We start from the raw sequence: 144,179 nt of genomic DNA on the forward strand, positions 1-144,179 counted from the left end.
TGTGGATGTTAGTGAGATGGTAGGTGAAGACAAGGAGGGCACTATTGTTGTTATGGTGGGGAAAAGAGGGTGTGAAGGTGAAAGTGCAGGAGACGGATTGGACCTGTCTGATGTTCCTGTTCTGTTAATGAATGTCAACTTAACAAGTGAGGTTTTTGATTTCTTTTACTCTTCTTGCAGAATATAAATGTCAACAATGAGAAACACAATGGCCGCAGTCAATACCATCTGAAAGACACCCTGCAAAAAATCATCAAGGATCCTTCAACGGCGGCTTCCAAATCAGGTGGTGACTTTTACCGTCTAGAAGGACAAGGGCAGAAAATACCTGAGAACATCTGCACCTGGAAATACTCGATCATTGTACTCATTGTTTTGATTTGGAACTATATTGCTGTTCTTTCACTGTCACTGTAATAAAATCCTGGAACCATTCTTAACAATACTGTCGATGGACTGCACCCCATGACTGTAATGGCTTATTGAGGCAGCTCACCATCACTTCCTTCAGGACAATTTGAATGGGTAATGAAATTTGATATAGCAAGCAATATCTGCATATCATGAATGAAGTAAAAAAAAACCAAAATAATATGTCATAACATTTCTAAAACTATGTCCCTAAGCTTGATTGCTGAACAAAACGTTGAGAGAATCCTTGCAGAAAGAAGGAGGAGGACAGCTACTATCTCATGTTTGTAACCACTGCACTCATTGTATTAGTTAATTAATGAACGACAATCAAAACTTATAATGAAGTTCCCTATTGTTTCAAAACTCCACCCATTGGAGAAGTGATGGCCTCGTGGCATTATTGCTAGATCATTAAATCAGAGACCTAGGTAACGTACTGGTGAGCCATGGTCAACTCCCACATGGCAGATGACAGAATTTGAAGTTTTTCTTTGTTAAAAGTCTCGAATTTAAGAGTCTAATGAGGGCCATGAAGGGAACACCTGTCTGGCTCACTCATGTGCTTTATGGAAGGAAACACCCATCCTTATCTGATCTGACCTACAGGTGACTCCAGATCGACAGCAATGTCTGTCCTCTGAGTAATTACAGATGGGACATATATGCTGGTCTAACTAGAGATACTCACATGCCATGAATGAAATTGAAAAAAAAGACATCCTTAGATCAAGGGATGAACTCTAAATTGTCTGGCCCAAGTCTTTGTCATTTTAATGAAAGTGATTCAAAGAATGAATGTCAAATCCAGACATAGACTTACTTAAGATACAAAAGTCATAATCCAGTGAATATTGTTACCATTACATAGTTTTACAATCCCTTCTATGGGAGTCCCAGCAGCAGAAAATAGCTGGAACAACCAAACAGCCAGAAAATCTTTATTTTCCTTTGAATTTTTTATAAGCCAGGAGAAGCAGGAATGTCTTCCTAGGCTCAACATTCCTTCCAGCTTCAACCAATCCCCTGGTTTCAGTGTCCCATCAAGAGGAACCCCTCACATGTTTCAGTTTTCATTGGCCAGCTAGGAAGGCCCTCCTTGATCCTGGCCTTGTCAAGTTCACTGTTTGCTATTGAACTGCCATGGATCTTTCCATCCTCCCTGTGAAGACCTCAGCCCTTTGATAAAACTGCTCTTCTGAACAACATTGCATTTTGTCAAGCGTATCTCTTTTTGTGGTTACTCTGCACATCTTTGAACTGTGGGAAGAAACCTGAGCACCCAGAGAAAACCTACACAGAAATGGGGACAATGTGCAAACTCCACACAGACAATTGCCCAAGGGTGGAATTGACTCTGGTCTCTGGAGCTGTCAGATAAGGGAGTGATGCGGCAGGTGTTGAAGATTGAGTGTAAGTCAATTGGGATGCTTTTCCTACATGGTTCAGGGTATTGCTGGAGCTGCACTTATCCAGGCTAATTAAGAAGATTTAACACAATCCTGACTTGTGACTTGTGGCTTGTAAATAGCGGACACGCTTTAGGGGGAAAAATAATTACCATGCTTAGAATCCTTGCAGAAAGAAGGAGGAGGACAGCTACTATCTCATGTTTGTAACCACTGCACTCATTGTATTAGTTAATTAATGAACGACAATCAAAACTTATAATGAAGTTCCCTATTATTTCAAAACTCCACCCATTGGAGAAGTGATGGCCTCGTGGCATTATTGCTAGATCATTAAATCAGAGACCCAGGTAACGTACTGGTGAGCCATGGTCAACTCCCACATGGCAGATGACAGAATTTGAAGATTTTTTTTGTTAAAAGTCTCGAATTTAAGAGTCTAATGAGGACCATGGAGGGAACACCTGTCTGGCTCACTCATGTGCTTTGTGGAAGGAAACATCCATCCTCATCTGATCTGACCTACAGGTGATACAGTCATACAGTGAGTTAATCTCTGCAAAATTATCAGTCTCCAACATACTCCAGAATCTACAGTATTTATATCAGTGATGTATGTGGGGATTGGACACAGAGTGGTCAGTATTAATCAGCAGGAGGTTTCCTTATCCATGTTTAAGTTGATGGCCTGACACTTCATAATCTGGAATCAATGTTGAGGATGCCCAGAGTAAATATTTCCTGGCTGCAAGATGATTCCATGAAAATAACTACATCAGTATTTTACTGTGACACATCTCTGAATTATGACACTAGTCCCCACATGTTGTTAGTAAGGCGGACTTGGCTGAATTGACCATTGTTCCATTGCTGTTTCAAGTGTCTTGGTCAAGGCCAGGTGGCATTTTTATTCCTGATATCAGACTTTGTAACAGTTAAATACAACTGAGTGGCTTACAAGGCCATTTCAGACACTGCAGGATTATGGTTGGCCTGGAACATGCCAAAGGAGGAAGGATGGTAATTATTTTTCCCCCTAAAGCTGAGAAAATGGGTTTTAGTAACAATGTAACATCTATTAGTTCAATTCAAATTTTCATTATCTGCGGTGGTGGGATTCAAACCACATTCCCAAACCTGGACCCCTGAAATATTAATCCCTATCTGTGTCACTATTTCAGTACCTCCTCCTATCTAACAACTTCTTTACAGCACCATACAGTGCCTTTGGGCTTAATTTCCTAAACATTGTACTTGCAGCATATTTCAATATTTTTATTGACCAATGGGAGGGGGGATTGGAGGAGTATGCCATAGAGACGCAGAGCACTTTTTGAATATTTAAATGTTTCCTTGCATATCAAAATCATAACCAGACCTCACACGGAAAGACTCTGCTTTGCTTGCCACCTCTGTGCTACTCGCTGTTTATCCATCCAATTTTGTTAAATTTTGAGATGGAGCACCAAAACAGTAAACCCTTATAAGGATGTAATACTTAGGATCTAGCTATCAATACTTCAGGATGGATTATGTTGCTGTAAGGTCTAGTCCATGCTAAAAAAATGATTACAAAATCTAGGCAGACAGTTCAGCAAGCTACTTACAGACTGCTGTGTAATTGAGGTGTCTTCCTTCAGATGAAATGATGAACCAAGGGCCCATCTATCCTCTCAGCTGATGTGAAAAATCCTATTGCTTGCTTCAAAAATAGCACTGTCGAGTTTCTCCTTCCTTTCTTGGCTAATATATATCCCTCCACAAGATAATGTGGCCGTAAGTATGCTGCTGCATTCATTATCAGAAAAATATATATTTTATAACTAAATTAGGCCTGAAAGATGTGTAAGTATCACAGTAAAATGAAGTAAATTTATTTTAAAACACTGCTGTTTGCCCCTTTACTCTTAATAAAATAAACATAGTAAAATTTGACTATTGTAAGGTGTTTAACACAGTCAAAAGACAATGGAGCAGGAATAGTCTTGTTTGCATATTACATATTTGTAGTGCATTTGAAAGTATATGATGAGATTTAACAATACAAACTATCATGTGTATTTCTATCATCAAGCAATATATGACTTGTGCTTATTTTGCCATGAGTCAAACCAAGTGTATAATATGGGTGGCATGGTGGCTCAGTGCTGCTACCTCATAGCACCAGGGACCTGGGTTCAATTCCACACTTTGGTAACTGTCTGTGTGGGTTTCACCTGGATGCTCTGTGCTCTCCCTACAGTCCATGATTTGTAGGTCAGTTGGTTTGGTCAGACTAAATTGCCCATGGTGTGCAGGCTAGGTGAATTAGCCATGCGAAATCCAGGGCTATAGGGATAGGCAAGGTCAATGTCACTTTGATGGCATGTTTCCACACTGTAGGGATTCTATGATGTTTGTGCATTCAAACATGTCAGAGGTACATGGTGTATGAATAACTGACATAGATGAAAAGAAGAGACATGTATTAGCCTTTTGCAGGTTGCATTTTTGCCTGGTTATCTTCAGATTTATATCTTTTCAACCTTCAAACATCAGCTAAGGAATCTTGGCATTAAAAAGCTTGAGAAGTGTGTTATATTATTCCACAAAGACTTGAATTAAATGATGTAAATGATGCAAATCATCTGTAGCACTAATGTGCATCAGACAAAAGTTCCTCATATGGTAACAAAAACAAAGTTGCTGGAAAAGCTCAGCAGGTCTGGCAGCATCTGTGAAGGAGAAAACAGAGTTAATGTTTCGGGTCTGGTGACCCTTCCACCCATCTTCCTCCAAAAATGCCATCCCCAATCCCCAATTCCTTTGCCTCTGCTGCATCTGCTCCCATGGATAAGGCATTCCACTCCCGTACATCTCAGATGTCCTCATTTTTCAAGGACCGTAACTTCCCCCCTCAGAGGTTGAGAATGCCCTCAACCATGTCTCCCGCATTTCACTCATCCCTCACACCCCCTCCCTGCATTAACAACCAAAACAGAATCCCACCTGTCTCACATACACTCCACCAACCTCCAGATCCAATGTATCATCCTTTGGCACTTTCGCCACCTGCAATCTGACCCCACCACGAAAGACACTTTTCCCTCCCCACCCTTATCTGCTTTCCGGAGGGACCACTCTCTCCAGGACTCCCTTGTCCACTCCACACTCTCCTCCAGCCCCACCACACTCAGCACGTTTCCTTGCAACCGCAGGAAGTGCTACACCTGCCCCTACACCTCCCTCCACACCTCCATCCCAGGCCCCAAGAAGAATTTCCACATCAAGCAGATGCTCATCTGCACACCTGCTAACTTGGTATGCTGCGCCCGCTGTACCCGTTGTGGCCTCCTCTACTTTGGGGAAACCAAGCGGAGGCTTGGGGTCCGCTTTGCAGAACACCTCCGCTCGGTTCGCAATAAACAATTGCACCTCCCAGCCGTGAACCATTTCAACTCTCCCTCCCATTCCTCAGATGACATGTCCATCCTGGGCCTCCTGCAGTGCCACAACAACGCTACTGAAGGTTGCAGGAACAGCAACTCATATTCCGCTTGGGAGCCCTGCAGACCAATGGTATCAATGTGGATTTCACCAGCTTCAAAATCTCCCTCCCCCCGCTGCATCCCAAAACCAGCCCAGCTCGTCCCCGCCTCCCTAGCCTGTCCTTCCTCCCACCTATCCCTTCTTCCCATCTCAAGTCTCGCCTCCATCTCCAACCTACTAACCTCATTCCACCCCCTTGACCTATCCATCCTCTCTGGGCTGACCTATCTCCTCCCTACCTCCCCACCTACACTCACCTTTACTGGCTCCATCCCTGCCTCTTTGTCCTGTCTGTCTACTTTCCACCTATCTTCTCTTCTATTCATCTTCTACCTGCGTCCCCTTCTCTCCCTATTTATTTCAGAATCCACTTCCCCTCCCCCATTTCTGAAGAAGGGTCCAGGCCCAAAACGTCAGCCTTCCTGCTCCTCTGATGCTGTTTGGCCTGCTGTGTTCATCCAGCTCTATGCCTTGTTATCAGAGATAATGGGAACTGCAGATGCTGGAGAATCCAAGACAATAAAATGTGAAGCTGGATGAACACAGCAGGCCAAGCAGCATCTCAAATGCTCTGATGAAGAGTCTAGGCCCGAAACGTCAGCTTTTGTGCTCCTGAGATGCTGCTTGGCCTGCTGTGTTCATCCAGCTTCACACTTTATTATCTATGCCTTGTTATCTTGGGTTTTATTCCTGTGTAGGCTCCAAAGAGTCTGAAGTTGTTGAAGTTGTTTGCTTCTTGCAGACTGGCTTGTATTGTTTTTAGCTGTGATATGAATGGGCATCTTCCTTTCGTTTCTGTAAGCTAACCCCTTTCTCAAACATCTGCCCCTAGACTAGTAAATTTCCTGATCTGTCCCAGCCAGCCTCTTCCTAGCTCAGTTGCAGCCCATGGTTTCTGAAGTCCCAGTGAATTTCATCCGATATAATATAATTTCCACTAATTCTGCCTTCAGAGGGTTTTTTAAGTCCAGGGTATATTCACAAAATGATGGGGATTTTTGCCCCACCATACAGTTTTCAGTGAGACACAGGCATGTGGTGCAGTCTAGATGTTTAACTCATCTCCTTCCTCCTCAGCTTCAAGTGTACGCCCATAAGGCAGAAGGTGTGTGAATGCTGGAATCAGCAGCTCATCAACTACGTGTAAAATAAATTGTTAAACGTTAAGTCATCTTGTTTGAATTTCCGTTGATCCAATATTACCCTGCCCATTCTATGTACTGGTTAGCATTAGGGCTCTTGTAGTGGTATTGTGCCAGAGTGGTATTGTCCTAACTTTTGGTTCAGACAACCTGAGTTCAAGTCCCATCTGCTCCAGAGGTCTATGGGACCACATCTGGATAGGTGGATTAGGAACTTTAAGGAACTTAAATAAAATGATTGGTATGGGTAGCCAGGCAACTTGTGTAATCTGCTTTGTAGAAATAACTGTTTCAAATGGTAGAAAGGAAGGGGGAAGGACGCAGTTATTGGTTTTGCCCATTATCTGCACACCATGAGCAGATGGCACTCCCCTTCCTTCTTTCCAGTCTATGCTGCAAAGCATACTTCCTGCCCGGCTGGCGTATAACACCCCCACACCCTGTTCCTGCCCATGCCCCCTATGGTATCAGTTGGAAATCATTAAATCATGTTTGACATATTATTACTGCTGTCTTGAGATTGGAACTTGCATGTTGATACTCTACAGTCTTATTCCTATTTCAAAAAAACTATTCGTCCGAGTAAAAGTTAAATCACTTGTCCTTCTGCACCACATCTCCTACCTCCCTTCTATTCCACCACAGCAGTTTTAAATAAAACACTCTGTTACAAACCTTCATTTTGCCCTTTGGTTCCAATTACTTATTAGAGTTTTACAAGAATGCTGTCTGACTAGGGATTGATTTTATGGTCACTCAGTAGTTTCAAATCAGAGAAAGTAATCTCCACTTTTCTAATCCCTGTCTGTCTAAACATGTAAGCAGAAAATGGATCGGTGCTATTTTACACAATAAGCTTTTAAGAGAACAATTTAATTTGTTTCTGTCAACAGACAGACCACACCCAGAGACAAACACCGGTCTAGATACCGAAGGCATGTTCACTCCATCTTTATCTATTGGGCAAGTTCAGTGTCAGAGTGAGCAGGGATCATCAGCCATGGCCCTTCATGTCTCAGGCACAGTGGTTTGGGAAGAATGAATGAGATTAGGCAAAAGCTTTTCGGCCATCATGAATTGTGTGTAACACACTGCTTTCAGAACAAACCATGTCACAAGGTGCCCTTGAGACATCCAGGTTTAGGACATTGTCATTCAATAGATCTGATCATCACTGGGCATGATCTTCTGAACAGTAAACTCACATACACAGCTGCCACAGCCCTGAGCATGATACAAAGCACTCCCTGATTTGCACTAGGATCAGGATGGAACTTTTGAAGCCTCTTCATTAAGTGGAGAAATGCAATCCTTTTGTCAGTGTGGATTATAAAATCCAACAGTTCTTTGACTTGATTGGATAGACCTTCTGCAACATTTCCACGCAGATTGTGAAAGTGAAATATAAAAAGGACACATTGACAATTTTACAGTCTCAACATAAAAGAAACAAAAACAAAAAAAGCTAATGATTTGTAAAAAGTGAAAGAACTCCAACTGCTCCACATCAGGAACAAAAACAGAAGTTACTAGAAAAGTTCAACAGGTCTGGCAGCATCTGTGAATAAAAATCACAGTTAACGGTTCGAGTCTGGTGATCCTTCCTCAGAACTGATGGTAACTAAGAAAATCTAGGTTTATATGCAGAAGATAGTGTGGCATGTGAGAGTAAGGAATAAACTGTAGGTGAGGATAGAGATGAAAGAGAGAAGAATTGTTGGACAGACAAAGGAGTTGATAACAATCTGAATAAGAGTGAGAAACTCACCCAGCACTGGAAACTGGCTCTGTTGCTGTACCTGTGTGGAAGTTGCTTGTTCCTCTGATGATAGGAGTGTTAGTGCTCCAGGAAGTTCAGAATGCAGTGTTGTGCCTCTGCTTAACGAGGAAGCTGCCTGTGGTGGTTGCAAAGCTGTCAAGGCATAGGAGAAAAATAGTTGCCAGTGCTGAAATTATTAGACCACAGTTCCGCCTGAGCAAATTGGTCCCAAATTCCAGTTTGGTTTTAGAACTGGAAGATTTACAAATGACACGGGTTTTTTTTTCAATCTGAAAGTTATAAGAGAAATGTTGTGAACAAAGGACCTCTCCCCCTATTGTATTTATCAATTTCACCAAAATCATGCAAGCAATGATGGTCTATTTTAGCAGCTGGAGGAAATTGGCATTTGCTGAAGCTGCTCAGTGTGATCCCCTGTTGCTATGACAACATGTGGGTAAGGTCAACTCTAATGGGAAAATGTCAGCACACTTTGACAGATGTCAATTGGGTCAAAAAAGTCTGTTTTCTGACAACAATGCTCTTTGACATACTCTTCTCCTTGTTACCCTCATTTACACGTCTCCTACAGAGCATACTTACTATCTGCCAGAACTGAAAAGAGGTCCAGAAGAAAGGTGTGCAAATTTATCAAACAGAGTTGTTTTAATCTGACGATGCTGTGTCAACAATCCACGCTGATGGAGACCTGCAGTGGAAAATAGAATCGCTCACTTGCCTTGGGAAAAGTTCAGTTTGTCCAGTAGTACCTTGAAGACAAATATCTTTGCCCTGCCACCATCTATCATTATTGACTTTGTGACATTAAAGTGTGCTGACAGGGTCACACATCCAAGCTCAATGACACACCAGTAATCAATTGCATCCTCAGTGGACTTCACTACAGCAGCAAGACAGGACAGCAAACAGGAAAACAAAAGGTTTGAATATTTCCACATTTGCTGTTTCAGAAATAATCTCAACACATCTTGGCAGGGCAGGGCAATCAACTCAGAATCCCCAGAGTGAGATAACTTTATCAACGAAAACTCAATGCAAAGCCAATTCTGACTGAGCCTTGTTCTTCAGAGGGATGACAGCTATGTAGCTCACAACAAAACATCTTGCAACTGCATAGATTTCTTTCTCACTTACTTCCCCATTTGAGCAGGGAATACTCCCACTTACTTTGGCCCTCCCACAGTCATTCTTCAGTCACCCTCTGAGATGTTGACTTTCCTTACTAATCATGCAAGCCTTTATCAGTGATCACAACTCTCGGCTTTCTCTAGCTGAGGAGGGAGAACACGCAGACCCGTGCTGAGGCAGAAACACAGGGTGGGATGCAGGGAGGAAAGGTGGTGATGGTCGTACTGGTGCTAGGGGTCGAGGTTGAATAGGGCGCATTGATGAACACTGGCAATTCTGATCCACCTCGCCACTGGGGAGCAGGTCTTACCAAACAGTAGCATGAAATCTGTTCATATCAAACCAGTACTAAATATGTGGATTGCTGCTGAATAGTTCCTACATCATTATGGATTCAAGCTTAATTTATATGGAAAGCACAGTCCAAAATAAGCATTACATACGTTCACTGTACTGGGTCAATACGATAACTGCGTAATGGGTGCCCTCTAACTAGCACAAGGCTGACTGATAGGTCCCTGCATCTATAATACACCACATGTCTTTGAAGTTGTTAATGAAGCTACACAGATTTGGCACAAAGACAATATTGCAAATGTAGTTTGAAAATAAAGAGCTTGCAATCATATAGCGCTTTCCATAACAGCAGAATGTCTCAAAGTGATGTTGAGCCAAATTAGATGAAGTGGAGTCACTGTTGGATGTAAGGAAATACTGCAGCCATTTACACATAACGAAATACCACAACCACAATAAGATAATGACCAGATAATTTTTAAGTGACAATGATTGAGCAATAAATATTCACCGGGTGTCTGATGAGAACTCTCTTCTATTTCAAAACAGTGCCTCATAAGCTGGGACATCCAACCTGAGAAAACGGGAAGCCCACCAGCTTATTGTTTCATCCAAAACACTAGCTCAGATAGTGTAGCACTTCCATTAATGTACAGTTGAATATCAAGCTTCATCATATACTCAGGTCTCTGAAATGCCGTTTGAACCTACAACTTTCTGACTCAGTGGTAAGAGTCCTACCACTGAGCCACAGGCATGGTTGCCTGAATATAAAACAATTAAAATGCATTAATTATTCAACATTGAGCTGTTGTATGACACCACAGATCTGAAATAGTTAATGTTTGAGCCACTTTGAGCTACATCCAGTCCTGTAATGTCACACAGGCTCTGGTTACAGACCCAATTTGAGCCTGGCACAACCTCCTAATAGAGACAAGTGTTTCATCATTATTAACAGTCAATAAGCCAAAACCTAACCTGTATATACTTACTATTATGTATAAATCACATCTTGTTGTGAAGGACAAGAGCCACTTCTGCAGAGAATTGGTTGTGGTCCATTCTCGTCACAAACTAGAACAGTTCAGGAGGGACGATTGCTGGCAGCACCCAAACACAATCTCAAACTACTAATGATAGGTACTCAGACATCACACTGAAATGTTTCATAGTACCAGCAGTGTTCTTCTTTATATTATACCACAAGGATAATAGAAATCAGCCAAGCAAGCAAAGTTCCATGAAGCTACAAATGGTAAAGAGTCCTGACAAGTTTTGACCCAAAACGTTGACACTCCCGCTCCTCAGATGCTGTCTGACCTGCTGTGCTTTTCCAGCTCCACATTTACTTACTTCAGCTTCCAGCAACTGCAGTACCTACAGTCCACAAAGGGCAAAGATTGGGTTGGATTTTACAGGGTGTCATTCGTATACTGATTAAAATGTCAGGCAGAAATGGGTATGGTACTGTCTTTGAGGTGGGGAGGTTGGGGGAGAGTATGGTGCCATCTGATGTACAAAGTGCACCAATTATGTACCTTCCAATTATGGGATTGACTCAAAAAGCTGATGGCAACGTTGGTATAGCCACCTGGCCTATTTTAAAAGCCATTACCCTTGCCAAAAGCAAGCTTTTTATATAGTTGGAATATTGGCAACACATGTCTTCTTGTGGCTTAGAGATATTTTTGTTCATAGACAAAAGAAAGATAATAGCTGCAAGCTGTGCAACAGAAAATATGTTCAGCAAATGGTCTTGTGATTTGATCTATTTTATTCTGGCAATCATTTCATAGTAATTTCAAGAGAAATATATATATTCTTATGTGTAGATTTAATTTCCTTAACTCAGAGAGGACAAAATTTCCAATGAAGGAGTGCAACAAAGGTTCATCAGGTTGATTTTTGGGATAATGAAATTGTCCTGTCGGAAACATTGAGGCAACTGGACCTGTATTCTCGAGTTTAGAAAGTTGAGAGATAAACTGATTGAAGAGTACAAAATTCTCACAGTGCTTAACAGTGTAGAAACAGAAAGACAGTCTCAGAATAAGGAGTAAGCTATTTACAAATGAAATGACAACAAATTTCCTCTTTCAGATAGTGGTGAATCCTTAGAATTCTGAATCCAAGAAGGCTCTGAATGAATATATTCCAGATAGATTTGAAGATGTGAAAGATATTAATAGATTTGTGAATAATTTGAAATAATGTCTTTGAGATGAAGGATTGGTCATTGTCATTCCTAATTCTGCTTCCTAAATTCCAAATTTCTTATTTATAAATGTAGCTGCAAACTGACGATTATAATCCATTATACAAACACTGTACTCACTCAGAGTCAGTGGTGTTTGGATAAACAGTCTATGTTTGACATTCAGTCTTACAGTCTGCTAAGAGAATCACATTGTATGGCCTTTTAAACCCTTCATAAGCCTAAGCTGCGCTACAAATCTGGATATATGTGGTAAGAAATTGAATCACAAACCAATTACATGGAATTTTAAGTTTTAAACTGTTTGTAGTTAAAGCTATATTTTAATATGCTTTCATTTACATTAATAAATCTCAAAAATGGTTTGGCTCATTAGCTTATTTTCTTTGCCAAATATATGGTACCATTTAGTCATAAAGCGTGAAAACTCTAAATAATGCTATGAACTAACTTGCTGTCTCATTTATTTCAAAATACTGTAAATATGTTGAGATACTTTGAGTTCATTTCAAAGTCTGCAGATTAAAGCAGTACATACCAAAGTGGTTGGATAAATATGGGTTCTGGTCTCAAACATTTAATAGTAAAATGCATGCAATCACAATGCTTTCTTTGATTGGTTACAGCTATTCAGCAGGAAAACATCTCTGATCAGCCTCATTGTTGTTTGATGCGCAGATGGATTAAACTGATCATACTAAATTATTAAAAATCACATTCGCAAGGGCCCTGCTGCAGCAAGAGTCATTTAGTAAAAATCCTCCACTTGAGGTATAATGCGTTCAAAGGAATATCAAGGTAAAACGGCGCATTGTTACAGTGGATTATCCATCGCTCTATTTCTGGAATGTAATAAACTGTATGATTCTGAATCTGTCAGCTCTTAAAGTCCACAGTGTGAAGCAGTAAGACAATTGCAACAATTTGTTTGACCTAATATAAGATCACATCTGAGGACCCCAGGAATGATTTGATTCTGCCAGCTGTACTTACAGAAAATCCTTCCATGGTTGCAATCTTGACCATTGGAATTACCTTAGGTGCAGCATCTCACCTTATCCTGGTAAACAGACCTTACATTTCCTAGAATCATTGTCTTTAACTGACTGGTATCTACTACTTGCGGTGATATGTAGGGCTTCAATAAGCCATCCTTGACTGCTTTCTGATGCATGATCACATTATTTCCTTGACTTCAGAAGATGGAAGAATAATCATAATCAAGAATAGTATCTTGTTATCGCTGCCAAAGACTCAAAGTTTCCTTTTCAATGAGAGGACAAATGATTTGAGAGCTATAACAATTAGTTTCACCTGTATGAGTTTTGCTTGCTGAGCAAAGGATTCCTGAGAGAATAATATGAGACAATAGAGCCCAATTTATCTCAAGAGTTTTAGGAATGTGTTCAACATCATCTCATTACCACATTAATGGGGGAGATGTAGATTTTTGTACTAAGTCACATCTTGGCAGTCAAGAGAACTTTCATGAAATCCCAAGAGTCAAAGAAAGACCCAATCAGACCTACCCTTCTGAAGGCACACAAAGTCACCTGCAGAGCAATTTGTTGAAAAATCACAAAAGACAACTTGCTTAAGCAGGATAATTTCTCTAAGGGATCAGATGGATTTGAGAGAATGGTTCACAGATGTACAGGGAAAACAAGGTCATCACCTCCACAAACATACTAAATCCCAGCCTGAGCCATTAAAATGACAAACAGTGCAAGACAGGGTCTAATAATGAAAACTGGCATCTATGAAAAGTAGTTGCTGAACCTGTGTCACCAAGGATATATAACATTGGGACTAGAGCACACAAACAAACGAGAAAGAATGGATTCCATACTCAACTCATGCCTGAGCTGGGAAAGCAGGAAATATCATCAACAGCACAAGAAAAATTAGTTCCCACTGAGACATCACCAGTTGTGAGCAGTTCAACAGCAGCATCATCAACAGCAAATAACACATGAACAAAGTCAAGCACATCCGCAAGACCAGGAGAAATATGTATACGTTACCTGTACAGTGTGCCAAATATAGACTGATGAGAACGTTGAATGTCGAATTCTCAAGGTGAAGGCACAACATTGTGCTACATCAATGGTATCATGAATAATGTTTTTCCTAGAAAATAGAAAGAGCCATAAAATGTTCTTATGGTGCCAAGTTTAATCAGAATAATTGATTGTGACTCTTCTTTAGGGAAAAAAAATTAATGATCAGAATATTTATATTGAACTTTGGGCATTTTTTTTGTGGAAAGAATGTTGTGATGTTGTTTAATTATTGATAAAGAGATGAAACTAATTGTAATGGGAATAAATGTCCTGGGGTGCAGACATTGCACACAGCAGCCCTGTGCAACAAAAGATTATTTACTGGCTTGCACGTTGTTTGTGGCATTAAGGAGTCAATGGTCCATGTATATAGAGGATGTGTGAGCCTTCAGACCCTCTTTTTCATTATTATGTAGGCCATTGCTCAACTTCTGTTTGCAAATCAGCCCCATACTCTTGATCTTTAGACACTCACTGCATGGAGACCAGCCCGCTGGCCTGTTCCTTCGTCTAACCTCAGTCTAGGAGTATGATTCTCGCTTACTGTACAGTAGAGTGATGACATGCAAGAGGTCCTGGGTTCAACTTCCAGATGAACCCCAGTTTCTGAGGGCAACATGGTGGCTCAGTGGTTAGTACTGCTGTCTCACAGTGCCAGGGACCCAGGTTTGATTCCACCCTATGGCAACTGTCTGTGTGGAGTTTACATGTTCTCCTTGTGTCTGTGTGGGTTTCCTCTTGGTGCTCTGGTTTCCTCCCACAGTCCAAAGTCGTGCAGGCTGGGAGGATTGGCCATGCTAAGTAGTGTTCAGAGATATGTAAAATAGGGGGAGAGGTCTGGATGAGATGCTCTTTGTATCGGTGTGGACTTGTTGGGCCGATGAGCCTGTTTCCACATTGTAGGGATTCTCTGATCTATGGAGGCCATCACCAATGGGTCTGGGAAGCTAGCTGTTGTTAGATGCACCTCTGTTGGCTCTTTTCCACTGCTGAATCTGCATCCACTTGTCCCTGAAGAGAGAGAATATGCATAGTTCAGCAGTAGACTTGAGCCTGCAAGAATCTGCTGGGCACTTAAGTGGCTGGAGTTATGTCCAACCAAAATATCATTTTACTTTAATTCAAAAAGTTTCCTTTGAAAGTTTTTATTTTGTTACAGTGTCCTTTTAAGGGGTTTTCAATTAATTCATTAGATTAATGATTTCATTTGTTTAACTGCTTTCCAGAAATAATGCCAGGGGTGACATATTTACTGTTACACAGTAACAATCTATCTGTTCGTCAGCCATATGTTGACCTGAAAGAAATGCATTCAATAAACCTGAGCATTTTGAGCCTAAGGTATGGTTATTCGTAACTGATGGGAACAAAAATACATGATGATGTCAGTGGCTAATTTGAGTCCTGCTCTAAGTAAGATAGTTACGGCCAAGATTACATTACTTACATGCGCAAAAGCTTTCTACTTATCTATAACCTCGTGGAACATATCACTTCAATTACAAAAGAGTTGATGACACTGCATTCACACCGGGCTTAGCTGAAATGATCTTTCTTCCTTTGTTTTGAAAAATCCTAACTTTTATAAGATGGTACTTTTTAAAGGCTGTATCGTGAACACTGGCAAGGGCAGCATCTGTTACTCCTCATAATTGCCATTGAATTGGGGAGAGCTATTGAGGGAGGAAAAGAACTCCATTTGCAGAAATGTTTAAAGCTGGAGATCATATTAAACTATTAGCTGAAGAATACTTACTGCTAGTGTTAACAAGTAATGATCCAGTCTTTCAAGTCGAGAACCTGAAGAAAGGATAAACATGATTTTTTTTCATAACAGAGGTCACCTACAGAATGAGGTTGACCCTTCAAATAAGTCTGCAGCCCAGAATACTATGCAATAACTGTATTACAGGTCCTACTCTAGTAGTGGATTCTGCCGTCATTGATGGTGTTGTGAGCAGCATAGTGGCTCAGTTGTTAGCACTGCTCCCTCACAGCGCCAGAGGCCCGGGCTCAATTCTACCTTTGGGCAACTGTCTGTGTGAAGTTTGCACTTTCTGCCTGTGTCTGCATGGGATTCCTCTGGGTGCTACAGTTTCCTCCCACAGTCCAAGATGTGCATGAAAGATAGGTTGACCATGCTAAAATTGTCCATAATGTTCAGGGATATGTAGATTAAGTGGATAGGTCTGGGTGGGGTGCTCTGAAGGTTGGTGTGGAATTGTTGAACTGAAGGGCCTATTTCCACTCTGTCGGGATTCTATGGACCTGCTCTCTCATAGCGTGCTGAAGATGTCATTGTCTTCATCACAGCAATATCAGGCTAGAGAAGGTGTCTAAATGATTCCACTAAATACAGAAAGAAAGATTCCTATTCTAGTTGTAATGCAGTAGTCTTAATTTCCTTGTCTTCAGAAAGTTCTTTCTTCTATTATTGATGAGAGCCATACACAGATCAGAAAACAGAACAAAAGGAAAGGAGAATGGGAATTTCAGCTTCTTGTCTTCACTTTCAATAGCCTGTGAAAATGTGAGTCCTAGAATCTTCTCCTTTGAATTCAGCTTTCCTGAATTGCACTTCACTTGGTACATTCAAATTATTGTGAGGGTCAAAGTTAAAATTCAGCTGTCATTGCACTCTAGCAATGTATTCATCTTCCAAAGAAACAATAAGAGAGTGTGTTAAGTCCTGTATGTCCAATAACACAGTCCAGCACACTGTTGGAAAATAGTGCCTCAAGAAAAAAAAAGAAAGCTGGATTAAAGATTTCAATATTCATGGTTAAATGATAGTGGTTAAAGAATTTGGGATGGACATTATTTATTCTAAGTATAGCTACTGAGCATTTGTGAAAGAAACTGTGTCAAATAATATCAAATCACATAAAGCAGTCCTGAGATTGATAAAATATCATCCATTATCATCCTTGTTATATAGTTGTGGTCAGTAAAGCCTGTTGCTTCAGACTCTCAAGAGTATAAAAGTTACATTAATAGAGCCACCTGCTTTTTAGAAATTAATATCTATGAGTATTAGTCCACATAAATAGTTGAAAAGCTGTTGAGCCTTGAAGCTTCCAAATAATCAACCGTCTTTGTGGTGATGACTGCTTTGGCTGTTGTGATTTTCCAATAATGTATCTTGTAATTAATTTAATTGGTAGCAGAGTGGAGAGCATAGGCTAGATGTTATAATGAAAATAGATGCATTCAATTTGGACTAATGCATTGAACAGGGACAGTTATAAAGCTCCATGATGGCTATGCGTGGCATTTTCTACTTGGATCAACCTTTTGTTCTTTTGATTCTTGAAATTTTGGAGAAGCTGTCAGATTGATTTGTTTAAATCTTGTACATTTTCACAATTATGTGACAATAATATAATTTCTGTGAATAATTAAACAATGCTAAGGAGCCAGTTTGACTTTACATGTGTCTCTAAAATAATTCTCAGGATATCATGATCAAGTAATATTATTCGATGGGTGAGCAAGAAGCTTATATGTTTGTAGAATATTGCAAGACATGAGCATGCTGTCATATTGCTCTGCCTGCTGCCATCTCTGTTTCTCAAGTGCAAATCTTACAAAAGCTAATGGCTCTGAAAGGGTTATTTTCATGCTACATTGGTTTCACCAATTCTACTTAATTAACAAATCTGCAGTTGGACAAAGGGAGGTCCACTCCAGTTTTCAGTCCCCTAAAGTCTGACTAATTAGGCCTGACCAATTGCACTTTTGCATATTGTTATCACGCAAGCAAATCATCTTCTTGTGTATAATTAATGCTTTGTCTGTAGTGTTGCATTCTCCACCAATAACAACTAAGTAGGCCTAGACAAAGCAGGACAGATTGGCAACGGGCTGTCTCAAACAATTTTTGCCCAATACTACATACCATAGTGATAAATACTGCAAGCTACCGTGAGGGATTTTCTGAGAAGATAACACAGTGAATAAAGTTAATTTAATAATGTTCATCTAAAGTTATGCATGCAATTTGTTGTGCTCAATCCCATTCACAGTAATATTAAAGATAACAAGGTGTAGAGCTGGATGACCACAGCAGCAGGCTAAGCAGCATCAGAGGAACAGGAAGGCTGTTGTTTTGGGCCTAGACCCTTCTTCAGTAATATTTATGGGGATGAAAAGAGACAGTGTTGGAAATACACAGCAAGCTGTGGAGATAGAAGTAAAGAGTTAGAAGCTTCTTCAGAATAGACAGAATATCAGAGAAACACTTTTGAAGAAAATTTTACTTTGATTCTTTTATTCTGGCTGTGAATCTTTTCAACAATATGTTATTTCTGCTGTTTGAACTTGAATCACTTACGTTCTCTCTCTTTTTCCTTTCTTCCAAGTGATTACAATTCACATTCTAAGCGCCAGCATCGCACATGAAAAAACATGTGCGATTCAGCAGTGGTCGCTACTTTCCAGTGGTGAAACCCACTATCAGCAGACAATGCAGTAGGTATGGCCATGCAGTGAAACAGCTCCTTGGGCAGAGAAAAGTTCTTTGCATGCTGACCACCACTCTCTTTCCACCTCCATTGCTATCAACAAGAGACTTGAAAGCACAAATGTGGCTTGAGTCTTTTGAAATTTGAACTTCATATGGAAATATTTCATATAACATCAGTTTCACCTTTATTCATGTGTCAATCTTTGTCATTTATTTACTACAACCTTAATCAGAGAGCTCAACATACTGGCATGCTTCACAACTGGTATGCATTGATAGCTATAGGGGAGTTAGAAGCATCAAAAATGAGCAAGAAGCATTTTGTTTACTCTTTCTGGAATATTCACCTTACTCTCCTCTCTACCTATCTTGTTTTCTCTCCATCTTCGATCCGCCTTCCCCTCTCTCCCTATTTATTCCAGTTCCCTCTCCCCATCCCGCTCTCTGATGAAGGGTCTAGGCCTGAAATGTCAGCTTTTGTGCTCCTGGGATGCTGCTTGGCCTGCTGTGTTCATCCAGCTCCACATTTTGTTATCTTGGATTCTCCAGCATCTGCAGTTCCCATTATCTCTGAACTCGGAGGCTCAGCTGGTTCTCATTTTATACACTGTGAAGGACAATATCTGAGATCACTGTCAGTAAGGATAATTGAAATGTTGAGGGTGAACTCAAAGACCTGCCAAGACACTGTCAGCCACATCCTGAGATGATCGCACAAGGGAACAATACTGACATCTCACGCAAGGCTACTCATTTTCTTATCTTCACATGAAGTCTGAAACTTTCCTTTCTACTCATTAAAGCAGCCAACTATACACTGTTGTCATTTGGAATCTTACTCAATTACATTAATATCCATGACCAGGCTTTGCAACCTTCTTCATCACTGGTCCTCCCTTGCCTGTCCAGCAATTCCATGCAAGCTGCCATTCTTTTGCATCCTTCCCTTGTGTTATAATGTTAAACAAGGAAGCTCACTTACACACAACAACAGAAAGCTGACAGATACATGTCAGCTTTCAACAAGAATAAGGCTTTCCTGAAATCACTTTTTTTACACTATGGAGTTTTCTAGGTATTCCAGAACGCAGGTACGTTGCATGTTTGAACCTAACACACACTGGACTAATGCTTGGCAAGTTGACAATAAACACTGACTTTATTTCCATATCTCAACGCATTGTACAAAAATTAAAATTTCATATTTCATCTAATTTATCTCTTTTGCAGACTCCATCCCATTATCCCATCTCTGCAGATACTGCCTGCCTAGCTCAGCATTTCCAGCACTTGCAGTTTCTGTTTCAGATTTCTAACATTCTTCGTTCCTTTTACATTTTTATTTTAATGTTTCATTAACTTTATTTATTTAAAATCAAGAATTATAAATCTCTTTGCGAGTATTAAACGTCTAAATGGGATTCAAACTGCTGTTAACACTCATTTGGCTAATTGTATGTTTGTTCTGTGTTTCGAACTTGAATTGTGGATTGGGACGCAGGAAGTTAGAATTTGGTGTTTGTAAAGTACCCAGAGGGAAAACATTGCATGTTTCCTTTAAAATATCATGTGCTTCTCCTGCACTTGGAGATTTGAAATGGATGTCCTTGAGAAGCATCTTGAAAGTTTGCAAGTACTCAGAGAGCACGTGAATTGAAATATGTCTGTGGAAAGGCCATATAGTTAGCAGGCCAAACATGAGCTTTTTTACCCAGACAGCAGGTTTTTGAATTGAGTCAAACAATTTGAGCCAGGTACTTAGATACCAAAGACCTATTCAATTTAAGCCTGATAGTTTTGACAACATAGGACCAAGCCTTTTGGAAGAAATATTGACATGTCATCCAGGATATAAAAAGAAGGGGGCAGTTGGACACAGACCACAGAACTCGCTGTCTTCTGCCAGAGCTAACAGCTGTCGACTCACAAGAGAGAATTGCTGGCTCTGATAGTCTCCTCTACATCTAAATAACAATAGGACCAATAGCATAACTAGTTAATAATCCAGATAAAAGAATCAACAGAGAAGGTATTCCTGGCAGAAAAAAAAATGGCAAAGCACAGAACATTCCAGAAAACATGTAAACTGGCTGTAGTTTTGAGAGGTTAAATTCAATTTTTAAAAAATATAAATGGGTCTTGTACTAATTGGAGCAGTGTACCATTAGAATCTTGCTTTAGTAGGGCATAGTTAGTAGTTAAAAGAGATTTATTTGGTTTGTTAATAGTTTTTTGAATTGCTCACTGTTAGAGTTAAATAAATAAATTGTTACTTGTTGATTTTAAAGTGAGTGTCAGGGATTTATTTTATTTAACCATTAGAAGTTGTTGAAAAGGAAGTTCCATCACTTTGCACACTCCTTTTACAAATTACAGGGTGAGGTGCTCCTCTTTGGGTGTTTGAATTTTAGTTCTCAGAGTGGGATGGGGGGAGGCACAGTCAATTTCCACTTTATAACAGATTAGGAGCTTATCAGGGACATGGACAGATTTGAACAGATTTAGGGTAGAATTGTCCCAGGAGAATTAAACCAACTTGGAGACTAGTGCATTTAAATAAAATATTTAAATAAAATCCATGAATAAAAACTTTTATGAGAAGTGGAAAATCCATTGTTGGTTAAATCAGAAGTGATTTTAACATTGCTAAACAGGTTTTGGGGGTTGAAGATGTTTCCCAAATCTGGCAAGAAAGTTGAAAAAGACAGAAAATGGCGTCTCCTGTGGAATTAGTAAACAGGCGAAAATTAGATTTAACTAGAGATAGGAAGAAAACTGAAATTGTAATGAAGTAACCAAGAACTTAGGTATATCAGAGAAACAGTCAAGTACAGTAGAGTTGGAAAATATTAAATTGCAAAAGAGACAATTGAAGTTAGAAGGTGAACTTAAAAAGACTGGAGTTAGATGATTTAGAAAGGGAAAGAAAATTCCTACCTGAAGAAAATGAAAGGGAAGGAAGTAAAAGAAAAGATAGTCATGGTAGAAGATAAAGAAAGGGAAAATATGTTTGAGTTGGAAAAGATGAAGTTGGAACTTGAAGCAAGAAAACTTCCAATGACGGAAGTAAAAGTACAAGATTGAAGTGATGATGAACAAATTCACAGTAGCCAAAAGTCTGGTAGGAACGTCTACAAATATTCCCAAACATTACCAAAATTAAATGAAAAGGATGTAGCAATCTTTGTCATTTACTTTGAGAAATTGGTGAAACAGATGAACTGTTAGAGACTGTGTGGGTAATGTTATTTCGGGCCAAGTTGGTAGGCAGTGCTAGTGAGGGGTTTGCAACACTGTCGGAGGAGGTATCAGGAGAATATGAAGAAGTGAAAAAATCTACTTTGAGTGCTTAAGAATTGGTACCAATGATGTATAGACAACAGTTCAAAATGTAAGAAAGGAACCAGGTCAGACTTATATTGAGTTTGAAAGAATTAAACAGAACAACTCGATAAATGAATGAGAGCTTTAAAGATAGAAAAGACATCTTAGAGGTATTATTCCATTGAAAGAACTTAAAAGTTCACCTCCAGAAGTGATAAAAACTCATGTTGAAGAACAGAATGTTCAAACAACGTGAGAAGTTACAGAGATGGTGAATGAATGTGCATCAGTGTATGAATCAAAGTCTAGCTTCCGATAGCAATTTCATTCCATGATGGATAGAAATTGGGAAAGATGGAGATCCATCAATGAAAAACAAAAATTAGGCCATTTGAAAAAAAGAGACCCAAGAGGGTGGAAAAGAACTGAAAGACTTCAGGTGTTTTCAAAGCAATAAGGTGGTACGCACAAAATTACAGTACTGGTGGATTAAGAAAGGCACTGAGAAAAAGCAAGTGGTAAAAGAGCTCAACCAGTGGGATTAGTTAAGGTAATGAAGGAAACCCCAAGAGAAGTCAAGGAGCTGCAGGAGACGACACAGCCTACCTATGGGCTAGAAAGCAAGGTAGTGCCCAATCTTTTCAAAGACTTAAGACAACAAAGTGTGAAGCTGGATGAACACAGCTGGCCAAGCAGCATCTCAGGAGCACAAAAGCTGACGTTTCGGGCCTTGACCCTTCATCAGAAAAGGGTGAAGGGAAGAAGGTTCTGAAATAAATAGGGAGAGGGGGGAGGCGGATCGAAGATGGATAGGGGAGAAGATGGGTGGAGAGGAGACAGACAAGTTAGAGGGGCGGAGATGGAGCCAGTAAAGGTGAGTGCAGGTGGGGAGGTAGGGAGGGGATAGGTCAGTCTGGGAAGGACAGACAGGTCAAGGGGGTGGGATGAGGTTAGTAGGTAAGAAATGGAAGTGCGGCTTGAGGTGGGAGAGGCAATAGGTGAGAGGGCCAACAGGTTATGGAGGCAGGGATGAACTAAGCTGCTTTTGGGATGCAGTGGGGCGAGGGGAGATTTTGAAGCTGGTGAAATCCACATTGATACCATTGAGCTGCAGGATTCCCAAGCGGAATATGAGTGGCTGTTCCTGTAACCTTCAGGTGGCATTGTTGTGGCACTGCAGGAGGCCCAGGATGGTCATGTCGTCTAAGGAATGGGAGGGGGAGTTGAAAAGGTTTGTGACTGGGAGGTGCAGTTGTTTATTGCGAACAGAACATAGATGCTCTGCAAAGCGGTCCCCAAGCCTCCACTTGGTTTTCCCGATGTAGAGGAGGCCACAGCGGGTACAGCGGATGCAGTATACCACATTGGCAGATGTGCAGGTGAACATCTGCTTGATGTGGAATGTTTGAGGCCTGGGATGGGGTTGAGGGAGGAAGAATGGGGGCAAGTGTGGCACTTCCTGCAGTTGCAGGGGAACCTCAAGCCTCACATCTATTCCCTACCTACTAATCTCATCCCGTCCCCTTGACCTGTACATCTTCTCTGGACTGACATATCCCCTCCCTATCTCCCCACCTACACTCACCTTTACTGGCTCCATCCCTGCCCCTCTAGCCTGTCTGCCTCCTCTCCACCTATCTTCTCCTCTATCCATCTTTGATCCGCCTCCTGTCTCTCCCTATTTATTTCAGAACCCTATCCCCCTCCCCCTTTTCTGATGAAGGGCCTTTTGTGCTTTTGTGGTCCTAAGATGCTGCTTGGCCTGCTGTGTTCATCCAGCTCCACACTTTGTTATCTCGGATTCTCCAGCATCTGCAGTTCCCATTATCTCTTTTCAAAGCCTTCACCTCTGTGGGTAAGATTTACTGAGGTAAACCAGGGAACGAGGTAAATAAGTTAAAATATTGAGAAATACGGGAGCTGGTCAGTCTCTAGTAGTAGGAAATGAAATCATTTGCACTCCTTCTGACATGTTGGCTGCAACAGTGGTAATATGTAGAATAAATTGAGAGAGGAGTGATGTTCCCTTGTGTAAGATAAGGCTAGAAAGTCCATTCAAGGCTATGGAATGATAGTGGGAGTGATAGAAAAATTGATTATTCCAGGAATATAGTTTGTTCTTGGAAACAATATAGCTGGGTCACAGACAGAGTGATGCCTATCATAATAGAAAAGCCAAAAGAAAACCAAGGAACTGAGGAGTTAGAATTCTGTGGAAATTTTCTGGTCAGTGTGATGACAAGATCCCACAGCCATAAGTTAAAACAAGAAGGGAAAACAAAAGAGAAAGATGAAGGCGTTGAGGTCCACTTAGTTGACGCCTTGTTTGATGAGTTGGTAAAGGAAAAATCTGAACAGGTTGAGGATCAGGCAGAGGTGTTTAGCTCTGAAAGATTATTGAATTACAACAAAATGATGAGATGATAAGGCAAGTATATCATAAAGCATACTTGGAAAAGGAATCAAGGTACATTCCAGAATGCTCTCACCTTAAGGATAAAGTCTTAAGGTGGAAATGGAGACCTTGGCAGGTTAGTGCAGTTGAGAAGTTCACCAGATTGAGTTGCCGTTAACATACAGACAAGGATGTTTTGTGGGTAGCACACAAATTACCTGTAGGAGGTCAGCTAGAAGTGAGGAAGACTCAGGCTAAGATACAGAAGCATCTTTATTGGCTTGGATTGCATAAAGGTGTGTTGAATCCTGCAATACCTATCATACATGTCAGATGGTAGGAAAGCCACAGACAATGAAAAAATCAGCACCTTTGATGTCAATTCCTGCATTTGAAGATCTTTTTACATGGTTATAATTAATTGTGTAGGTCCCCTCCCTAAAACCAAAAGTGTGGATCAATTTTTGCTAACCATAATATGTGTATACTAGTTTTCTGGAGGCAATCACAATGCGAAATGTCAAGGCATAAAAGGTTGTGGTGATGTTGCTTGCTTTTTTTTTGCTGATTATGGGTTCCCCAAGAAGATTCAGTCAGACCAAGGACCCAATTTTACTGCCAATTATTTGAGGAGGTCATGGATAGTTTAGGCATTAAACAATTTAATTCAAGTGTATCCCAACCTAAATTGCAGAGAGCATGGATAGGTGGCATCAGAACCTGCAAGCAATGTTGAGGACTGACTGCCAGGATTACCCAAATGATTAGGATAAAGGTACCCCAGTTTTATTATTTGCTGTTAGAGATTCTCCAAATGAATCAACTTAGTTTTCTCCATTTGAATTGTTATTTAGACACAAGGTAAAATGGCCTTTAAAATTATTCGGAAAACTTGATAGGTCCAAAGTCAGGTATCTCACAGCTGGATTACGTATGTGAGGTAAAAGATTAAACAGAGTAGGTGAATTAGCTCAACAACATTTGAAGGTTGTACAGCATGTAAGGAAGTAAGAAGCAGATGAGAAATTAAAATTCACATGTTTGTCCATTGGGATACAGTATTGGTGTTGTTGCCAGTGGTAGGAGTGCCCCTCAAAGCAAGGTTTAGCAGTCTTCGTCAGATTGAGAAGAAGTTGAGTCAGATGAATTATCTGGTAAAGATGCCAGATAGGGAAAAACAAAATTGCTATGTCATGTCAACATGCTGAAACATTACATGACATGGGAAGGGAACCAGAGAAACAGGGATTAGTTACTACCACTTAGAGTGAAGAATCAAATCCAGATTATTTGTATTTTGAGGTGCCTCAGAATAAATTGAATAATAAGGAAGTTCTCAAGGAATAGGCTAGCGTACTAAGCTATTATCCCAGGAACAGGGAACTGATTTGAAAAGTGCTATGAGAACCTATGTAGATAAAAAATGAGGAGGACTAATGCCACAATACATGAGGTTGACATAGGGAATGCTGTTTCAATAAAATAACACCCCTACACGTATAATGCTCGCAGAGCAGCACAGGTCCAGAAGGAAGTGGAAGTGTCCATTCAAGAAGACATCATTGAGATGGGTCAAAGCAAGTTCAATCTGTCAATTGTGTTGGTTCTCAAACTTGATGGTACACAATGATTCTACACACATTATCAGAAGGGCAACGCTGTGACAAAATCTAACTCACACCCAATTCCAAGGCTGGAGGATTCTTTGGAAAATGTAGGACTAGCCACTTCCATCACAAAGTTGGACTTACTTTGTGGTTACTGGTAAGTAACTTTGTGGGAGAGAGCAAAAGAAGTTTCTGCTTTTGTAATCGCAAATAGGCTGTATCACTTTAAAGTAATGTATTTTGGAATGAAGAAAGCACCAGCCACTTTTCAAAGACTTATGAACAGAGTTGTTGAAGGGTTGAGTAATTGTGCCGTCTACATTGATGACTTAGTGACCTTTAGCCATTTGTGGAAAGATCACATGGAGCATTTGGCAAAGATCTTTGAGAGACCATAGAAGGCAAACTTTGCTATAAACTTGGAAATAAACAGAATTAGCAATTAGAAGTGACCTTCTTAGAGCACAACATTGGATACAGATGAATGACACTGAGGAATATGAAGACGAAGACCATCGAGGAATTTCCAAGACAATCCATGAGGAAGGAAGTGCTATGATTTTTAGGAGTGAACAGATTCTACAGGAAATTTGTAACAAACTTTAGTAGAGTCATAGCACCGTTGATGGATTTATTAAAAAAGAAGACAAAATGTTGTGGTTGGTTCGGTCACTGAGCTGGATCGTTAATTTGCAAACATTTTACTACCCTGTTGGGTAACATCATCAGTGCAGCCTCTAATGAAGCATTGTTGTGTTTTTCCACCTGATATTTAAACTCAGGGGTCTGTTCGAGATGATTACCTCATTTCTGGTTTTTCTTCGCAGCGGCGTACAATAGGGCCTAATTCTACATGTTTATTGATGGCCTTCTTGGTAGAGAACCAGGCCCCTAGAAGTTCCCATGCTTGTCTCCCTCTGGCTTGCCCTAAGATTCTGATGTTGTCCCAATCAAACTGGTGATTCTTGTTGTCCGTGTGAATGGAGATGAGCGAGTATTGGTCTTGTCTTTTCATTGCTAGTTGGTGTTCATGTACTCTTGTGGCCAATTTTCTTCCTGTCTGTCCAATGTAATGTTTGTTGGAGTCCTTGTATGGCATCTTGTAAATCAAGTTGCTTCAGCCCATAGTGGGTAAGGGAACCTTGGTTTAAGTTAGCAGTTGACATAGGTTTGTGTTCCATTCTGATACCCAATGGTTGTTGGGGTCTTGTGGTCAATTCGGATATGTTCTTGATGTACAGTAACGTGACGAGTCTGTCAGGGTGTACTGTATCTTCTTGTTGTTGTTTGTGTGATAGGCATCATTGGGCCCAGCTATACGAGTATCTGTTGTTCTTAAATACTTGGTAGAGGTATTCTTCTTCGTTTTGGCATAGTTCCAGGTTGCTGCAGGGTGTTGTCACTCGTTTAAATAGTGTTTTCATGCAACTTCATTTGACAGGCATATCACATTACCTCAACCCTCAGCTCTCAAGAGAGCATTGTTGGCTCTCACTGTCTCTGCTATGCCTTAGAGACAGCACCATCTAAATAACAACAGTACTGATGGCACAACTAGCTAATATTCCTGACAGAAGAATTGACAGGGAAGGCACAGAACATTCTGGAAGACATGTAATCTGTCTATAATTTCAAGAAACTAAATTTTTTTTGTGGGACTTATATGTATTGGAACAGCATACAATTAGAATTTTTTTTCGGGAATAGCTGGTAGTTAAAAGGGATGTATTTTTTAATAGTTTAGTTAATTTCTTCATTGTTAGAGTTAAATAAATAAATTGTTACTTGTTGATTTTGATGTGAATGACAGGAATTTATTTTATTTATCTACTAGAAGTTGTGGAAAGGCAGGTTGCACCACTTTCCAAATTCCTTTTATAGATTAATGGTGAAGTGCTCCTGTTTGGCGTTTTGGTTTTAGTTCTTGGGTGAGTGGGGGGGTCAACCTCTGCTTAATAAGATCTGGATGTTGCTGCAACTGGTGAATTGATTGATAAGCAGTTCAATTAACAGGCAACCTTTAACTGTGTCAGAAAGAAAACCTTTTGTTGCCCTATATTAGAATGTTTGGATTGAGTCACATCTATAGTCTGCCTTTGAGGTTCATGCACTGCACCAACACTGATTCTCTACTTTCAGGTTCAATGGTCTGAAAGGTTATTGAGAACATGGATTTAATTGTGCTGGCTCATCTTTACACTGGACGAGGTACTGACATGGTTTGTAATTGCTTTCTGCAAATGGTTGAGCAGGAGTCTCTCCATAGATGTATGTTAAAAGCATTTCAAAGTTGAAACTCAAACTGCTTAGTTGCATTTTGAATGTACAGTTGACTGTTTGATTGGGGTTTGAGCTCAGCGGCAGGGATCCTATCCACTGGTCACAAGATCTCCAAGCTTGCCTATATTTGTCAAATAGTTGTCAACTTACATGCAATGTAAACTCTTGTTCCTTTAAAAAGAAACATTACCAAGATTTTTGTTATAGGCAGCACTTTTGTATTTTTAAGTGTTGTATAGTTGAATGGCCATGGAAGTGGAACAAGATGAACAGCAGCTTCTCACACCAAGACAAGGATCAGTGAACGTATTGGTACGAGTTAGCCCCACAAGTTTATTTCAAAAGCAACTGCAGTGAAAATTGATGGCCCTTGTGGTGAACTCTAGAGCTGTGCACTGCGATGCACAACACTGTTGAGGCTTGCCAAGAATAAAATGTGAAAATTGCATTTGGGAGCACACAGTCACTTTAAAAAGTTCCTTCAAGGAGCTGCTAATTGGTTGTGGCTATTTCCTCCATTCCCTCCATTGCAACAGTCTGGGCAAAGTTTGATACTATCACAGAGATATGATTATCTGAGACAACTTTCAATTGTCGAAGCCTACTCACATTGGCTCAGGAATCCTCCATCCTTTCAAACGCCCAGTTCTTTATTTTCTCAGATTGAGAACCAATCCTTGCAGCAGAAGCCATTTGTGCATTTGCTTATGCAGTAAGCTTCTTGACATGTCCATCATGGCCCTCCTGCAGTGCCACAATGATGCCACCCGAAGGTTGCAGGAACAGCAACTCACATTCTGCTTGGGAACCCTGCAGCCCAATGGCATCAATGTGGACTTCACAAGCTTCAAAATCTCCCCTTCCCCCACTGCATCCCAAAACCAGCCCAGTTCTTCCCCTCCTCCCCCCACTGCATCACAAAACCAGCCCAGCCTGTCTCTGCTTCCCTAACCTTTTCTTCCTCTCACCTACCCCTTCCTCCCACCTCAAGCCGCACCTCCATTTCCTACATACCACCTCATCCCACCTCCTTGACCTGTCCATCTTCTCTGGACTGAACTATCCCCTCCCTACCTCCTCACCTATACTCTCCTCTCTACCTATCTTGTTTTCTCTCCATCTTCGGCGCCCCCCCCCCCCATCCGTATTTATTCCAGTTCCCTCTCCCCATCCCCCTCTCTGATGAAGGGTCTAGGCCCGAAACATCAGCTTTTGTGCTCCTGAGATGCTGCTTGGCCTGCTGTGTTCATCCAGCTCCATACTTTGTTATCTTAACTCATTTACTTCCTGTTTTTCAAATTCAGCATAATTTCCATGCATCCACTGAGCTCAGGAATCTGTCAATATTTCTTGATAGAGCCTTATGATGGGTTAAACATTGCCTTGGTTTGCATCTGACACTGGTATCTCTTGCTTGAGGACAAATGATGTAATTACTTCCTTTATCATTTGGCAAGAGATTAAAGGGAGATGTATTTTCCTTTTTGACCAATCTGTTTTTTTTCAAACTCTGTATTTGTTTAGAATTGAGGGAAAAAGATGCATTTCATAATTTATAAATCAAATATCTCGTGTTTTTAAGTATTAGCCCCTTGATATGTACGAAAGCAAATTTGCATGAAGCCGCATATAAATACCGGAGTGTGAAATAGATACTGCAGGTATATCACAGACATGTTAGTTTTAGTTGCAGCACAAACCACATTCAGTATTGATGTACTACTACAAATTATTTGTTATTAAATATTTTCTGAAATATCATGTACCCAGTGAAGTGCTTTTAAAATTTTCTTACATTTTCACAGTTATTTAGCAATGCTTTCTTTTATTGTTGGGGAAACTCTTTGATAAATGGTTCATGTATAGCATACACTATATGAGCAAATAAAAATCAATCTTGAATCCAACTACCTTTCTTCAGTTGCTTTTCTGCAAAACCTCCATTAATAAAACAGATTTTGAATGTTGTGTAAGACTTTATTGGTATTGATGCCGATAACTAGAGTGTTCTGCATGGGTTCCTTGTGAGTTATCAACCAGGCTTTCAGATTGCTTTGTATCTTAAAATGTTTTTGGATATATTTTACTGCAAGGTGTTTTAAAAATACTGTTTTATATCCAGATATATCTTAGTAATTAAATTGCAAGGGCTTTATATACCTGTGTATCCAGGTTATCAGATCATGGGAGGCACAGTGGCTCAGTAGTTAGCACTGCTGCCGCACAGTGCCAGGGATCTCGGTTTGATTCCTTTCTCGGGTGACTGTCTGTGTGGATTTTTCATATTCTCTGTGAATTTGCATGTGTTTCCTCCTACAGATGTGTAGGCCAGTTGGATTGGCCACGCTAAATTGCCTGGTGTCCAGGGATGTGCAGGCTAGTTGGTTTAGCCTTGAGAAAATGGTATTCAGAGGGTCCATGTGGATGTGATGGGCCAGATGGCCTGCTGCCACACTATAGAGATTCTATGACTCAGTCACCACTGCACAGAGTCAGGTGATGAATAAGAGAACACAGCTCCTGCATTTGTGTATGTGATCATCAGTGACTGGGTTAGCAATGTTTCCCCATCCTTAATTGAGAGGGAGAAGGTGATGTTGGGCTGCCTTTGTGTACTGCTGCTGTCCATGAAATGCAGGTATACACTCACAGTGCAGTGAGGAAGGGAGTCCCATAAACTTGAGCTAACTTCAGTAAAGAATTTGTGATAAAGGGATGAATCTTACATTTTTTTTGGTGAGATCTAAGTTGTGTTGAGCTTTTCAGAGGCCTAGCTAGTGTTCTCAGAGTATCTGAACAAATTCATCACATTATTATTTACACTGCCCCATGGCACCATTCCATCAAATTCCAACCCCAACATACGACACATTATTCCCAGAACAACTTTGAGTGACAGTTGTTATCTGTCATACCTGCGTCAACTTTAAGCACTGTTGTGCATTTGGATAAGCAGTGGCATTCTGAAGCTGGCTCAGTCAAGAACAAATCCTGAATATGTCACCCCTATAAAAGTGAAGGGCAAGGGCTGAATATCCAGGGAACCATGCATGTCAAGGGATATCAAGATCTTGATTAAAATAAAGTGGTTTAAAAACTTCAAAAGTATAGACAAGGTAGGAGGTTGCTTTGAAAAGAAATTGGGAGGTTGCTTATAAAGCAAATTGGGAGGGCAAAGAGGGGCCGTGAAATACCTTTGGCAGATAAGATCAAAGAAAACTCAAGGTTTTTCATAAGTATATTAAGAGAAAGAGTGGGGCTTATTAGAGACCAAAGGGACAACCATAGGCCTGGAGCCAATGGTCAAAGGTGAGGCATTAAATGAATGTACTCACAGAAGAGAAGAACATTGTAGACAGGATATAAGTTCAGATGGTGAGGTTTGAGAACATGTTAAGATTAATAAAGAGGAAGTATTAGATGTTTTAGCAGGCTTAGAGTTGCAGATGCATTATTCCACCGGATCTGATGAGATGGATCTAAGGTTCATATGGGAAGGGATGGAGCAGTTTGCTGGGGCTGTGGCAGACACATTGAATACTTCACTAGCCACAGATGAAATGCCAGATGATTGGAGGGTAGCTCATGTAGTTTCTTTGTTCAAGACGGGCAGCAGGGATAGGCCAGTTAATTATAGACCAGTTAACCTAATGTCAGTCGTAGGAAATTGTTGGAAAAAAAGTACTGAATGACACAATTAATCAATAAGAAAAAGGCAAGGATTGATCAGTTATAGCCAGCACTGATTTGTTAGAGGTAGATCCTGCCTGACTAATTGAATTGAGATTTTTGTAAAGGTAGTGAGTGCAGTTACATGAGTTACATAGACTTAAATAAGGCCTTTGACAAGGTCCCATTGGAAGGCTGGTTGAGAAGGTAAGAGCCCCATGGGATCCCAGGCAAGTTGGCAAACTAGAACCAAAATTGGCTTTAAATAGAGGGCGTTGATGATGGAGGGTTGTTTTTGTATTTGGAAGCCTCTGACCAGTGGTGTAAATCAGGGAATGGTGCTAGAGTGCTTGTTATTTGTTATGTACATTAAATGACTTAGATGTGAAGAAAGAAGATTTAATAAGTAAATTTGTAGATCACATGGACTTTGGGGATGTTGTTGATTGTGAGGAAGATGGTCTGAGGCTATAATCTGATATTGATCATCACGTAAATTGGGCAGAGCAATGGCAGATGGAATTTCATCCCAATAAGTGTGAGTTGACACATTTTTGGAGGTCTAATAGTGAAGGATAGGCCCAATGAATGGAAGGTCTCTGAGGAGGACTGTGGAACAAATGGAAATTGGTTCATAGATCCCTGAGACAGGGTGGTGAAAAAGGTATATAGGATACTAGCCTTCATTAGATAGAGTGTAGAATATAGGAGAAAAGAAGACTTGTCGAAACTTTAGAGAACATTGGTTAGGCCACAGATGGAATACTGTTTGCAGTTCTGATGCCACACTATCAGGAGAATGTGATCACACTGGAGACGAAGTAGAGGAGAGTCATCAACATGTTGTTTGAGGTGAAAAGTCTCCAGAGATTGGATAGCTAGGGTTTGTTTTCCTTGAGGCATACAAATTTATGAGCGACATAGACAGAGTAGATCATGATAATTCATTCCCTCCTACGGCAGGTATGTCGAAGACCTGAGGCCATATGTTTAAGATGAGGCATAAGTGGTTTAGAAGAGATCTGAGGAAGCATTATTTTCCTTCAGAAGGTATCAGATATGTGGAACACATTGCCTGAGGGGTTGGTGGAGGTATGTACTCTTGCAACATTTAAGAAGAATCTTGACGAGTGCTTAAAACGTCAGGTCATTGTAGGCTTTTGGCCATCTACAGGTAAAAAGAATTAGTGTGGTTTGGTCAGAGATAATGGGGACTGCAGATGCTGGAGAATCCTGCTGTGTTCATCCAGCTTCACACTTTGTCATCTTAGTGTGGTTTGGTGTTTATTGGTCAGCACTGACATGATGGGCCAAAGGGCCAGTTTCTGTGCTGTATGACTCTATGAATCTAAGTAGAAGGTGGCACTGTGATTCTATGATAGGGATCTGGAGTTCAGGCTGAGAACGTATTCCAAAGGAGGAGCCTGGACATCTGGTTGATAAGACAATGCCACTAGTACCTAGCAACCTTAACTGAGGTCAGTGTTCTATCCACTGTCTGGAAAAACAGTCGAGGAGGGTCAAATTATCTCCTGTCAAGTAGACACTCAGCATGTCTGGCCATCCAGTCACAAATGCTCCCACGCTTGCTGGGCCAAACTTCCAGCCAGGGCTAACAGGCTTCACTGTCAAGCAGGTTCCATTCACCGCAGCTAAGGGTACACTAAGACATTATTGAGGGCACTATGGTGGCTTGGCTAACAATGGATTGGATGCAATTTTGTATTTTCTTTAATCACAAAGGTGGGATTGGCATGCTGTTATACAACAAGATGTAAGACCTCTTATCTGAGGAGTGCTGACTAGCAAGGCAAGTCACTTGGTTGTGTGACTGCAAGTCAAGGCAAGATTAAGTGAGGTAAGGTAGAGCAAGGCGGGGCAACAATGCTGTGCCTAGACAGATGTTAAGTGACCAAGAGCTATGAAAGGAAAAATGGAGTCCTATGATGTAGGCTGGTTCAGCCCTTTGGGTAGATGCCATGGGCTGAAGGTTTTTTTGTTTCTATGTTGTAGATTTCTATCAGCAATGTAAAAAGACAAAGGTTTAAAATCCAGTTCAACTCTACAAGAATGGTCTTGAGGGACTGAATTTTTTTTTGCATAGCAGATTGGGTTTGAATATTAACGTGTTATGGCATCCATCAAAAACCTATCCTTAGTTATCCCTGTGTTACAAGAAAATAAAACTTGTCTAACTCTGTGTTTGTAACCAGTGAAAAAAAAACTGGATTTTTGAACAGGACAACAGAAAACTTTCTCAATCTGAATTCTGAAAGATCAATCAGCTTACAAAACCAAAAATCTCAAAAAAACCCTTCAACTATTAAAGTCAATATCACCAGTAATCCCCACTGCAATGGTATAGGACAAAGATCAGGTATGAAGGGATATGATAGTGGGTGGTATAGATGTTACTTTTGAGAAAGGTAGGCTCGTGTCCTGATCAAGTGAGTAAGCAGTGCAGAGTATATACAGGGTTAATTGTGTTGGGTTTTGGGATAGACGAGAGTGAATGAGGGAAGATGTTGCTGGTGCAGCAGACGAGAAAAAATGATAGTCTCTTTAGTGGAGTGGAAAAAGTCTTAACCTTCTTACTACAGTTCTATGTATTGCTCCAAGTATCTGAGACTGCTTTAACCTGGTAAACTTGGACATAGTCAGGTGTTGTGCTTTTCATTATTGGTCCAAGTGGAAGACAAAGAGCATCACCCCCTCAGCAGTTACGTTACCTCCTTACCGAGATAGTGGGCTGCTGATTTGTTCCTGTCTGCTATATCCTGGTCAAATGTCAAAAAATGTGCAGTGCTTGTCTCAGTGTATAATGTATTTTTTAAATTTGGCAGTGATGCCAGTCCATTCTAAGATATTCTGGCAGTAGTAAATTCTTCCAGGCATGGTGAGCACTAGAATCGGAATAGAATAGAAAGGAGTGTCAAAGTGATATTGTAGGTAATTAATGAGGCATGTTTGGTAAAATACAGCACCAGGTCTCACTGGGCTTCTCAGAAAGAAACCATCCATGAAACTTGATGTGACTGACAGCTAAACAAAAAAAAAGAACCAGTCCAATGAGTTTTCAAACATTTTGATTGAGGTTACTGACATTTTCATTGAATAAAAACATTCTGAAGAATAGTCATTTGACTTGATATGCTCATCTGTTTTTCTGTCCACAGATGTTGCCAGACCTGCTGAGTTTATCCAAAACTTTCTGTTATTATAAGCAGTCCTGTCATTTTGTCTGAAAATCTCACTGAACCTGCCAAACAGGTCTGTTGGCTTGGTAACCATGGGTTTGGCGAGTGATGTCACAACACAATATAGACATCAACCAAATATCATATCGCAACACAATTAGGTAAAAAAAATTGATATTTATAAAAAAATGTTTGGAGTATATGGACGAATGACGAATATTGAAACTTTCATGCTTTTGCAAATATTCTAAGAATGTCAACATCAGGCTCATTGCGTTGATGCTAATGCTAGTTTGATATTAGAGGTATCTGGTCCAATCCACTTATTGCTATTTGAACATATATTCTACCCTTCAAGTGCTTATCGAATTCTCACTCTCCAATATCAAAGTTGAGTGATAATGGGAACTGCAGATGCTGGAGAATCCAAGATAACAAAGTGTGAAGCTGGATGAACACAGCAGGCCAAGCAGCATCTCAGGAGCACAAAAGCTGACGTTTCGGGCCAAGACCCTTCATCAGAGACGGGGATGGGGAAGGGATCTGGAATAAATAGGGAGAGAGGGGGAGGTGGGCCGGAGATAGAGAGAAAAGAAGATAGGTGGAGAGGAGAGTATAGGTGGGGAGGTGGGGAGGGGATAGGTCATTCCGGGGAAGACGGACAGGTCAAGGAGGCGGGATGAGGTAGTAGGTAGGAAATGCAGGTGCGGCTTGAGATGGGAGGAACTCATATTTTGCTTGGGAACCCTGCAGCCCAATGGTATCAAACGTGGACTTCACAAGCTTCAAAATCTCCCCTTCCCCCACTGCATCCCAAAACCAGCCCAGTTCTTCCCTTCCCCCCACCGCATCCCAAAACCAGCCCAGCCTGTCTCTGCTTCCCTGACCTGTTCTTCCTGTCACCCATCCCTTCCTCCCACCTCAAGCCGCACCTCCATTTCCTATCTACTACCTCATCCCAACTCCTTGACCTGTCCATCTTCCCTGGACTGACCTATCCCCTCCCTACCTCCCCACCTATACTCTCCTCTCCACCTATCTTCTTTTCTCTCCAGCTTCGGTCCGCCTCCCCCCCTCCCTATTTATTCCAGAACCTCTCACCATCCCCCTCTCTGATGAAGGGTCTAGGCCCAAAACGTCAGCTTTTGTGCTCCTGAAATGCTGCTTGGCCTGCTGTGTTCATCCAGCTTCACACTTTGTTATCATCAATATCAAAGTTGACTATGGTTTCGTAGCCACTTGCAAAACAAGCTCTTATGTTCTAAGATAACACGGTGTGAGGCTGGATGAACACAGCAGGCCAAGCAGCATCAGAGGAGCAGGAAAGCTTGACATTTTCTGAAGAAGGGTCCCGACCCGAAACGTCAAGCTTTCCTGCTCCTCTGATGCTGCTTGGCCTGCTGTGTTCATTCAGCTTCACACCGTGTTATCTCAGATTCTCCGGCATTGGCAATTCCTACTACCTGATGTTCTAATATGTCTTATGTGCTTATGCTAACTTAAATTGTTTGGTTCCTCACTTCCAGGTCCCAGAAAATGCAAACAATGTTTTAGTGTATCCCAAAGTCTGAACATCTGTAGTTTAGCTTTTCTTAACCATAGCCATCTCTGCTCTACTGGATATTATCATTCTCAATTTTTAATTATTTCATTCTAAATATGCCCACTCACGGCTGGTGTTAATATAGTAAAATCAATACTGCACACTTTGAGTATCATGATTTAAATATGAACTGCTTGCTTTCCTATCTAGTCATCCTAAGTTTAAAATCTAAGAGTACAATTTATATTTTAAAGTTCTCTCTATTTAAGTTCTATTTTTGAAAAAATATAATTTTAAAATTCACTTGGAGGATATCGGTATCATATAGAGACACAATTTATTACCCATTCCAAACTCTTCTGTTAATGTGTTGGTGAGTTTTATGTTCTTTGATTCCATTGAGTGCATCGCTAGACCATTTCAGAGGGCAGTCAAAAAATCAAACTTTGGTTTGGTACCAGAGTACAGGCCAGAATAAAAAAGGATTGTTCCCTAAAGGACATGACTGAACCTGAAAGATATCTTAAAATTTAGGACAATGTGACAACTTCATGCTTTTTTTTCTTATTGCATATTTTGCAAAAACTCTTTCACAGGATGTCAGCAGCATTAATTGCCCACTCCTAATTTTTCAGAGGGCAGTTAAGAGTCAACCGCATTGCTATGGGTTTAGAGTTTGGAGTCACATGTAGGCCTGACTAAGAATGGCAGTTTCCTTCCCTAAAGGACATTAGTGAGCCAGATGGGTTTTTCCCAACAATCAACAGTGGATTCACAGTCCTTGTTAGACTCTTTACTTCCTGCCATTTCTTGAATTCAAAGATCTGCTGTGGCAGAATTTGAGCTCAGGACCCAAAACATTATCTGAGTCTCTGGGTTAAAAGCCCATCAATAATGCCATTGCCCCTCCTAAACTGAACTGAAAGATCCCATAATTCTTGATCCCATTTTCCTCCCTCTCAACTGTTAATCACAAATCACAGAATCCCAACACTGTGGAAACAGACCCTTTGGTCCAACAAGTCCATACGGAACCTCACAGCATCCCACCCAGACCCATTCCTGATAACCCACCTAATCTACACATCCCTGAACACTATGGAAAATTTAGTGTGGCCAATCCACCTAGCCTGTACATCTTTGGACTGTGTGAGGAAACTGGAGCACCCAAAGGAAACCCATGCATACACGGGGAGAATGTGTAAACTCCAAACTCCACACAGACAGTCGCCCGAGAGTGAAATTGAACGCTGGTCCCTGGTGCTGTGAGGCTGCAGTGCTAATCACTGAGCTACCCCCAAGTTAAGTTTGATTTGTTAAGCTATACTTGCATTCTCTGTATTTATTCTATATTTATTTTCAACATGTGCATTCATAGTTTTCATTTTCCATATATGGATGTTGTCGACAATCATTAAATTGATTCTTATTGCTCCTAAAGAAATTGGTGACTAAATTCTTCTTGAAGCACAGTAGCTCATGAGGTGAAGGTACTGTCATAATAAATTAGGAAGGAAATGCAGGATTTCGACCTCCAGCAATGAAGGAATTGATATACACATTAGGGTGGTCAGGGCATGGAAACCTTCTTGGAGATGCTCATCAGTGTAATCAAATAGAATAAAGAACATAGTGCAACAGTTACAGAGAAGGTGGAGAAGCAGATCAGATTTAATATGAGAAAGGTCCATTCATAAGTCTGATAACAGAGAGAAAGAAGCTTTTCTTGAAACTGTTGATATGTTTTCAAGCTTTTATATCTCATGGAAGAGAATGTAAGAGTGTATAACCAGAGTGGGAGGGATCTTTGATTATGTTGGCTGCTTTCCTGAGGTAGCAGGAGGTGTCAACGGAGTTGATGGAAGGAAGGCTGGTTTTTGTGATGGACCTGGCTGCATTCACAATTCCCTGTAATTCTTGCAGTCTTTGGCAAAGCAGTTAGCACACCCAGCTGTGAAGCAGCCAGATAAGATGCTTACTATGGTGCATTTATAACAATTCCACACCTTTCTGCAATTAATTTCAATGCAAAAGCCGATTAAAGCTGTGTGAATGGCTTAAGTAAGCCAAACAAGTAATGATGTGCATAAAGTTAAAGGCTTGGTGTGGGCAACCCACTATGATAAACTGTGGACAGTGAAAATGGTCAGGACTATAGGATAAAAACATTGAATGTTACCATTGAGCTCCTCCCATTACAGTCATTGTAACTGTACCAAAATTGCCCATGAAATACTACTGGCAGTAGTAAAGATGGTTGGTGAGACGTGAATGGTTGCAGTGCTGGGGGAATTTCTAGTATAGAGCAAGCTGACATGGGCAGCAGGAATAAGTTAGCTTCATAGCAGCTGTGAGGCAGAATGGAAAGACATGATAAAGGAACGGCTTATTTTATCAGAGATAATTATTTTTATCCTGACTTTATTTCAACTAGAAGTTCAGTGCGCATTTTTTTTACAAGAAAGGCACCCCTGATTTTTTTGCAAAACTGTACAGAATAAATAGCTTACAGAATCTTACATTTTTGTAACTTAAAAAATATCTTGCAGAGTTCAATATAGTATTTGAAACAAATTGCATCCTTCAGCATTTTGGTCTTTGTGTGCTTCTTATTTTGACCCTATATGTGTCAGCTTTTAACCTTTGAGTGGTTAGAAGATTTGCAAATGAAAAGAACAACTTATTTTCTTTAAATTTCTCTCAAAATAAAAAAAAGTCAATGGAGTCCCAGGCTTGGAGGACCTGTGAATGCCCAATGATATAAATGATGGAAGAGAAACTTCACAAAGAGGAAAATGATACAGTCTAAATACAGTGTGCAGCCAGCTCTGTGTCTGCTTCATACAGTAGATATTACAGACTCGCAGGTTTTCAAGTACAAACTATAGATTAGAACGTAAATTAAAATCCAGCAGCATCAGAAGATTGGATTGTCAGAAGTCATGAAACATACCCCAATATCAATGAAATTGTAACAGAAGACTGTTAGAATATACATTAAATAAAATGAAATTAAGCAAAGTTGCTCATTTACATTGAATGAATAAGTCAATTTTTTTTGTTACATGCAATTATTACTGTTGTTTTGGGAATCCAGTTCCATGATTTCATGTCCACTTTTTTCACGAAAACTGCAAATCAGTAGCCTTGAAAATAAGGCTCCCATTAAATGCGCATACAAGCAGTAATCACACCTTCAGGTTACCTCTTTTAACCACCATTGGCTCACATGATAACATTTTTAGTCTATATTAATAGGATTGTCTTTACAACTACAAAATGATCGTCCTGTCGCTTAATAAAGCTTTGTGCTTACGATTGCACACAGTCTCTGCATACTGTGAAACAAACACTGCTGACAGTTACTGCACAGGCATCTGCATTCTCAATGGCTGTTCCCAATGGTTTGTCTATCGATCCCTGAGATTAATAAGGATTACTGCTGTATTTTGTGTAGAAAAAAAAAGAACCATCTGTAAAGGCACTAATGTCTGAGAATAGCAAATGAGCTCATTTATCACAATGTAACAACCATGATAAAAATGTTAATGTCCTTCCAGAAATCATGGCTGGTTTAATGCTGTCTGTTGTTCTAGTACCTCTAGGTAGTCAGGCTCAGCCTGTAGTTTTGCTTTCAGCTCAAAATACTCATTTTTTGTCTCTTCCACCACAACCTTTTTAGGTCTCGAGTACATGATTGCTTCCATCAGTTTCAGCTCTTCATGTCTTGATGGATAACGAACATCGAGTTCTGATTGTAGAGGTGGGATATTTTTCTTCAAATATTCAGTGATTCCAATTTGTTGAAGCTCCCTTTCTTTCTCAAGCATATTTCTATACATTGAACCAGGATCACAGAGGGGTATAAATTCTGGGGTCTGCTCCATTACACCGAATTTGGAACCTGTGAGCATAGAATTCTTTTCTCTCATCATGTGACTCCTGTATATCATTTTGGGTTCAATTCCATCCTTGTTTTCATTTTCTAGCTCTACATCTCTTATGTTGTAAGGACGGCTTCTGCACACTGGACCAATTGAATTAATTGTATGCTGCTCGTATACATTTCCATCTGGTCTTTCTTCTGTATGGTGCGTCCTCTTGTGTCCATATACACTATACTGAACATGCAATGGACTGCAGTCCTGCACTGGAGTAGTTTTTTGTTTCTTTTTTGATCTCCTCCGACGATGGAGCACAAGAACCACTATTCCAGCTGCACTAAACACAATCAAAATGAATACCGCCAACATGCTAAGGATCAAAACAGAAAGTGGCACTGTGTCCATGATAGAATTCAAAAGGCTGGAGGCTGTACTTGTGGCTACTGTAACTAGGTTGATATCATTTGACTGTGTTGGCGCAACCAGGTCATTTATTAATCCAGGACATATCAATTCATTATTTAACATTTTCAAATCTTTCTTGGCGAACTTCTCAGGAGATTCACACATGATCTCACTCACAGTTACATTTTTACTGAGTTTTTCCATCCATTGCTTCAAGCTTACCAAGTCACAAGTACAATCCCATGGATTATCTTCTAGGTCAATTTGAACTAGAAACTCGAGTTGATCAATCACATTGCTGACAGGAAGATGCATAAAATGGTTATGTTTAAGATTGAGCCGTAAAAGTGGAACACCAGAAAATATATATGGAGGAAAACTATGAAGGAGGTTATTATTCAAATATAAGACCTTGAGCTGTGGTAGAACACTGAACGTCCCTGGTAATATCTCTTTAATTGTATTGTGTTCCAGATACAAGTACTGGAGGCACTGGAGCCCAATGAACATTTCTTTTGTTAATCTCACAATACCATTCCCATTCAAATATATCTTGTGGAGATTGGTGAGGTTGGCAAAAGCACCATCCTCGATTAGTGTTATTCGGTTGTTGCCTAAATGTAGTAAATCCAAGCTGCCATATTCCAGAAGATCATATTTTGTCACAGACTGGATAATGTTATCAGTCAGATAAAGTTTTATTGGATTTGGGGGACTAGGCACAAGGTCCATTAAACTCTTAATGTTTCTTCCTTGACATTTCATTATTTGTCCAACATTTGGCTGTGTGCTGCAATGACAAGTTGTTGTGCAGGGTGATTTTGGGTGTGATCCAGGCTTTGATACAGGAATTTTACCATCATCCTGTCCATCAGGCAGTGGAATAAATGGATCCTTTTCAGGTTCTTTAATAACTGACTTATTTGCATTGTGAATGTTGATGTGAGTGTTATCAGCAGCTGGAGTCACCACCAAATGGATTGAATTTATGGGCTCTTCAAAGTCAGTACCAGACCCCATTGGGCAAATCTCAGTGATGGATGTTTTAATTAAAACCTTGCCTTTCAGTCGAAGTGGGTGCATACAAACAACATTGCCAATATTAGACTGGGGAGGCATGTTTTCCAGCCACGATCTGAGTGGCAATAAATCACAGTCGCATTTCCATGGATTATCTTCCAGCTGAAGTTCCATTATTCTGCCAATGTGCTCCAGCAGACCAACATAAGGAAGTGAATCTAACTGATTTCCACGAAGGTCCAGATGGGTCAGAGGCACAAAGCGGAAGATGTTGGTGGGCAGAAAAGAGATTGCATTGTCGTTCAGGATTAGCACTTTTAACCGGTGCAGTTTGCTGAATGCGCCAGGCTCAATAATGTGGATTAAATTATTGTCCGCCTGAAGGAATTCCAAATATTCCAATCCTCGAAATGTGCCCTCTCGTAGCACTTCCAAATAATTGCCATTTATATGTAAGCGCTTCAAAGAACTAAGGCCAGTGAAAATCCCAGCTTCCAAGTCTTGCAGATTATTTTTGCCCAGATGTAATGATAAAGCGTTCTTAAAGTTGAGAAAGCCATCACGATATAATCTGGTCACGAAGTTTTCCTGTAGGTTAAGATTATAGGTACATGTTTGGGGTGGCTTTATTTGGGATATTTCAGTAATGTCTCTGCTTTGACAATTTATGTGCAGCAAACCATCTCTCTCTTCACAGGAGCAAAGATTCTCACACACTTCTTTATCAGAAGGATCTGCCTTCTGGGAATTTATTGAAACTAAAACTGTACTTAGAACAAGAATCCAGGTCAGCATTTTTGTTGAATTGAAGTTCATCAACATTTCACAGTAGCAGTATCTGTAAGAGAGAGGGAAAAAAAAATAAGTTCACTTAAATTTACAGTGTTTAAAGTACAAAATGTCTTTTGATTTAATGTAATCATAAAATCTTTAATGGGAAGTTATATTATAATGAACAGGATCATGTTCTCAGGCATATTTGTATTGCAAATGCACTGTTTTTGTTAAGCAGTTTCTGCTCCACGTACATGGTCACATGAAATGCAATCTGGGAGTCAGCAGTCACTTGATTCAACAAGGACTATTGCCTTGTACAGTTACCATATGGAGGGTAACTGTAAATCATTGCTACCTAGTGGAATTCTCAAAAGTATGTGGCATAGGTCCCCAAGAATAGTAAAAGACAAGTGCTTTCTTTCACTTGGTATGAATATCACTGGGAAGATTAGCATTTGTTACCCACCCCGAATTGCCCTTGAACTGGATGACGTGCTTGGCCACTTCAGACAGCATTTCGGATAAGAATCAACCGCATTACAATGAGTCTCAAGTCACCTATAGATACTAAATTTCCTTCCTTAAAAGAACATTAATGAAATTTTATCACAATCAATGCTACATTCATAGACACCATTACTGAGACACATTTTCAATTCAAGGTTTATTAATTTAATTCAAATTCCACCCTCTACCATAGCAGGATTTGAACTCACATCCTTAGATTATTAGTCTGAGTCTCTAGATGACTAATCTAGTCATGCCATCACTACACCATTGTTTTGTCTTCCAAAAAACGGAAAAGCTAGAAATAGTGATCTTCTAAAATATTTCGGGGTCCATGTAAGCATTAAATTGTCATTGGCCATAATTAATCAAATGAGTTTTATATCTGGAGAATTGTAATGCAAAGTTATATAGTTCTATGAAACTATAGATCATAACTGGAGCATTATTTTCAGTCCTAGGTACCACTCACCTCAGATGGAGTGCAACATATACTTGGCAACAGAGTGGTACTTGTACTCTAAAGCAGAGATTAAGATGCGTATCATTTGGATTTTAAAAGATTGTGAGAACATTTGAGCAAAGGTTTCATATTATAATGGGGTGCTGTTAGGGTATATGGAGAAAAAGTTATTTTACCAACAGAACTCTAAGTCGAGGGCCATACCCTAACAACTCAAGCCAGGGTAAAGATAAGAAATAATTTCACACAAAGTCTCAGTTTGCAGGTGTGGGTGGGACGGGCTAACATTTCAATAGCATTTATTACAGGTTTGGGCTTTTGGAGTTCTAACTTAAACATAAGGGTATGTTTGCAGTTAACAATTAGCTTTAAAAATCTATAATACCCATAACTCCAAGTGAAAGGAATTTACCTAGTGTTCCTTGAGAAGCTCCCAGAAGGCTTAGTGGAAGAACATTACAGATTCTGAACAAAACAAAATCCCAAAGAACTGTGGGTGTTGGAAATCAAAAAGCAAAACAACAAATAAAAAATTGCTGTCAAAACTCAACAGACCAGCAGGAGCTATGGACAGAAAGCAGTCAACTAACTAGATCCAGTGACCCTTCTTCAGAGCTGATTGTAACAATGAACAGATTGGTTTATATGCTGAAGATGGTGTGGGAGAGGAATAAAAGATAGGTTGAGATGGAGCCCACAGACAGAACAACGGTTGAGCAGACAAAGGAATGGGTAATAGCCAACTGCTGTCTTCTCTCTCTGAGCTCCAACCCTACCCATCTTTGTTTCTCCCTCAACTCCCTCCCACCCCCCTTCGCCCCCATCCTTGCCTTCAGCATACATACCAACTGTTTTTGTTTGGTACAATCAGTTCTGAAGAAGGGTGACTAGACCTGAAGCATTAATTGTTCGATGATAATAAAATGTGAGGCTGGATGAACACAGCAGGCCAAGCAGCATCTCAGGAGCACAAAAGCTGACGTTTCGGGCCTAGACCCTTCATCATTGTTCTTTCTCTTTACAAATGCTGCAGGGCATGCCAAGTTTCTCCGGTGAATTCTGTTCCAGATTCTGAATTTTATTTTTCAGTCTGTGTTGGGAAATCATTTGAGAGAGATGCAAAGATCAACCTCCAGAGTACTGAGAAATCTTTTGATGGAGTAATATGTGCCAAACAGCACTCCTATGTAAAAAAATATAAAGCAATGAAACAGTTTTGGATTAATAAATTATTACGAATCCCAGACTGGAGGATTAGGAGACAGTCAGTCTAAAAGGAGTGAAGATAAGTTTTTTAAATTTTTTTTTTGTTGGAAGAAAACACTGGAAGGAAGCGAGCCAACTAGTATAATAAGAAAAAGAATATTTATTATGAGTTATTTACAGTTTCAGCAGATGAGTTGAAATCTTAATTGTTTTACTACTTTGATGGGTGTAAAGAGAGCAGAAGCTTGGAAATGAGCAAAACTATGTCTTGCTAGAAATATATCACTAGATGTTATTAGCATTCTAGTAATGTTTGTGAACCATACCATGGTGTATTGATTCAGCTACAAAGCTGTTGTTTCTGTTCAATCTACAAACAGTGTTTGGGTGATTTCCACTGTGTGTTTAAAATTCCTTGAATCTTGAGTTGTAAGGCAATAAGTGTTCTTTTTTCTTGTCTGTCCTTATTTTAGTTGTCACACTTTTTTTATTTCACTCTTAAAACTAAGACACTGTGCTCTTATGTTTTAATAAAAGATCATTTCAGTGAGAACAAAATAAACAGAAAATTTATGATCAATCAGGGAACTGACTAATCTGGTGTGAACATCAACTGTGATGACAACTGGGTCTACTAGATTAGAACAATTCATTCTTAGGATTTGGCCATTATTGGCTAGACCTACATTTATTTCTCGACACTAAATGGTCTTGAGGAAGCAACAATGAGCTCCCTGCTTGAAGCACTGCAGTTTGTACAGCTGTGAGTAAGTAAATTCCAGGATTTTGACCCAGTGACAATAAACAAAGGATGATATATCTCCAAGTCAGGACAGTATGTCATTTCGAGGAGAGCTTCTCTATGGTTGCATTCCCAAGCATCTGCTGTCCTTGTCCTTACCGGTGGGAGGAGTTGTGGCTTTAGAAGTTGACATTGAAGTACCCTTGGTAAGATGCTAAAGTACATTTTGTACATGGTATACCACTCCCATTATACATCAGTGGTGGAAGGAGTCAATATTGAAGGCGGTAGATCCCAATTAAGTGGGCTGCTTTGCTCTGGTTGGTGTTGAACTTTTTGAGTGTTGTTGGAGCTGTAAGTGGAGAGTATTGCATCATACTCTGGGCTTAGAATGCCGGGGTAAGTTACTGACTGCAGAATTCCCAGCATCTGACCTGCTCTTGTAGATGTAGCATTATAAAGCTGAGCTAATTCAGTTTCTTGTCAATAACAACCCCCAGGATATTGATAGTAGGGTATTAATGAAGGTATTATCAGTGAATTAAAAAGGAAGATGGTGAGATTTCCTATTCTTGGGAATAGTCCGTGTCTGGCACTTGCGTGATAAAATGCTGCTTTCCACTTTATTGATCCAAGTATGAATATTCTGAACAAGATCAGGTCTTGCTGCATACGGACACGGATTGCTTTGGTATCTAAGGCATTATATATCATGCTAAACATTATGTAATCATCAGTGAACTTCCCCACTTCTGAACTCATGTTGAAAAGAAGGTCATTAAGCAAGTAGCTGAAGGTGGTTGACCCTCAGACGTTACCTGAGGAGTTCCTGTTGTCGCATTCTGAGAATGAGATAAATAACCTCCAAAAGCCAATATATAATTCTGTGTTAACGCGGTGTGAAGCTGGATGAACACAGCAGGCCAAGCAGCATCAGAGGACCAGGGAAGTTTGATGTTTCGGATCGGGACACTTCTTCAGAAATTTCTGCATTTCTGAAGAAGGCTCCTGACCCGAAACGTCAACCTTTCCTGCTCCTCTGATGCTGCTTGTCCTGCTGTGTTCATCCAGCTTCACACCGTGTTGTCTCAGATTCTCCAGCATCGGGCAGTTCCTAAGATCTTTATATAATTCTGCGTGGCAGGTATTACTCCTAAAAGCAAGGTGTTTTCCCCAAATCCCCACTGACTCCGATTTTACTCAGGCTGATTACTGCTGTACTTAGTCAAATGTTGCCTCGATGTCAAGGCAATCATAAGATTAGGAGGTTACTGGCCCTTGCAAAACACAACTGAGCAACAGCTGCTTTAAAGCACTGTTGGTGGCACCTTCCATAACTGCCAATGCTTGAGAGTGGACCCACTGGATGTTAATTCATTGGACTGTTTCCTTTTTTTTGTTACATTACTAAAGTTAACCAATTTAGGAAACAGCCTGATTTTTGAGATCCTTGCCAACTGCTTTAAGATGGGAATTGCATGCTACCCAAGAAATTATTTCTTTTAAGTGCTCCTTGAAGGCCACAAATGGTGTTTGTGCTCATCACAGCCCCATCAAGGAAGCCTTAGGTTTGCACAGCTCTCAATCTTTAGCTTCCTCACTCTTTCAGTCCTACCAACCTCAAACCTCTCAGCAGCCATGTCGATCGCTGCTGTTTCCTCAGCTTCCTCAACACAGCTTACGGCGAATGCTGACTTGGAACCATCCCCGAGGATGCTGACTAGAGCCTCCTGTGACTGACGTTTCCTCCATATCTCTGATTGGGCTGCTGTTTTGGCCAGGTGCCTGTTGGGAGGCAGCTCAACAACGGCTTAATGAGGCTGTGCTCTTCAGATTGGCACCGCCCTCAATCATCTCAGATTTGTCGATCTCTTTTGTCATCACTCTCTCTGGCTTCACATTAAAATTTGGCATATAAAATCTGAATTGTGATCCTGAGTTCCAAATTTTCTGTGGAGATTTAGTAATAGGAGTCTTTTCAACATTCTCTATGCAAGTTGAAAATAAAAATAAAATAGAGATTTTTCTTAATGAAAGAAATGAAGAATGGTAGATTTTATCATTGGCAACAGAGCTTTTCTTTTTGTACACTGTGATTTCTCAATGCCTTTTCAAGTCCAGTTTGTGTTTATGCCAGGTTTTGCATTGCCAGAAAGTCTTAGCAGCAGTGCTGGAATGCATCAATGAGTGCTTTAATTGGGGGAGGGGAGAATGAGGTCACCATGCTCTATGTGAAAATTACACCTCACTTGCTGAGCACAAATCACTTACATTTATATTCCAGCGTTATGCACAATTTAATTCAAAAAGTAAGTTGCAAAAAGAAAATGTCAGTCATCTGTTTTTGATTGGTGTGTGTGTGTGTGTGTGTGTGTGTGTGTGTGTGTGCGTGCGTGCATGTGTTTGTGTGTGCGTGTGTGATATTTGTAAACCATCTGTATTCGTCTATGTGCGCTAGGGAGTGGTTGAGCGGAGAGACTCTATATTTTTTGACAAAATGATCATGGGTAGTATTGATAATTGACATAATTTATGAGCATGTCAGTTCTAGGTTTTTTAAAGTTAATTCTCATAAAAAACATGACTGGGTTGTCAGGGCAAGTTCTGCTTGGATTAAGGAGATGGGGAATGTGCAGGTGTTTTGTTTCAATTTTCACAGTAGAAGACAGTCATAATATCCCAGAGATAGCTGCAAATCTGGAAATGTAACAGAGAGAGCATTTCACTCCAACTACAATCACTACAAAATAGCACTGATTAAATTGTGGAAATTGCAGGCTGACAAGTTCCTTCATTCTAGGGTCTTGAAAGAAGTGAGATGGCTGTTGTGTCAGGTTTATTTTTCCAACATTATCTACTGGGATATTAACATTAGATTAGAAAATAGAGAACATTACACCTTATGCAAAAAGGCAAGAGAGAAAATCAGGAATCTCTGAACTGGTTAGCTTAATTTCTGTCACAGGGAAGATGTACAAAATTATTATTACAGATACTATAGCAAGACTCTTAACAGATGCTTATACTTGGGCAAAATCAACATAGCTTTGTGAAAGCAAAATCATGTTACATTAAAATCAGGATATATTGTTTTTACAGTTCCAGAAGGTATTTAATATGATGCTACAACAAATATTACTGTGAAAAGTAAAAGCTCATCATTTGAATGGTATAATACTGGCATGGATAGATGTTTGCTAGCTCACACGAAACAAAGATTCAGCATTAAATAGATATTTTAAAAGTTTGTAAAATGTAATGAGCGGTTATGCCACAGGGGTCAATGCTGAGAAACAACTTCATGCAGTTTATATAAATGACTTAGAGGAAGGCACTAAATTTGTTGCTGCCAAAGTCTCTGATGACACATTAGTCGTTAGAAAAATAAATTGTAAAGAAGACGTAAGGAGGCTATAATGTGGCTGGACAAAGATCACGCAAATATGGTATGTTTTGTGAAAATGTGAATTTGTCCATATTGGAAGCAATAAAATAAAAGGAGCATTTTACCTAAATGTTGGAGGATTGCAAAGTTCCGAGATGCAGGGGGATCTAAGTGTCCTTGTCCGTGAATCATAAAAGATTAGTATGATGCACAGAAAAATGTTTAGAAAAAATACTAGTAACAGAATGTCACTGTTCACTGTGAGGACAATTGAATATAAAAGCAGGGAGAGTACGCTTCAGTAAGACAGGACATTTATGAGGCCACATTTGCAGTGCTGTGCACTGTATTAGTCTCATTACTTGAAGAAGAACATAAATGTGATGACAGCAGTTCAAAGAAGGTTTACCAGACTAATACCTGAAATGTCCAGATGGCCTTAAGCACAGTAGCTGGTCAAGTTAAGCTTGTACCCACTTGAACTTGGAACATGAAGAGGTAGTTTGATTGAAGCTTTTAAGCTCCTGAGGTGTCTTGATAGGTCGGATGTGGAATGAAATTTCCCACTCAAGGAATAGTCTAGAAGTTGCTGTTTAAAAAAATGGTGTGGCCCACTGAAGACAGAGTTGAGGAGATTTGTTCTCTCACTGAGTTTTGTGAATCTTTGCAGCTTTGAGGAAATAGAGTCTTTAAATACTTTTAAGACACATGTGGATAGACTCTTGATAAGAAAAGCGATGAAAGATTATCAAAGTTAGGTGGAAATGTAATCAAGTAAACTGTGATCTTCTTGTATAGTGGCGAAGACACAATGGGCTTAGTGCCCTCTCCCTGCTTCTAATTCATATGCTCAGATTATTTGTGTCGAGAATATTAATGTTCCAGTCATCCACTCTATTTCCTCAGAGAGCTGGAAGATGATTTTGTTCCAGGCCTATTCTATTTCCTTTCGAATTACTAATCATCTCGACTTCGACCAGCCTCATTGGCAGCAGGTAGGAGGTCTTCACCACATTTTGTGCGAAATAATTTCCTCACATGGCCCTATATTGTTTTCTCAAAACCATAAACTTTTATCCCCTACTCCTTATACAATTAATGGGATCAACTTTTCTCGAGTAACTTCTGCAAAACTCTGCTAATTTTGTACATCTCGATAAAATTTTCTCATGACTTTGCTTTGAGAAGAACAACCCAGCTTCTCAAAACTAACAATGTCACCAGAGTCCGTCATCTCTGGTAAATCCCCTCCACACCCTGTCAAGCTTATTCACATGATTCCAGAACTGGTTGCAACACTCTTACTGGGGACAAACTGTAGGTTTATAAATGCTTAGCATATGTTCATGATTTTTGTGCTCAATAACCTTTACTTAGGAAGTCTAGGGTCCCATATGCTTTGCTAACTACTCTTTTGGCATGTGCTGTCTCCTTCAAAAATCAATGCACATAAACATGCTGAATTTTACCATTGCCTCCTTATCCTTTCTGCCAAAATCATCTCACTCTTCTTGATATAAATTCCATCTGTCTTTTGTCTATTCATTGGCCAGCCTTTCTATGCTCTGTTGCAGTTGATCAATATCATCCTTACTGGCTGCCACAATTTATACCTAGGAGCACAGGAATGTAAGGAATAGAAGTCAACTGTTCAGCCCAATATTCAGTGAAATGTTTGGGTTTCTGTATCAACCCAAATTCCTATCATGATATCCCTGAAAGCTACTGGTCTCAAGAAACTTGTTGATTTCTGTCTTGAACATTCTCAATGATTGGAGTTCACAGTTCTGTAGGATAAAAAAATCCAAGAATTCCCCACTCTCTAAAAGAAGAAATTCCTTACCTCCATCTTAAATAACAGACCCCTTATCCTGAGATTATATCTCCTGGTTATAAACCAGGGTAAACAAACTATCTGCATCCAGCTTGTCATGACCTAGAAGGATTTTACAAGTTCAAATGAGATCATTCTATAAAACTAGAGAGAATACAGACATTGCATTTACCTTATCACAAGTACATCCTTCTTTTGATAAGGAATCCAAAACTATACACGATATTCTAGGAGCAGTTTCACCAAGGCTGTATATAAATACAGCAAGACATCTTAACTTTCGCACAAAATCCCTTTCAAGCAAATGTCAACACAAAATTTGCCTTTCTAATTACTTCTTCCACCTACATGGTAGCTTTTAGTGACTCACGGACAATAACATCCAGATCTTTTTCCATCACTGCTCTTCTCAACCTCTCACCATTTAACAAATATTAAGTCTTTCTGTTTTATTTTTCCTAATGAGAAAACTTCACACTTATTCCTGTGAAATTCCATCTGTAGTACTCCACTAAATATAGCTTTCCAAGCCGAAAATAATCCATTTGATCATAAACACCTCTTTCTATGAACAAATTTCTCAATTCACAATAGTATATTCCCCTTAATACAATGTGGTCTAACTTTTCTCCTGTGGAGGGTCTCGTCAAAAGCCTCTTTCTTAAAATCCAAATATACTATATCCATTGACTTTCCTTTTTGTTGATTGATTGATTGCTTTATTGTCATGTGCACCGGAGTACAGTGAAAAGTTTTGTTCATGAGCAGTACAGACTGATTCATAGTGAGAAAGGATGTATAGATAAAAATGACTTAGAGGCATACAGGTTACAATGCACAGGGCGTGCTCTAGGCAGGATCTAAATTAGCAAGCTCAGCATTATTTAAGGCTAGAGAATCCATTCATCAGTCTGAAAATGTCCAGGAGGAAGCTGTTCCTGAACCTGCTCGTGCATGTTGTTCAGACATCTGTAACTTCTGCCTGATGGAAGAGGTTGTTGGAGATCATTACCGGGGTGCGATGGATCTTTGATGATGTTGGCTGCCTTTCTACAGCAGCATGCCATGTAAATGGAGTCCATGGATGGAAGGCTGGCTCCTGTGATGGACTGAGCCGTGCAGACCAATTTCTGTAGTTTCTTATAGTCCTGGGCAGAGCAGTTGCCACACCAGGCCAGTATGCACCCAGACAGTATGCTTTCAATGTTGCACCTGTAAAAGTTGACGAGAGATCTTATCAAATGACGCCAAATTTCTTGAGCAGCCTGAGGACAAAGTGGCATTGTTGTGCCTTCTTGGCTGTCATACTTACATGCCAGGATAGGTTGTCAGTTATCATCACTCTGAGGAACTTGACGCTCTCCGACCTCAGTTCCATTCATTGTAGATGGGGGTGTGTTCTTATCCTTTCTTTCCGAAGTCAATGATCGGTTCTTTAGTTTGTCGACGTTGAGGAGAGGTTGTTTTCATTGCACCACTTTATCAAAACCCTCTAACTCCCTTCTGTATTTCGACTTGTGATTGTTGGATATCCATCCCACTATGGTGGTATTAATGTTATAAGTAATATCTTCCAAAATCTTAAACGACCTTGTCAAACATGAGATAACAAAGTGTGGCGCTGGATGATCACAGCAGGCCAAGCATCATCTTTGGAGAACAAAAGCTGACATTTCAGGCCTAGAAAAGTACCTTTCTGATGAAGGATCTAGGCCCGAAATGTCAGCTTTTGTGGTCCTAAGATGCTGCTTGGCCTGCTGTGTTCATCCAGCTTCACACTTTATTATCTCGGATTCTCCAGCATCTGCAGTTCCTATTATCTCTGATACACTTTTAATCTCACTGCGAAACCTCTTCCAGGGATGCCTAACCTGAAGAAGTTACCGTCCTCCTTCTGGGCTTTTCTGATGAAGGGTCTAGGCCCGAAATATCAGCTTTTGTGTTCCTAAGATGCTGCTTAGCCTGCTGTGTTCATCCAGCTCCACACTTTGTTATCTCGGATTCTCCAGCATCTGCAGTTCCCATTATCTTTGTGAAAGATGATTTTCCTTTCACACATCCATGCTGACACTGACCAATTTTACTAATAGTATCTAAATATTCAGTTTTCAGAGCCTTTGGTACAGATTCTAACATTTTCCTAATCATGAACATGAAGCTCAGAGGTCCATGGTTCTCCATTCTCTCCCTTCCTCCTTTCTAAAATGGTGGTGTTCCATTTCCTACCATCCAGGCAGCTGGAACCTTTCCATAATCTATAGAAGCACAAAAGACTATCAGTAAAGTATTCACTACTTCTATATGTACCTTTTTTCAAATGCTTTGAGATGAAACTCATCTGGACGAGAAGATTTCTCAACCCTCAATACTGTTTACTTATCATTTATTACCTCTTTACAAACTCTAACCTTTGTTTAGATTTTCCGCTACACAAGTCCTTTGGTTATTTAGCATTTCAATTTTCTTTTGTATTTTATTCCATGAATATACACGCAAAATAACTGTTTGGTTTCCTTGTCATTTTCCTGTTCTCTACTATAAATTCTACTGTCCCTCCCTGCAATCTTTGTAACCTTTCTCCTTCTGCATATTAATAGAAACTCTTGCAGGCTGCCTTTACATTCCTTATTACCATGTATCCCTAATCCCCTATCTTATCGGTTCCTTGATTCTTTGCTGACTCTAAATTTCTACTAATTTCCAGGTTTAATCCTCTTCTGGCTTTCATTTCAACCACTTCCTTTGATCTACTGCAGTCTTTAACTTCTTTCATTAATCTCAGTTGACTCACCTTTTCCTTTGGAAGTTTGTGCTTTGTCAGAATTTATATAAGTTGTTGGCCGAGTAGCATTTTCTTAATTAGTAGTGGCTGCCTATTTAATGTCAAATCTTTAACTGCATTTCCTAATCCACCCCAAACAATTGCCCTCAGTTTCCTTTATTTAGATCTAAGACCCTCAAGTTTCAGAATGAATGTCACATTCTTCTCTCTGATGGTCATGAATCTATGGAACTCTTCATCACAGAGGGCTGAGGAAATTGGGTCATGAAGTACATTTAAGGCTAAGGCAGACACATTTTTAATCAGTGTGAGATGTTATTGGGATAACATCCCATTGATTTCTATATTCTCGATAAATTAATACTCTTTATCTGCTTACACAGAGGTATGCAGACACTGCCTTAAAACTTACTGCCTGAACAGAATTAGGTGTAGAACTTTGTAAATCCGTATCTTCCTACACATAGGTAGAAAGACACAGCCTTAAGCTTTCTGCCTGAATATAATTAGGTGTAAAACTTTGTAAGTCTTTATCTTCCTGCACAGGGGTATATGGAAACTGTCTCAAATAAGATTAGGTGGGCAGCGTTTGCAATGGTGTGAGACTTCTGAGATCCTGCAAAGAATGTAACTTCTGTTTCTGCTAAAGGGGTTAGCGCACTGACTTTTGTTCAAGCCAGTCACTTCGGCAGCTTGAAATTACATTCTGTCACTTCAGCAACTTGAAATCGCCTCCTGCCGTTAGCAGCCACTTCACGAGTGATCAATACTGTATCCAGCTCTCTTTATGTTTTCGTTGTAGTAATTGTTTTTGTATCATGTCATTGTCTGATGTAGTGATTGTTTCATGTATCACGCCAATGTGAGATGTAAAATTGTTTTATGTATTAAGAACTTGATAAGGAATAAAAAGCAGGAACTGTCCGCTGCTCAGGGAGAATCGCTTACAAGACCCTACATTCTATGCCGGGTTGAGTACAGTGATCCTCCATGGCTTGTACTTGCTTTGTAATAAAGGATTTGTGTTTTTCTAAACTGGTCAGTGTCTTGTCATTGCACCAAGTCCGTGAGGGTCTCCGAAAACGAACCTAACAAGTGAACAAATCAAGGATTACAGGGTTAAAGCAAGAAAGTGGAAGAAGAGACTCATAAGATCAACCTCAGTCTAACTGAACAGCAAAGCAGTCTTGATAGGCTGAATGGCCTGCTTTACTCCAACATCTTATGATCTTACATTCAAACTTCATGCAAAATTCAATCATATTATGTCTTCTAATTCCAAAATCTCCATGGTAGCGGTGTTTTTAATCAACTCCTTCTCATTATACAACATCCAATCCAAAATAGCTCAATCGCTACTTGGCTTCTTAACATATCGTTTCAAAAACCATGTTATTCAAAATGTAGGAACTCATCCTCTACAGCGTTAGTACTGACTTTGTTAATGTAGACTATATGTGAATTTAAGTCATCCTTTATAATCACATTACTCATGTAACTGATTTATGCCAAACCTAAAATTGATTGTACTGTCTGTGGCTTGGAAACAACTCCCATCAATATTTCCTCCACTTTGCTGTTTCTCAGCTCTACCCAAACTGATTCTACATCTTGGTCCTTCAATCTCAGATATTATTTTACAAATGTTCTGATCTCGTCTCTTACCAGGTGTGCTATCCCACAACTTTATCCTTGATTCCTCTCTCCCCTAAAATACAGAACATCACTGGATATTCATTTCTCAAATTTGATTGTCCTTAGCTACATTTCTTTAATGCTAATTAAAATGTGCATTTATATCAATTTGTGCATTCAAATAATCATTGATGTTTGCTATGGTTTTGCCTCATTTCCACTTTGGCTCATGGCTCTATTATTCCCTTTACTTCCATTGAATTGCAGTTTAGATTTCATTCCCTGACAGTCCAGTTTAATCCCTGACCAACAGCAACAGCAATAGCAACAGGAAACCTACATATGAGAATGTGTGTGAGTGATAATGGGAACTGCAGATGCTGGAGAATCCAAGATAACAAAGTATGGAGCTGGATGAACACAGCAGGCCAAGCAGCATCTCAGGAGCACAAAAGCTGACGTTTCGGGCCTAGACCCTTCATCAGAGAGGGGGATGGGGAGAGGGAACTGGAATAAATAGGGACCGAGGGGGAGGCGGACCGAAGATGGAGAGAAAACAAGATAGGTAGAGAGGAGAGTATAGGTAAGGAGATAGGGAGGGGATAGGTCAGTCCAAGCCCGCCTCCTTGACATGTCCATCTTCCCTGGACTGACCTATCCCCTCCCTACCTCCTCACCTATACTCTCCTCTCTACCTATCTTGTTTTCTCTGCATCTTCGGTCCGCCTCCCCCTCTCTCCCTATTTATTCCAGTTCCCTCTCCCCATCCCCCTCTCTGATGAAGGGTCTAGGCCCGAAACATCAGCTTTTGTGCTCCTGAGTTGCTGCTTGGCCTGCTGTGTTCATCCAGCTCCACACTTTGTTATCCTACATATGAGAATGTTTGTTCCGATCTTATAAATTGCAAATTATCCTTCCTGCGTAGGTCCCATCTACCCAAAACTGGTCCCTTTGCCCAGTAATTGAAGCCTTATCACACTGGTTTCCAGACTTTTGTTCAATTGCTCAGTTCTCCTTTCTGTATTCTCACTAAAATGTGGGACATGGGTTTACAACTTTGGATGTCTTGCTTTTCAATCTTGTTCTGAGTTTCCTAAAATCCACTTTCAGGACATCATCCTCATTTCTACCTAGATCACTGGTACCAACATGGCGCCTTCCCCAGAAGAATGTCCTACACTGCTCTTTGACAACCTTGACCCAAGCACCAAGGAGGTAATGTATTGTCCTGGAGTCAGGTTGTATAAATTCCTGTCCAATCCCCGATGATAACGATCTGTTATTAGGATTTAACAGGAATGAGATGGATATACTCACGTAGATGATAGATGATGCCAGCTGAAACCAAATGTGTGAACTCAGATTTTTTTGCTAGAGCTTCGTTTCTTCAAATAAACGGATGCACATTGTTTCAGTCACCAGTCCTCTGCATGAGTTAGCACAGATATGCACAACAACCACAATTCACTGTTATCTCCTTTTAAACCAATATTTTATCTAAACTGACACTGAACTTCTTGTTGCATAGGCTTCAATTTGTGAACAAATCTTTTACTGACTTTGCCACGTACTTTCTGAAAGATCATAGAGAAAATATCCAGTGCATTCCCTTCATTAGCCTTCTCTGTTACTTCACTGGAGAAGTTACGAGCTAAGTGTGGAGCACAAGAGAAGTGTGAAGTTATTTTGTTCCACAACTAAACATTTGATTTATGAAAGATTCTTTGTTATTTTACTCCATATTGGAAGCTACAAAGTTTTATCATCCACTTATGATCTGTAACAGATGCTACCTCAGCAGCTTTTTTATTTTTTCCTGTACTGTTTCAGGTGTTTGTCAGCTTTAATAGGATAAAGATGTGAACAGATGTCCTATGCAGTAGTAATGATATACAGTATATACTGTATTGGTTGCTCTCTTGGGTGTTACACATCACCATTATGCAGACATATGTGAGGAAAGCAATTGATCACAGCTCTTTTTCCTTGTCACCCTCACTGCATTGCTGTTGTTAGATGAAAATATCTGAAGCAATGGTAGAAGAGATCCTCTTTTTTTCCACAGGCTATTATACAATGTACCACTTAAATGTTAAGCAGATTCTTTAGTGAGGTTAACATAAAAGCAAAGCATTTGGCCCATACCCCTCTAAACTATGTCTATTCATATACCCATCAAGATACCTTTTGAATGTTGTAATTGTATCAACCTCCATCACTTCCTCTGGCAACTAATTCCATTCATGCACCATCCTCTGGGTGAAAAGTCATCCCTTAGGTCTTTTTTCAAGCTCTCCCATCTCACCTTTAACATATGCCTTCAAGTTTTGGGCTCCCGTACCCTGGGGAAAAGACCTTGAATATTCACCCTATCCATGCCCCTCATGATTTTATAAACTTCTTTAACATTGCCCTACAACTTCCAACTCTCTCAGGAAAAGAGTCCCAGTCCATTCACCCTCTCCTTATAACTGAAACTCTTCAATCTTGGCAACATCCTTGTAAATCTTTTCTGAACCCTTTCAAGTTTCAAGCAAGGAGACTGGAATTGAACACAGTATTCTAAACCAATGTCCTAACCAATGCCCTGTACAGCTGCAACATTACCTCCAAACTCCAATACTTGATGCACTGACCAAGACGGTGAGTGTAAAAAACACCTTCTTCATTACCCTGTCTACCTGCAACTGTACTTTCAAGGAACTATGAACCTGCACTACAAGTTCACTTTGTTCGGCAACATTTTCAGGGCTTTACCATTAAGTATACAAGTCCTGCCCTGATCTGATCTATCAAAATGTAGCACCTCACATTTATCTAGGTTAAACTCCATCTGCCACTCCTTGGCCCATTGGCCCATCTGATAAAAGTCTTGTTGTATTTTTACAAGACTTTCTTAGCTGTCTACTGCACCACCAATTTTAGTGTCATCTGTAAACTTACTAACCATACATCTTATATTCATACCTAAATCATTTATATAAATGGCAAGTGACCCTTTGGTTAATCCTCCAATAAAAGAGTAGCCCTACAATCTGATAGGACTACGGTGACTTTATACTTCACTTTTACATTGTGCCGTAAGTTAAATCGTGAATGACCAAATTAGAAGATTTGAAGATCCACCCCCCAGATATGATTCCTCGTAGGTATTGTTCAGCAAGATTTTATTCCTCCTTGCATTATTTCCACAATGTGTCTGCTTTAATTGAATATAGATTGTTGTTGTAATATGGAACACTATTGTAATATGGACATCTTTTAACAGAACCTGGAAAATGTTATCTGATAACCTGTCAAAGAAATATCTCCTTATAATTTTTTTTTTCCTTTATTCATTCACAGGATATGGCCATTTACTGCCCCAGTTAAGAGTCAACCACATTGCTGTTGGTCTGGAGTATTATGTGGGCCAGACCAGGTAAGGATGGCAGTTTCCTTCCCTAAAGGATGTTTGTGAGTCCCAACAATCAACAATGGATTCATGGTCATCATTAGATTCGTAATTCCAGAAATTTATTGCATTCAAATTCCACCATTTGCTGCAGTGGGATTTGAACCCAGGTCTCCAGAATGTTACCTGGGTCTCTGGATTAACAGTTCATCAATAATACCATTAGGCCGTCACCTCCCCCTATTTAGCTGGTTAATATCCATAAAACTATTTTTAAAATGACAGAAGGAAATGTCATTTTTCTTTTTAGTTTTGAAAGCAATTTTTAAAAATTTTACAATTATGCCCAAGTGGCTTTTGAACAAATATATGGAAAGGATAAATAAAGAATCATGGTTTTCCTCAAGTTCAAAGATTTACCTGACCTTAGTCAAAGTAACAGAGAGGGCCCTTGAAATGCTTAAGACTTTTACGGTAGAAAAGGTTTGGCATGTTTGTGGAAAGGTGATCAGGTTATTCTTTAAAGAAGCAGCTTGGGCTTGTTGGATTTTTTTGTGTGTGTCTGATAAAAATCTTGGGCTGAATTTTTCACTCCCTTGCCAGTGGCTTCGAAGGTATGGGAGGCACATAAAATCCAATGATGGTTGTCCTGTCAGAACCTGCCCGCTCCTGACCTGTCTGAAATTTTAACAACTGGGCGAGTTGTTGAATAGCCTGTCACTGTTCAGCCGATCAAAGACCCTAATTGGATGGCCACATCAGGTCCTTAACCTGTTGAAGAAATTCACTTGTACACACCTTGTAACTTGTTACATTCAGCTGTATTATCATTCGCATCACAGGAATCTCCGACGTTCTTTCAATGATATGTAAAATACAGATGTTAACTTACATCATTCCAGATTTATGCTTTTCTCATCCATCGAAGACCAGTTGAAATTTAAACTAATATGTAACATACCTGCTCTGTAGAGTACTAGATGACACAAACAGCACCAACAAAGAAAGGTGATATTTTTGGTCAGCTTAATTTGTATATATAAAGGCTGCTAACAGAATTTTGTGGCAAGTACAAGAATATTTGTCAGACTTATAGAACAAATAACTTTATATAGAGAAGAAAACTGAAGGGAACAAAAAAACCCTCATGGCTTCAAAAGGAAGCAATAGCTTTCGGAGGGTACAAAAAATTATTATTTTGTTTATTGACTTAAGAAATACAAATTTGCCACTCAATTGTGTGGGATGTTATATTCCTCAGTAGTAATTCTACTGCTACTTGTCAAAATAGTGTAACCCTTACATCAACGATGTGATAATACACTTATCATTCAGCAGTGTCGCCTACCTTGTCCAGTCAATCAATAGTAATATAATACTTTGAATAATTAAAATATACATAGATACAAGCACATTGATGAAGAGTAAGAAAAAGCAACTGGAGAAAAACCTATGACATAATTCTATATAATAAATTATTTTGTTAACCACTTAAGTTGTGTTCTGTTACTTTAGGCTCAGTTTAAGTTCCTCAGTTCAATGATAATCTTTAAGTGATCTTTGATGTAGTTATTACCTGCATCAAAATATGAGGCACATGCCACTAAAGCATGGAGCATGGTGTCAGAAGTGTGTCACTGAAATGTTGTAAATTTTGATCGCCAAAAGAAAACCAAGAAGCAGCAAGTAATAGCTAAAACTCTTGTCACCAACTTGATATTACTGGGTGTTTCTGCATCGGCGCATTTTTCAATCCCTGCTCCTATGAAGATGAAACATGATTTGAGACAGAGTTGGGGGTTTTTCCATTCTTAATAGCTAAATTATAAGACAGCCACAGACCTAAACAGAAAATGTTAACACGTAAGAGTTGCAACCCTGCTATCAGGGCTGGGAAACCATTATTACAAGCTCAATTACAATGGAAATTTCACAGAGGTGCGGAAAAGCTTACACCGGGTAAAATTTGAAGTGTGCGAAGATCCACTTTGAGCCCTCTACTCATGTTATTTATGAATGGTACATTTTTAAAACCAGAGCAGAAGATCAATGGCTGCACTGTGACATCTAGCTAAATCTTAACGATTTTTGGCAACTGAAGTATGATCTCAACAGGAATAGGATTTTCTTTGGAATTACAGAGTCCAAAATGGAAATGTTTTTGCTGAGACAAGCTACACTTGACGAAACATGCGCAGAACTTCTGAGGTTCTTGCAAGTCCTAACTCGAACACCGTCTCTGACACCCAGTAAGAACAGTGATATTACAACACATGGAATCATGTAACGTTGAAATGGATTCCTTCATTTCAAGTGGGGTGATTGTTATTGCACATCTACAAATTAGCATGCACACTGTTAGTGGTCTGAAGCCAGTTCTGCGATAGTAGTCAGGGTGATGAACAGCCACCATCTGCTTTGCCTGGTTGGCATCACTCCAGGTCTACTGTTGCAAGCTCTTTAATTTCTATTGTATACTCTACTTGCTAAGTTATTTGTATAAGCAAATGAAATATGAAGGCCTCTACTCTACTGCCCTACTGTGCACTTTTGTTTTTGATCACTGTATTGTCTTGGTCTGATTATTTGACATCACTAATGCCTTGTTACTGATGTCCATGATAACTGTCATCTTAGGGCTGGATTTGGGTGGGATCATTGCAGATTGTCTGTGAACACAAGAATGTCATGGTACTCAATCCCTGTAAGCTATAAATAACTTGCTTATTTTTTTTTAATCTTCTCAATTCAGGTGAATGATACTCAATCCTTTGTATTTTCCGAATTTTTAAACTCTGTTCATTTCATGTACAAACCTGTTCAGCCCTTCCTGAGACCTTCTATCATCAACTACCAAAAAGAAATACTCTGATTGGAATAAAGTGTTTATCAGTTGCAATTTTTAAAATATTTGATCATTGACTTTGCATTTGGATTTGCCACTTATTGCTACTGGTGTACATCATGTTGATTACTGCATATCAAATATCCTTTTGTTATGGGTTGATAAGGTAAAATTGAATTATTTCAAATAGTTCTTTTGGATATTGTCAACAGTATGTTAAACACTTGAATTTCTACCCTTTTATTGACAATATTGTAACTAGACTGCACAACTGTATAAAAGATCTCAATAATTCCAATCAAATTTCTCTTGAATTTCTGTGACGTGGCTATATGTTTAATCCTATCAGCACAATCTATTATTTGTTGTACAGTGGCTTTTACACTGATAAAAAAAAGACAGTATTACACACATCCGTTAACAGTCAGTGTATCATTACATAAAATGCCATATCAGATTCAGCTGTGTTATTCACTTCACAGGAATCCCAGACATTCTTTCAATGATATGTAAAATACAGATGTTAACTTCCATCATTCCGGATTTATGCTTTTCTCATCCATCAAAGACCAGCTAGAATTTAAACTGATATGTAACATACCTGCTCTGTAGGATATTACATGACGCAAACAGCATCAAAGAAAGGTGATATTTTTGGACAACTTAATTTGCATACATCAAGGCTGCCAAGAGAATTTTGCAAGTACAAAAATATTTGTCAGATTTATAAAACAAATAACTTTATTTGGAGAAAAACACTGAAGGGAACAAAAAAAACCCCTCAAGGTTTCAAAAGGAAGCAATATCTTTTGAAGGGTACACAGTATTATTTTGTTTATTCACTTAAGAAACACAAATTTGTCACTCAATCATGTGGGATGACATATCCCTCAGTAGTAATTCTACTTCTACTTGTCAAAATAGTGTAACCCTTACATCAACGATGTGATAATACACTTGTCATTCAGCAGTGCAGCAATTTTTCTCCAGTCAATCAATAGTATATCATATTTTGAATAATTAAAATATATATAGATACAAGCACATTAATGAAGTGTAAGAAAAAGCAGATTGGAGAAAAACCCGTGACATAAGTCTATATAATAAATTATTCTTGTTAACCACTTAAGTTGTGTTCTGCTACTTCATGCTCAGTTTAAATTCCTCAGTTCAGCGATAATCTTTACAACTTTACTCAGGGTGTGCACTTGTATTTATTGAAACAAAACATATCTATTCTACGCTATTTATCTCAAAGCAGCAATTGGCTATCACTCCACTATTAAGCCAGCCATTGACAGACTGAACACATTTTCATGTGATAATTATGCCTATTAGATGTTGGAATAGGTTCCAATTTTGAAATTCTTTTATTTACTTAAATTATTATATGATGAATACTTTGGCATGCCGTTCTTTTATTCATTGTTTTAACAGGGCTGTTTGTGTTTTGAAAACAAATGTGTGAAGCACTTGCATGCTAAAATTTGAAATAATTAATTTGAATGAGTCATTAGAAAAATAGACTCTTAAAAGCATTTCAAACCTCAGTCGGTCTTATGTAGAGCTAAATTATTCATTTCTTTATGCTTGGATTAGAGCAGACCACTGCCCCTTACAGTGTATTATATAGCACCTTAATAATCAAAATATTCCAAAATATTTTACGCTTTGAATTTGTTGTGTGGGCAGACACAGTTCTCCACATAATTATTCACCAAACAACAACAAGTTTTAAAGAAGTACTTTAAATTGAGCTCAGTGGTGAAGTATACTTGCAACATGAAATATGGAAATATATAAAAATATAAAGCAAGAGGTTGTGGGTAACACTTATCGCTGTTTAGTTGACAAACTTTAATTAGGATCATTGACACAAGAATTTTTACAGCACTGATAAAGGCCTTTTGCTCCACCATGTCTACATTGGCCAAGAAATGAAATGGGCAATGTAATGTTACATTCCTGCACAGGAGAGATGCTTGCCTAGTAGTATTATCGTTAGACTATTAATCCAGAGACCCAGGAATTAATCCATGATAGGAATTTGAATTAAATCTAGAATGGAGTTCAATGATGACTGTGAATTCATTATCAATTGTTGAGAAAAAAAAATTTTGCTCACTGATAGCCTTTAGGGAACATAACTGCCATCCTTCCCTGATCTGGCCTATAAGTGACTCTAGATCCACACAATTTTGTTGACTCTAAACAGTCATCTGGACAATTAGAGATGGGCAATAAACTGATGGCCTAACCAGTGATGCTACATGAATGATCCCCAAATACATTTAGTCACTGAATTTAAGTGTGTGTGAACAAATAAACTGAAATTGACCCACTAAACTGCAGTTTCAGGAAACCAGATACGCTTTTTTGTGAGTTGCAGGTTTTTCCCTCTACTAGACTTTCAGGCAGTAAGTTCCAGGTGAAAAGTGTTCCTTCATTTCCTCCCTAATCTTTCTACCAATCACTTTATTCTTCTGCCCCTTAATCACTAATCTCTCTGCTAAGACAAATAGGCCCTTTCCACCTACTCAATACAGGCCACTCATAAATTGGTACCTTTCAATTAAATTTCATCTGTCTCCTATGTCCTGAGGAAATGACTCAAGTGTATGCAATAGTAGATACTTGGACACCAAATAAATTGAAGGAGGAGATGGGCAGATTTTTAATGTGTTTAAGATGGCTGATCAAATGGAGTTGAGGCTGGTATGAGATCAGCTGTAATTGTATTAAATGGCAGAACATGCTCAAAGGGCTGAATCGTCTACCCCTATTCTGATTTTCTTATTCAAACTTTCTTCTTTGCTCTAGTTTTCAAGTCCTGGCAGGATCTCACAAATCTCCTTTGTACCCCAAATAGTGCATCCTTTCTGTGATGAAGTTATCAGATTTGCATATAATTATCAAGTTGTGACCTAATTACTGATTTATCCAGTTCCATCAGCATGTTCCTGCTCTTGTATTCTGTACATTAGCTAATAAAGGAATGGACTTAATGTACCCTCTTCAACAGATCATAAAAGAGGCTTTGATTTTTGTTCTTGATCCCTTACCTGAGGGGTCCTTGCTGCAAAAAGTCCATAACTGGATACTGAGTGAGGACAGAATTGGCCTCAGACATGTTTCCACTCATTATAGCGAGCTTTTTGAGTGCAGAATCTACCAGCTGTTATCCAAAATTTGATAATCTTTGTTTAACCACATGCTGATTCTGAACAGAGCCCAAGTACAGTTACAAGGGATATTTTCTGGCAACCATAATGTTTGATGTTAGCAGAATTACAGGATGTCCAAGTTAAAAAAAAAAATCAGTGTTTTGAAAGTTCACATGAAGCACATGAAGTATTTCAGCAATCTTTAAAATTTAACTTTGCACCAGCCATGTTAAATGGGCCTTTCTTTTGAAAGGACGATTACCTCTTTGATTAATGCAGCTGGATTTTATTCAGCCAATTCTTTCATGGGCTATAGGTATCAGTGGCAAAGCCAAAATTTGTTGCCCATCCCTAACTCTGTCTGAAAAGGTGATAGTGAGCTATCACTTGAATCCACTTATGCAAGTAAACTGACATCACTGTTCAGAGACTCCCAGCATTTTGAACCAGCATTAAAGAAGGATTCATGATATAGTTCCAGCTTGGGATGGTGTGTGACTCAGAGGGCAGCACGGAGGTAATGGTGCTCTTGTGCATCTACTGTTCTAGTCCATCAAGCTGCTAGAAGTAGTAGGTTTTGAAGGTTGTCAATGGAGCATGGATGAGAAGTTACAACATGCCCTGCAAATATATTATGCACAGCTGCTACCATGGACCACCACAGAAGGGAGTGAATGTTTGTTGATGGTAAGTATGCTGACCAAGCAGGCTTCTTTGTCTTAGATGATACTGGCATCTTGAGTTTTGCTGTAATTACACATTCAGATTACTATAGAATATTCCGTCATATTGCCGACTTGTGCCTGTAGATGGTGGGCAATCTGTGAGGAATCAGCAGGTAAGTTATTAGCTGCAGAATTCCTAGCCTCTGAAGTGCTATTGTAGCCAGTATATTAATATGTCTAGTCCAATTCCCTTTCTGGTTAATGGTAACACCCAGAATCTTAATAGCGAATACTGATCAATGGTAATTCCATTGAATACCGGAGAGTGAGAGGTGGTCAGTTTTTTTTTTGTTAGGGATAATCATTAACTGGTACTTGTCAACCCGAGCCTGGATGACATCCAACTGTCAGGTTGGATGACACACAGCAACTGAGCACAAACTAGACTGCATTTCTTTCAGAAATTGAATACATCAATGCACAGTTGCAGTTAGTACAGCACATACTGGGATATAACAGTAATACCTGATTGAGTAGTTTCACTTGACAGGAGCATGAGTCAGAGAAATGGATGTGCATGTCATTCATCTTAATGGATGAGAAAATGTTGAGTTACATAGACTAAATCCAAATTGAACATAGGTTTTCAACTTGCAGGAGGACATTAAGTAAAGGAATAAAATCTTCAATTTAAAGGAGCCAATTTTGATTTCTGTTCATCTCAAAAAGATTCACACATCCATTCAGTTAGTATAATTGCATCAGAAACCAAGGCTCTGAAACATTAAATATCTTCTGAACAGTGCACTGTGTAGGAAGTAATCTTGTATTTCACAGTTGGGGTAATATACTTCCTAATGCTTTGTTGATTTTTTAAAAAATTGCCTTCTCATACATTGGCCTTAATAATATGCTAAAATTTTAAATTATCTTTCTCAATTGTCCTCGGTTAATTCTAATGAATTCATGCATCATATATTATTCTGCGATTACGAGCAATATTTCCATTTAGTGACATAACATTTCAAATGCCGATATTCAAATCGTTGTATGTTTTTGTTCTAGTTTCCATTACTCTCAGCCAGAAACTCTTAATACAAAAGTTGGCATCAATATCTAAGTCAGTTTTATTAATATGAAGTGGTTCAAGTCTGAACATGACCATCATAGGAGATCATTCAACATTTCAACCTATCAGGGAGACATTCCTCTCTCTCTCCTGAGTAAGAGTGCCAAATTTTTAAAACAAAGCTTGGTATCTAATTCCATATTTATTTTTCTAATCTTTGACCTCTACTTTACATTAGTTCTATAAACTGAATAGATGATTCTGCCTGTCAGTGTATCCACTTTTAACTCTTTGTCTTTCTGTGTCCTTGACTCTAGGATTGTTTTCTTTCTCTGATTATTCAAAAGAATGCTTTTTTAAAAAAAAGTCTGACTGTTATTTCTCCTCCCTCATGCTTGTACCTTTTTCCATTCTTAGCACTGCTTGTAGATATTGAATATTTCATCAAAACAATGAATGACATGAGATAATTTGATCTATTTTTGGTTCAATCAGAAGGAATCTGTTGGCATGGATGATATATAATTGGGGATATTTTGAGGTTAATCAACATATACAGCAACAGATGGGCAAAGTCACTATGCTGTGAAATGAATCTGGTCAGGTGTGGCGCATGTCGCAATAGTGAGTCATGATTGATGCAGAACTGCTTTAAGTATACGGCTTTGCAGTGAACAATGCCTGATATCCATAGGGAGCACAAGCCAAGGAAATTATGATAAGAATTCAGCTCACTAAGAGCAGAAGTGGGACAAATAGGCTGGTACATGTCACAATTCCATGCTATCTTTACACAAAATTACATGTGCCATATCCGAGAATAACAACAGGAGTAGTGCTCTGGTCCTTGTTAGCCACAACCGCAAGATAATTTCTAATGATGCTGAACTCCAGTAGCTGCTATTATATCCACTACCTGTACAGTAAGGCATGTATTTTGTCTTTTTCATGCCAGCCTCTTAAATGACTATTTTAACAATTTTATTGATGAATCATGTAACTGTGTAGGCGGACAATACAACACAAGGGAAAATTACAGCTTAACATTATAGGTAGCACACTCATGTATCAGTTCATAAAGGTTAGGTATTCTGAAAATCCCAAAGCAGACCGCAGATTCAATATGAGGGGAATTTTCACTACAACAAGAAAATCTTGCTTGGTGAATTAACCACTTAGCCTGGCAATAATATCTATGAGAAATAAAATATAGATTGCCAACAATATACATTTTCATACTCATTACAAATGAATGCCAAAGTTCAGGAATAGGGCATTTGTGTAATTTTGAAATATGATGGCTGTGAATTTGGTGTACGACTTTTATGTGGATGCCTCTATTCTAGAATGTGAAAATAAGCCTAAACATAATTTGGATTGACATGTTTCATACCACTATCTCTGGAACATGATGAAAAGTTAAGAGGCAAAGGTTATCTGCAAACTGTGTATCACATAGCTGTAAGTAACTATGGAGAAATGATTATCTACAGGACTTCAGTTTCGAGAAGCTTTTTTTAACAATGTTAAGTGTGGACAGGAATGTTCACTTCAACACTTCAGTGATATTTTTTCAAAACTGAACTATATGTTATTAGCATATAATTGCGTTAATGGGTTGATACATATTTATATTTTCAATAAGTACAATTAAGGAATTATAAAACTATTCATTTAAATAAATGTCTTTCAGCAAAACTGAATCTCATTCAAATTGCTAACATTTAGAAGCTAATATCACATAGGAAAATGAGCTTAATTGAGTGAATTAATTTTTAAACTGCCTAACCAATCCTTAAGTTAACCTGAAGCCTGTATTCATAGTCTTTAGAGATGGTTTCCAAATTAGCGTCCAGAATTTCAGATGGGAGACTAATACACAAGTCTTATGCCATTGCACTTTGGTTGCTTACATTTTCAGCTCAAAGCTGGGGAGTGTGAATTCAGTTGCACTCTAGATCTTGAGCACAAGGGTTCTGGGTGACATTAAGTGGGTACTGTATTGCTTTTAGAAACAAACGATTTCGGAGGTGGTCCCATACAGCTCATCCTCACACCTAAACTAAGTGGATGCAGAAGATTTCATGGTATAACTTCAAAGAACTGCATTTAAGGATATTATCCCCACTTGCTGGTCAATAATTATTGTTAAATCAACATCTGTGTATAAGACAAGGTTGAAACATTTGTGACCATCATCATTCAAAGTGATGAGTGCACGATCCTTCCCAGTTTACATCTGAAGTCCCCAGCATTACAGATGCCATTCTCCAGCCAATTTGATTCATTCTACTCAATGTCAAAGACTGGCTGAAAGCATTTGATGCAGTGTAGGCTATGGGTCCTGACAACATTCTGACATTAGCACTTGAGACTTATGCTCCAGAACTAATCCTGTCCTTAGGCAAGATGTTCTACTCTAGTTACAACTACATCAACCACCCTGTAATGTGGCACATTGCCCAGATCTATGCTGTTCTCAAATCTAACATGGTCCATTTACAGCAGCAACAATCTGCTTTTCAAACATCAGCAAAGTGATGAAAGGTATTGTTCAAAATGCTATCAAGCAATACATACTCAGTTCTAATCTGCTGACTCACATTCAGTATACATCCATTAGAACCACTCATCTCCTGCCCTTATTTGAGTGTTGGTCCAAACATGGTCAAATGAGCTGAATTCAACAGGAAAAGCAAGACCGTCTGTCCTTCACATCAAGGCTGTGGTTGACTGAGTATGGCATTGAAAAGCTGTAACATAACTGGAGGCTATTGAGGGCAGTCACTCCACTGGTTGGAGTGATAACTAGCACACAGGAAAGCATATGTGATTCTTAGAGGTGAATCGTCTGTGTCCACTTGTGACTTCTCCGGTACAAAAGCAAATTGCGCCCATTTGCAACAAGACCTTAGCATAATTCAGGCTTGAGCTGATAACAATTGTGCCTTACAAGTGCCAAACAATGGTCAAGTTCAACAATACAGAATCTCAATCTCCTCTCCAAATTCAATGATATTACATCACTAAATTCCCAATTATCAACACCCTAGAATTTACCATTGACCCGAAAATTAACTGTATCAGTATTACAAATACTATGGCTGCAGTGGCAAATCAGTGTCTGAAAATTCCATATCAAATAATTATATTCCTGACTTCTCAAAGCCTGTCCACCATCAACAAAGCACATGTTGCGAGGGTGTTGTAATACTCTCCATTTACCAGGATGAGTGTAAGTCTAATAACACCCAGATATTTAACACCAATTAGAACAAAGTAGGTTGCTTGATTGGCACTGCATTCAGCACCTTCAACATACATTGCCTTCACTACCAACACACAGTGACAGAAATGTGTACCATCTCCCAGATGTACTGCAGCAACTCACCAAGGCTCTTTGAACACAACTTTCCAAACCCACAACCTCGATCACAACCTAGAAGGGCAAGGGTACCAGATACATGGGGACACCTCCAAGCCACTCACCATCCTGACTTGGAAATAAATGTGTTGCAGTTCCGTCAGTGTCGCCAGGTCAAAATTCTGGAACACACTGCCGAACATTCTGGTTCTAACTATAGCACATGGTTGATGCTTCTCTAATATTGCACCAGTCACCACAATTTAATTGCATTGAGTTTATAGATTATAAAGCATTTTGGCACAGCTGGAGGGTCCTCTGTAGGTAACACCCAGAACATTTTATTTTGGCAACATTCCGCATGTGGCAGCAGAAACTTTAAATCGAAATTTCCAACAAAAGTTATAGAACACATGGTGTTGCTACTGTCAGTCATTTACCTTGATCTTTATTTTCTTTTCACAAGTCATTATTTGTTTGATATGAGTTATTGAGCGAAACTACGTCTCCATTATTTCTCTTGCTGGGCTACGAGTCCATTTTTGCAAACTGGGATTACAAGCTGCTTCAGGCAGTATTTGCTTGGCCGCCTGCAACGCTGGTGGGATTCTAGACAGACTTCGCAAGCCCTGAGCAGCGCAGCAATAAGAGGACAAGCTGTCACCGACAACCCTGTGCTCCTTAGTCTGAATGGCTGTGACAAGTTGTTAGTACAATTGTCTGGTTAACTGCCAACATGACTGCCTGCTGCTCAGATTAGGAACCACTGTAAATGTAGGTCAAAGTGATTATAAATCGGGAACACAGACACGCACCAGAATCATTTGCGGATCTGTCATTCCAACTGAAGTAGCTTTGCCGTTAATTCACTTTTAGAAAATTCCTGGTGCACATTTTTGATCCGATATTACGAATTTCTTGCGGAAATCCCCGGCCAGGATCTGTGTATGCGTGCGCACCCCGCGTGTTTTTTTTAATCTGGACCTCTACTTTCTGAGTTCAAATGCAAATTACCGAAACATTTCACCACTTCCAAGTAAGCCTCTGATAGGACCAAGATATCCTGAACTGTTTCGGAAAAGAACGTCCGCGCAGAAGAATTTCTCAAAAGCCTTTAACTGAAGCCCGAATGGGGCTGGTGGCTTACTAGCACCTGCACTGAATTTAGCTTTATACAAGTAACGTTCTTCAAAAATAACACTACCACAAAGACAATTAAACGGCCAGCAAGTACAATTACACCATAAATGTTTGACATCAATTGACTGTCATCGTTCATTACTTTACAAGGGTCACTATGGCTTTATTTAAAGTCACAGGAACGGAATTTTATAGTAACAACTGCGTCTGACCATCTCTAAGTCGATACTTCCTAAGGAACAAAATCTATGGCGTGCGGGCTCTGAGCCCTTTATTATATACCCCTTTCATATTGTGCTAAAACAACTCCGCAACTCCAAAAAACAAGTCACCTCCCCCAACATCAAGCAAGCAGGAGTCAATAACTGATTACTCCGCGTTTGTATTCACTGAACATTTTAAATCAGGAAAGCAGGCTATGTGATTTCTCTCTGTCTCCCTCTCCATACAATGCGATGCCTTGTTGAACGACATTGGCAAGAAGCGGCTGTAAGCTGTGGGCACTCTTACCTGGAAAGCGGCCGGACTGTCCCAAAAACAGGTTCAAATCGAGTTGGATCCGTAACCCAGTTATCTGGGGACCAACGCGAGGTGCAACTGCATTTTTGTTCTGAACGCTGCAAGCGGCGAATCAAAAACTGCGTTATCTGAGAGAGAACGTAGGTGTAACGTTTAAGATTCACTTACCCACAAGTGCAGCCTGCCGATGAGCAGAGCTGCGCAGGTTCTCGGCGACGTGGATGGGCAAACAGGCAAATGAAGTTTCCTCTCACTTGGTATTTCCCCTCAGACAACAGAATGGTCTCATTTTGACCCAGGCTATCAGTTTCCCAACAGGTCCGGAATTGTGCTGACGCTGGCGGTGCATGGAAAGCAAACACAAAATTGCAGGTACTTGCTTTAAAATTTACAAAAAAACGTTTGGGAAGAGCTGATACAAAGCTTTCTCTCCTTCTCAAAACTGTGTTCACAATCCAACAGACTCAAACTGCTCCGGCGAGTTTCCTCAGATGCTGTCACAGTTTATAATCAATGCGTTTCCTTTCTCCCTTTTAATGGTTCCTATAAAATAAAGACGACAGTAGAGACAGGGAGGGAAAGACAGACCGGAATGCACAGTGGAGCTGCAAAACTACTCTTTTCCTGGTGTTCTCTCAGTAATCTCAGATTGCCAGAGGTTTTTTTTTTCTTAAAGCAGACGTCTTTTGACTTCTGAATCAGATCAGAAACCCTGCCCCCTTCTAGCTCGCTTTAATCTGCTCTCGTTGGAAAACTCAGGAGCTCCACCCTAGCGATTTGCATAAAATCTACGATCACCCCGCCCCCCCACACCCCACGCCCTCAGTACCATCGAGACACCCCGTAACTTCTCAGAGCTGAGAACTGCTTTCAGCGGGGCGTCGAGACTGAGTACAATATTTTATTTTAACGCTGCAACAATTTGTGCTTTTTTTACGGATAGGGAAGTACATGGCCCTGCATCGGTTCATTTGCAGCAAACAACTATTCAGGAACATTTCGCTTTGCCAGGGGACCGAAACTCTTCTATTGCAACAAAAATAAACAAGGTACTGTGGATGCCGGAATCTGAAATAAATAAAACATAAGCACCTGCAGAAACTGAGCCTTTCTGGCAGCATGTGTGGGAGAGGCAGAGAAGTCTCTCCACGAACTTTGCAGAGTTTCTCCAGCGTTCATTTTTTGTTTTGTTTTGAACCGGTGACAATAAACGGCTGGCAACAGGAGTGATGAGGAAAGATGAATGAAATCGACGACACACCCTGGGACAGTTCCTGAATGGAACTGCCCAAGCTATTCAAGCCCATTATGGGAATATGTTAAAAGCATGAGATAAATGATGCGCATTTTACCAATAACGTGTCCTGCACTGGGATCTGGTTCGCTTCAGCGCCCACCCAGCACGCCTGCACACGTTGCATTCTCGCTGGGTTCTGTAGAGAGAATGGCGTTCTCGTCTTAGCTAAAGTAAAACGCACCCTGATCTTTAGCATGGTAACTAGAAGTACGACACTTGCATTAAAAAAAGGCACACTGAGACTTTAGGTCCATAAATGCTTCATTCTAATCGAGTCATACGCTCTTAAAAAAGTTTATTCTGATAAAAAAAAACTTGAAAAAATGGCAGACTTAATAGCAGTAAAAAGTAATTCTTTCTGACTATATTTTTGATTTTAACCGTTCGCCGACATACGTGTCAAAACTAAAAGAATGTAGCTGAGGGCTCCTTTGCAGTTGCGCTCCCGGTCAGTTGTACGTACAACTCTCCGTTCTCCAGGTAAACCCAATCCAGTTATTTATGCTGATCACAGACTTCTATAAACACAATGTGGCGGATAAATGTCTAATTCAAATAAACATACTACACATATACAATATCTCTTTCCCCCTCTCCTAGATAAATGTAACACGGACTTTTGCTTTGCCAGATTAATTTGCCGCTAACAGACGCACACTTTTTTTTCTCTCCGGCCGATCCAACAGCATTGTGAAATGAGTGATATTACAGAGGGCAGCTAGCTGTCTCATTATTTGACACACGAATGGAATCCTTCTTGGGAGGATCTTCGTGAGTTTACGGATTTGACCACTTCAGTGTGGCCTGTTACCCTAATGTCTGCTTTGCCGTGAAAGCAAGCCGGAAACAAGATTTTGAACTGCAATTCAACACCGCCCTCTCCTGACCATAAACCATGCAGGAGGAATTCGCAATTAGAGAGTCATGGAGACATAACAACGCGGACCCTTCAGACCAATATGCCTACCAGATAACCTAGATAAATCTAGTTACATTTGCCGGCATTTGCCCCAAATCTCTCCAAGCCGTTTTTGTTCGTTTACTCATCCAGATGCTTCTTAAATGTTGTAATGGTATTACCCTACACCACTTCCTCTGGAAGCCTAATCCATCCAGGCACTATCCTCTAGGTGAAAAAGTTGCCTGTTTGGTCCCTTTTAAATCTTCTTCCTTTCACCTTAAACCTATGCCCGCTAGTTTAAGACGCACCCAGCCTGAGGAAGAGACCTTGGCTATTCACTCTATCCATGCCCCTCATGATTTTATAAACCTCTGTAAAGTCACTCCTCAGCCTTGGACAGTGGCGGGGGCGGTGGTAGGTGCAGCCTATTCAGCTTCTCCCTGTAGCTCAAAACATCCAGCCCTGGCAACATCCTCATAAGTCATTTCTGAACCCTTCCTAATTATTTCATACTTTCCCATTCTGTGTTACAGGACACCAGTGTTTTTCTTGAGCACAAATTCTTATGACATCGGTCCCAAACTGTTTCGCTGCCCATATGGTTTACCGAAGCTGAACATTTCATTAATAATTAAATAGTCGCTTCTCTTCAAGCCTTTAACTATGTCATGCCCAGATACTAGCATTTATTTAAAGAGTTTTATTTTTGGCAAACATTTTATTAACGCAGATTATCTAGACATTCTATGGACATTCAACCTTTCAGTGTATTGATTTGAGGGAATGTTATTCACTCTCAGACTGTGGTCTGATCATGAAATACATTTTCAAACTGTTTAGCCATGATTTAACACACCCTTGAAGCAGATGTGATTTGAACTTGGGTTGCCTCACCTAGATATAGAGAGATTACCTAAAATCCTAATAATGAACATCATAATATTTTCTAATCAACTAACTCAGATATGTTATTGCAGAGGTGCTTCCTAGCTCAGAGTTGGGACACTAACAGCGTACCACAAAAGCTTAAATAACACACAGTATAGTTTTTAAATCATCCTGCTTAGGAGATATTATGATACACCACTGGAGGAGGTTAGATTTGAACCTGGGTCTTCTGGTTCAGAAGGAGGGACACTACCACTGCAAAGAAGAGCCCTAGACATGTTACATTCTTTTTCTTATCAACTTGTTCAGAGATGCTATAATAGACATCTGGGGCAGGTGGAACTTGAACCCAGGCCTGTGGGCTTAGCGGGAGGGACACCACCAGTGCAGCACAAGAGGGTAAAAAACACATCTTTTACATTTGTTTTTATGACATGTCTCTAGAGCAGGTGGGATTTGAACCTGTGTCTACCAATCCGGAGGTAGGGATACTATCATTGTGCGACACAGTACATTCTGGTTCTGCTTTTTAAAACAACACCCTATCTTCTAATAAACTTGGTCAGGGGTGGTATTTGTAGGCCTTTGGAGCAAGTGGGATTTGAACCTGGATTGCCTGCTCTAGGAGGGAGGGACACTTCCACTACACTGCAAGAGCCCCCTTTGGCTGGTTGTATTCTGATGCAAATGTATGTTCCAGGTGCTCCAACTAATGTAGCTTTGCTCACTTTATCCTATGTTATTTTTTTTAAATGATTAAGAGATGGTGAGGCAGCAATTATATCCATAGCTAATCAGAAAATAGTTTGACATGGAAAATATATGTCTGAACCCAGAGTTGGAAATAAACTGCCAAGATGCCAACATTTGTGAAATATGTTGGCGGTTAGAAAAACTCTTTCTAAACCACAGATCCTGATGTATTACAGTTATGCAACATCGATTATAACTAAACATTGTGGTGCAGTTTCTGATGGTTAGGCTTTAGCGCATGCTTCACATAAAAATGTCGTTTGCATAATCACAAATGATTTTACATGAACAAGCAAAAATGTTTTTGTTTGTTTTTCCCTTTTCAAAAAATATTCATTGGCACACATAGATGTGGTAACCTGGAACAGATTCATTAATTTAGCAGGAAGTGAATTTTATCGTATATACAAAAAATAGTAATAACTTTTCGGAAGATCCTCCAGCCGTCCATTTTTTTTTGTATCATTTATTCATTCACGAAGTACGGACACTTCTAGTAAGGCCAACATTTGGTGTCAATTCCAAATTCCCCTTGAGAAATTGGTGGTGATCGATGTTCCATGTGCCTTGTCTACACCCACAGCGTTGTTAGGAGGTAAGCCCCAGGAATTTAGCTCAGCATGAGCGATCAGCAACACAGTTCAAGCCAGGATGGTATGCAACTTCGAGGGGACCTCCCACACATCTGTTGCCCTTGAGCTTCTAGGTGGTAGAGGTCGCAGATTTGCAAGGTACTGTCAAAGATCCTTGGTGAGGTGTTGTGGATTCAATCATGGTAGTAACATATGAATGTCAAGAAAAGGATTAGATTCTCGCTTGTTGGAGATTTTCGTTGCCTTTTGATATTGCCTTGACATTAAATTGCAGTACTGTAGTTGAATCCCTGACTATTAACATCCAGATAGTGAAAGGGACTGTCTATATTAAGACTGCAGCTCCATGAACAAGTCAAAAGCAAAGAACCCTGCACTTAGTGATTGAACTTGATTGAATGTCAGTGAAAATTACTTTAACAAAACTAATTGGAACCATGATTAATTTCATTGATGTGTTCCAAATGAGTTTTCTGTATATTAAATATTTTGTGACCTGGAGAAATGTTCAAAAAAGGACATTGTCCATTTAAGAAAATTAATACAATTTGATCAATCCGTAGAAACATGCACTGTTGACTTATGGGCATTGTGGTCAGGTCTAAATTTGGATGAACTAATGTTAAACCATCATAAAAAGATCTCAAGTTCTTAAATGTGAATAGCTTTTCATTATCTATGACAATTTCCACATCCTTTGGGCTAGTTTGCTCAGTGTCACCTGGAGTGAGCTGACATCATTGCGCAGAGTGGACTCGATGGGCTGAATGGCCTTACTTCCACTCCTATGTCTTATGGTCTTATAAAGTTGTAGAAAGTGAACCTCATTATGTATATTCTGCATTTTGATCCAGACAGATGTATCCATGTAGATTCATGACGTGCTGCTGAAGTGACATGCATAACGATATAAATTAATTCAAAGGAAGAAAAACAGAGTTAGCAAATTTTCCCAAATTTTACCATTGTGACTCTGGTTTAATATACTTAGAAAAAGATGAACAAACTTGTCACTTCTCAAATTTTGCTCATAATGTAATTTTGATGTGAAGAACACTTTGATACTCATGGGATAGTCTTAACAGCTGGTAAGAGCAGATCTCAGATAGTGGGAAGTTCTTCCAATCTTTTAAAGTAGAATATAAGTCTATAGGAGGCGCTTTCAGTGTTAAAGTACTTCATTATCTAGATAGTCAACAAAAACTGAAGAGAAAAGCAATCATTTATCTTGAACAAGATAATCATTATATTAATCACAGCATCATTCCCTGTCATCTCTCTTCTCACTGAGATGAGTCAGGAAGTAGCTTCATAAATAATCCTATAAATTGACATTTTGATTGATCTTCATTGAATCCTTACAGTGTGGAAGCAGGCTATTTGGCCTATTGAGACCACACTGACTGTCCAAAAACCATCCCATTCAGACCAACCCCCTTACCCTATCCCTGTAACCCTGCATTTTTCTTGGCTAATCAACTTAGCATTTACATCCATGAACATTACAAGGCAATTCAGCATGGCCAATCCACCTACACATACATCTTTGGACAACAGGAGGAAACTGGAGCATCTAGAGGAAACCAATGCATACTCAACACAGAGAGTCACCAAAAGTGGAATCAAACCAAGGTCCCTGGTGCTGTGAGGCAGCAATCTAGTCATTGAACCAATGTGCTGTCCCACATTTTGGGACCTTCAGACCTGGACCTGGTACCTGGATGTTTCCCAACCTACATCCAAGATTACATTAGATGTTGATCTGTGTGATTACAAAAATTGCTGCTTTCAAATAAAAACATTTGGTCCTACATGAATATCTTCAATTTGTCCTAACAGAATATGTTCTGTGTACCAAATACCTTTTGTCGCATCAGGTCAGATGGACGTTCTTCATTTTTACATCAATACAGTTTCAGGAGGCATCATTGGTGAATTTAAACAGGCCTCAACGGACATATGCAGTTTTTCATTCAGCAGATTCATTGAATAGCAATCCAGTCCAGGAACACTAGGAACATAATAGCAGAAGGAGACCATTCAACCCACCAAGCCTGCTTTGCCAGATGATATGATGATGCCTGAATATTCAATTAAATGCCTCTTTTACACACTGTCCCCATATGCCTTCACATGTATGTGTTTATTTAGAAATACGACCGTCTCTAGACATACTCAACAACCGAGAATGGTTTTTTTTTTACCTGCATGTACCATTAAGTATTTGTAAGTTTTTAGTGGAGTACCACTCATTGTTCAAAAGTCAAGGGAAAACAATGCTAATTTGCCGAATCTATCTTCATAGGTCAGACCTGCCAACCTGGGAACAAGTCTGGCGAACCTTCATTGTACTCTGTTTGTGGTAATAATATCCGTCCAAAGGTAAGGGAACCAAATCTGTATGTATTTGTCCAGATGCAGTTTAACCAAGTTTCAATCCAACTGAAGGAAGACTTTAGTAGTCTTATACCAAATTCCTTTGCATTAAATACAACTTACATTTAGGCTTCTTAATTGTTTGTTCACCTTTATGTCAGCTTTCAATGACTTAGACAATAGACAATAGGTGCTAGAGTAGGCCATTTGGCCCTTCGAGCCAGCACCACCATTCATTATGATCATGGCTGATCATCCACAATCAGTATCCTGTTCCTGCTTTATCCCCATAACCCTTGATTCCACTATCTTTAAGAGCTCTATCCATCCACTTAGAAAGTGTGCCACAAGCCCTTTGTACATTTAGACTTTTTAACATCCTGCCACTTATAAAATACTCTACTCATCTGCACCACCTAGTGAATGGATAAATTCACTAGGTGGTACACATTATATTCCATCTGTCATATTCTTAAACATTCCTGAAGTTGGACGAAATAGCTTAGAAGCTACTTTTCTCGTCCTCACAGCAAGCACTTAATTTTGTGTCTTCTGTAAATGTGGAAACATTATATTTGGTCTTCACCTTCAAATCAATGCAATATATTGTGAATAGCTGGGGCCAAATGCTGATCCTGTAGGACTTCACTAATCACTGTCTGCCCTCGTGAGAATAGTCCATTTGTTCCTACTCTCAGTTTTCTGTCTGTTAGTCAATCTTTAATCCATACCAATACATTACTTACTATTCCATGCACTTTAATTTTGCTAACCAAACTTTTGCAGTGGCCTTTATGAAAAACCTTCTGAAAATTTAAGCCTACTTCATTCCACTTTTCAATTGTGTTTGTAATTACTTCAAAATACTACAGGCTCATTAACTATGACTCCCCTGCCAATACACAAATTCTTGCTGACTCTGGTCAATCGGATTGTTATCCAAATGTTTATTTATCGCATCATTCATGACAGTTTGCACCATTTTTCCTGCTACTGATATACAATTAATAGGTCTGCAGTTTCCTGTTTTCTCTATCCTGGCTTTATTAAATAGCAGGACATTTTCTGACTTCTAATCCTTAGGTATTATTTTAGACTCAGTAGAATTTTGGAAGATGGACACAGTGCATCATCTATCTCAAAAGCAAGCAATTTGTTTGATCCCAGGATGTAGAACATCAAGTCCCAGTGACTCATCAACCTTCAGTCCCATTAATTTTTCTAATACAGTGTTCTTACTGATATAAATTTCATTTAATTCTTCATTTTCGTTGTCCCTTTCGATCTAAAATACTGGCAGATTTTTTTTATTCATTCCTCAGTGAAAGCAGACACAGGAAAATCATTCAACTTTTCTGTGATTTCTCTAATACCTGTTATAAAATATCTTTACTCTGTTTATAAGGGCCCACCTTTATCTTTGCTAGATGCTTCCATTTTACTGGCCTGTATAAACTTTTAAGACTTTTTTTACTAGTTTATATTCATATTCTCAATTTCTTCATCAGTTTGTTGGTCCTCTTTTGGTGTAGTCTAAATCTCCCAATCCTCAGGTTTATTACTATTTCTGGCAATTTTGTAAGATTGTACAGCATTCAAACAGTCCAGGTTTGGGTTTAATTTGTTTATCTCAATAAAACCAAAGACTGTACAGACTTAATGGGGGAATCCTCACCTGATGTAATACCAGGGTTCATGATCACTCTGCATTTATTATTTGAATGGATATTCACATGTTTATACAGAGAAACATCAGTTGCCTGCTCAGAGTTCAACCTTATGGGAGACATGTCATGTGTGATAGAGCAATCATGTTTCCTCTTTGTCAATGCAGATAATTACATTGCTTCATTTGGGTAAATTAACCTTACAGGCCTCTACTTCATGTAACCCAGCCTATACTATGCAATTTGGTTAAATTTAAGTTTACAATTTATTTTGTAACCTATAAATTTGTCACATGCATAGCTACATCACTCCTTCACAGGTTAGCTCATTAGAAATACAACAAACTGCTTGTCGACAGCATTATTTAGGCTGTCACTGACACTCATGTTATCTAAGTCCTTTAGGATCCATCAAACACTTCAACAAAGAGGTTATAAATGAATTTATCCAGGTATCCCTCAATACTAGAATATCCAAATTGCTATACACATAATTTGGTACTGATGCAAGCCATCACAATTTTATTAATGAATAAGGAACTGTAAGACTTGAATACTAACAATACAATTCCTAATCCTGCCCAATCCCCTTAGTTGCTACAATATTTCTTTAGAGTTTGGGGTAATTTTTGTTGGATTTGTAATGTTGTTGTCCTCTCTCTCTCAAATCACATGGTCACTTGGTCTCAGCCTTTGCCACACTAGTCATTTTTTCTTCATTATCAGATGGTCCAAGAGATTGATCTGTAGTTGAGCCTTGTTTTTATACTTTTTGGATGGTTTTTCAAACTTTTCTATAGCTCTAACCAGTCAGAAGCACTCACTTAATAGTTCAAAACACATGTAAATTGTTTGGATAGCTTGCTAATATTTGTTTCTTTGAATAGCAGGGCCTGGTTGCCTTTCTGTTTTTTTTGGTTGAAAATATGCATTCCTCCGTTGACGATACATTGTTGGGAATACTTCTGTCAAGGATGACAACGAGTTGTGCCCTTTTACACAATGCTGATGTCATTAGCGTCTGATTGCTATGTTTCCACTGTGTCTAGTTTCAGGGCTTGCAATTTACTTGGCCAACATGTCCCATACACAGCATAACTTGTTGTTCAGCCAAGTCAGCAATCTACTTGTGGTTTAGTAGCTCTTAGGCTGCTACACCTATTTTTACCCATCATTTACATATATTTTACATTAAACATTATTTTAATTTACAACTCCATCTTTACCTAATTTTTATCATATTTTTCTTCTGAGAGAAATAACAGGCACTGGTGATCTGCAACTGCATACACAGGAGTGTTGTTAAATCCAGGTAATGTGAGGCTAACCTGCCTACTGAAGAACTAGAGAATGAGGTTTGTGCTGCTTCCTTTGGGGAACACAGAGAGTCAAGAAATTTTATGGCCAGTCTCTTCTCTGATCATGGGGCTGCCAGATCACTTGATCAAAAATTGGGTTCCTTGCAACAAAAAAGGAATTGCTTGGAAGTCCGCAGGCAAATACAAATCCAAGCCTTAGCATGATTTTAAGTGGGCTTTAACTGTCCATGGAAGGGCCTTATTTGGCATCAGGACAGGAGGAAGGGAAGGGTGCTGATGAGAAAGGCATCTAGACTGGAATTAAAAATTTAGACATTCTAGCGGTGGGGAGGCAGGAGGCAGCAGCTAAAACTCTCCTGCTCAATAATATATCTCCAGCATCTTCCAAGTGTTCCTCAGGCAGGCATTAAATCCTCCATAGACAATGCTTGTGTGACATGTTTGGTCAAGTTTGCTCCATATTGAAAGTAAAACAACCTCTGATTGGCTTCTGTTTCTGTTGGTATTGAGATAAAAAAATCAGGACATGGATATAGATAACCATGAGCTCACGAGGTGGTCGAAATACTCATTGTAATGTCACCTATTATAGATGATTATTGCTGACACACTATTTAGACAATAGAATTGATAGCTCACTTGCTGTCAGTGAATGCAAAGAGGGAGACCAATTCTGCACTAATCAAGTTGTGTATTTGAACAGTAAACTTAGGAGAAAAATCAGAAGGGTATTAATCAACACATAGAATATGATTCTCCAATAAATACAGAAAATGGTAGAAATGATCAGTGAGTCTGAGAACAGAAGCAGAGTTAAAGCTACCTATTATCAGAAATTTTAAATTAACAGAAACAAAAGTTTGGTTTTACAAGGATTAGGTGACACATTTCACCAATTTCCTACCTTGGCAGTAAAGCTGAAAATTATCACAAGTACAGTGTCAATCTTTCACACACACTGTACGTAGTTGTGGAACATTTGTTTCTGCAACGCACTTGACAAAGTTGGGGAAGAGCAATTACAGGTCTAAATGTTAATGTTTGCTGTAAAATTGCTTGGTGAGCACACTATACCTTCTACTTCCCTGTTGTTGCTACCATGGGGCTCAATCCATTTTGATGTATGGATAGGAAAGCTGTTTGTAAAAAAAAAATTGCATTAGCAGAGCTTGGCAGATGTGGAGATTGGGATGTGTGCTGTTCGTTAGTTCCTCCATGGATCCAATTGACAGCCCAGTGCTATCTTGGGGACAGGGTGAAATGGGGTTGAAGTTTGGGGTGGAGAGGAGGTGGTGGGTGAGATAGAGGTGGTCAGTAAGTAAAGGGTGCAGTATTCCTATATTTGCCCAGACCTAACAACAGTAAGAAATGAAAATGGTATCAGCCACTTTCGTTGACTTTATTAGGCCACTCAACACTTCATTGTCTTATCTTTATAATTTCACATTCTATTTGGTTCCTATTATGTGTCCTAAAGCCAAGATTCATGTGATTGAAATGTCTTTTTGCAGAAAACAGGCTGGCATTCCTGGTACCCAGCTAAAGGACATTAAGACAGTACCAAATTGAGTGCAAGTGTAAATTGGATTGTTTTGGGCTGAAAGGTGGAATGCAACATTCATGCTAAACAAATGCCAGACAATGACCACCTCCAATAAGAGAAAATCAAACCATTGCTGTTACCATCATTGAATCCTCCACTATTAACATCCTGGGGGTTAACATTGATCAGAAACTGAAATGGTCAAGCTACATAAATACAATGGCTGCAAGACCAGGTGAGATGCTCGGAAATTGCAGCAAGTAACTCACTTCCTGGCTTCCTAAAGCCTTTCCACCATCTGAAAGGCGCAAGTACATAAAAGTGCATTCAACCCCTCAAGCCTGCTCTTCCATTCAATAAAATCATGACCAATGTGTGGCCTAACTGTGTAAGCCTGCCTTGGGCCCATATCCATTTATTTTGTTACTTAATAAAAAAAATTGGTTACCTCAGATTTAAATTTAACAATTGAATTAGAATCAACTGTCATTTAAAGAAGAGAGTTCCAAACCTCCATATTCTTTGCATGAGGCAGTGCTTTCTAACTTTTCTCCTGAATGGCCTGGCCCTAACTCTTAGACTATGCCTCCAATTCTAGTATCTTTCATCAGTCAGTGGATATAGTTTATGTTTATCTACCCTGTATTCCCTGTTAGTATCCTGAAAACCTGAATTAGATCACCAACCAACCTTTTAAATTCTTGAGAATAAAGGCCTAATTTGATTAATCTCCCCGCATAATTTAATCCCCGAAATCCATCCATGTAAACCTGCGCTGAACTCCGCCCAGGACCGAAACATCCTTCCTACGATGCAGTGTTCAGATTTGCCGATGGTACACTAGGTGGGGTCTAACTAGCATTTTGTATAATTGCAGCACAACATTTGCATCCTTATACTCCACACCTTGAGAAGTTGAAGAAGTGAAAGGTATGACGGAATACTTCAAATTTACTTGGATTAACGCAGAAAGCTTGACACCATCCAGAGCAAAACAGCTCCCTTGATTGCATCACATTGACAAATATCCACTCCTCCTGCCACTGATACTCAGTAGTTGCAACAAAAACAAGGTTGCTGGAAAAACTCAGCAGGCCTGGCAGCATCTGGTCCGCCTGAAACATTAACTCTTTTTTTTTCCTTCACAGATGCTGCCAGACCTGCTGAGTATTTCCAGCAACTTTGTTCTTGTTCCTGATTTGCAGCATCTGCAGTTCTTTCAGTTTTTACTCCATAGTAGCAATGTGTGCAACCTATAAGGTGCGCTGTTGAAATTGACCAAAGATCCTGAGATTACATCTGTCAAACCCAGAATCTCTACCACCTAAAAGGACAAGGGCAGCACATATGTGGGAACACTTGGAAATATATCTTCATATCTTCAGTGGGGCTGTGTAAAAATCCTGAAATCCCCTCTCTGATAGCAGTGTACGCCCAACTACAGCACATAGATTGAAGCAGTTCCAGAAGGCAGCTCAATACCATCTTCTCAAAAGCAACTAGGGATGGGCCCAACTAAAGATGTCCACATCGCACGAGTGAATAGAAAAGTGAACAATTGTTGGACAGCCACAGTACAAGTCAGATCCACACTTGTGTTGGAACTTTGCACCTACTAATAAGTCTATATCATGAGCCACTAAATTAAAGTCTTAAATATTATTGATAATGATTACCAGAAGCAATAAAAGAGAACTCTCACTGACAAATTTGCATCAGGACATTGAAATTATTGTGCTCAAAAGATGTATTACAGTATGTAGGTATATTCCATGATTTCATACATTGATTGGTATACTGTTTTATCCCATGTTGTTAATAGTGATAGAATTACTTATAAGTAATGTATTATCATTACCCATAATATAAAAATGTGCTTGCAAGGATATTTTCATGATATGAAAGTTGCAGAATTTATTTTAGAATCATTCAAATATAGTTAAATTTAGACTGTATAATTAGCACTCTGTTCCTAATGAAACAGAATATTCATTTGGAAAGGGATCATTCTTCGAGATAACAACTTCATCATTTTAGTTTTCTTTGTGGAGGCTTGTGTCTTGTATTGTTATAGTAAAATATTTTGCTTATGATGACTGAGATAAGCCTCTACCCCTCTATAGCTAAGCAGAACATAGTATGGCGAGGTCAGTTATTCTTTATTTTGGTTTCTGTAAATTGTTATGATCCCACCACCCCCCACCCCAAAACAAATCTGAAATGGAAAGAAATGATCTTTAGTTTTAGTAATTGGATTCCTATAAACATATTACATTGACTTATCATATTAGAACTTAAACAAGCAGAAAGAAAACAAAAAGTTTTTTGCCTGTGGTGTAATTTCTGCAGGTACTAGGATATCCCTTGATGGTACAAAACATAGCCATTACTTCTGTCACTCTTTTAACAGGTTAGTTTATTGTGAAGGGAGTGCTAATTACTTTGGGAGTTCCCACACTTTCAAAATATTGACATATCAATTAAGAAAGCTCCCCTTCAATGTTCTACTTCAACTACTTTGTATTTATCTTACAAGGCAAGATGATGTTCCAATGAGATTGTACAGTCAGTAATTCAGTCAGATAGACAAATGAACGCCTTGATTTGGTCCTTAGTCTGTACATGATCATATGAGTCTAGATAGGCCAGTAATGTGGAAGTTATTAATGCCTTCACAATTCTTTGATGCAAAGGGGGTCGGGGTTGAGGCAGGGGTGGAGGGGCAAGTCACTCCAGATTTTTTCCACAATAATCCATTTGTGAAGTTACATGGAGTGAAGAAAAGGTAGAACTCGACTCAATTGCAATGCTTCCCCTTGATTGACAAGCCTGCTAAAACAGGATCCACATTTCAATCACTGCTATTTCAATCACATATCAGAAAGTGACTGATGGCTATGTAATCAAGAAAAAAAATCAAACCTTGAAAATAAACAAGCAAGAGACTAATTTGACAAGCAAAAACATGGCTTGAAATTCGGTTACCATTATATAGTATTTGGCATGAGTCACCAGAAGGGATGAGACTGCTTCCTGAAGACGGTTGTTTTTGCATTTTATGCAGTTTTTAGTCCGATCAGTGACCTGACTCCTGAAAGATTTGTTGGTTTTGTACTTTTGACCTTCTGCAACTGTTCGGTGTTCATATCAGAAATAGTGTCATAACAGTACCATTGAACAGTTCTTGAACTAATCACAACACACCAGTAACAACCAGAGATAGTAGGGACTGCCAATGCTGGAGAATCTGAGATAACAAGGTGTAGAGCTAGATGAACACAGCAGGCCAAGCAGCATCAGAGGAGCAGGAAAGCTGACATTTCCAGCCTAACCCTTCTTCAGAAATTTCTGAAGAAGAGCCAATGCCTGAAATGTCAGCTTTCCTGCTCCTCTGATACTGCTTGGCCTGCTGTGTTCATCCACCTCGACACCTTGTTATCCCAGTAACAAGCAGTTTGTTTGTGTTTTGGACAGTTTGCGTTCCAAACATACCCATCTGTTGGGGACAATTCAGTCTTCCTGGTTGGAATGGCATCAGAACTGTTGTTGTCAGATGAGATTCCATGCTATCAGCTTGGGAGTTCTGATTCGATCAAGTCAGCACATGGTTACAACTGCAATATGCTTCCCATTCTTCTTCAAATCTGCAGGGAACTCTATGGCTGTCCATCATCCTCTTGTCCTAAGGGGACGTCAGATATAAAGTGCTACCATGTTCCTAATACAAAACTGCTATTTTATGTTGCATGCAGATTTCTGGCTGTTCAGCAGTGGTAACTGGGCAAGGGAAAATTAACTGATATGCTCATCCTACCCCACTTTGAAGGAAGGAAGCTTAAATATTTTGCAGGAAGAATGACAGCAAAGGAAGTTAATCATATGGTTGGGGGAATCCTCCATAATACCAGAACATGCAATAGCATTTACAAAAAACATGGGAATGAAAACAGAAAAATTCTCTAGTCATAAAATTTTGAAGTTAAATCTGAGCACTGTTTCCTAAAGCCAACAAGGGCCCTGACTATAAACCACATGTCACAAAAACTATGTTCTATCCATACACCAGAGCAGTAGATACAGTGTTAGATTAACAAATCTTTCTAATTTACCATTTTCCCTCCTCCTGTTTGTCTTTGAATATCTTAGGTTGAGATTGCATCCTGTACCCCTAATATGTTAACTCTTCAGGTTTTGATATTTTGCAGTATGCAAATACATAGATGTCATTAGAGATAAGACCATATTGTTCAAACAATCTTGGTGGAATCTCCCTCAGCATGTCCGACTAGGAGATCAGGTGGAGGTAGCTTGAATTAGCCTGGACGTTTCTCAAGGGCTTTATGATTAATGTTGAATGTTATCCTCAGTCCTAGCAGGCATCTCTTCGTTCTCCCTGCTCCTTCACAAGTAATGGTAGTTCATCTACTGCAAAATGAAGGCTTCACACTATGTGAAAAAAAAACAACACTGTGCTCATTCATTGCTGCAGTTAGCTTTCCATGTCAGGTTATAGTCATTACCCTGCCAGATAAATTTAACACTGCAACTATTTTCTAAATATCAGTGGAGTTCTCCCTGTGACCAAACCGGTCTAAATGTCATGTTTAAAAGGGTGACAAATCATAGCACCTAACAAGTTGCAGATAGCAAAAGCAAGGATCCTGAAAAATATGCAAGTAGATCCATCTGTATGGACAGACTGCCAATGTCCTAAGGCTTCATTTCAGATTGAACTTACATCCCTTCTACAAATATAGGACTGTAGGAATGACAAAAGGCATTCCTGTGATGGCAATCAGCATTACAAATAGAAATGCTCAAACACGGAGCAATGATTGTGGCATTGTCTGTTTTATGTGCAGTGAGAAGATTTTATAAAATGAATCAGTAATAATCGTCAATGATGAAGTTCACTTTAATTAGAAGGGGGCTTCAATTAAAATAAAAATCAAGTGGTGTAAGACAGTTGTCAGTTGAATATCATTCATTAACACTGTTGCATAAAGGTGAAACAACCCGACAGAGTACATTGTCAATAAACTAACCTTCGTGTACTTTTGCAATGTATCATAATATACATTATTGCATCAGTACCATTTTTAAGTCAAATCAGCAAATTGTCAGGCTTTTTGAGAGTACTCTGTTAGGATTGTAAACAACATTAATTTTATGTTTATTTTCTGTGGAATATGTAATGGCATTTTATTAATGTTTAAAGTAGTTTTAATGCTGTTCCACTTTGCCAAGCTTATGTAATATTCAATACTTCCTATCGATCATATTGATTTTGAAAAGCTAATGTTGATATTTGCCATTCATTTCTCATTCTCCAAACTATCAAAACAAAGCAATAATACATGTTAAAAAAATGTCAATTAGGCAACTACACCCCTGGATAGTTGACAATATGTTGGGTGTATTACAGTCAATAATTACTATAAGAACAGTTTTGGAACAAATGCATTTTATAATAAAATGATCATTAAAAGGGAATGAGTAGTTCTGAGGAAACATCCTCACCAGAGAGTCTAGCAAAGATTAGCTGCAAAATGGTCCTTTGCAAATTGAATTGTCAGTATGTTCCAAAAAAAAATACAATCTATATAAAAAGTGATGCTTTTAGTTTCCTCTGTGTCTCTTTAACTAGCACTGGCATTGATATCACAGCTTGGCAGAGAGTTAATGTAAATAAATATCTGTACTATAAATAATTAATATTCACAACTCTGTAATCAAGCAAGAACAAAATAAATGCTATGATTTGAACGGTTATCATTTTTCAGCAAAGTTTCTGCTTTGGGGTCACCCACTGAGGCAATGCATCATATTGGTACCGAGTACACAGCTGGGATAATGTCTACTCTGTCAATGTTGAATAATGAATTTTACATACTAGTGTCCTTTATTTAGCCTGGCATTTCACTGTAAGGACTAAACCAACTGCTCTCAACATACATTTTTTAATTCACTAATGGGACCTGGTTTTCAGTGGCTGGCCAGCATTTAGTGCCCATCTATAGTTGCCTTAGAGAAGGCAATAATGAGCTCCATCCTTGAACCAATGCAGTCCACGATCTGACTTTGAAGAGAGCTGTCACAAGCTCTGTGCTGTAGATTTAACTTTTTCCAATGTAAATTTTATTTTAGCACGCAGGGAATTTCTGTCATCCAACAAGTGATCAGAAAGATTACATGGCCAATCACAATTGAGAATTCTCTTAGAAAGCAAAACCAGTTTTGTCATTCACATTATTTAATTTTATAATGAAGACAGTATCATACACCTAGGATTAAAGTAGAAGCTGATATTTCAAAAATCAAATTTAAAATACAATATTTTTTTTCTAAATAATCAACATTGTTTCTAGAAAGGAGAGATTTAACATTCTACAAAGGTAAGATTGGTTTGTCAGGAGGATCTGGGATTCCTTCACTCCAGAGGAGCTGTATGGGAACACTAGATTTGATTTTGCATTCCATACAACAAGTTGCCTTCACCAACCATTATTTTTCTTCTTTCATTCATCTGGGCTGCCCCATCAGTGTGTCTCCTTGGCCAGATCCACCACAAATAACATTTCCATGAAATATTTATACAAAATCATTTTCATATATATCAACAGAAACACATTTTATGCATTGACTTTATTCAATCCCTGGTCCTGTGGATGACTTTGCCAGTGCTGGTGTTCCTATAGAGTGTGTCTTCAGTAACTACCTCATCTCTGGTAGAAAGCTACTAACTGTCAATGGTTGTCATCGGCCTTAAGAGGTGACCTTGAGCAGCTCTAGCCCTTAAGACCCCAGCTTTGGACTTGAACAATTCAGAGCCATGACTACTTACACAGGGTGACCGCTAAGCAGTCTGCTGAAGGATTGATCGCTAGTTTGCTTCAAAATCCTTTAGGCCTCTGTGAGATTCCACAGCCATGATTGCAATAGTGGGGTGGCTTCCATCTACACTGCAGCAAAATCTGAGACAGTGAACAACAGATGCTGCATCATGGCTGATTCTGCAGAGCATGGAGTCAGCCACTGCCTTGATGCTGGAAAACGGACTCCAACTGCATGCACTGCCCTCTGGCATATTGGAACCAGACTTCACTGTATTCCTTGATAGATGACAGAATATTTTCCAGCAGATCGTGCCAGATAACCAGGCATCTTACAAAGTACCCTCATTGGCCTTCTACCCTGCTGAAATCCTGACCTTAATTCCCAATAGTAGAACATGCCTGTGATCTACACTTACACAGAGCTGGGACACAACTAAACCCTTCTCCTTGGCCCAGCTACAGCTCACTTGTGACTCATCACATACCGATCCAAATTCTATACTCACCTCCCATTTTTGCCCACAGAAAATGCATGCATTTGAAACAATGAGTATCAAATTAATTAGCAGGGCTTTTTCACTAATGCTAAAGTGTGAAGCTAGATGAACACAGCAGGCCAAGCAGCATATCAGGAGCACAAAAGCTGACATTTGGTCTAGGCCCGAAACGTCAGCTTTTGTGCTCCTGAGATGCTGCTTGGCCTGCTGTGTTCATCCAGCTTCACACTTTATTATCTTGGATTCTCCAGCATCTGCAGTTCCCATTATCACTTTTTCACTGATGCACTGGTTTTCCTCTCCCTCTTTCTCCTAGGGATGCTCAGCACTGTCAAAGGAGCCATCTCTCGGATGAGACCATAATCAAAACCCCTTCTGTCTGCTCAGATGGATCTAAAAGAAGTCAAGGCGCTCTTTTGAAGGTGTCCTGGCCAAATGACATTCTCAAACATCATCACAAAAACTAGATTAAGCTGGTCATTTATCACATTGCTGTCTGTCAGAATTTGCTGAATAAAAAATGGCTTCCTCATGTCGAACATTACACCAGCTACTGAACTTCAAAAACAACTTTGATGGCCATAAGGCTCTTTGAGACTTCCAATGTCCCTTTCGTTGGATATTAATAATGAGCTAATCTTATCACCTGGAATTTAAGATTCACTCCTATTAAAACAGTGGTTGAAAGTTCACACGGTCAGAAAATGAAATCCCAAACAGGTAATTTCTGGGATCAAAATTTACCCACGTCCAAAACACAACACAAAGCCAATTCCAAAAGTTAATTTTTTTACAAATCAAATTTTTGAATCAACATTTCACAGATTTTTGCTTTACACAACCACCGATAATTTCTTAAAAGGACATTACATTAAACATAGAGAGAGCAAGAACTGCAAATGCTGGAGTCTGAGATAACACAGTATAGAGCTGGAGGAAAACAGCAGCCCAGGAGCAGGAGAGTTCACCATGTTTAAACTACAGCCCAATGGCCGAAACATTGCTTTTTTGCAATTTTTGAAATCTCCCCACCCCTAGCCTCATCCCATGTCCAAGCGTTTGTCTCATCCCTGCCTCCTTGACCTGACACAATCTGTTCATCTTCTCTCCCATCCAGGTGTCCAATCCCCTCCACTCCCATCTGCACTCACCTATCACAATCCCACCTACCTTCCCCAGCCCTGTGCCTCCTCTCTCTATTTATTTCCCAGCTCCCTTTCGCCTCCCCATTTCTGAAGAAGGGTCCCAACCCAAAACATCAACTTTTGTTCTCCTCTGATTCTGCCTGGCCTGCTGTGTTCCTCCAGCTCCACACTGTGTTATCTCTTACATTAAACATACATGTTCCACACCAAGACAGGCACACACCACACTTTAAATCACCAGAGATTCACAAAATGCAAGCAAAAACTTCGAAGTATCCCGAGATCTCAAGTTCCAGGGAACAAAAAGACACAAATTATACAATACAGCATTTAGCAACCAACGAAGATGCATTAAAACCAGATCACAAAGAGATGACTCTTCTACAAGGTTCAGTGCACTTGCACTTGCAAAACCTGGCGCCCAGTCCTCTCTTTTTCTGCCAAATACTTTCTTCTATTCTTTTGGGGGTACTAATTGAGCTAACATATTCGCTATGGACCCAAACCCAGAGCCTGCCACATTCCATCCTGGAATACAAAAGGTCTCCAGAGCATCAGGCTGCTTTATCCTTCTCTTAAACATTTTCCCAACCCCATCCTCATCACCAAAAATGTCTTGGATCGCAGGGTGTATCCAAGTGGTTATTTTGGATTTGATTGAATGTAGCTAACAGAACACTCAACAATAGCAATTTGCTTAAATATGAACATTTATTAAGTAATTACCAAATCCAAAAAAGGAACATTTATTAAATAAATAAAAAAGAAAAAGACATTAAGCTTCATGCCCTTATGCCCAGGGGACCCCTCAGACAACAGCTTGTCTGGAGGCTGAGGCTGTTCCTAGCACTGTTCGCGATCCTGGCCTATCAAAATATCAACTAGAACTGAATTTGGCTTCCGGATCAATTAAAGGCCTCCCTGGTTAAAATCTTGATATGTGACATTCTCTCCAATTTTCCCATTTTCTGCTCCAGGGCCAGCGTAACACCTGGTAACAGACTGTCAAAATAAAGGCTAAGCCATTGAATCCAATTCTATCTGAGCCCAATCTTACCATTATTAGTTCAAGAATTGAGCCCTTCTAACTATACCACCTGAGATCCACAAATCCCAGAGACTGAACCAGACAGTTCTGCTTTTTGATTTAAGTAGACGCTAAATAAACTTCTGTTTAAGATTACTAAAAATAAAGGCACTGTTACCAGTATTAGTGGATTAAGGCCAAACACATTTATGTGTTATATCACTGTCTGCTATTAATTGAAATTGACAGATTAAATAAACATAATAATTGTTGGGCTAAAATCGTACAAAACTACAATACTGCAGAGGCTGGAAATCTGAAATAACAACAGAGAAAGAAACTGGAAAAAATCAACAGATCAGGCAATATCTGTTATGAAAATCAAAGTCAATGTTTCAGGTTAATGACTTTTCACGTTAACAGAAGAGTATTGTAAACTGTTTGCAGAACTTCTTGATAATACTGGAAGTATTTTCGAAAAAAAACACCCTCAAACACTAAAGTGCTCAATGTCTGGCAAAACAAACTCATGATTTTTTTTATTTGCCTGTACAGGTACATTGGTACTTAAATGGCAAATAAACTTTAATTGCCTGGTAATAATCGTGACTTGAAAAACTATTATAAAACAAATTTTGCAACAAACAATTTGGACACAAAGTACTTGACTTTGTCTCCATCATCTGGCATCTTCAGGAATTGCTTTATCACAGTTGTGACAATTGCACACAGAAAGTTAGGGAAGGCTCCAGATCATTTGATTAACCATCCTTCGCTTTGAAAAGGCATTTGGTGAGGATGTCATTAAGAGGTCCAGGTGGTTGTCTTAGTTTTTCTGTCATTTTGAATCTGTAGTGAGCTATAACAGAGTGAAATTACTTTTTCCTACACACAGCAAACTCCTGTTACCAGACAAGAGTTAACTTAATTCCCTTGTTGCCTCGTGGTGGTTTTACTCACTGAAGCATTTTAAGCCGTTGAATTGCCTATTGATGTTTATTTTACCATCACATTAACAATTTAATGTCATCAAAACATGATACTGCACAACACTTGGAGAGTCAGCCACCTGCAGTTGAAGTTGATTTCCACAACCTTCAGAGGTTGGGATATGCTTGGGTTTCTTCTTTGACTTTATACCTTAACAACAGATCTCTCCAGCAGCAATGACTGGGGCCGCCAAGGTCCCAAAGACTCTGCCGAGTGCCTGGTTATTTTGCCTCGGCAGAACAGAGAAAAACATTTGTAGCTACCCTCTGAGAGTGCTGCAGGGTATGAAGATGGAGATGCCCTCACTTTCCCCTTGCAGCCTCAACTGTGGCTTCTTTCACTGTGTGTGTGGGAGTGGTTCATCCTGAGATTTCCGCAGTGCTAGCACTCTGATTGGGTTTGTAGCATGGAAAGCCAATCTGCCATCTATAACATGTCACCGCAATGGTCGGAATAGTGTTTGGAGTGGCCGTACAGTACCAGTGAGTGGACTAGATGTTGTTACTAGTTTAAGGCACACAATAGTGTTTAAATATGACTCCCCTAAAGCAGGTGGGACTTGAACTTGGATCTTCTGGCCCAAACTTAGGAGAACTACTTGTGTCACAAGAAGCCTCTACTTCAATGATGAGGCTTCTTTCTAAACAACCAGTTCAGCCATGTTAGTACATGCATCTAGAGCAGGTGAAAATTGAACCCAGACCTCCTGATGCAGAGGTAGAGATACGTCAATCGTGTAGTTGCCATCTCAGTGCCATGAAAGGAGATACACAGTCAATTAACCCTTATGAGCCTTAACTCATGTCAAGCAGTGAAAGTCAATTATCTCACCCAGCTCTTAATAGCAAAGGTGTTGGGAAAGGGATAAGCTTCTGTTCAGGCCAAACTCACTTCCCTGCATACCATCTCTATCATCTCAAGTGAAAATTATGCACGACATCTTTGTGTAGCACCAATAATGACAACAAAATCTTCTGAAAAGTAACAAAAAAGGTCAATGTTTCTGGGGAAGCAAATGATCATGAAAGGAAAGTTTCTCCTCATGGAGCACTAGCTGACTTTGCTAATTCTAGGCTCATCCAGAGACATAATGACCAGCATTCCCAAGGTTAGAGAAATAAATATCCAATTGATGGACTTCCAAAATCTTTGTTGGCTGGTAAAGAAAGCTCAACACCCAATACTACTGCTTTGTAGGGCAGAACAACATCAGGGCAAAAGTTGCATTGACTGCATGGCTTTCCCAAAATGACTATGTTCCCTGTTTCTTCCCTGTATTCCTGATTTCAACACTTAGCGCTTGTTTATTTAATTGTGGTCAAGCAACCATGGACCCCAAATTGAACATTCTAAATTGACCCACACCTGAGAAATTGGGCCTCACAGAAAATTGGTGAAACAGCAGTCAGTAGCTGTTGACAGCAAAAAAACAGTGGAAACCAAGATCAAAGAAGTCACAAAGGTTAACGTGGAGCCAGTTGCAACCAGCTCAAGTGTTATGAATTAGGAAAGTATCAATCAGACTTTCTGGCACCTTGACTTCCAGCCAATGCCTGACGACATTCACTTTACACCTCCCCGGCATGGTAACAGTGAAGGGTATTGGCATGACCACATGGTAAACTTGGAATTGCTCTCATGACTCTATTGGCAAAAGATCACAGAACATTTAGGAAGGTCTAGACTGAGAGGGATTAAAAGACACAGCTGGAAGCCACCAGTTAAGACTCATGCCTAAAGATCAAACAGCAACCCAAGAAGACCCATCTTGACCTACAAGAGCCATCTTCATGGAAGAGAGCCAGAACTACATTTGAGGGGAAGGAGGTTTTCATAGAACCCCTGCTGTGTGAAAACAGGCCCTTTGACCCAGTCCATGTCAACCCTCAGAGCATCCACCCAGATCCACCTAATCAACACACCCTGAACACTATGCACAATTTAGCATGGTCAATCCACCTATCATGCACATCTTTGGACTGTGGGAGGAAACCCATGCAGACACAGGAAGAATGAGCAAATTCCAAACAGACTGTCACCCAAGGGTTGGATTGAACCTGGGCCTCTGGCACTGTGAGGCAGAGGTGCTAATGCTAGGCCACTATGCCTCCCTGCCAATGACCCACTTCAAACACATGGATCATTGTAAATAATATTCTTTCCTCTGATGGATAGAGCTGGACAGAGAGTATATATTTTGGTAATTTGGGAAATACTCACGTTTTAATAAGGAATATTTTGTTAATGAAATCAAGTTGAATTTCAAACCGAATTCTGTGTCACTTTGCGAATGCTACTAACAAGAGCACTTAGGTAAACTGTTTTTAATACATTAACTGGTCAAAGTATCCTAAGCACAGTCAGCTTAAAATATGAAAGTAGTAGAAGGCAAGACCCTACACCAGTGGTGTAATTGTAGAGTCATACAGCATGGAAGCAGACCCTTAGCTTAACTGGTCTATGCCAACCAGACAGCCCATTCTGACCAAATTGCATTTGCCAGCATTTGGCCATTAATCCTCTAAACCCACCTATTCATGCACCCATTCAGATATCTTTTAAATGTAGTAATTGTACCAGCTCACCATTTCCTTTCACAGCTCGTTCCATATATGCACCACCTTCTGCATGAAAAAGTTACTCTTCAGGTCCTTTTTTAAAAATTTTCCCCACATCTTAAACCTATGCCCTCTAGTTTTGGACTCTGCCACCCGAGGGAAAAAAAGACCTTGACGATTCACTCTGTCCATGCCACCTATAATTTTATAATTCTCTATATGATCACCCCTCAGACTCCGATATTCAAGGGAAAATAGCCTTAGCCTTATTTGGCCTCTCCCTATGTTTTAATCGAACTGTTCAGATATGTTCTGAAGACTACAAGATGAATGAATTTAAACCCAATGTGGCAGTTAGCTAATCTGAATTAGATAACTGGGAACATTTTCGAGCTAGGCTGAGGAAAAGGTTATTGTGAAAGTTGCTGGATTGCTGAACAAATTCCAGTTGGCCCAGCCTGTTCTTCAGGAGTGGTAACTCACAGCAGGCCTCCATGTGACTTGAGTCTGCAGTACATAAGTGCCTTTCAGTGCTATCTGTAGTAACAAAGCAAGGTGTTAGGCAAACAGTAAATATAGAACACTATCAATGGCAGTTCAAGGATTGTCCAATGCCACCTTCTCAAGAATGGACAATGGATAGTGTCAGCGTCATCATGTCCTGGGAACAAGTCAAGATTCATTCCAAAAATTAGTTTTGTGAATATACAAATCTATATGGGACAACATCATGGGATAAAAGTGGAGGCACTAAAACTAAGACAAAAAACTTATCAAAAGAAATGGAGTGTCATTAAAAAAAACTGAAGGATTCCTTCCCTGACTGTGCTTATATTAAAATATCCCAAAAATGATGGCACTATCACATTTACTGAATATTCACAGAGAATTTGAATTTTGTGGGCAAATGCTAAAACTATGTTTTGAAGAAAAGGACTTGCACCAGTAGGCTGGCCACTGGTGAGATTTTTCAGTTGCCTCTGAAGGGTTTGATTGTACTGTTTTACCAGCAGCCTCTGTTTTCTTACATGAGACGTGCGATGGGATTTCTATCTGGAAAATATATACCTAGATCTTCCTGGAAACTTGTAGCAAAATAATGCTGTGTGTGCTCTGTACTACTGCTCCTCAGTCAACAATTGTGAGGAAACACAACCTCATCCTGGGAGCAGATATGGTGGAGGCAAAGGAATTGGGAATAGGGGATAGCATTCTTGCAGGAAGGTGGGTGAGAGGAGGTGTATTCTAGGTAGCTGTGGGAGTCAGTAGGCAAGAAATAGATAGCAGTTAATCCTTTATCCCCCTCTACTCAAACATCAACGAATACCACTCATGCCTAGACATCGAACAGTTTTTCTGCAGCCTCCACATCTGCACTTACTACTTTAATCATGAGCCTAACCCTCCCTCTACTGACCCCTTCTCCCACCTCCAATGCACCCCCTCCTACTGGATGCCACCCCAAGGCCTCCTACCCTCCCTCAAACTTTTCATCTCCAACTGTCATTGAGACATCAATCGCCTCAGCCTCTCCACCCTTTTCACCCACTCCAAGCTCTCCCCCACAGAACATGCAGCCCTCTGCTCCTTCCACTCCAATCTCAACTTCACAATCAAATCCGCAGGATGGCACAGTCGTGGAATGGCGCACTGACCTCTACATCACCGAGGCCAGACGCCAGCTCTCTGAAACCTTCTCCAACCGCCACCTTGATCATGACCCCACCCCCGACCACCAAAACATCATCTCCCAGACTATCCACAACCTCATCACTTCTGGTGACCTCCCAACCTCCAACCTCATTGTTCCACAACCCCGCACTGCCCATTTCTCCTTCCCAAAATCCATAAACCGGACTGCCGTGGTCGACCCATTGTCTCCGCCTGCTCCTGCCCCACCAAACTTATCTCCAATTATCGTGACTCCATTTTCTCCCCCGGCCCAGGAACTCCCCACCCATGTCTGTGACACCACCTACACCCTCCACCTCCTCCAGAACTTCCAATTCCCTGGTTCTTAACACCTCATCTTCACCATGGATGTCCAGTCCCCATATACATGGATTTCCCATGAAGATGGCCTAAAAGCCCTCCGCTTCTTCCTCTCCCACAGGCCTGACTAGTCCCCCTCCACTGACACCCTGATCCACTTAAATGAACTTGTCCTCACCCTTAACAACTTCTCCTTCAACTTCTCTCACTTCCTACAGACAAAGGGGGTAGCCATGGGTATCCACATGGGCACAAGCTATGCCTGCTTCTTCGTAGGATATGTGGAACAGTCCGTCTTCTGAAGCTACACTGGCTCCATCCTCATCTCTTCCTCTGTTACATCGATGACTGTATCGGCGCCGCCTCGTGCTCCCATGAGGAGCTTGAACAGTTCATCCATTTCACTAACACCTTCCACTCCAATGTTAGGTTTACCTGGACCATCTCCGATACCTGGCTGTTTTCCTGGACTTCTCTATCTCCATCTCTGACAATCACCTGGAAACTGATATCTCTTTCAGCCCACCGACTCCCACAGCTACCTAGAATACACTTCTCTCACTCACCTTCCTGCAAGAATGCCACCCTCATTCCCAATTCCTTCGCGTCCACCGCATCTTCTCCCAAGATGAAGCATTCGGCTTCTGGACATCCCAGATGTCCTTGTTTTACAAGGACTGCAATTTCCCCTCCATAGTGGTTGCAAATGCCCTTGACTGCATCTCTCGCATTTCTCCAACTCATCCCTCACATCCCCTCCCTGCAATAACAGCAAAGGCAGAATCCCCCTTGTCCTCACATATAACCCCACCAACCTCCAGATTCAACGCATCATCTTCTGCCACTTCAACTACCTGCAATCTGAACCCACCACCAAGGATATTTTTCGCTCCTCACCCTTAAATGCCTTCCAGAGGAACCACTCTCTCCATGACTCCGTCATCCGCTCCACACTCCCTGCTAGCCCCACCACCTTCGGCACTTTTCCCTACAACCACAGGAAGTGCTATACCTGCCCCTACACCTACCCCCTCACCCCCATCCCAGGCCCCAAGAAAACTTTCCACGTTAAACAGATGTTCACTTGCACATCTGCTAATGTGGTATGTTGTATTCGCTGTTCCCAATGTGGCCTCCTCTACAGCAGGGAAACCAAGCGGAGGCTTGGAGACCGCATTGTGAAACACCTACATTCGGTTCATGACAAACGACTACACCTCCCAGCTGCGAGCCTCTTCAACTCTCCCTCCGACTCCTTGGATGACATGTCCATCATGGGCCTCCTGCAGTGCCACAATGATGCCACCTGAAGGTTGCAGGAACAGCAACACATTTTTAACAAGGGAATCCTGCAGCCCAATGGTCTCAATGTGGACTTCACAAGCTTCAAAATCTCCCCTTCCCCTACCATTTCCCAAAACCAGCCCAGCTTGTCCCCACCTTCTTGACCTGTGTGTCTTTTTTCTCACCTATCTGCTCCTTCCACCTCACTGAACAACCCCCCACACCCAATTCCTACCTACTTGCCTCATCCCTGCCTCATTGACCTGTCTGTCTTCCCTCCCACCTACTCGCCCCTCCCTTCCCACTGACCAATCCCCATCCCAACTCCCTCTCTATACTCACCTTTACTGACTCTATTCCCGCCTTCTTGTCTGATGCTCTACACCTAGTTATCCCAGACAACAGCATTGACAGTTCCTATTATCTCTGTGGGAAGCATTTGATTGTTTATCCTGAAAAAAATATTAATTGACTTGGTGCCTTATGATGTTTATGATTTATTAGAGGCAGAAAATACCACTTCTGGCTTTACAAGAATAGTCTTTATTTTTGAAGAAATTGCAGACAATGAAAACACTAGGAATTACGATTTTTGAAACAAATTCTGACAAGACAAATGCTCAAGGGACGCTAATCTCTAGCACCAAGTGCTACTGACACAATTATAATGTTACATGTTTTGCTAAGAAGACTAATCTATCTTTAAAATGTGCATAGACTTCTTCAAAATTGCTCCAAGATGTCGCATGACTATTGTGGTTTGTATTATTACATCGAGTCAACGGTACTTACCTCAAAAAGAAATGACAGGAGATCTTAGGAGATTCAACATTTCCAAACTTAAACAGAAACTCTTCCAAAATTGCTCTCCTAGAGATATAAATGCTCTTAGCTCACCATAACCTGGGGATAAAGTCCATCTGAACTAATGGTGAGGCAATTAAAAGTTAATTTTTCAACTAAAATACCTCTGTCCTCCCCAGACTGACCTATCCCCTCCCTATCTTCCCACCTATTCTCTCCTCTCCACCTATCTTCTCCTCTATCCATCTTTGGTCCGCCTCCCCCTCTCTCCCTATTTATTTCAGAATCCTCTCCCCATCCCCCTTTTCTGATAAAGGGTCTAGGCCCAAAATGTCAGCTCTTGTGCTCCTAAGATGCTGCTTGGCCTGCTGTGTTCATCCAGCTCCACACTTTGGTGACAATGATGGGCCTGTTGGCTAATACAGAAGCATGATGCAACAGTTTTGGGATTACAACCAACTTAAGTTTTGGTTGGTATAAGACTGAATTTAAGACAGTATTTTAGTCAACTGCAAGAAATAGTCTGAGAGACACCATCAAAAAGATAGAATTGTCAACAGAGAGACGGAAGGAGGCAAATCACCTAATGAACTGTTATGTCAGGAGATGCTGGGAACGTGACCACTTTATCTTTGCTCTCTGTTTCTTGTTAGTTAGCCAATCATCTATCACCTTTAACATATGTTACCCCAATAATATGAGACCTTACCATCTGAAGGATGTGGTGCCTTATCAAATGCCTTTTAAACTCTAAACTCTAAATGAACTCCAAGCATGGAAAATTTACTGGCCCTTCTTTATTGACTTGGCTTGTTACATCCTCAAATATCCCAAACAAATCTATCAAACATGATATCCCTTTAGCAAAACCATGTTGATTCTGTCTAATTGCACTCTGATTGTCTAAATATCCTGCCAGTACTTTCTAAATTCCAGCATTTTCCCAATGATAGATTTTAGACTCAAAATCAAAACAGAATTTGCTGGAAAAGCTCAGCAGGACTGGCAGCATTGGTGGAGGGAAATCAGAGTTAACATTTCAGCTCCAGTGACCTTACCTCAGAGCACCTGTGCTGATATTACTCCAACTGGCTCACAATTACCTGCATTTGCCTCTCTATTTTCTTGAATATATCTGCTGTATCGATTATTTTCCAACCTGATAGGAGCTTTCAGCACTCTCTAGATACATTGAGAAGTTTGGAGTTCAAAACCAAAACATCCATTTTCTCGACTGCTTTTGGAAGCAAGCAATCAGGTCCAGGTAACTTTAGGCTCCATTAGATTTTTCTAATGCATTTTTCCCTTGAATGTAATTGTTAGATTCCTCTTTCCAATGACCCCCTTCATTTTCTCTTGCTCTTTGAATGGTTTCTATTACTAAGCCAAATACATGATATTCATTCAAAATCTTTGCCATTTCTTTGTTCCCCATTATAACATACTGATCAGAGGAAATAAGAGTTTCTATCTGTGACAAAAAGACCAAACTGCATCCTTCCATAACCTCTCCAAAGCCTTCAAACTCTATTTCATTTGTATCCAGAATTAGGCATAGCATTTCATCTGGGGCTTGCAGAGACTTTTTTCAATTTTGTGTCACAGAATTATTTTCAGTACAGAACTTCATTCATATAGCTTTGCAATTAAATCTACATTAATTAACAGTAAACTTATATGAGCAAAATTGTACATTTACATTATTTATTCCTGTTCTTTAATTGGCAGATTCTCCTGACAGATATGATGAGTTGTTTCGTTAACACCATTGGACAGAAATACATGGCTCTGTAGTACTACTGAAACCAGCTCCAGAGCCAGGCCTTGGACTGTACCACCGCTGCATGGACCATAGCTGGTTGTCCTGCCTAGAAACAGGTGTGGAGCTCAAGACCTTTGTTCGAGCTTCCTGTGAAACCCTGAGTGATTATGAGGGTTCTTTGTGTGCTGTTGTTAAAGCTGAGACAGCAAACACTGCTTGTTTAAGACAGTGCAGGCAGTTTGACCGGACAAGGGGTTGATCACCACTTTTGTGGTAGAGAGTGTGGTTGTGTGATGCCCTCAGTCAACCTTGAGCGAAACACTTCCATGTGACTTTACAGTATATGAAGGCAATTTGGCTGGCCTGACCACATAGTCAACATTTCAATATAAATGTCATCAGTGTGTTTTTCTGAAGGCTCATCTAGCCCATGTGAGTTCTCATGTGAGATCTCAGGACCTCACACACAAATTAACCTTTACCACCATCTTGTGCCTGGTAACTCACCATCCATAGGTCCAGTTCTGAAGAAGGGTCTCTCAACCTGAAACATTAACTCTGCTGCCAGACCTACTGAACTTTTCCAGCAATTCCTGTTCTTGTCTGAGGCTTGGAACCCATCAAGGTTGACTCCTGGGCAGGCTTCTGCAAGGGACAAGGTAGAGGGAAAGGGACAGCTTCTGCAGCCATTTCTTGAGGAAGAATTCAAGTGGAAACATTGTGTGCAAATTGGAGGCAACTTTCCCTTTCCTTGGAATCTCCATGTTGCTGCCAAATTTTATTTGGCGGTTTGGACACTTGGCACTGTTCCTACCACCCTTAGTGTTATTCCAGTGATATGGGGAGGATATCTTTAAATGTCAATGACCTGTTTCTTCAAGGCCACAAACAACACTTGGACAAATGTTTCAGAGATAGTAGGAACTGCAGATGCTGGAGAATCTGAGTAACAAAGTGTGGAGCTGGATGAACACAGCAAGCCAAGCAGCATCTTAGGAGCAGGAAGACCGATATTTCAGGCCTAGATCCTTCCCCGAAACATCAGCTTTCCTGGTCCTCTGATGCTGCTTGACCTGCTGTGTTCATCCAGCTCTACACTTTGTTAACTTGGACAAATGCATCAGTTAATGCCTTTCCTGCCAATGATAAAATGCTTGCAGGGCAGATCAGGACGGATGAGCTATGGCCTGCATACCTAACATTGCAATCAATTGTTAATCAACAGTACTTGTCTAGACATGAGATTTACACTTTGCAATCACTCAACAACTGCATTTCTGAAATTACTTAGGTCCATCATACAATGAGGCAGACTAGTGAGCAAAAGGATTACTTGCAAGACAGCTAATTCAGTGTAAGCTTACATCCTCCTTTTAAGCTTACATGTCCTTTTCTGTGCCCGTTTTTGGGAGATATCCCTCCTTTAATGTTCAGAACTTCTTCAGGTGCTGTAATCTGCTTAAGGCACCACCAGATGGCACTGGTGGGCTGCTGCATGCTGCACACTGGCACTGCAGCCAGCAGGAGTCCACATGGTATATATAGTGACCGCTGAATCAAGCAAATGGGATTGAGGCAATGGGTGGAGGCTCAGCCCAAACACACCAAGATCACAAGAAAGGCGCAATTTTCAAGCACAGATCTTAATAGTCGAGATTAGTTGAAAATCAATGGCAGAACTTTCCCAGATCTTCAGCTTCAGGTGATGCTGAGGAATTTGTGAGAATGTGGCGAGAATGAAAAAACATCCTAAGAGACACAAGTCTGATTTCCCCCTAAGGCTTCAATAGTAAGATGGGAACCTTGTTAATGAACAACAAGCACAGTGTTTTCATACATTTGCATCGCATTATTAGCTTATTTTTCTCATTTATGTGAAGCACACAATTCCCCAGCGTTGGAGAGAAATTAGATGCCACCAATTCTCAATTTGAATGTTGCACCAGTGACCTGGCAGTCTCTGCTTTCCACTTTCTTCTCCAGGCCTCCATCTTAAGGTCTTTTCATCAACATCCCATGGTGCACTGCAGGGGCAGTGACTGGCTCCGAACTTCACAGATTGAAGCCAGCCTTGACAAAATAACACTTTCATCTGCTCATCAGGATCACTCTCAGAGCAACTCATGATTTGCTTCAGACTTCTACCATTGCAGTTTGGAGGTCACATACACCTCATAGTGCAATGCTTCTGCCAGGACACAGTACACGCAACAATACACACCCATCTTGCATATCCAGAGGCTCTGCAAAGGATTTTGCCTTTGATTTTTTTGGGGGGAAGTGAGAAACAAAACACACTTAATGTTGCTCTCATCCTGCTGGCTATCTTTGTGTGCAGCTGCATCAAGCTGTGCATAGACCCTCGGTATGCAAACACTAAGTGTCGCTACATACTGAGGTTCTATCTGTCACAGATGGGACTGGCCTTGCTGCAGCAGAATGCTCCAAGTAATTGGACTGTTCTGTATCACCTGACCTTCAGTAGAAATTTGCAAAGAAAAATGTGTTTGACCACATGAATAAAGTATATTTTTGAATAAAGGAGCTTCTGTTGCAGACTGGCAAATTCTAAGGTCCAGGACTACTTGCTGAGAGATAAACAAAAACTTGCAGTGCAGAAAGGCCACTGTCTGAGGTTTTCCTGGTGAAGTTAAATGGGGGTTTGTTCAGTTATCAGACCATCCTAGTGCTTCAAATGCAAGTAACTATAGTCTCATTGAAGTAGGAAGATGCTTTTGGTTTTTTTGGATGGAGTCAAATTTAGGTGTTTGTTTGTTTCTTGATAAGCGACTGTTAGGGCATCCAACTCAGACTTCATATATGCATGCAGAAGTGTGTGGTCTGAGCCAATGATCCAATTTTTGCTGGATGCCTCAAGGGAACAACAGGATAGACTGTGGTCAAGTGACCATGGGCCAAATTTTGGACGTTCTAAATTGACCCACATCTAGAGAAATCAGGTGCGACTGAAAAATGGCCTCACTAAATTAAACAGCAACAAGCAGCCAACAGCTGCAGAGAACATTGGAAACCAAGGTCAAAGAGCTTACAATGATTCAAGGTGAACCAGTTAAAATCAGCCCAAAGGTTTTGTACGGGAGCAGTGTCAGTCAGACTTTCTGGCACATTGACTGTCTGAATATATGCATTTTAAACATTCCAGCATGGCCACAATGAATGGCATTGATGCAACAACATTGGATGATTTGAACACAGCTCATGACCCCAGTGAACAAAAGCCTCAGACGATTCTGGAAGGTTTGTGATGTAGAAGGATAAAATCACATATCTGGCTGTCACCCTTCAGTGGAGGCTGGCCATTGCCGAGGACAGGGAGTTCTGACCACCTGGAAAAAAGAGAAAGGTGGCAACAGAGATAGCCAATGTATTGATGATGATCTTCCAAAACTCAATGGATTCTGGAATGATTTTCGCAAGTTGGAAGCTGGTAACTGTCAACCCACAATTTCAAAAGGGCACCAGAAAAAAACAATGACCCACAGACCCATTAGCCTCACATCAGTTGTTGGCAGTCCTAGAATTTATGATAGTGAACATGGCAATTAGACACTTAAATAAAATGTTCTGAGTGTGTAGTCAGCATGGATTTGTGAACAGGAAATTGTGTTACATGGACTTCTTGGAATTATTAATTTATAAAGGTAATTTGTTGGATATAATATACTTTGATTTTCAAAAGGATTTTGATACGGACCCCACAGGCATTAGGTTAGCAAAATTAAAGCTTATAGGCTAGGAAATAAAGTACAAGCATTGATTATGATTTAGTTAAGAGGCAGAAAACACGGATTACGAATAAAGGGGTGTTCTTTTCTTTGCAGATTTTGACTAGCGGAGTAGTACAAGGATCAGGACTTGACCCCAGATGTTCACTATATGTATAAAGGTAAATATATAAATATGACACACACACACACACACACACACACACACACACACACACACACACAAATAAATAAATGTGTATAATAAATGATTTGTACCAAGTATAAAATTTCTATATTTGTGCATGATACAAATCTACATGGGAATATAGGCTACGAGGGAGATGTAAACCATCTTAAGCAGGATTAGGGTAAGGTGAATGAACGTAATGTGAAAACAATGTGAGATTGTCTACATTGGTAGGAGGGATAGATATGTGGAGTATTGCTTAAATAGTAAGAGGTTGGAAAGTGTAAAGTACAAAGGGACTTTGGTGTCTTTGGCACTAAGTCAGTGAAGGCTAACATGAGATGGAGCAAGTTTTTAGGAAGGCTAATAGAATGCTAACTTTTATTGCAAGAGAATTTGAGAACAGGAAAAATGAAATCTGGCTTTAATTGTATGGAAATTTCATTCACCTGCACCTGGAGTTTATTTGGAGTTTTGGGTTCCTGACCTCAGGAAAGATATTATTGCAATGAATGTTCACCAGACTTGTTCCTGAAATGCCAGAACTGTCTTATGGTAAAATCAGACTGATACTGTCTCAAATTTCAAGGCATGAGAGGTCATCTCATTTAAAACTACAAAACACTTGAAGGGATAGATGAAATAGAGTTCAGATGTTTCATCTGATAGGAGAACCTGGAACCATCACATAATTTAAAGTAAAGGAGAATTCACAAAGGATTGAGATGAGAAGAATGTTTTTCAGAGTTGTAAATCTTTGGAATTATCTACCCCATAGTACTTTCAAAGGTTAGTCTTTGAGTCTGTTTAAAGTAAAAGTTGATATATTTCTGGTTGGCAATAATGTACATTGGGGTTATGAGGATATTGTGGTTAAAAGACATTAAGTTATTTGATCAGCCAAGACCATCTTAAAAGGCCAGGCAGGCTCAATGGGCTGAATGGCCTACTCCCACTCTTATGTTCCTTTGCTCCTATGTTGCACTGTGTCATTGGTGCCACCTGATTATGTGGAAAACTCACTACATGTGCTTTAATCAAAAAGACATGTTTGAATGTCAAAGGGGCCAAGTCCTTTGTGGGTTCAAGGGGTCAGTTGGGGGTTAATACAACATTCAGCTGAGGGACTTGTTTGATTTTAGTCCAACGGGTTGGCTTGGTGCAACCTAGATCTATTGATCTGAGGATTAGGTCACAGTCAGTCCTGCAGGTCAAGTCACCCAGCCCAGAAATCAGTTGTGGAGCAGACATGGCATCAGCTTGGATGCTAGGCCTTGCTCAGTCAGGCCTGTCCTCAAAAGTCAGTTGGGAAGTGAAGGTTTGAGTAGTAAATAACCTGGTGATTGAATTAGCATGCTGCTTTATTTATGGGATAATGACAGTGAAATTGGGCAACATCAAACTTAAGGGTGGGATCTGTTATCACATGGGAGGGCACAGGACAGTATGGGAAGTTTCCTTTCAGAGCTTACCCCCACCCTGATTTCAACGTATGGTCAGTAGGCCTGACTATTCAGCAGGCCAAAGGCTGAGGTGGAAAATTTTGGAATATTAAATGTTAAACACAAACCTGGGGACCCTGAAATTTGATAGGGACAACATCACAAACATGTACATGAACGATTAGAATGGAACAGCTCGTCCTGATGACCTGATACAGACTAGAAATCAATCAAATGAGCTCACACTGGATCACGTACTATTTTCCATCAAATCTTAACTGAGCAATAAGGAAAATAAATGACTGGCAACACATTCTCAGTGGACAGAGTAAGTTTTGTATTCTTTTCATTTGCTGAAAATGTTTGCTCTATGACACAGAGTTTGGTTGTTGTTGAGCATTGGTCATCACTGATCTTTGAATGAGTATGTTCTCCCATATTAACGACATAGGCAGAGTGAGCCCATACCTCGACAGGAGTGCTCACACATGAATGACTGCGTGGACACACAAAATGGCCATAAGTGGGGAATATGAGATGAGGCAAGGACCTTTTACAAAGTGTTCACATTACCTTTAGCTAGTAATCTCTTCACGAAAGTACCTGGTCTTATCTTCACTGATGTATGTGAAGTTTGAAGGATGCCAGAAATCCTCTGCTATCCAGGTAACTTCTTAGAGGTGAGCAAAACCTGTCAATGCATCTTTTATCCTCTTTGGGATGTACGATGAGGCTACCTCAGTTTGATATGGTGGACTCAAAAGCAGATCCCACAGCTAAGAAAACAACCAACCAGAAATACGGCAGTTGAAGCTGTAGACATGATTACTAGTATGAAAATGTATTTGCACAGGTAAGTCAGCCAAGCCTGTATCTCTGCCTTCTTGGTCCTTTTATGGGACATTTTCTCCCGCAATGAGACATAAAGAGAAATTGTGCGTGATGTAAGTGGATGGAAGAGTTGTCAGTAGCAGTACAGAAGCAGCAGAGATTGTGAGGACTCCTGTGCGAATGTGTAGGAAGTGCAGAAAGTAGGAAGGATTAATAGTTTATGACAATGGGTGAGAGCTGTTGAGTAGACAGGCTGCATTAGTCAGCCTGAGGTGTGGACCATTAGCCTCAGTAATGATATTGTGCAGTGGCAAGCTTTGGACAATTTTGAAGAATTGGATAGAAAATGGTGGCAGCCTTGTAAAGTTTAAACTATCATTGACTTTCTTTTGGCACTGATGAGCATTAATTTTGTTTGCAAAAATGCATTGACCTGTGCCACTCCCTGTGTTCAGACAGATTGTGTCTGGTGCTATGTTCTCTTTTGGTGGACGACAGGAAAGAAAATGCCTCTTCTCTCGACCATCGTGTCCATGTCTCTTTCTCTGAAGCAGATGCTAGCTTCCCTTTCTAAAACATTTTGTCCTAGCACTAGGGGTCGTACTTTAAAAATAAGGGGGCATCCACTTAAAACAGATGTTAGGAATCTTCTTTTTTTTTCCTTAGGAATTCCTTTCTTTAGAATTATTTTCTTCAAAAAGCAGAGGATGCAAAATCTTTTAATATTTTTAAGGCAGAGGTAAATAGATTCTTGATTACCAAGGGATTAAAGATTATTTGGGATATCCAGGACATTGGTCAGGCGTCTTCTGGAATGCCGTGTCCAGTTCTGGTTGCCCGGTTAAGGCAAGGATATTATCAAGCTGCAGAGGGTTCAGAAGAGATTTACCGGAATGTTGCCAGGAATGGAAGGTTTGAGTTATTAGGAAAGGCTGAATAGGCTGGGACTTGATTCTCTGGAGCATACGAGGTTGAGAGGTGACTTGGCTGAAGTTGATAAAATAATGAGAAGTATAGTTAGAGTTGATAGTGGTTGTCTTTTCTTCAGGATGGGGAATTTCAAGACTAAGGCTGCATTTTTAATGTGAGAGGAGAGAGCTTTTAATAAGACATCAGAGGCAATTATTTTACACAGAGGGTGGTTCGCATGTGGAATGAACTTCCTGAGGATGTGTTGGATATGAGTACAACTACAATGTTTATAAGACATTTGGTTAGATACATGAATAGGCCGGGTTTGGAGGGATATGGACCAGGGTCAAGCAGGTGGGACCAGTTTAGCTTGGGATTATGTTCGGCATGAACTGGTTGTTGCTGTATGCCTCTACAATGCAAGAATACGGAGTAGAATTTAAAATTAGATCAGCCATAATCTTATTGAATGATGGAGCCGGTTTAAAGGGCCAAGTGGCCAGCTTTTGGTCATGTTTGTAAAACAGTGGGGACTGAAACAGCAACCATGGAAGCTTTATAGACTTTTTTCTGTCTGGAAAATGATTTAAAAAAACATCATTCACACATTGTGAATGTCTTAGGCTATGTCAGCATTTATTGCTCTTGTAAAGGTAATGATGAGTCACCCTTTTGGACTGCTGCAGTGCCTGAGGATTTGGGACCTCAATGGTGCTCTTAGGAAGAATGTTCCAGGACTTGCATCTAATGACAATAAAGGAACAATGGTAAAGACAATCAGGATGGTACATGGTTAGGAGGGCGGTGGTTGTATTTGCACGTATCAGTTGCTTATGTCCTTCTAGATGGTAGTATTTGTGCTTTTGCAGAGTGCTGTTGAAGAAGCTTTGGTGAACTGTTCCAATGCATATTGAAAATCATGCTAACTGCTACCGTCTATACTATATACCAATGGTGGATGAGGTGAATATTGAAAGTTTGAGATCGGTCCCCATCAAGAGGGCTGCTTTGTCCTCCATGGTTCAAGCTTTGTAAATGTTGCTGAAGCTGCACTCATTCTGGCAAGTGGGGACTATTCCATTGCACTTCTGGCCTGTGCCTTGTAGATATGTATTTGAGGAGTCAGAAGGTTAGATACTGATCACAGAATCTCAAGTCTCTACCTACTTTTGTCACTACAGTACTTATATGACTAGTCCAATTCAGGTTCTGTTAGTTTTATGTTGGTAATCAACAACTGAACTATTATCATTGAATGTCAAGAGAATATCTCAGTTCTCTCTTGTTGGTTATGATCATTACCTGGCACTTGTCTGGCATAAATGCCACATTAGCTTTAGCCCAGGTTTTGTCCAGGTCTCGTTGCATATGAACACAAGCTGCACCTGTGGAGTAATGAACATGGCACAATCTTCAGAGAATATCCCACCCTTAATCTGATGATGGAAGGAAACTCATTGATGAAGCATCTAAAAGTGGTTAAGTCTTCGGCATTACTGCAGAGACGTCCCATGGTTGTGATGCAGGTGACATAAGATGAAGTCATATAGACTGCCTTAATTCTATTTCTGCCTTAACTTCTTGAATGCATTCCCGACAAGCAAAGTCTGAAGTTTAACTATCCTTTAATTTCCATACAAGGAAGATCCATGGTATCTTCTAGCAAAACTACCAGGAACCAGCCCGTGTTGAAATCATCACTGTAAGGTTTATTTCATGATTATATGTTGTTTAAGAAAAACCTTCAGGAAAACCATCCACTAATAGAAGTTACATTAATTGCATCCACAGTAACATGAATAACCAAATATTTTACTGCACAATCTGTGCAACAGTATTGTATATAGCATTTAAATCAAATCTGCCATAAGTGCTTTAAAATAAAGTAAAGTTTAATTCTTTAATAAACCTTCTCTACTTATCAATATAGGTTTGTAGTGACTATTTAAAAGTACTTTAAACAATGTGTCTACTATAATTCTATGATTGTACTTAATAGAAACCTTCAAGAAGTTTCTCAGAAGCTAATGTCAGCCAGCCACTTAACACATTGTGTACCTCTTGATTTGAGCTGGAACCCTAACTATTGTGGAATAATTGTCCCCAGAGACGATTGTCTGCAAGGGGGTAAACTCTACTAAATAGAATTGCAATTTACAGCTGTCTTGTGAGGAGATCTGTGCATGGCTTTCCACAATGTCTGGTTTAGATGATAGGCAATTGGTGATCTGCAATGTAACCTGTTTCCTTATTGGCAACAGCTCACCACCAGCTCACCAATTCCCTACCTCAAATGGTCACTTGGCTCTCACAGGACTGAAACTTTTAACCGTACAATTTTAAAATGCAGTTGGAAAAGGGGATCAATGCTGCGCCTTTCAATATTTATTGATAAAATTACAACCCCAAGCTATGACTGCAAAAGGCAACCAACAGTCTGTATTTGTGCTACGCATAAGTAAACCTTGATTTTGGCAAAAAAAAAGCCAAAAAAGGCATTTTTCTTTACAAGACCATCACAGAGATTTTTTTAAAGAAAGGAACTTGTCTATGACTGCTGAACTGTTGATCAGCCAATCAACAACTTCCAGAAAGGACATAAACCTTTCTCTATTAGTTGATCTGTAATTACTTTGGGCTAGATTTTCTGAGGAGTATTAATCTCATGACCTATTTTTCATGAAAGAAGTGAAGTTCGCATGTGTGAGAGAGAATTCCTACTAAGGCACTTTCAGAAATGCTGAGCTTTACTTTCATTATGCAGCTTTATCAAAGTGCAAAATTATCAGGGGAAGACAAACTATGGCTCCTTTCCATAGTAGACAGTTGTTATATTCTGAAATGTAAAAGTCCTGACAGCCACTTTGACAGCTGTTACCAAATAATAAGCACATAAGGCAACTATCATGCTAGGGGGCCAGGCAGTTCGGGTGCCAGGTGGATAGTGTGCCTTTGATAACTCCTACAAGGCCCATGGGAATCATTAATTAATCTCCTTGTGGAGCTCCCTTGGCAACAGGTAATGGATTGCCAAGCTGGAACTCATCACCTGAGCCCTTCATAACATAGACCCAGAGAATCCTCTTGTGGGACAATAGTAGTGTTTTTATCCCTGGATAGGGGGGCCTGTGTTTAAGTTCCACCTGCTCATAAATGTGTAATTACTTTGCTGAACAGGTTGGTTTGAAAAATAGGACGAAATTGACCCAGAGGATCCTTCTGTGTCCCAGTTGTGGATTCCCTACTCCTGGATTGGGAGGCCTCATTTCAAGACAAACCTACTCCAGAGATGTGTCGTAACATCTTTGAACAGGTTGATCAGAAAAATAGGTCAATTATAAAAGCAGGCCTAGAAGGGACTGTTGTGTACAGTTTAGTGTCCCTATCCCTTGGCTAGGAGGTTGGATTCAAGTCCATCCTGCTCTAAAGTTGTGTAATAACATCTCTGAACAGATTGATGGGAAAAATAGGTTGACTCAAAAATGGCTAGAAATGACTATAGATGGCACGGTGAATGATCAGCATCAGAGTATCTGAGCCCCTGTTTTTAATTGAAGACAGTTTTTGGTTTGGTTTGTTCTTTTGAATGTTTGCTAGTGTGCTTGTGATGCAAAGTAGTCCCCCTTCCCCTACCCCCGCCCATGGGTGCATTGCATAAACCCTCTTTCTGGCTTAACTTTACAACAGTGTTGTGGTCCTTACAATGTCAGAGTTCGCAGAGGGAGTTGAGGAAACATGCTTCCACTGTTAAGAAAAATGATAAAGAAATCACTGCTATGGTCAGGCAGTGAGAACAGGGCAGCGATTTATTTTAAAACTTACAATAAGTTTGTAACAAGCCAAATAATTTTGTATTTTGTGAGGGGAATGAGCAGCTCTAACTCAATATTGCATTGTGTTTAGAATTCAATTGAGCTCTGACCTCTGTTGAGAGTGCAGTACACAAAATAAAGCAACATGTATCCACTAAAAGCATCATAGAACAAAATAGCAGGATTGGGAGACAAGTGCCTCCAACTCAGTTAGGATAAAATTATAACTTAACAACAGCTTGAAAGAAACAATTCATTCCATTGTATTTTCATTAGCATTTAAATATTGAGTATGTTGTGTAAATTTTACATTGTGTGTCAGTGATAATTCATTACATTGGAGTCGAATTTAATTCATCAGGATGTTGAGTGCAGATTGAAGTAAAGGGCAAGAAAGTTACAGAGAAAAAATGACATTTTCTTTACTTATTGGAAATACTTTTATGACCCACTGATGTAAACAGAATTAAGAAACTTGCTGTTTGCTTTATTTTGTAGTGGTAATGATTGTATCTGTAACATGAAACTTCTAATTGGAAATTCTACATGTAGAACTCATTAAAAAAAGCAAAAACATCACAAATTATATCCATTTATTATACAAGAAGGCTAATGTTTTAATTTCTTTTAATGATGTCATTAATTAAAAGTTGAAATTAAACAGCTTTTCAATAACTTGCATCTGCACAGAAACACACATCACTTCTATGGATGCAACAACCACGGGTCTGACATGAAGAGGTTATATGATGCATTGGGTAACCAGCAAGTAACTGATGTTTAGTACCCATGGAAATTACATTGATTGTTGTTGTTAACTCAATTGCCATTATCATCATGGAAAACAGGCAGCCTGCTGGCCGATTAGATTGATTCCTCAGTGAACCACAATCTGCATGATGGGTCAAATTGTCTATTTCTGTCATGTGCAACTCAGTAATTGTAAGAGGATGGTTGGGTTAAGGATAAGGTCGGCTGCACAAATAACTGTACTGGGACCTAGGAAGATTGAGGACATGTGTTGTACCTTGGTAACACTCGCAAAGGATATAAATTAACCGAAAAGTTGGGCTGCCTGTTTGTGACCTAAGGAAAAAGCTAAAAGTGGGGCGCTTTCTATTTTGTGAAAAAGCTGGCAACAGTCAAGACCAGAAGAAAGTTGGAACAAAGACAAAGCTGCTGGAAAAGCTCAGCAGGTTTGGCAGCATCTGTGAAGAAAAAGTCAGAATGACCGTTTCAGGCCTGGTAGCCCTTCCTCAGAAAGTTGGATGCCCAGATACAGAAGTGAGTAAAATGTGATGTATAAGTATGCAAACTAATCAGAAAGACTGACAGGACACTGAACTTAAAAGAACAGAATGCAATATGTCATGACACTGTCATAAGGATGTAATATATGGAATATTAGTCTTCAATCACATTGACTGATTTCGTACCTGGGCCTTTGAGTTTAAGCAAACCAAATTTCAGTGAGCCAGGTCACTGTGCAGAAGACACATTTAGCATACAAGAGAGTAGCCGAGTTTCCAAAAAAAACGCATTGAGGTAGATTACCAACAGACACAGCAGGGTGATTCCATTGAAGAATGTCACACTAATTGTTGTTCAAATTTTATTGGGAACAAAATCTTAAAGAACAATAAACTAAAAGACAGCAGATAGCTTGACTTCAGAAACTACCTAAAACAAAAGGCAATTTACAAAATCCAATTCTGCAAAAAGCGTGTGCTTGAAACTCCCCAGTTGGTATCACTGTCACCTCAATAGCTTTTGGAGGGTTAACAAAAACCTTTTGTTAACATAGATTGTCCTGACTCTGTTCCAGAAAGTAACTACTACATGATCAAAACTGAATCCTTAGGAAAGGCTATGATTATAAAAGTGTCTTTTTGATACACATAAGTGTAACAACAAGAAAACCCACAATAGCTCTCCATAGCTCTGGCACTGCATTTTAAGGAGACCACGCTTTGGATGAAAACAAAGTAAATTTATCGGAGCAAGCATTAAACCAGAGGAGAGATTACTATCTCTCTATATTGATGTATGGGCATATTGATGTATATCTGTACATTTAGAGCAAAGAGGAAGTTATATTGTTATATTATTTTTAAACAGCAAGGAGTTAATCTTTAGGTAAAAATATTTCTGAGGGTTCCACATTCAGTGCTGCACTGAAGGCCTGTGCTGAGTCAACAAACAATATGGAGAACAAGAAAAATGCTTGATAAAGCTCTAGCACTTGAGACCGAAATGTGATAATTTCTGTTGGGTACAAAAATGGATGAAAGAGCCCAATTCCAGAAATGAGGTGACGGTGACTGCCCTTGACATTAAAGCCACATTTCACCAAGTATGGTATCAAGGAGTTGTAACAAAAATCAATGGGAATCAGGGGCATACTCCTCCACTATTTGGAGTCATACCTGGCACCAAGGAAGATTGTTATGGTTGTTCGAGGTCAGTTTTATCAGCCACAAGACATCACTGCAGTAGTTACTCAGAGTAGTGTCCTTGGTCCCATCATCCTAAGATGCTTTTTCAAAATTTTCCCTCCAGCACAAGTTCGGAAGTGGGATGTTCACTGATTACTGCACAATGCTCAGCACAAGTTGATTTTATGTTTATTTCATGAATGTTGTACATCAAAGTGGCCAAGTTTAGCTATAAAACTGGCCACGTTCCAAGTGGAATTATCATTAGGTGTTTCACTAATTGCACTAATTTGCAACTGTTCCAGAATACTATAAAAATTAAGCTAGAACTACCAAATGCTAGAACACTGATAGGAATGTCTTCCAAAATTTTGGATGTATTTTTTTTAAAGGCTGTCCTTACTAAAACACAAAGATAATGCACATTAATAATGAAATCTCTCAAATGTGTTTAAATAAAAAGTAATAAACATAGCAAAAAAGGGAAAAATGTGTATTGATGAAGAGAAAAAAAATTAACAAATTAGGACTTTTAAAACATTTTTGTGAATTGGTTTTACATTTGCAGTCTGAGCAAATCAGACATGAGCATTCATGTTGGCTTCCATAGCAGGATCTTGAAGTCAGGAGAATCTTTTTAACAAAAATTGCCTTTTTCTTTTAATTTACTTAGGAACTAGCCAGATTACATCATTATAATTGAAAAATAGTCTTATCTGCCATTGAAACTCATTTCCAGTAAAATTAAGTTACTCAGGTGTAGACAGTTATGATTAAAAATTCGACCTTTTCTTGAAGACTCAATTTTACTGTCTGAATTGAAATCAAGCAAGTTGTTGGCCTTCAATATATCAATGAATGTGTTAAAACAATTTTATAAAAAACATATTTTAACACACTGCACAAGTATATTTGCTTATGACAGATGTTATATTGGCAAACTGCGAATACGCTAGAGCAGAAAACAGGGAGGCAAATTATTTTCAAAATGTGAACATTTTTATTAAAATGTGTGCTGAATTTACAAATGCATTGCCAGTGAAAGCAATATCCTATGTGTACATAAATTGTTTTATGGTTCAACTCGATGTCATCTCATAATTTTTCTCGTAATCTCCCTTTGCCTCCTGCATGAAAGTTTTCAATTCCCTGCTGCATATACTTTGTGACCTTCTTGCTTTTTATTGAATTTTGCTTGTAGGTACTTTAGGCTGTACTTTGAACAACATGCACAGAGCAAGGTGGAGTAGCTCAGTAGCCTGACATGAGAAGAATGTGCTAATACAAGATAAGATATTTTGAAAATCAAAGGTTAGCAAACAGCTGCAGTTAACAGTTTTAACTAACAAGTCAATCAATTACATTTAAAGATAACAAAGTGTGGAGCTGGATGAACATAGCAGGCCAAGCAGCATCTTAGAAGCACAAATGCTGACGTTTCGGGCCTAGACCCTTCATCAGAAAAGGGGGATGGGTAGAGGATTCTGAAATAAATAGGGAGAGATGGGGAGGCGGACCAAAGATGGATGGAGGAGAAGATAGGTGGAGAGGAGATTATAGGTGGGAAGGCAGGGAGGGGATAGGTCAGTCCGGGGAGGATGGACAAGTCAAGGATTCGGGATGAGGTTAGTAGGTAGGAAATGGAGTTGCGGCTTGAGGTGGGAGGAGGGGATAGGTGAGAGGAAGAACAGGTTAGGGAGGCGGGGACGAGCTGGGCTGGTTTTGGGACGCAGTTGGGGGAGGGGAGATTTTGAAGCCTGTGACATCCACATTGATACCATTGGGATGCAGGGTTCCCAAGCAGAATATGAGTTGCTGTTCCTGCAACCTTCCGGTGGCATCGTTGTGGCACTGCAGGAGGCCCAGGATGGACATGTCGTCTTAGGAATGGGAGGGGGAATTAAAATGGTTTGCGACTGGGAGGTGCAGTTGCTTATTGCGAACTGACTGTAGGTGTTCTGCAAAGCGACCCCCAAGCCTTCGCTTTGTTTCCCCACTGTAGAGGAAACCACACTGTGTACAGCGGATGCAGTATACCACATTGGCGGATGTGCAGGTGAACATTTGCTTGATGGGGAAAGTCATCTTGGGGCCTGGGATGGGGCTGAGGGAGTAGGTGTGGAGGCCAGTGTCACACTTCCTGCGGTTGCAGGGTAAGTGCCGGATGTGGTGGGTTAGGAGGGGAGTGTGGAGCAGACAAGGGAGTCATGGAGAGAGTGGTCTGTCCAGAAGGCAGACAAGGGTGGGGATGGAAAATGTCTTTAGTGGTGGGTCTGGATTGTAAATGGTGGAAGCGTCGGAGGATGATGCATTGTATCCGGAGGTTGGTGAGATTTGGTATGCGAGGACTAGGGGGATTCTCTTTTGGCGATTATTGCGGGAGTGGGGTGTTAGGGATGAGTTGCGGGAAATGCGAGATACTTGGTCGAGAGCGTTCTCAACCACTGCGGGGGGGATATTGCATTCCTTGAAGAATGAGGACATCTGGGATGTACAGGAGTGGAATGCCTCATCCTGGGAGCAGATGTGGTGGAGGCGAAGGAATTGGGATTAGGGAATGGAATTTTTGCAGGAAGGTGGGTGGGAGGGGGTGTATTCTAGGTAGCTGTGGGAGTCGTTGGCTTGAAATGGGCAACAGTTTCTAGGTGGTTGCCTGAGATAGAGACAGAGAGGTCCAGGAAGGTGAGGGATGTGCTGGAGATGGCCCAGGTGAACTTGAGGTTGGGATGGAAGGTGTTGGTGAAGTGGATGAACCATTCAAGCTCCTCTGGGGAGCATGAGGCGGTGCCGATACTGTCATCAATGTAACGGAGGAAGAGGTGGGGTTTAGGGCCAGTGTAGGTGCGGAAGAGGGACTGTTCCACGTTCAGTACATTGTGGGTAAAATTCCAGCATTAACCATAACAATTAATTGGTTTCTTAGAGCTCTCTCCTCATGAATCAAACCTGATTGCTGCTTCTCCTCTGAGGAAATCGTATTTTCCTCACTCATAAGCAATTTAGTATAGGATTGAAGTTTGACATACAGAATACGTTAAGGTTATATTTACCACCATAAGCCGGGAACTATGGCCTACTCCCAGAGAGGAATGTCTAAGTTAGACAAGTGGCTTGAAACTTTAAAAATGAGGATTCCATTTAAAATCTTAATTTGGCCCTTAAAATTTTAGCAACATACATTCTGCACTGCACGTTTTGTCTAAGGTATAGACAAAAGCGTTTGCAATAATTTTTGTTGCACCACTGTATTAAGCTTGAATTCTGTTGTCCCAATTTGGTTTCAATCCTCCTTTATTCAGAGGTGAGAAACACTTCTGAGTAATGCTGTCAATGGGTTTGCCCAAGTTTCTCTTGTACTGCTGGTCGAGTAAAGGTCACCTTGCTTTTACTTATCTAGTTTTTGGTGTATATTTGGTTTCATAAAATGGTCACTGACCCTCAGATGTTAGCTGCAGATATCTGACCTAACAACATTCCTAACTTTCTGATTATGTTATCCCACTACTGAGTGTTTCCAATGGGAGGCAGAATCCCTAAAATGTGCATCTTCTCAAGCTGCAGGCCTGCAGCATTCTTTTCTTTTGAAAACCAAAAATCAATGATAGCTTTTGATGTGCTCCCCATGGGCCCCACTCCTCACTAAGAACACTTTCCTCAAAATCTTTGCTAATATGTGCTTCTGAAGGGAAGGGTACTGCCACAGTTTCATGAATTTGACTGAAGTATCCTTTACTTTCATATATTAACAGAGATACTAAAGGATTAAATTAAAAACGCCTTTGACCACAAGTCTCTCAGGAAATGGCCACCACACAGCATCCTCAGGACTCTGAGGGAAAAGGAGAGTGTGGGTCCTGTTGTGTGGTTGCCTGAGCAGATCGTCAAAGCCTTTTGGCAGAATACCTTATCACGAGAACTTGCCAACAAGCACCAAGGCATCGCTTGGCTGGTGGTGAGAAGGGCCCCACTTGTAAGATCCTTTATGTACACCTGGTCAACAGGTGCCACTGCATGCCGCCCTCGAAGTGTCTGCGGTGGGGATGATTCTGTCACACATCTCCTTCTGGAATGTGACTTTGCAAAGGAATAATGGAGGAAGATGAAATCCTTTTTGTCAAACTTCAACCTGAGCAGCTCCATGATGCAGGTCTCTGTGCTCTATGGTCTGTTCCCCAGGAGGCATAGCTCAACTAAAATTGACTGTGTCTGGATGACTCGGTGAAAGGCTCTCTTTGGTCGGCCCAAACCTTGGTGGAGCTTGACTGGGTGACTGCCAGGAGAGGCACACCGGTAGTCCAGGAGTCTCCTTTGGCTAGTTCTCTCTCTGAAAAGTGTACCATTTTGGATACTGTTGGAGGAATAGCCTCTCGGGGAGTATAACTGCATCAGCCAGGCCTGTGGCACGACAACTGGTTCTGCTGTAGAGCAAAACTGGTAATATCCAAACTACTGATAGTGATTGGAGAGTCACTAGTCAGGGGTATAGACAGGCATTTCTGTGCCTGCGTTCGAGATTCTGGGGTGGTGTGTTGCCTCCTTGATGCCAGGGTCAAACATGTCTCTGAGCGGTTGCACGGAATTCTTAAGAGGGAGGAGGAGCAGCCAAACGTTGTGCTGCACATTGGCACCAACGACATAGGAAGAAAGAAGGATGTGGTCCTTTGGAGTGAGTACAGGAAGTTAGGAAAGCAGGACCTCAAGGGTAGTAATCTCTGGGTTACTATCAGTGCCATGCACTTGTCAGGCAGGGAACAGAAAGATAGGACAGTTGAATGTGTGGCTAAGGACCTGGTGTATGGGACAGGGTTTCAGGTTTTAGGATCATTTTGGCCTCTTCTGGGGCAGGGGGTTACCTGTACAAGAGGGACACATACCTGAACCGGAGGGGAACCAAAATTCTCAGAAGGTGGTTCACGAGTGCTACATGGGAAGGTTTGAACTAGAGTGGCAGGGGGCAGGCAACTAGAGCAGCAGGTTAGCAAGCGGAGGAATTGAGGGGATGATACTGGCTAGGACCGGTGAATCAGAGGTTGTGCATTTTTTCAAAAGATAAAAGGAAGCATATTTATGGTTTAGGAAGCTAAAATCAGATGAGGCTCATGAGGAATATTAAGAAAGCAGGAAAGGACTCAAGCAGGGAATTCGGTGAGCAAGAAGAAGTTAAAAAGAATCCCAGGCATTCGAAACACTCGTTAAAACGGTCAGGCAGAGACAGGTAAATGAACACCATGATACTAATGAGCTGAAGTATGTTTATATCAATGTAAGGAGTATTATAGGTAAGGCAGACAAATTTAGAGCCTGGATCAGTGCATGGGTCGATGATGTTGTAGCCATTACAGAGACTTGTTGAGAGAAGGACAGGACTGGCTGCTCAACATTTCAGGGTTTTGTAGTTTTAGACAGAAAGGAAGGTAAAAGAGGTGGGAAGTTGTATTACTAATCAGGGAGAATGTTACACCTGCACGCATCAACTGAGGCAATATGTCTTGAGCTCAAAAATAAGATGGCTTCAATTACGCTGATAGGATTATACAATAGATCCATCAAAAGTCACTGAGGCATTGAGGAGTAAATGCATAGGCAGATTATGGAAAGATGCAACAAAAAACAGAGTTGCCATACTAACTGACTTTAACTTCCCCAACATTGACTGGGACTCCCTTAGAACAAGAGGCTTGGATGGAGCAGAATTTAACTGCATCCAAGAAGGTTTCCTGAAACAGTGTGTAGATAGTCCAATGAGTGGAGGTGCCATATTGGACCTCGTACTGGCTAATGAGTCTGGCCAGGTGACTGACCTTTCAGTGGGAAAGCATTTTGGGAACAGTGATTACATTTCTTTATGTTTTAAGATATCTATGAACAAGGATAAGTCAGGTCCTCTTGGCAAGGTACTAAATTGGAGAGGGCAAGTTACATCAATATTAGTCAGGAGTTCGAGAGTGTTAATTGGGAGGAGTTATTATCAGGAGAATCCACATTTGACATGTGGGAGTTACTTAAAGACCTGCTGATCAGAGTTCAGGTCCGGTATGTTCCACTCAAAGATAAAGGACGAAATTGTGCTTGGAGGCAGATGATGTGGCTAAGATATTAAATGCATCAGTATTCACCCAGGAGATGGAAATGGAGGACAGAGAGATCAGTGTGGAGCATGCTTATATGCTAAGGCATTTTGAGATCAAGAAAGAAGTGGCATTGGGTCTCTTGAAGAGCAATTAGTTATGTCCCCATGGCCCAATGGTATCTACCACAGATTATTGAGACAGGCAAGAAATGCTGGGGCCTTGACCAAGACTTTTGTATTCTCACTGGTCATTGGAGAAGCCCTGGAGGACTGGTGAATAGCTAATGTTGTTCCTTTGCTCCAGAAGGGAAATAGGAATAATGCAGAAAACTATAGACCACTGTGCCTCACATTGGTGGTTGGCTGTTGGAGAGAATTCTTAGGGATAAGATTTATGCACATTTGGAAAACCATGACCTAATTTGGGACAGCCAGCATGGCTTTGTGCAGGTATATCATGTCTTACTAGGTTGATTATGTTTTTAGAGGAGGTGACAAATGTGATGGACGAGGGTAGAGCAGTGTATGTGTTCTACATGGATTTTAATAAGGCTTTCAATAGGCCCCTCATGGTATGCTCATTCAGCATATTAAGATGCATGGGATCCATGGTGTTTTGACCATGGGGATTCAGAATTGACTTGTCCATAGAAGGCAGAGGGTAGTGGTGGAAGGGTGTTTTTCGGGCTGATGGTCCATGATTCATGGTTTCCTGTAGAAATCTGTACTGGGACCTTTGCTGTTTGTGATATGTATAAATTCCTTGAATGAAAATGTAGATGGGTGGGTTAGCAAGTTTGTAGATTTTAAAAAGATTGGCGAAGTTGTGAATAGTGCAGAAGGTTGCCAAACGATGCAGCAGGATATAGATCAGTTGCAGAACTGGGCGGAGAAAGGGCAAATGGAGCTTAGTCCAGGTAAGGGTGAGGTCCTGCACTTTGGGGGATCAGATGTTAAGGAAAAGTGTACAGTTAGTGGCTGGACACTGAACAGCATTAATATACCGAGGGACTTTGGGGCTCAAGTCCATAGTTCCTTTGAAAGTGGCCACTCAAGGGGATAAGGTTTTAAAGAAGGCATATGGCATGCTTGTGTTTGTTGTTCAGTACAAAAGTCAAGACGTCGAGTTGCAGCCTTATAAGACTTTCGTTAGGCTACAAGAGTATTACATTCAATTCTGGTCACTGCATTAGAGGAAGGAGGCAGAGGCTTTGGAGAGGGCGCTGAAGAGGTTTACCAGGATGTTGCCTAGATTACAGGGTATGAGCTCTAAGAGAAGGCTAGAAAAACTTGGATTGATTTTGTTGGAGCGGTGGAGGCTGAGGGCAGACTTGACAGAATTCTATAAGATCATGATATGTATAGGTAGGATGGACAGTCAGAATCCTTTTCCTAGAGTTAAAATGTCTAAAATTAGAGGACATGCGTTTAAGGTGAGATGGGGTAAGTTCAAATGAGGGGCAAGTGTTTTTTTACATTAAGAGTGGTAGGAAGCTGAAACACCCTGCTGGGGTGGTCGTGGAAGCAGATATGATGGGGGCATTTTAGCGACTTTTAGATAAGCACATGGACATGCAAAGAATGGAAGGAAATGGAAACAGAGCAGGCAGGAGAGATTAGTTTAATTTGGCATCACGTTCAGTACATTGTGGACTGAAGGCCCTAATCCTATGCTGTGCAGTTCTATGGTCTATAATTCTGTGTGAGATACTACCTCTCAGAACAGGAGCTTTTGTCCAACTTGAAAGGAAGGGATACACTTATGCAGCAAATTTTAGAATTCCAATCATCACATTCATTTGATTATTTTCTTTGAAGAGTTTTAGAAAGATAGAAAGCCCTGACTACCAAAAGAAACCAGTGGTATGTTCCTTATTGCCTCAAAGTGGCCACAGACCACACTGTAGTGAAGTGGCAAGAAGGTCAAACTCGATTTGTGCGTCGACAACATCCTTTTCATCTACTAAATTTCTTAACAATAAGAACTGGTCATGATTTCAGGATCACTCTGGAATATAAAGATAATGCCAAATTCTATTTTATGTCGCAAATGGTCTTGTGAACCCCTTTCTGTGTCTTCTCCACCGTCACTTCCAATAATAATGTATGGAATGAACTTCTTTCTTATCAAGATAGGGACCATCTCTTCAGCAACCTTCTTCTTATTGACTGCCCCAAAAGCCCAATGCTCCCCATTCTCAAGCCCTGAGATTATATCTTTCTCTAACTTCATCCTTAGTGTCCTCATGCCCTTCTGAAGGTCATTATTTGTCTTTGTGACATGCCCACTGCTCCAACAAACTATGTGTATTAAACTGCTAATCATCCAGTTGCCCCTTCATAGCTCCCATATTAACTGATTATTGTCAACAGTTCTCTCTTCTCATACTGTTCCTTTCTGCTTAAAATCAACACTCGTGACCCAATCATCAAAAAAGTAACCAGTGACTCCACAAGTGTCTTTGTAAACTATTATGTTATCACATTGTCTCCAATCTCCCTTCTCTCTCTAATGTGTTTGAATGTGTTATTATGTGTCACAGCTTTGTCCATCACTCCCTGACTTGATATTAAATCTCACCAAGCAGGTTCCTGCCACTGCTGAAGATCCCAAACTTAATAAGACACAAATGCTGCCCTTTGGTTAACTGTTCTTCATTATCCTTCTTGACGTCTTTGTAGCTGTTAATGCAGTTCAACAACCAGCCTGGTCCAACACTACTCTACTGTCGACCATGTAGGTGGACTGCACTTGGTTCCATTCTTATCTATCAAGCTTTAACCAGGCAAAAATCTGAAATTACTACCCTACCTGCCTCTTGCATTGTTATCTCTCCTGCCTTTTGAGAATCAATCCTTGGTCCCCTTTGATTTTTCAACCACTGCTGACACGAGGCAAATTGTTCCAAAAGCACAATTTCTGTTTCCAAACATACAAACATATGCTGTATAAAGTTATGGATATGAAAGGATTAATCTATGAATAATATTGAAGTTCCAGCTAAAACAGATTGTCGACGTAATACAGAACTGGATGGAACAGTAAGTGATCTTACGGAATTTAAACAGACAGCAGACTGGTGAGCCAATCACATTGGAAATAAAATAATAAAATGACTCTTTCATGCTAAATTTAATGTGTCTCTCCAGCTCTTTTGAAGAGCTGCAAATAACAGGTAAATGTGTGCTCGGGTGGCATTCTGGAGTTTGAATTCGGTTACTGAGTATGGAGTTGAAAATTTGTCTCAGTAATGGTGAACATAAGATTTTTATGGATTGTTATAAAAAATATCTGGTTCACTCAAACTGTTTAGGGAAGGAAATCTGCTGTCCTTACTCAGTCCGGACTGCAGCTGGCTCCAGATTCACAATAATGTGCTTGACTATTTTATGTTCTGTGAAATGGCTGAGCAAGGCACACAGGCCTGTGCCAATTGGGAATGGTCAGCAGATACTGACATTGCCAGTGATGCTCACATCCCATGAAAGAATAAATTTAAAAAAAAAGCTGCCTTGGCAAATGATCTTGGCTGCATGTTCTCGTATTAACAGACATAATTTCCCTACTGAGCCTTTACACTTTTCCAAAGGGATGCCTCAACAATATCTTATAGCTTTGTGCAGCCTGTAACTCCTTTAAGGGGGTGGAATTAATATATTGCATTCTCAATTTTTCACTCACTTTTCAAAAGCAATTAACTCTGCTTCCTCTTCATCCAATAAAATTGAAGACCACGGGATACCTATTATGAATTTTATTGCGGTAGCTCGGAAATAAAAAAAAATTGTGGTGGTGTCTTGAGGCAAGGCCAGCTCCCTGTAAGAAAAAAAGCAAAGCCTTTAACAGTGTTTTAGCAGACACTGCCAACAAACATATTGGATTATTTTTAAGCGTACGTTATTGGGATTCTATGTTCTAATTTGTAGAACCAATTTCCCAATTCTCTGGTGAATACACACTGTTGATAGACCCAAATTGCAATAGCTTAGTCAAAGAGGTTAGTTTTAAGAAGTGTCTTGAATGAGAAAAGATAGGGAAAGAAGAGAAGAGGTCAGGGAAAGAGTTCCAGAGTTTAGTGTCCTGGCAGCTAATGGTACAGCCACCTAATTGGCTGCAAATGAAATCACAAACGCACAAGAGGCCAAAACTGAAAGACCACAGATGTCGCAGATAACTGGAAGTTGAAAGAGGTTGCAGAAATTGAGATGTAGCCAAGAAAGGATTTGCATAAGAAAATAAGACTTTTAAAATTGGGATGTTTCTTAACTGAACAAATGAGAAAATTACGGATGGTTGAACAAGATTTGACATGAGTTAAGACGTAGGCAGCAAAAGTTTTGGCTGATGTGAAGATTATGGAATGTAGAAGCAGGATGACAGCCAGGATTGCATTGGAATAATCAAATTTGGAGGTAACAAAGGCATGGGCAAGGGATTCGGTTGCAGATGAGCTCAGCCAGGAACAGAAACAGATTGTTACAAAGGTTGAAATAACTTACCCTTGCAATGGTAAGATTTTTAAACCACAAATCAGGTGAAACACAATACTGTTTGTAAGAAATCTGTTTCAGCATCACACAGTTACAGAGGAGGGGAATGGTATCAGTGGCAAAAGAGAGAATCTGCAGTAGGATCTAAGGACACTTTGTTCTTCCCAATATTTAATTGGAGAAAATTGTTGCTGATCCAATACTGGATGTCGGACAAGCAGATTCAGAACTATTTGTGAGGTTGAAAGAAGTAGTGGTATTGTTAGAGATAATGGGAACTGCAGATGCTGGAGAATTCCAAGATAATAAAATGTGAGGCTGGATGAACACAGCAGGCCAAGCAGCATCTCAGGAGCACAAAAGCTGACATTTCGGGCCTAGACCCTTCATCAGAGAGGGGGATGGGGAGAGGGAACTGGAATAAATAGGGAGAGAGGGGGAGGCGGACCGAAGATGGAGAGTAAAGAAGATAGGTGGAGAGAGTGTAGGTGGGGAGGTAGGGAGGGGATCGGTCAGTCCAGGGAAGACAGACAGGTCAAGGAGGTGGGATGAGGTTAGTAGGTAGCTGGGGGTGCGGCTTGGGGTGGGAGGAAGGGATGGGTGAGAGGAAGAACCGGTTAGGGAGGCAGAGACAGGTTGGACTGGTTTTGGGATGCAGTGGGTGGGGTGGAAGAGCTGGGCTGGTTGTGTGGTGCAGTGGGGGGAGGGGACGAACTGGGCTGGTTGAGGGATGCAGTAGGGGAAGGGGAGATTTTGAAACTGGTGAAGTCCACATTGATACCATATGGCTGCAGGGTTCCCAGGCGGAATATGAGTTGCTGTTCCTGCAACCTTCGGGTGGCATCATTGTGGCACTGCAGGAGGCCCATGATGGACATGTCATCTAGAGAATGGGAGGGGGAGTGGAAATGGTTTCCGATTGGGAGGTGCAGTTGTTTGTTGCGAACTGAGCGGAGGTGTTCTGCAAAGCAGTCTCCAAGCCTCCGCTTGGTTTCCCCAATGTAGAGGAAGCCGCACCGGGTACAGTGGATGCAGTATACCACATTGGCAGATGTGCAGGTGAACCTCTGCTTAATGTGGAATGTCATCTTGGGGCCTGGGATGGGGGTGAGGGAGGAGGTGTGGGGACAGGTGTAGCATGTCCTGCGGTTGCAGGGGAAGGTGCCGGGTGTGGTGGGGTTGGAGGGCAGTGTGGAGCGAACAAGGGAGTCACGGAGAGAGTGGTCTCTCCGGAAAGCTGACAGGGGAGGGGATGGAAAAATGTCTTGGGTGGTGGGGTCGGATTGTAAATGGCGGAAGTGTCGGAGGATAATGCGTTGTATCCGGAGGTTGGTAGGATGGTGTGTGAGAACGAGGGGGATCCTCTTGGGGCAGTTGTGGCGGGGGCGGGGTGTGAGGGATGTGTTGCGGGAAATACGGGAGATGCGGTCAAGGGCGTTCTCGATCACTGTGGGGAGAAAGTTGCGGTCCCTAAAGAACTTGGACATCTGGGATGTGCGGGAGTGGAATGTCTTATCGTGGGAGCAGATGCGGCGGAGGCGGAGGAATTGGGAATAGGGGATGGAATTTTTGCAGGAGTGTGGGTGGGAGGAGGTGTATTCTAGGTAGCTGTGGGAGTCGGTGGGCTTGAAATGGACATCAGTTACAAGCTGGTTGCCTGAGATGGAGACTGAGAGGTCCAGGAAGGTGAGGGATGTGCTGGAGATGGCCCAGGTGAACTGAAGGTTGGGGTGGAAGGTGTTGGTGAAGTGGATGAACTGTTCGAGCTCCTCTGGGGAGCAAGAGGCGGCGCCGATACAGTCATCAATGTACCGGAGGAAGAGGTGGGGTTTGGGGCCTGTGTAGGTGCGGAAGATGGACTGTTCCACGTGACCTACAAAGAGGCAGGCATAGCTGGGGCCCATGCGGGTGCCCATGGCCACCCCCTTAGTCTGTAGGAAGTGGGAGGAGTCAAAAGAGAAGTTGTTAAGTGTGAGGACGAGTTCAGCTAGGCGGATGAGAGTGTCGGTGGAGGGGGACTGGTCGGGCCTGCGGGATAGGAAGAAGCGGAGGGCCTTGAGGCCATCTCCATGCGGAATGCAGGTGATTGTATTGTTAGGTTTATTTTCAGAGACCCTCACGGACTTGATGCAATGACAAGACACTGACCTGTTTAGAAAAACACAAGTCCTTTATTACAAAACAAATACAAGCTGTGGAGTATCACTGTACTCAACCCAGCACAGAGTGCAAGGTCTCGTAAGCAATTCTCCCTGAGCAGCGCATAGTCCCCGCTTTTTATACCTTATTGAATGCATAAAACAGAAAGCAATTTTACATCTCACAATGGCATGATACATGAAACAATCACTACAACAGACAGTGACATGATACAAAAACAATTACTACATCAAAAAACATAAAGAGAGCAGGATACAGAATTGATTGTTCATGAAGTGGCTGCTAATGGCAGGAGGCGATTTCAAGTTACTGAAGTGACAGAATGTAATTTTAAGCTGCCGAAGTGTCTGGCTTGAACAAAAGTCAGTGCACTAGCCCCTTTAGCAGAAACAGAATTTACATACTTTACAGCATCTCAGAAGTCTCACACCTTTGCAAACACTGCCCACCTAATCTTATTTGAGACAGTTCCAGATATCCACACCATTGCAAGGGTAAGCTATTTCAACCTTTGTAACAATCTGTTTCTGTTCCTGGCTGAGCTCATCTGTGACCGAATCCCTTGCCCATGCCTTTAATTACCTCCAAATTTGATTATTCCAATGCAATCCTGGCTGTCATCCTGCTTCTACATTCCATAATCTTCACATCAGCCAAAACTTTTGCTGCCTACGTCTTAACTTGTTCAACTATCTGCAATTTTCTCACTTGTTTAGTTAAGAAACATCCCAATTTTAAAATTCTTATTTTCTTACGCAAATCCTTTCTTGGCTACATCTCAATTTCTGCAACCTCTTTCAACTTCCAGTTACCCCTGTGCAGGAAGATAAAGATTTACAAAGTTTATACCTAGTTCTATTCAGGCAGGAAGCTTAAGGCAGTGTTATTCTACCTATGTGTAGGAAGATAAGGATTTACAAGGTTTTACACCTAATTTTATTCAGGCAGTGTCTGTGTACCTCTGTGTAAGCAGATAAAGAGCATTAATTTGTAGAGAATATGGAAATCAATGGGGTGTTATCCCAATAACATCTCATTATCAGTAGTTTATGTCTGCAAGGTGCAGCATAAATATAAAATATAGAGGGAGGACAAGAATAGATCACCGTGAGACCTCCAAAAGTAAAGGAAAACTGGTAAATGTCTATTCAATTATTCTCCAAGTGCACACCTTATAAACTGGGTATTCACCAGAAAAGATTAAATTCAATTAATTTTTCAGAACAAATTTTTAGTTACATTTTAATAATAGGCCGAGTTGAAGTGCAATTATTCATTGTGGTAGATTTTAGTTCAAAGAGTGCAAAGAAAGAACATGACCCTACAAGTGGTTAAAATAACCCATACTTTAAAAGTTGTACTCAACTTAGAAAGTGTAACCTCCTCTGTCACCCTTTCCATACAGGAAAAGTCAACTGGAGATATTCATGACTCTATCAGGCTTCGGTTTTATTCTCATCTTGTCAGTCACAGTTTGGCTGTTTCTATTTATGAAATGCAGGCTTTTTGTGACCTTCAAACTCAGTCACCAGTAAAAGCCATCTAGCATCTCTTTTTAATCTCTCCAGACAGAAACAAAATGATGCCCAGAAGATACCCCTGCCTTCCTTAAAGAAAGTTCATGTAATTGGTACATAAACACACCAGCATTTGAATTAGCAGCAGAATTGAGTCATTTGGTCCCTCAGGACTGCACAGCCATTCAATAAGATGATGACTAATCTGTTAAGTGTTTTCAATTTCACATTCCCACTTACCCCATATAACCTTCAATTCCCTTGCCTAACAAGAATCTATCTACCTTTGTCTTAAAAATATTCAAAAAATCCCACAACTAACTCCATCTGAGATAGAGAATTTTAACATTGCACAATCAACTAAGAGAAAAAGAAAACATTCTCGTTCTCTCTATTCTTAAAAGGTGACCCCCTAATTTAATAAAAACATACCCCAGTTCTGAAATAGGCACAGAGAATACTGGAGAAATTCATCCAGTCTCGCTGCATTGGTGAAGAAAGAAACAGACTTAATGTTTCGAGTCTGGCATGACTCTTCTTAGGGGCTCACTGCATTTCATTTTAATAGCCTGAGTTCTGGACTGACTCAGAAGAGGAAACATCATTTCCACATTTACCTTGTCAAAGCCATTTTATAAACTTCAGTTAAAAAATACCAGCCAGTCTACTGAACCCCGAGGAAAACAAACCCAAGCAGTCCAGTATAACAAAGTGTGGAGCTGGATGAACACAGCAGGCTGAGCAGCATCTTAGGAGCACAAAAGCTGATGTTTCAGGGCCTCGACCCTTAAGGGTAATGGTATTACAGCTAAATAAAGGTGACTACGGGCGTATGAGAGAGGAGCTGGGCAGTATTGACTGGAAGAGGAGCCTAGCAGGAAAGACAGTGGAACAGCAATGGCAGGAGTTTCTGGGAGTATTTCAGGAGACACAGCAAATATTCATCCCTAGGAAAAAGAAGCATGGTACAGGGAGAATGAGAAAACCATGGCTGACTAAGGAAGTCAGGGATAGCATAAAAGCGTAAAGAGAAAGCGTACAATATGGCGAAGGGCAGTGGGAAACCAGCCGACTGGGAAATTTACATAGAACATAGAACGTTACAGCGCAGTACACAAAGGCCAACAGAGGGCAATTAAAAAAGGAATAAGGAGGGAGAAGAATAAATTTGAAGGTAAGCTAGCCAGTAATATAAATGAGGACTGTAAGATTTTCTTTAGATATCTAAAGGGCAAAAGAGAGGCAAAAGTGGACATTGGACCACTGGAAAATGACAGTGAAGAGATAGTCGTGAGGAACAAAGAAATGGTTGAGGAACTGAATAATTACTTTGCATCAGTCTTCACAGTGTAAGACACGAGTAATCTCCCAAAAAATTCAGGACAGTCAAGGGGCAGAGCTGAGTATGGTGGCCATCACCAAGGAAAAGGTGGTGATAAAACTGATTGGCCTGGAAGTGAATAAATCACCTAGACCAAATGGATTACACCCCAGAGTTTTAAAGAACATAGCTGAAGAGATAGTGGAAGTATTAGTGGTGATTTTTCAGGAATCGCTAGAGTCAGGCGAACGTGACCCCCCTGTTTGAAAAAGGAGTAAGGCAAAAGATGGAAAATTACAGGGTGATTAGCCTAACCTTGGTTGTGGGGAGGATTTTGGAGTCTATTGTAAAGGATGAGATTTCTGAATATTTGGAAGTATATGGTAAAATAAGGCAAAGCCAGCATGGTTTCATCAAGGGGACGTCATGCCTGACAAATCTGCTAGAATTCTTTGAGGAAGTACTAAGCAGTGTAGACCAAGGAGAGCCAATGGATGTTATCTACCTGGGCTTCAAGAAGGCCTTTGACAAGGTGCCGCACAGGAGGTTGCTGAGTAAGATAAGGGTCCATGGTGTTACAGGCAAAATGCTAGCATTCATAGAAGACTGGTTGTCTGGCAGAAAGCAGGGAGTGGGGATAAAAGCGTCTTTCTCAGGATCGCAGCCAGTGACAAGTAATATTCCGCAAGGTTCAGTGTTGGGACTGCAACTTTTCACTTTATACATTAATGATCTAGATGAAGGAATGGACAGCATTTTGGCTAGGTTTGCAGATGATACAAAGATAGGTAGAGGGACAAGTAGTGTTGAGGAGGTGTGGAGGGTGCAGAAGGATTTGGACAGATTAGGAGAGTGGGCAAAGAAGTGACAGACGGAGTACCACATGGGAAAGTGTAAGGTCAGGCACTTTGGTAAGAAGAACAAAAGCATGGGCTATTTTCTAAATGGGGAGAAAATTCAGAAGTCTGAAGTGCAAAGCACTTGGGAGTTCTAGTCCAGGATTCTCTCAAGGTAAACTTGCAGGTTGAGTCAGTAACCAGGAAGGTAAATGCAATGTTGGCATTTATTTTGAGAGGACTTGAATATAAAAGCAGGGATGTACTACTGTGGCTTTATAAGGCCCTGGGTCAGGCCACATTTGGAGTATTGTGTGCAGTTTTGGGCCCCATATCTCAGGAATTATGCACTGGCCCTGGAGCGGGTTCAGAGGAGGTTCACGAGACTGGTCCCAGGAACGAACAGCTTAACATATGAGAACACTTGAGGACTCTGTGACTATACTCATTGGAGTTTAGAAGGATGAGGGGGGATCTAATTGAAACTTACAGAATGCTGAATGGCCTGGATAGTGTGGATGTTGGGAAGATGTTTTCATTTGTAGGAGAGACTAGGACGTGAGGGCACAGCCTTAGAGTAAAGAGAAGACCCATTAAAACAGAGATAAGTAGAAACTTCTTCATCCAGACAGTGATGAATCTATAGAATCACTGCCACAGAAGACATTGAGTACAGTTAAGACTGAGATAGATAGGTTCTTGATTATCAAGGGGATCAAGGGTTATAGAGAGAAAGCAGGAGAATGGGGTTGAAGAACTTATCGGCCATGATTGAATGGCAGAGCAGACTCGAAGGGCCAAATGGCCTAATTTCTTTTCCTATGTCTTGTGACCTTATGGTCTTATTGGAAGGTACAACATCACCAGAACCACTTATCACCCTATCATACATCAAGGACATTTCAGAGATAACCACAAGACTGCTCAAATCCATTGGTATCAGAATAGACTACAAACTGACAATCACCGTACAACAGCTACTGACGAACGTAAAGGATCCACTATCCAAAACCAGCAAAACTGGGGTTATATACAAAACACCATGCAAGGGCTGTGAGAAACACTACATAGGGCAAACCGTAAGAAAACTGACAATACGGATACACGAACACCAACTAGCCACCAAGAGACATGACCAATTCTCACTTATTTCACTACACATGGACAACGAGGGACACAAATTTGACTGGGACAACACATCAATAATCACAGACTCCAAACAGAGACATATCATGGAATTCCTAGAGGCCTGGTGTTCCACCTAGAGGTCCATCGACAAACATACTGGGCATTCGACTCTGTGTACGCAGTGCTGAGAAACAAAACCGAAAGTAATAACAACCACCCCAGCAAACTGAGGTCTATAAATAACAAAAGGGACAGAACACTGACGCTTCACTGGACCCACACTGATGATGTTACCTAGCAGGGTGATGCAACTTTTGCAAACAAACCCACCGGCTCGCAAGCATGTCTACAACGTCACCCTGTACAACAGAAGCAGAACATCCCTACTTTTATGTTCAGTTCCTTGTGTAATAAAGGATAGTATCACATTGGTCTTCTTGATTATGTGCTGCATCTGAATGCTAACTTTGTAAATCATGGACAGAAATATCTGGAATTCTGCTAAAAAATCAGTGCTTGCTAATTTTGAAGACCAGGTTAGGCAAAAACAAAATGGCTTGGAGGGTCCTGAGCTTTTGGATCTTTCTTCCTGAGAATAAGGTGGAAACAAAATCCTTGAATATTTTAAAGCAAAGGTCGATATATTTGCATTAAACACAAGTTGAAAAGTTATCAGGAGAGATGGGAATGTGGATTTGAGATTATAATCAGTTCAGCCATGACTTCATTGAATATCAAAGTGGACTCGAGGGTCTGAATAGCCTGTTCCTACTCTCAATTCAGTGCTTCAAAATTTTGCATTCATTCTCTGCTTAATGTTTTGCTTTTTTTTTATCCAGTGAATGACTTTGTAATTTCCCTAACTATGCTCCATCTGGAAGCTTTTATTGTCAATCATTTAACTAACCATATCCATCTGCAACTTTATGTTGTCCCCTTCTTAAAATACTTACCTGTCTATTTTTTTGTAATAAATGCTTCATTATGGAAAGAAAGTTAGGTTAGGAGTCCAGCTAGAGTCAAGCAAACTTATCTTGTAAGTATTTGAAATGTGCAGATTCATAAAACTCCTAAATTCATTCCCTATTCTGTTTGGCTGAGCTAAATACAGGGGCAGGCACAGTGGCTCAGTGGGTAGCACTGCAACCTCACAGCACCAGGGACCTGGGTTCAATTCCACCCTTGGGCAACTATCTATGTGGCAATTGCACATTCTCCCCATGTCTGCATGGATTTTCTCCAGGTGCCCTGGTTTCCTCCCACAGTCCAAAGATATGCAGGGTAGGTGGATTAGCCATACTAAATCATCCATTGTGTTCAGGGATGTATAGATTAGGTAGGATGTGTCCAATTGGGATGCTCTGAGTGTTGGTGTGGACTTGTTGGGCCAAAGGGCCTGTTTCCATACAGTAGAGGTTCTATGGTTATAAGTGCAGTCAGTTATATTGACCAGGAGGCCACTGCAATACAGATGCATTGTTGCTACTGGGAGTATTGGACCTGGGCATAACTTGTTTTTAAATTGGTGCCCACCAGGATCATGCAGCCAATTTGACAATCACTGAATTTTAACTATTTGGGTCATTAAAAAGTGAATATTGATGAGACTAATAATACAAAAAAAATGCACTGCCAGAATAAACTCAAATAAAAGCTGACATGTTGCTTCTGTCTCTCAACAATTCCCTGCTTTTTCCCTACCTAACAGCAGGTATCATTTCTGTAAGAGTTAGACTGAGGATAAATTACATCAAGACAAAAACTAGCCAATTATATTGAAAAGGGTGAAAGGTAAGGGCATGGAAATGGTTGAAACAAGACCACATTGTTTGACCCACTGGTCTATACCCTCTCCTGGCATGTAAAAAGTTTCTTCTAATGAACTCTGTGCATTTGATTAAACCCCTTGGTGGAAAAAAAGCCAATCATCCACAGGCAAAAAATCCAAAAAGATTCAGTTATTTAAAATATATTCTATTCTCCACTAATAATGAAAACTGCAGAGAACTGCAATATGATTTAGTTACTTAGAAGGTAAAATAAGTTCAAAATTCTTTGGAAATAATTCTTTTGTGCTTAGTTAGAAATAACAGACATATTCATACTGACAGAGCAAGTATCTGCAAGTACTCCTCTCAAAGATAAGTCTGAAGTGCTTTTGCATAATAATTTATACCTTTAAGGCTATTCAGGAAATTGTGGTTAGAATTATCACCAAGCTATAGGGAATGAGCAGGGAAATAGGAGTAATTGAATTGTCTGATGGGCACAATAGACTGACAGCCTCCTTTTGTAGAGTATAATTTCATTATTCTATTACGGAAAGCAGTATGAAAAGCTGAGCTCTTTCTTAGCTTCAGATTTTAAATGTACACAACCATTTCGCATGCTTTTGTAACAATGTCGACCTGACTACACATTGCGTGACTGTTGGAATATGCCAGACCAGCACCTTCAGAAGTGGTGCAAATCCTTCCAGCACCCATGATATTAATTTTGATTCAATGATTTACAAATGAACGGCATCATCTTTGCATATTAATAATTAATGGTACACCTTTAGTAAAACTGATATTTTTTAATGTCAATGGGGAAGCTCAAGTGTCTGCTTTAGTAGTTACCTTCCGATAGAGCAGTCTTTAGATGTGAGAGACCTGCTGCTACACTTGAGATAGTGAAGGGCTATTGGCATTGGAGTTGCTGACTCCTCTGTATAATAAGATCAGGTCTACACTACATTGAGTGAACATCGCTAGTCTTTATTAACTACAAGTATATTTAAGCAATGTTAAGAGAGGATATCTCTGGAATCTTAAAGGCTCAGGGCCCAGTTTCATGTGATGTGAAATCATTATGACTTAGTTCTTAAGGCATATGCTCAGCAAAGCTACATTTAATCTTGTTCTGTAGATTTTTACATTTAATCTTTACTCATCACTCTGTGCAAGGCAAAATGAAAAAAATAAATTGATGATTGTAAAGCCAGGAGTGAATGGCTGTCAAAAAGAAATCAGAACCAGCCTGAATCTAGCCTAATACAGAAAGAAATGTTATTTGTTAAAAGCAGGAAATGTTTAAAGCAACACTTTATTTTCCCAAAGCAATTACTGGTTACTACAAAGTTTGATTGTAGACTAAGAGGCTAAGTTGATCATTATAAGGCCTAAACTCACTGAGTCAGTGAGTTGCAGTAATCCGTTATGACGCACAGTTTGGAAAAATGATACTAAATTGTTTCCTTTCAGTGTAGTCTTACTGGTCTGGAGCTAATGATCAGTTAGTGTGGTGCTTAATTGTATTAATGGTGTCACTTAGGAAGAATCATTGAAAGAAACTGAGCAAACTGATGTGCCGTGAATATTGAATTTCAAAGAATCATATGACCATGCAACCTAGAATGAGGCTACTCAGCTGTTGTGTTTTTTCCAGCTCTCTCCAAGAGCAATTTAGCCTGTTTTACTCTTTTGCCTTTCCGCATAGCGCTGCAACTTTATTTTTTCTCTTCAGGTGCTTATCCAATTTTCTTCAATAGGCTACAATTTAAATTTCCTCCACTACATTCTTAGTGAACTACAGATATTAACCATGCACTGCCTAAAGGAATGTTTCCTCAAATATCCTGTGGTGCTTTTGGCATTGACTTTACTTCTGTGCCTTCTGGTTCTCATCCATTTCACTAATTGGAACAATTCCTTCCGATCTCCCATGCCCAGACTTTGAATACTTGTGTCCAACCTCCCCTCTATTTTCTCTCAACTAAGAAGAATGGCCTTAGCCTCTCGAATTTAGTACACCAGTAAGGTCCTTCCTCTAGGGAACCATTCTGCTACTTTTCTCCCGTGCCCTCTCTAAAGCCTAAACGTTCTTCCTAAAGAAGAATTGAACACAGTATTCCAGTTGAAATTGAGCCAGTCCTTTAGGAATATTAATTAAAACATCCTCAATTATGTGTTCTGATCAAGGGTCACCGGACCCAAAACATTAATTCTGTTTTTTTCTTCACTGATGCTACCAGGCCTGCTGAGCTTTACCAGCAACTTCTGTTTTTGATCCTCAATTATGTGTGGAAGCACTTTTACTCTACATCCATACCGTCCCTGCCTTGAGAATGCTAATCACACAAAAATTAACGTTAAGTTCCAACATTTTTGGCCAAAAATTTGTTTGTGTCATTGTGCTGGGACATGGGAATCACATTTTGTGACCTGTTCACACCTGTTGCTACAGCAGCAAGCAGGATGCAAATTTTCTGCTGCCTTCACATTTAAATAATTTCAGCCTGCAAGCCCCAGTGTGACCTCAGCTCCTGAGTTCTGCATGCTCAGCAGAAAGCCCAAGGATATGTTCCAGCTAGCCTCCAGCTTGAAAAAAAACTCAGTTTTCTTAACGGGCAAGATATTACAAGGTGCTGCTGAATGATACTGGGTAGAAAATTAAGTAAAGGAAATGGGATGCCAGTCTGAAAGAAAGTTCTCAAGTTGATGAAATGGCCCTGAAGTCATTAATGACTAAGTATTAATGCATATTTAAAGAGTCAATAACTCTCAAATAATGTTATTGAACTTTTTTTTCCAGTTAATCACCATAAACTTATTTCACTTAATGTTGCAAACATTGATTAGTTCGTCTCGATGACATGCAGGTTCTCTGGTGCTTCCTCTAGGTAAAGATTGATAAATTGGATGTATTCATTTTGGATCTAGAATGTAAATGCCTACATTACATGCAAATGGAAAAGCTATTAATGCTATGCTGAAAGCAGGTTGAATTCTGTTGGTAGATCACATTTCAGCACCTCTATATCATGACATTTCATCTCAACATGCTGATCCTAGGAGCTGAATTTTACGGCATTTACAAGAAGAGCATATGAAGTGAGGCAGAGAGAATTTTGAGAAAATCATCATGGAAGCTGGGTTTTGTATCCCTGTTACTTCTGCTGCAGTCTATCTGGAGCGGTGGAGGTAGTGGAATGAATTTCCCAATAGGCACATACCTAAGCAACCAATTACAGGCTCTTCTCGCTAGTGTTGTCATTTTAACTGAAGCATTAGAGGCCTCAATCATGTGAAGAAATTACATGCTGAAACCTGACATCTCACTACATGCACCCTGTTCAGGGCGGCCTCTAATCAGGCACTCAGTGACTCACGGAGAATCCTCCTTTCTTGGCACCATTGGCTATGAGAGTGGCAACAGTACCATCTCCTCACCAACTACCCACACACTCACTCATTGAGTCCTCACTGACTGGCCCCAGCTATCTCCTATGCCACCTATCCTGTTTGCTTGGATGCAGTCCCAATAGCTTCCACCTCTCACAGTGGCACCGCTGAGTGACAGATCTCAAATTCAAAATGAGCGCTTGTCCTTTGAAGCAACTTGAGCCTCAGTAGCAGTTTATTAGCTGCATAATGGGCCTAAAATCCTGCTAGGACTCCCCTAAACGTAAGAGGTAGGATTACTCCAGTGTGTTGCTAGGACGACCACTGCCCAAACAACACGCTACCTCGTGGGCATTTTTTGACCAGACAATTAAAATTTCATTGCATTGCTCTTTGTTCCTTTACAGTATTTCAGTAAAACCAGTGATACATTTTGACTGTTATTTTACACCCCACTGCTCCATTTGAAGATGGAGTGAACATTATAGCTCTTTAGAAATGTTACAGATTTACTTAAGGAATTAAAAATCTCTCCAGTGCCTCACATGGAAGTTCAGACTTGAGTATCCAGGACAAGAAGACTCTATACAGCTGTCTCTACAGAAACAAGCCCATGTTTATCCTACAGTCTTAAAAACTTTCTCGAGTTACATGAAAAGCAATATTTAACAATTGAATCAGTGGTGGTACGGAGGTTTCTTTGGTACAAACGTCACTTCTTTCAATCTTACTTGATGCTAGCCACATAACTTTCAAATTTGCTTTGACTGTTAAAGCAATAAATTGCTTTATTAAATTGATTACTAAATTGGTTTACTCCGTATTCCTGTTAACGTTGTTATCTGGGTCATAATACTTTAGTCTTGGTGAATTCGATGTGAAATCAGAGAATATGAACTTTGCCAAAATTAAGGGGCTAATTCCTTTCAACATTTTTATTGATATGAACAATTGGAGCATGGACATCTCTGTGATTAAATATTGATAAGAAGCATTTTTGTCCTACATAATAAGGTCAGTATTAAACCATTATTTTTCTTCAGCTTATGATGCCTTAGAACAATGTTGCATAAAACATGACCCACAGATCAAATCTATTCTACTTAATTGCTCTACTTATCCTGTGATGCAGTTTTTAACTACTTGGAAGATGCAGTCCACTGGAATGAATATTTCCGAATAATATGTGAAAGAAAATTAAGCCATTACCTTTGATTTGTGAACTCAATGCCCACAATGAATGACAACAACTTGTATTTAAATCGTCACTATGCTACAAAGTGTGTGATCAGGACAAAGCATCAGTCATAAAGGCAGGATAAAGCCAAGTATTGCAGATGCTGGAAATCTGAAATGAACAAAAAACACAAATCATTAGAAAAACTTAGCAGGTGTGGCAGCATCTGTGAAGAGAAAACAGAGCTGATGTTTCTTCAAAGGGTCACTCAACTTGAAATGTTAACTCTGTTTTCTCTTCAAAGAGACCTGCCAATCTGCTGAGTTTCTGCAGCAATTTCTGTTTTTGTTTCATTAAGTAAGTACGTTGTGAGGGGCATATTGATAGAGAAGAGAGAATTAGAGAGGAAAACCCAAAGCTTAGCAATGAAACAGTGGAATGGTAGAGCAATTAAATTCAGTGATACACTAAAGTCTGGAATGAAAGGAGTACAGAGAACTTGAATGATTGTAAACATGGAAAATTAACAAATGACATTGCCCCATCTGTGGTAAATGTTCCAGTAAGCCACATAGCTAGGGAAGGATGGAAAGTTTTATTCTAAACAGAAGGGGTGAGGGAAACATTTGAGAAGATCAAAGAGTCTGGAGAAGGGAACTGAGAAAAGTTAGCTGTATGGGAAATGATAAACAGACCTCAAGCAAACGATGAACGGGTATGAAACTAAGACTAAATGAACAAGTAAGATAAGAAGTTACAAAAGCAACAAAAGGACAAAACTAACATCTCTTTATCAGAGGCAGTAGAAACCGAACTAATTAATTGATGGTGCAAATAAAATTAGATCTGTATGATTTGATAGCCGTAATGGAGATTGGCAGTAGGATGAAATAAATTGGGGTTTCAACATTGAAGTGTACATAATACTTAGAAAGGGCAGGAGGCTAGGAAAATGTGAAAGTTTGGCTGTGTTAATTATTGATGCTATTAGCACAATAAAAAGACTTGGCCCAAGTTTAGGAAACCATGATGTAGAATTGATTTAGTTTGAGATGAGAAAGTATTAGAGCATTCGGTCACTTGTTAGAGACGTCATGCCGGCAGACCAGAACACTAAAGTACCATGGACTTTTTAAGGTTTTACTTACAAAATTTTTTTTTTAAAGAAGCAAAAGCACTTAAAAACAAGAGATTCTGAATGTAAATTCGGTGCTATCAGGCATATCCTATTTATACCAATAGAATTTTGTACCTATAGGGTATTAAGGAGACTAAAACAAAATGAAAACAAAGAGACATGACAGGAAGAGGTAATGAGCAGGATAGCTATTTCACCATTATAGAAGAAAGCAGCTTTTTTTTGTGTTTTGTCCTTCAAGAAAAAGAAATTAATGCCAAATACCATCTTACTCTGTGTGTGCTCATGGAAGAAGATATTCTAGTTAATTGAGATTCATGTGTACCAGCTTAGGTTTGAATGTTAGTGTGCTGTGAAGCTTGAAGTAAAATAACCACTTACTAGTCACCCGTGTTGCAGGTAAAAGGGTTTTCATGCTCTCAGTGCCACAAGGCAACTAACTAACAAGCCAATCGAAGAAAAACAGGACAATGGAAGGACTCTTTTGCTTGTAAATGCTGCTCGCCAACAACCATTTTTATAAAGAACAAAAGGATTTTCAATTAATTGCAGAAGTGAAGAAACCTAAACTGATCTCCAGTAACAATAAATATCTTCCTCTGTGCCAGGTCTGACTTCAACCAGCAGAAATTTTCCCCCGATTCCTATTGACTCCAGTTTTCCTTGGGCTCTTTGGTGTCTCACTTGGCCATAGAGTCATACGGCTCAGAAACAGGCCTTTGAGCCCAACTCATCCATACCAATTTAGCCAATCTAAGCTGAACTAGTCCTATTTGCCTGTGGTTGGCCCATACCCTGCAAAACCTTTCCTATCCATGTACCAGTCCATATGTATTTTAGATGTAGTCATACCTGCCTCTACTTCTTCCTCTGGCTGCTCATTCCATGTATGTATCACCCTCTGCGTAAAAGAAGTTGCACCTCTGGTCCCTTTCAAAATTTCCCCCCTCTCACTTTAAATCTGAGCCTTCTAGTTTTGGACTCCTTTATCCTGGGGGAAAGACCTTGAAAATTCATTTTATCAATGTTCCTTGTGATTTTATAAGGGGAGACTCAGTAATTTCACTCCTTGACCTCCTATGCTCTAGGGGAGAAAAGTTCCAACAATCACTGTTTATAAATCAAACTTTCCAGTTTTGGCAACATCCCTGTAAATCTATTTTATTTCAGCTCCTTCCAATTTAATAGCATCTTTTTTATCGGAGGGCCATCAGAATTGAACACAGTAACCCAAATGTGGCCTACCCAAAGTCTTGTACAGTTGCAACATACCTTGATGTCAAGGACTATAACTCTCACCCAACCTCTGTAATTTGCCTCTTCTGTTTGTGTTTATCAAGGCTATAATGAGGTCAGGAGCTGAATAGCCCTGGCAGAATCCAAATTGGGCATCAGTGAACAAGCTATTGCTGCACAAGTGGTGCTTGATAGCACTGTTGATCACATCTTCTATCACTTTACTGATGACCAAGTGTAGACTGATAGGTGAGAATTAGCTTTCTTGGATTTCTCCTGCTTCTTTTGTGTGCAGGACATGCCTGGGCAATTTTCTACATTGTTGGTGGACGCAAAAGTTCTAACTGTTTTGGAACAACTTAGCAAGAAGCCTGGCAATTTCTGGAGAAGACATCTTCATTACTATTGCTCTAATGTTGTGAGGACTTGTAGCCCTTGAAGTATCTAGAGTCTCAAAGATGTTCCTTGATATCATGTTGTGTGAATTGAATCAGCTGAAGACTGGCTTCTGCAATGCCTGGGACCCCTGGAGGAAGCTGAGTTAGATTATCCACTCAGCATTTCTTTCTAAAGATTACTGCAAAAGCATCAGCCTCATATTTTTCACTGATCTGCTGGGCTCCTCCAACATTGAGAGTGGGGATAATTGTGGACCCTCTTTCTCCAGTGAATGTTTGATGGCCCTTGACAATTCACAACTGGATGTGGCAGGACTGAAGAGATTAGAATTGTTCCATTGGTTGCGGAATCCCTTAGTGCCATCTATCACTTGCTGCTTATATTGTATGGCATGCAAGCAGTCCTGTCTGTTAACTTCATCAGGTTGAAACGTCATTTTTAGGTATGCCTAGTACTTCCCTTTGCATCATCTCCTGTACACTTCTGTGAACTATAAATGCTGTTGTTACAAGACCAGGGCAGCAGCTAGGAGTTCTGCTGCAAGAAACTCTTATCTCCCAAGCCTTTTTACTATCTACAAGGCACAAGCCAGGAATGTGATTCATAATTTGTCACTTGCCCGAATGATGTAACTTCAACAACACTGAAGAAGCTCAGTGCCAAGCATGTTAAAGCAGCCCAATTTATTTCCAATCTATCAATCATCTTCAATATTCATTCCATTCACAACCAATACACTGAGTCAGCAGTATGTACCATCCACAAAACACACTGCAGTAATTCACAGTTCCTTCCAAACATCTGATCTCTACTACTTAACAGGACAAGACTAGCAGATGTATGGAACACCACCACCTGCAGATTTTCCTCTAAGCCATTTTGCGGGACAATGTATTTGTTTGGGGTACCAAGTACTGACTTGGAAATATGTTGCTGTTTCTTCATTGGGCCAAAATTCAGGAGCTACTTTTGAACAACACTAAGGGTTTATCTACACATCAAGGATTGGAGTAGTTCACGAAGGCAGCCCAGCACTGCCTTCCCCAATACAACTGGGATGCTTACATTCCAAGAATGAATTTTTAAAAAGGATTTTATGCATATTTTGCTATCAGAATGCTAAATTTTAACAAACCCAAAAGGTAACTTACCTTTTCTAAAGTTCAGATTATCTCCCCCAAACTTAGAGCTGATCCAAAGTAGTACCTTACCTCTCCAAAAGTGTGACTTGCATTATCAAATGAAATGCTTTGAGAACAAACCTGCTCTTACCTGGTCTAATCTCTATACTCTGGGTTCCACACTCCAGAAACTCCAAAATTTGAATTCAGTTAAAGCATTTAAATTGCTGCCGTCAAGAACTGCTCACATTCAAACCACAATTCATTTCTCCCTCCATGGAAATTTGTGTTAAAGGGTTCTGAACTGGGTCTTCTTCCAGCATTTTTTGTAATGACAGAGACATTGTTTTCCATGTTGAAAATCTGGGTCTTAGCCTTCATTCTTGGATCCTTGAAAAATGAATGTACAAAGGGATTTAGGGCAATTATACATTCTAGCAGATCACTTCAGTAGCTTAGAAGACACATTTATTTTTGTACCTCAGCAAACTTTTGAAAAAACATACAGCTATGAAAACATTTTGTCCTTTGCCTTTGTTGCAAAACAGGAACTGTGACAAGCTGGAGTACTTAGTGTGCTCCAAGGCCATCATTATTTTTCAGAATTAATTAATATGGCTATTGTTCAATGATCTATCAAATATCTCTCACTCTCTTTCACAAAACAAAGGTGAAATAATAATAGGATGAGGGAAACAAGGTACATGTATAACATTTCCATTGTTCACTGCAGTCCTTTCCAGTTGATTTGGATAACAGTACAAATATTTCTTTATTGTATATCTTACTGTAAAATAAGTAAACTAATAACTGACATTCAGTAAGACATGTGACTTCTTTTTGTAAGGTTGAGAAACACTAAAATATACAGCCATGAATTCTGAACTTATTCTGATACAATGTTTTAATAATTTCAGATTGTGTCCAGGACAAATATTTGTTTTTACCTTTTTGTTTTGTTGCATTAAGATATAAAGAAACATTCTCCTGATCTTTCTAACGCCACAAAAAAAAAACACTTTTCAGGACATTTTGGGGCCGTGTTTTGAGCAACCTGGAGTAATTGTTTTAACGTAACATAAGAAACAGGAGCAGAACATTGAGCCTGCTCTGCCATTCAATAAAATCATGACCGATTGCAGCCTAAACTCTACTTCCTTGCCTATTCTCCCCTAACCCTTGGCCACTGTACAGCTATTCATAATACAATTTAAAACTTAGATTGTGAGCTTGCAAAACCTAAAATATAATTTAGACCTATGTGTCAAGACTGGCTACAGAAGTCTCATTTCAGCAGTGAAATGAGTCTTGTATTTATTCATGAGGACACTGAAAAGACACATGCCACTTAGAAATGGACCAATACCCATACAGGCTGATCACAGAATTGCTCTGAAAAACTGGACATTTTTGCATGTCTCCTACATTGGAAATTAGTTGGAATAATGTTGACATGGGCCCTATAGTCAACTATAGAGCAGGGAAAAAAAAACAATTGCTTGTAAACATTTTTGAAATAAAATGGCAACATCTTTTGAGGGACAATGTATTTGTTTGGGGTGCCAAGTACAGGCATTTGTGGTTG

The 144,179-nt window shown here is 40.1% G+C and overlaps 1 protein-coding gene and 1 long non-coding RNA gene across 5 annotated transcripts; one reads left to right on the forward strand and one right to left on the reverse strand.

The window, feature by feature from the left end:
• Positions 1–38,756: 38,756 nt before the first annotated feature.
• Positions 38,757–71,717, reverse strand: slitrk6 (SLIT and NTRK-like family, member 6). Of its 3 annotated transcripts, XM_048532633.2 has the most exons (3): positions 51,992–52,319; positions 51,692–51,891; positions 38,757–42,603 (listed from the first exon to the last, which is right to left on the reverse strand). In XM_048532633.2, exon 3 carries the CDS (start codon positions 42,585–42,587, stop codon positions 40,020–40,022), a length of 2,568 nt encoding a protein of 855 aa, XP_048388590.1. In that variant the 5' UTR covers positions 42,588–42,603; positions 51,692–51,891; positions 51,992–52,319; the 3' UTR covers positions 38,757–40,019. The 3 variants fall into 3 exon arrangements, with proteins under 3 accessions (XP_048388590.1, XP_048388587.1, XP_048388589.1); XM_048532630.2 differs by lacking the exons at positions 51,692–51,891; positions 51,992–52,319 and adding an exon at positions 71,425–71,717; XM_048532632.2 differs by lacking the exons at positions 51,692–51,891; positions 51,992–52,319 and adding an exon at positions 71,248–71,409.
• LOC125453281 (uncharacterized) lies at positions 71,319–110,446 on the forward strand. 2 transcript variants are annotated; one of them, XR_007247731.2, is made up of 6 exons: positions 71,319–71,628; positions 72,200–72,305; positions 77,994–78,070; positions 101,455–101,604; positions 105,331–105,395; positions 110,230–110,446. It is a non-coding gene; the product is annotated as an uncharacterized LOC125453281 (long non-coding RNA). The 2 variants fall into 2 exon arrangements; XR_007247732.2 differs by lacking the exon at positions 72,200–72,305.
• The last annotated feature ends 33,733 nt before the right edge of the window (positions 110,447–144,179 follow it).

Source organism: Stegostoma tigrinum, chromosome 6 (genome assembly GCF_030684315.1).
Source record: "Stegostoma tigrinum isolate sSteTig4 chromosome 6, sSteTig4.hap1, whole genome shotgun sequence".
NCBI lineage: Eukaryota > Metazoa > Chordata > Chondrichthyes > Orectolobiformes > Stegostomatidae > Stegostoma > Stegostoma tigrinum.

What these genes read in the sequence shown, in the direction of transcription:
- slitrk6 (XM_048532630.2), bottom strand. Translation starts at nt 42,587, where the DNA reads ATGTTGATGAACTTCAATTCAACAAAAATGCTGACCTGGATTCTTGTT.